The sequence below is a fragment of the Trachypithecus francoisi genome, unplaced genomic scaffold, assembly GCF_009764315.1.
Source record: "Trachypithecus francoisi isolate TF-2019V2 unplaced genomic scaffold, Tfra_2.0 Lachesis_group2, whole genome shotgun sequence".
Classification (NCBI taxonomy): Eukaryota; Metazoa; Chordata; class Mammalia; order Primates; family Cercopithecidae; genus Trachypithecus; species Trachypithecus francoisi.
Genome location: NW_022681465.1, coordinates 159,667,149 through 159,778,737, shown reverse-complemented (window position 1 = coordinate 159,778,737; position 111,589 = coordinate 159,667,149). Strand labels below are relative to the sequence as shown.

At 39.2% G+C, this 111,589-nt stretch overlaps 2 protein-coding genes and 1 long non-coding RNA gene across 6 annotated transcripts; 1 reads left to right on the top strand and 2 right to left on the bottom strand.

The window, feature by feature from the left end:
• Window positions 1–653: 653 nt before the first annotated feature.
• On the bottom strand, window positions 654–2,729 carry IL5 (interleukin 5). Its single transcript, XM_033181287.1, has 4 exons — window positions 2,549–2,729; window positions 2,308–2,340; window positions 1,225–1,353; window positions 654–1,119 (listed from the first exon to the last, which is right to left on the bottom strand). The coding sequence occupies exons 1-4, from the start codon at window positions 2,684–2,686 to the stop codon at window positions 1,021–1,023; spliced, it is 399 nt and encodes a 132-aa protein (XP_033037178.1). The 5' UTR covers window positions 2,687–2,729; the 3' UTR covers window positions 654–1,020.
• A 12,753-nt stretch (window positions 2,730–15,482) lies between these two features.
• RAD50 (RAD50 double strand break repair protein) lies at window positions 15,483–99,339 on the top strand. Of its 4 annotated transcripts, none has more exons than XM_033181284.1 (25): window positions 15,557–16,009; window positions 18,490–18,573; window positions 36,965–37,116; window positions 40,280–40,465; window positions 40,822–41,026; window positions 47,321–47,449; window positions 47,679–47,844; window positions 48,447–48,640; window positions 49,400–49,606; window positions 50,996–51,178; window positions 51,640–51,797; window positions 54,580–54,755; window positions 55,276–55,513; window positions 60,858–61,047; window positions 61,454–61,580; window positions 62,338–62,531; window positions 66,134–66,244; window positions 66,639–66,731; window positions 66,806–66,919; window positions 73,656–73,783; window positions 75,728–75,952; window positions 93,686–93,771; window positions 94,637–94,779; window positions 97,221–97,354; window positions 98,692–99,339. In XM_033181284.1, the coding sequence occupies exons 1-25, from the start codon at window positions 15,881–15,883 to the stop codon at window positions 98,876–98,878; spliced, it is 3,939 nt and encodes a 1,312-aa protein (XP_033037175.1). In that variant the 5' UTR covers window positions 15,557–15,880; the 3' UTR covers window positions 98,879–99,339. The 4 variants fall into 4 exon arrangements, 3 of the variants coding, with proteins under 3 accessions (XP_033037175.1, XP_033037176.1, XP_033037177.1); XM_033181285.1 differs by having other exon boundaries at window positions 36,965–37,051; window positions 98,692–98,989; XR_004430071.1 differs by lacking the exons at window positions 97,221–97,354; window positions 98,692–99,339 and adding an exon at window positions 91,908–92,041 and having other exon boundaries at window positions 15,483–16,009; window positions 94,637–94,653.
• On the bottom strand, window positions 94,604–98,692 carry LOC117065889. Its single transcript, XR_004430072.1, has 3 exons — window positions 98,263–98,692; window positions 97,820–98,090; window positions 94,604–94,821 (listed from the first exon to the last, which is right to left on the bottom strand). It is a non-coding gene; the product is annotated as an uncharacterized LOC117065889 (long non-coding RNA).
• Window positions 99,340–111,589: the final 12,250 nt, after the last annotated feature.

The window sequence follows — 111,589 nt, the reverse complement described above, 5'->3', positions numbered from 1 at the left end:
TTCTGGATCCTTGAGAAGTTTTCTAAAACAGAAGAATCTCTAGTGATGCTGATAGTTGTAAGCAGGCAGATTGGAGTGTCGTGAGGCCTGGTGCTGCCCTGCCCCCGGGAATACAGAACTCAGTCTTTCTAATGGGACTGCCCTACCAGTGTCTCTCTGTTTCTTTTGTTATGGTGCAGGGTCAGGTGGGGTAAGAACCCCTGCAGGTCTTGGCAGAGAGGGTTTCTGGCTTCCTCTTTATACTGGCAATGAGGTTGATCTGCCAAATTCTTCTCACAGCCTGGGCAGGAACCTAGTTACAGGTTCCCACACTGCCCTTCTTCCAGGGGAAGCCTTACAACTCATTTTAATTCTACAATCGGTCTTGGAAAGCACATTCATTCATTTATTCCCCACCATTTACCCTGCACCATTCCAGGTTCTGGGTATACTGTAGAGAGAAAACCAGGTTCATCTCCTGCCTGTGTCCCTGCTCCCCACATCTCCACTAAGTCCTGCTAGATCACTTCCACCTCTGGGTGCCTTGCAACCGAGACTGCTCCGGGGAAATGGGGATGCCCAGCCACACGTGCTCAGACCCTCCCTCCAAACTGGGCATGTACTCAACGAACTGGGCTAACTTCCACTGCTAAGACAGAGGCCAGCAGCAAATTGAACAGTTGTCTATTTTTGTTTTATTGGAACACAACATAACATGAAATAAATATTAATTTACCAAATTCATAACCATTTCATAAATACTATTAAGTTAACAGACATTTTACAGAATGTTAAGTTAAATAAGAAAAAAGTATATCAATTTTGCCTGGAGGAAAATACTTCAATGATTCTGATATCTGAAACATATTTTAAATATTTGATGTTTTCTGGCAAAGTGTCAGTATGCCTGAAATATTTGCTTTCCCTCTGAAGTTTAATTACATTGAAAATTAAGGCCTGACCCTTTGTTGGCCCTCATTCTCATTGCAGTAAAATGTCCTTCTCCTCCAAAATCTTTAGCTGCAACAAACCAGTTTAGTCTCAACTTTCTATTATCCACTCGGTGTTCATTACACCAAGAAACTCTTGCAGGTAGTCTAGGAATTGGTTTACTCTCCGTCTTTCTTCTCCACACTTTTTCTGCAAAAAAAGAAAAATGACAATAGATATTATAGGAAACTGCCAATTCCGTAGAAATAGGCACAGCGAGACAAACACAGTTTCCACTGAATGTGTGTAACTTACTTTTTGGCTGTCAATGTATGTCTTTATTAAAGACAAGTTTTTGAATAGTCTTTCCACAGCACCCCCTTGCACAGCTTGACTCTCCAGCATGCCTATTCCCTGAAAGATTTCTTCAGTGCACAGTTGGTGCTAAATCAGGAAAATTTTTAAAATACAAATAATTAAAACAATGTATAAAAAGTTGGTCCATTGTCCATTCTGCAATGTATACATATTTCAAAACATCATATTGTACACAATAAATATATAATAATTTTAATTCATCAATTAAAAATAATTATTAAAACAATTTTGGTCCACAAAGTTAGGCTTTGTTTTGTGATATTTACATGAGTTCCCTTCTCCAAAGAGTTTTTTGTTTGTTTTCTAGGCAACAAACCACCACATATTGAGATAAAAGTTTCAAAAAGTAGATGAAGCTTATAAGATTACTGAGGAGTTTTATAAAGGATATAACTTAATTATGTAACTTGAAAAAAATGTTTTGGAAGTGTAATACATTCTACATTAAACTCACATCAATGTGTTTCTACAGTTCTAGTTGGTAGTTTCATTCTATTTAGACTAATAAAATTATACATTTTACATTTTAATATGACCAGGACATTTTCAAATACATACAATACCATCATATAGTCATAATTATTTAAGTATGCAGAAATTATTAATATAGGACATTTGTTATATATTTTAATGTCTACTGATCATGGTTCTAAAAATATAATTCTGAGTTGCTAATACTTTCAGAAAGACATTAGAGTGAGAAAGACCCTAGTCAGAACCGCACGGAGACTAGAAGGCACCTCTCACTCAGTGTGGAATCCTTCTGGAAAGAATCCCTGACATGATGCTCTTTGGGAGGCAAACTAATAACATCACCAAAGAGTCTAATCCACTTGTTTAAGGGATTCTACTTGATAGAAAGTCATTCCTCGTATTTATAAGTACAGACATTCACAACCACCCATATGAAAACATAGTATAGAAAATTAAATAGTTCCAATGATAACTAATGATTTACAGCTTAAAATAGGAAATTTCCTTATTCATGCCATCATTTTATTGAATCATAATTTAACTTACATGTTTATGTACAGGAACAGGAATCCTCAGAGTCTGGAAAGGAAAGGAAATACAATCATTTTTACAGCACACCAGCATTCACAACTTTTAATGGCATGTTTGCTGGTGATGTAGTTATCACTCATGTACTAACATGCTCAGAATCTTATTATTTATAACAGATCTCTATATATAGTAAAGCAACCATCACAAATGATTACCTATGCACTTTAAAGACTGTAGGAATCATAAAGAAAATTACCTCATTGCCTATCAGCAGAGTTCGATGAGTAGAAAGCAGTGCCAAGGTCTCTTTCACCAATGCACTTGTGGGAATTTCTGTGGGGATGGCATACATGTAAGCAGCTCCAAGAGCTAGCAAACTCAAATGTAGAAGCATCCTCACGGTTCTGAAATGTTCTCCTTTTGCCTTTGGCAAAGAAAGTGCACAGTACAAGACTGCATCCCCAATCAATTTATTCTCTGTCTTTGAGGAAATGAATAATTTCTAACAATCAGATAGAGAATGCCTAATAATGGCATATTGTGAAACTAAGTGTTTCCAATGCCTTATATCTTAAAAAGTAAATTTAGTTTTATCTTTTAATAATAAAAATCCCTATTTCCCCCCCCTTAAAAACATTTTCTATTACAAAGAAAATCTTTGGGTTGATACGTCATTGCCCCACATTTGCATTTCTTAAAAATCAGAAGATTGAGTTCCTCGTAAAAGATATGTGCAAAAAGGAGAAGTATAAGATAGGCCACTAAACATAATTTTATGCTAAAATACATAAATATTGGGAATGTTTTTCAGATCGGCTATGTTCTACCATGACTGTGGCGAGATTAATCTGTCTTAATTGAAATGGAAAATACTGGTGGGAAGACAGTGATTAAAACGGAGACTGCCAAGCCTTGGCAGGGTTAAGTTCTGTTCACTGGGGTCTTGATTAGTATCCTTTCTGTTGCCAGTGACTAAAAACCTAACCCAAAGTGGTTGAAGATAAAGAGGGAAGATATTGACTCGTAGAACCAAACAGTCCAGGAATGGAGGCTCTTTTACATTTTGATGGTTTCAGTGACTCTTCCTTGACGCCATCCTTGGGCAGCTTTCCTGTTGAGGTCTCAAGATGATGTCCAGACTCCTGGATCTATACGTATTCTGTTCATGAGCAGCAGGAAAAAGCAAGCGGTGCTTTCCTGATTGTTTAATCAAAAGCTTTCAAATTCAGTCTCTTTCTGACAAGGGTCCCATGTTCATCCTTGAACTGTGACCAGGGTGTGGAATAGACTGATTGGCTCTCCCTGGAGCTACCAGTGACCCTAACCTCACCTCAATTGCATAGCTGAGAAATGTGGGGTCCCAGCAGTAAGAGGGACACAGATTCTGGGACAGCAACCAATAAATATCTGTCACAGACACATAATACGTGGATGTGTCCTCTCCTTTATGTCCCATAAGGTGGAGGTGTCCTTTCACACCTTGGGTGAGCCAGGAAATTAGGGGAATCAGCCTTTGTTCCTTAGACTCAGACCTGTAATCCCAGAAAGGCGCAAATGAGGCCCCCTCCTAGACCACACACTTCCTTTTTCCCTGGCCTGAGCACATATGATGGAGGTGTATGTGGCCCATTGTTTTTAATAGAGTGCTTCAGTGAGCATCCCAGAGTGGCTCTATGTTGGCAGCCTAGAAGCCTGACTTCAGGCCTGTCTTGAGCATCAAGAACAGATGGTACCAAACACAAACTGTTGCCCAGAACACTTTTCCAAAGCTAGGTGTAGTTGTGTATGAGAAGTAGAGGCAGCTGGGAGGTAGACACACTTTTCATACATATGCAATCCCAGCTCTGCACTGGAAAGATAAAGATAGTCTTGGATTTCAGTGGCAACCTTCTTGTACCACGTTTGGTTTTGTTTGTGCTGAAGTTTTGGACTCTTGGTTAGACGTGTCTGATTTGCACACTTGAGAAATGTTTTCCTTGAGACTGCAGAAGTTTGGCTCACTTCAGAAAATCTATCCAGAGTGAGGTAGGAATCACAATAGGCTTGGTCAAAGTGCTCTTAAAATGGTGTTCTCAGAAAAGAAGCTGAGTTCTGGCAGGAACTTTCTCTTCCCAGAGAATACGAGAGAGTTCTCTCTGATTCCCCCTGACACTTTTGTGTTACACTGAGGAAGTTAGGGCTTAGGTGAAAGTTTCAGAGGAATTGCCAAATAACTTGTTATTTTAGTACCTTAAACACACAAAGTTCTGAGTACTTAAATTCTATCATAGGAGGCTGGGCAAGGTGGCTCATGCCTGTAATCCCCGCACTTTGGGAGGCTGAAGCAGAAGGATTGCTTGAGCCCAGGAGTTTGAGACCATCCCGGGCAACATAGTGAGACTCCATCTGTACAAAAAATAAAAAATTAGGCTGAGCACAGTGGCTCATGCCTGTAATCCCAGCACTTTGGTAAGCCCAAGCCGTGGATCTCTTGAGCCCAGGAGTTCAAGACCAGTGAGTGAAATGGGCAGGCTGTAACACATCAAAGCTGGTGGGGGTCACATCAAACTATAGCGCGCATGATCTGTCTAAAGGTGGCAGGTGCTGCTCAGCTCCAGCTGATGGTTGCCAGGTGACACACTTGGGCTCACATTACCAGATCATTCCGTTTTTCAAAGAAGCCTTTACAAAAATTAGCCAGGCGTAGTGGTGTGTGCCTGTAATCCCAGCTACTCGGGAGGCTGAGACAGGAGAATTGCTTGAACTCAGGAGGCAGAGGTTGCAGTGAGCTGAGATTGCACCACTGCACTCCAGCGTGCACAGCAGAGTGAGACTCTGTCTCAAACAAAACAAAAACAACAAAAATCAAAAACAAAAAACAAAAAAACACAACAACAATGACAAAAAGAAGCCTGAAATCCTGCTTATTATATATAATCTCTGGATTTTTCAAATGTTGGCAACTACATAATGCATCATTTTGCATCCTCTGTTTTACAGCAAAACTGCGGGTTCTTATTGGAAGGCTAGTTATAAAAAATATTTCTATTCAAAATTGTATTTCTTTTAGAAATGTTTAAGTGTCGCAAAATACACATAAATTTACTATCTTAACCATTTTTTAAGTGTACAGCTCAGTAGCCTTAAGTACATTCATAATGTTGTGTGATAAATCTCCAGGACTCTTTTCATCTTGCAAAACTGAAACTCTGTGCCCATTAAACAACAGCTCCCAACCCCTGTCCCCCTTCTCCCAGCACCTTGCAACCACTCTTCTACTTTCTGTCTTTATGAATTTGATGACTTTAGGTACCTCATATACAGTACTTGGCTTTTTGTGACTGGTTTATATCATTTAGCATAATGTCTGTTCTCAAGATTCATCCATGTTGTAGCATGTGTCAATTTCCTTCCTTTTTAAGGCTGAATAATATTTCATTGGATGTCTATACCATGTTTTATTTATCCATGGTCTGTCGATGGACACTAATGTTGCTTCCATCCTTTGGCTATTGTGAATAATGCTGCTATGAACATGGATATACAAAATTAAATTTCTTATAAAGTTTTCATGTCATTAACTTTTCCTCTGTAAGTCTGATCTCCCCTACCTGACTGTAAACTGTCTCGGAGTTGGACCTGTAAAATAATGTATTTGAAAGAGCTTTATTAATGCAAAACTCCAAATAAGAGTTAATGATTTTAATTTCCTGTGCCCAAGAATTCAAAATAATGTATGTAGCTACTCCAACCTCAAGGAGACGGATCACAACCCCCCTTCCTTAAGAGTGGGATACACAGAGTGACTTTTTTAAAAAGAGAACTATATGGAAAGGGGAGAATAAGAGGAGTAACTTCACAGTGGAGAAACCTGATCAACACTACCTCAGCTAGGTGATGCCAGTCAACGGTGCCAGTGAAACATCACATTAACAGCATGTATCTTTGATTTGATGTGATAAGAATGGAACTTTATCTCTGTCATCTTCCTCCCCAAAACCAGTAACCTCTGCATAACCATGAGACAAACACTACACATACCCAAATGGAGACAAAATGCCTGGCCAGTACTCCTTAAAACTGTTAAGGTCATCAAAAACAAGCACGGTCTGAGAAACTGACACAGCCAGAGGGCTCTAAGAGACATGATGACTACATACAATGTGGTATCATGGATGACACTCAGGAACAGAAAAAGGACAATGGGCACAACTAAGGGAATTGGAAAAAGCCTGGAGTTTAGTAATGTACCAGTATTAGTTCCTTAGTTGTGACAATTGTACCATAGCAATGTTAACAACAGGGGAAACTGGGTGCGGGGCACACTGGAACTCTCTCTAACAGTCTTGAAACTTCTCTACAAATCTAAAACTACTTAAAATAGAAAGTGTATTAAAAAGAATACTGTGGCCGGGCACGATGGCTCAGGTCTGTAACCCTGGCACTTTGGGAGGTCGAGGAGGGTGGATTGGTTGAGCTCAGGGGTTAAAGACCAGCCTGGCCAACATGGTGAAACCCTGTTTCTACTAAAATACAAAAATTAGCTGGGCTTGGTGGCGGGCACCTGTAATCCCAGCTACTCGGGAGGCTGAGGCAGGAGGATTGCTTGAACCCAGGAGGCAGAAGTTGCAGTGAGCCAAGATCGTGCCACTGCACTCTAGTCTGGGTGACAGACCGAGATTCCACTTCAAAAAATAATAATAAATGATAATTCTGCACATCAAAAAACTTAATGATTGTTTTTACCATTATTATTTAAAAGGCTTTGCTCAGGAGGCTAAGGCCCGAGGATCGATCAGGTCCAAGAGTTTAAGACTAGCCTGGGAAACATAGCGAGACCCTGTCTCAAAAAAAAAAAAAAAAAAAAAAGACTTTGAATTCCATGAGTGTAATGCAGTTGGCACCTTTTTATTTCACCAGTAGACTATGAGCTCCTTGAGAATAAGGTTTTTATTGATCTCTTTATCCTTGAGGACTAGCCTATTGTAGACAGTGAAATAAAAATATGTTGAATAAATAACCAAATGAACAAGCAGGCACTTACAACAACTTTATCTTTTGTTGTACTCGTTGAATTAATGTGAATACAGCAGGTCCTTGAATAACTTTTCTTAGTTCCACGTTATTTCATTATATTGTTGATAAGAAAAACAATCACCTCCCAGCTAAAGCCATTGTCTATATGGAGTTTGCACAACCTCCCACATCCCAAAGATGTGCGCACGAAGTGAATTGGCATGTCTACACAGTCCCAGTCTGTGAGTGTGTGTTTATGTGTGTGCGTCTGTATGCTCTGCAATGGAATGACATCCTCTCCAGGACTGGTGCTCACCTTGTACCTTGAGCTACCGGGATAGACTCTGGCCACCTTCAAACTTCAACTGGAATAGTTGGGTAAATAATTATCTTACTTGTTTTTATGAATCTTTCCTAAATGTATGTATAGCTCATAAATGTTTCAATGTTTAATATTAGAAGTGTTTGGTCTTCACTTAGAAGTTTGATGATGTTTTTGTGACCAGAAATATGCCATAGGAACGTAACCTTTGTTCATATCAAATCACCTGTGGTAAAATTGGTTTCGTTATACATCCTTTCCCTTAAAGTCTGTTTCCAAGAACCTATTGATGACATTAAGTGAAGATTACTATACTGTGGAAACTCAAGAAGTCTTTCTTTTTTTCTTTTTTTTTTTTGAGACGGAATCTTGCTCTGTCACCCAGGCTACTAGAGTACAGTGGTGCCATCTCGGCTCACTGCACACTCCGCCTCCCAGGTTCAAGCGATTTTCCTGCCTCAGCTTCCTGAGTAGCTGGGATTACAGGCACCTGCCACCGCGCCTGGCTAACTTTTGTATTTTTAGTAGAGACCCGGGTTTCACCATCTTGGCCAGCTGGTCTCAAACTCCTGACCTCGTGATCTACCCACCTCGGCCTCCCAAAGTGCAGGGATTACAAGCATAAGCCACCGTGCCCGGCCTCAAGGAGTCTTTTACTTGCAGCTGGGAGCCTGAAGTAACAAAAACATCTTTGGCAGAACTCCCAGGCAAAAGAGAGCAAAGCTTTAAAGTTCAGCTACAGAGACTGAGGCAATGTGAACTACCATTTAGATTTTTTAAAATCCACATTATTTTAGGGAAATAGAAAGAAATAAGGAATTAGTACTTTGATTTTTAAATAATTACTGGTTGGTAATTTTATAATTTAGAAAAAGGACTTTGAATAATATTGAAAAGTTACACTGGTGGGTAACATCCATCCTTTTGCCCTAAAACTTTTATCTCTATTAGTGGGTAACACACTGGCAACATGTCTTTAAAACTGATAACTGTGGTTTTTACTATGTAGTCCTTAGGTCAAATGACTTTTCCATGAACTGATTCTAATCAATCAAGAATGATACCCCAAAATTTTCGTGGTGACTAAATGTAAATTGATAACATCTTTTTCTTGACTCTATTCGAACTTCTATCCTTTCAATCTCCCTTTGATTTTTTAATTGAATAAATAACGTTATAAGAAAATAAACACAGAATTTCTTGGTATAGCATTTATCAGTTTTTTAAAAACATCTTCTAATCCTTACTAACACATAGACAGTTTTACAGAGTTTTAATCAGTGAATATATGCAGTCTGTATTTATCTTTTTTATTAGTATTTCTTTTTCACATATCTACACAGTTTTCCTACTTATTATTTTAGTGATTACCTGCTATTAGATGAAACTGATGTACTAGTTTCCATCACCATTTCCCAACTTGTAGGCACTAGGGTTGTTTCTAGCCTTCCACAATTTTAAACAATGCTACTATAAACACCTGTGTAAAATTTTAAACATTTTCCTTATGCTAAGGAACTTGTATGATCATTTTTATAGCTTTTGTTACATTTCACCAGATCACTCTCTGAAAATATTCAATGCAGAAAAAAGAAATCTTTTTTTTTTTTCTTTTTTGAGACCAAGTCTCGCTCTGTCGCCAGGCTGGAGTGCAGTGGTGCGATCTTGGCTCAGATCTCAGGCAAGCTCTGCCTCCCAGGTTCAAGCGATTCTCCAGCCTCAGCCTCCTGAGTAGCTGGGACTACAGGCACGCGCCACCATGCCGAGCTAATTTTTGTTGGCCAGGATGGTCTTGATCTGTTGACCTTGTGATCCGCCTGCATCAGCCTCCCAGAGCGCTGGGATTACAGGCGTGAGCCACTGCACCTGGCCAGAAAAAAAGAAATCTCTTATATTGTCACAGGGTTTTACAATGTATAAGCACTTTCATAAAAATAGTTTGTTTAATCTTGATATCAGCAATGAGAGACAGATATCTTTCCCTGAAGGTCCGTTAGCACCAGGCTTTAAAGGTTTTGCTAATGGAGAGCGAATGAACCCAGAAGGAAGAAGTGATGCAGAAGCAGTGGGAATCAAAGAGTTTGATAAATATGCTGGTAAACCTAAATGAATAATGCTGGTTTAAAAATAACTGATTTCACTTACTTTGTTTCTTATTTGAAGACAATGAGGAACAAAAATACTAAACAGTGATAATGTGGAAGGTGGGGGGTGATCAGCTGACACGTTTTACAGTCTTTGTATTGTTTAGAAGGATCCTAATGATATTAACTCTGGATTTCAAAATAGGAATGTGAAAAATTTAAGAGTGCCCACTAAAAGAATAGAAATAGAATGTGTATCTTCCAAATCAGTAGAGTAAAACAAGGAATAAAGAAAGCTCAGATATTCTACAAAGCAGGAAAGGAGACGAAGAAGCAAAGAAAAAACACAGGAATAAGACATAAGCCTACATTTACCATCAATCACAGTAACTGAAAACAGATGAAAGTCATTTATTAAAAGGCAAATACTATAAAATTGCATTAGAAATCATCTATCAGCTATTTTCAAGAGATACACAATGCAAAATGACATAGGAAGGTTGAATGCAAAGATATATAGCAAGTCCTAGAATAAATTTGTTATAACATTCATGAGAAAATAATATTTGATTCTTGGCCAGGCCACTGTCTGTGTGGAGTGTGTACATAATGTCTGTGTGGGGTTTCTCTGCGTACTCCAGTTTCCTCCGACATCCTGAAGATGTGCATGTGAGGTGAACTGGCATGTCTACGTGGTCCCAGGCTGCGTGCGTGTGTGTGCATGTGTGTGTGTTCTGTGATGGAATGGCATCCTGTTCAGGGTTGGTGCCCACCTTGCACCCTGAGCTGATGGGATAAGCTCTAGCCACCTGCAAACTTGAACTGCAATAGTTGGGTAAATACTTATTTTACTTGCTTTTATGAATCTTTCTTAAATGTATCTATTGCTTATATTTGTTTCAATGTTTAATATTGAAGTGTTTTCATCTTTATTTAGAAGTTTGATGATGTTTTTATGACCAAAAATATGTGCTACAAACTTGTCTCATGTTTATATCAACTAGCCTATGATAAAATTGGTTTCACTTCCCTTAAGTTGCAATTTCTAAGAACAAATCCATACTATTAAGCAAGGACTTACTACTGTACTAGACAAATACTGGTCTAAAGAAAGTTCATGTACCAGTATTAATATCAGAAAAAAGGCAGAAATACGTTAGAAAGTATTGTAAGAATAAAGAGGTTCTCAGGCCGGGTGCGGTGGCTCAAGCCTGTCATCTCAGCACTTTGGGAGGCCGAGGCAGGTGGATCACGAGGTCAAGAGACTGAGATCATCCTGGCCAACATAGTGAAACCCCGTCTCTACTAAAAATACAAAAATTAGCTGGGCGTGGTGCTGCATGCCTGTAGTCCCAGCTACTCGGGAGGCTAAGGCAGGAGAATTGCTTGAACACAGGAGGCAGAGGTTGCAGTGAGCCAAGATCACGCCACTGTGCTCCAGCCTGGCAACACAGCGAGACTCCATCTCCAAAACAAAACAAACTAACTAACAAACAAAAAACAAAGAATAAAGAGGTTTGCTATTAGGTATAAAACAGTATCTCGTGGTAGTTTTATTTTTCATTTCATTAATTTTAGTACCAGTGAAACCAAATATTTTTTGGAAGTAGTAGTTTACTAAGAAGTAGAGACTTGACTGATTTGCCTTTTAATTTTAAGGATTAATCATTTTTATTGCAAATCTTTTCCACCCCAATCCTAGAGCTTTTATCTTAGTTTTATAGTTTCCATTGTTACAAATTTGAGATTTTCTTGTAATGGAACCTGGTTACCTTGTCATATCCATTTTTTTCCTTCAACTCACTATTTTTTTCTAAAGTATTTTAAATTACAGACAGCATGACACACTCTCACTAATACTTCCATATGCATCTCAAAAAAGACCATTTTCTTACATAGCAAATATTATCATACCTAATACAATAAAATTAACAAGAACTATTATTATTACTATTTTTGAGACAGAGTCCTGCTGTGTCACCCAGGCTGGAGTGCAGTGGCATGATCTTGGCTCACTGCAACCTCCACCTCTCGGGTTCAAGCAATTTTCCTGCCTCAGCCTCCTGAGTAGCTGGGACGACAGGCACCCGCCACCAGGCCCGGCTAATTTTTTGTATTTCTAGTAGAGATGGGGTTTCACTGTGTTAGCCAGGATGGTGTCAATCTCCTGGCCTCGTGATCTGCCTGCCCCGGAGAATTTTTTTATTATCTGATTTCCAGTCTACATTGAAATTTCCCCACATATCTCCCAATTTCCTTCACACATCTATGGCCAAACCAGTTTCCAAACTAGGACCATGCATTGCATTGGGGTGGTATGTATCTCAAATCTTTTAATTTGCAACAATATGTTTTTTAATAAGTCTTTTAAAATCTACAACAGTCTTTGTTTTAATGATAATGATCTCCCGAGAGCCTGTGCCAGTGTCTTGTAACAGTTTCCACCTTCTGGATTTGCCTTTTCCAACCCTGTGTTGCTGTTAGCTTAATCCTTGTAATTCCTGTGAACTGAAAGTTACATCTAAAGGTATGATTAGATTCAAGTTCAACTTTTTTCCCTTTTTAAGAAAGCAAAACTGCGTGAGAGATGATGTTGGGTACTTCATTCTGAGACTAGAGACAAGCAATATCTTATCTCAGTGATTGCTAATTTCTTATGCTACTTGGGGTCATAAAATCCCACTTTAAAAGTACAGGTAATTACATTTATCACTTCTTCTTTTATTGCTTCCAGAAATATCTTTCTGAAATTTTATCCACCAGAACTTACAGTGGTAAGTAAAATAAAGTGTAGATTTGCTTTTTTCTTCCTACTGATATCCAAGTATCCACAGTATTCATTTAAATGGTCTTGGTGGTGGTTTACACAAATGTTTATATTTGTCAAAACTCATGGAATTATACCCTGGAAAAGGGTGAATTTTACTGTATGTCAATTATGCTTAATAAATCTGACTTTTAAAAAATGGTCTCAGCCGGGTGCAGTGGCTCATGCCTGTAATCCCAGCACTCTGGGAGGCCGAGGTGGGTGGATCATGAGGTCAGGAGTTCAAGACCAGCTTGACCAACAGGGTGAAACCCCATCTCTACTAAAATACAAAAAATTAGCCAGGCATGGTGGTGCACACCTGTAATTCCAGCTACTCAGGAGGCTGAGGAAGGAGAATCGCTTGAACCCAGGAGGTAGAGGTTACAGTGAGCTGAGATCGCGCCATTGTACTCCAGTCTGGGTGACAGAGCCAGACCCCATCTCAAAAAGAAAAATCTCCACTTGAATAGTCCATTATTCAAAGAAGATACACAAATGGCCAATAAATACATGGAAAGATGCTACTAATCATTATTGAAATGCAAATCAAAACTACAATGAGGTGTCACTTCACACTCATCAGGATGGCTACTATCAAAAAACATAAAATAAAAAGTGTTGGCAAGCATATGTAGAAATTGAAACCCTTGTGCACTATTGGTGGGAATGTCAAATGGTACAACCACTGTGGAAAATAGTATGGCAGTTCCTCAAAAAATTAAAAGTTGAATTACTGTATGATCTAATAATGCCACTTCTGGGTATATACCCAAAAGAACTGAAAGTAGGGTCCAGAAGTGACATTTGTACACCATTTATATATGGCCACATTATTCACAATAGCTAAAATGTGAAAGCAACCCAAATGTCCATCAATAGATGGATAAGCAAAATGTGATGTGTACTGTAATGAATCTTATTCAACCTTAAAAACTACCAGAATTCTGATATATGCTACAGTGGTCCCCAACCTTTTTGGCACCAGGGACCAGTTTCATGGAAGACAGTTTTTTCACAGACAGGAGTGGGGTGATGGTTTTGGGATGGAACTGTTTGACCTCAGATCATCAGGCATTAGATTCTCATAAGGAATGGGCAACCTAGATCCCTTGCATGGGGCAACCTAGATCCTTCTCATGGGCAGTTCAAAATAGGGTTTATGCTCCTATGAGAATCTAATGCCCCTACTGATCTGAGGCCCAGCTCGGGTGGTAATGTTCACTCATCTGTTGCTCACCTCCTACTGTGCCACCAGGTTCTTAACAGGCCAGGTATGCATACTGGTCAGTGGTCTGGGGGTTGGGGACCCCTGGGCTGCAACATGGATGAACCCTGAGGACATTATAAGTGAAATGAGCCAAGTCACAAATAGATAAAAGCTGTATGATTCCACTTATATGAGGTACTTAGTAAAAAAATTACAGAGACAGAAAGTAGAATGTTGGTTGTCAGGGGTTGGAGGATGTTGGGAGGAGAGGGTTATTGTTTAATGGGTAGTTTGTTTTGCAAAATGAGAAGATTTGTAGAGGTTGAAAGATGGTGATGGTTGTACATGAGTATACTTAACACCACTGAAACGTACACTTAAAAATGGTTAAGATAGTAAAAATTGATAGAGTCTTGCTCTGTTGGCCAGGCTGGAATGCAGTGGCGTCATCTTGACTCACTGCAAGCTCTGCCTCCTGGGTTCATGCCATTCTCCTGCCTCAGCCTCCCAAGTAGCTGGGACTACAGGTGCCTGCCACCAGACTCAGCTAATATTTTGTATTTTTAGTAGAGACAGGTTTCATCATGTTAGCCAGGATGGTCTCGATCTCCTGACCTCGTGATTCACCCCTCTCGGCCTCCCAAAGTGCTGGGATTACAGGCGTGAGCCACCGTATCTGGCCAAGACTGTAAATTGTATGTGTATTTTACAATTTTTAAAATGAAAAAAATGGCTTTAGTCTTTTCCCATTATTTTATTACATTTGCTTTGCCAAGTAAGACATTCCTATATAATTTTAATGTTTTCTTCCATTAGTTATTTTAAGTATGTTGTAATTACTGACACTTGCAGGGTTTTTAAACCTGGTACAGCAAGAGACTATTTCTCACTCGTCTTCCCCACTTGCATCCTTTGGCACATAAATTTATGTACTAGGTTCTGTAAATTATTTGCTTGGGATTGTGTGACTGGAGAAACATTTCCTACATTTTTCCAAGGCAGGCAGAGGCCAATTATACCACTACAGTAATTCCAAATTTTTGTTTCATTTAAATGTCCTCCACTATTGTTTCAGTAATTTTTATATATGTTCCTCTAGGCCCTTGCATGTGATATCCCTCCATTAAGTTTGTTTCCAAGAAAGCAATATTCTCAGTTACTTCTGAGACAGGTAACTTCCCTTTCGCTTATTTGTAAAGATATCTATTGCTGGGAGCACTGATCGGAATGGATTACCTCTACATTCTTCGTATTTGCAGACTGCTTTTAGTTTTAGTTGCCAGACTTTTGGTCTCAAACACGCCTTTACACTAAAAAATTACCGGGGACCTCAAAGAGCGTGTACGTGAGTTATAATTATCAACATTTACTCAATTATAAATTAAAATTGATATTTCTAAGCGCAAGGAATACACATGCGCACGTTCCATGAAACACCACTGCAATGGCGTCATCACATGTTATGTGATCACTGGAAATTACTATACGAACATTAGAGAATGAGAATGAAAAGGAAAATAGTTTGGACCTGAACGGACCACCTTGCTGGGTCTCCAATCCACAGCACCCCTTCCCCCCATTCCAGAAGTCCCAGTGTCAAGCTTTGAGAAGCGCCATCCGTCACAGGTTTTGGTCTTCCCTTCCAAAAGTCAGTACTTCTCCAGGTAGCCCATCCCCAGCAAAGATCTGGACGTCCGCTGGCCCTAGCAACAGCACCTTGCACCCGGCACCCGGAAGTCGGAGCTGCGCACGCACGGCGGGCTTCCGATTTCCCAGCGTGCCCTAAGAGTGCGGCGTGGAGGCGCGCGGGCCTAGAGACCCACGTGACCCACAGGGCGGCCGAGGCGGGACGCTGTGAGTGCGCGCGGTTGCGGGGTCGCGTTGCGGCTACTGCTTTGCGTCCCCGGCCGGCAGCCCGGGGCTGGTTCCCGCCTCCGCTCTCGCCACCGGCGGGAAAAGCAGCTAGTGTGGGAGGAAAGGCGCCATCTCCCGCCCCATCTCTCCCGCTCTTGGCTGGCCGGATCTTTTGGCTGTCCTGTGGCCTCGCTCCCCGCCCGGATCCTCCTGACCCTGAGATTCGTGGGTCTCACGTCCGGTGCACGCCCTGCTTCGGCCTCAGTTAAGCCTTTGTGGACTCCAGGTCCCCGGTGAGATTAGAAACGTTTGCAAACATGTCCCGGATCGAAAAGATGAGCATTCTGGGCGTGCGGAGTTTTGGAATAGAGGACAAAGATAAGCAAATTATCACTTTCTTCAGCCCCCTTACAATTTTGGTTGGACCCAATGGGGCGGGAAAGACGGTAAGTCTTCAGTAGCCGCCTTCGGTTTACAGGTCGCTACCTTTTCCGGAGAATAAAATGGGGAGTTCAGAACTCTCCTTAGGAAGAGAAGCGTCCCTAGGGCCCCACAGGTGTAGGCCCTTAAAGTGCCTCGGGGCGTGGCCTGTCGGCTGCAGCGACCTTAGGAGTTAGCCTGAGGCAGTCCCTGCAGGATGTTGGTGCCTGTCCTGGGGACAAGGTTTACTTAAGGATCCCACGAGACAGCTGTCGCAGCTCAGTCAGAGTTCGGTTCCCACTGGATGCCCTTTGGTCTGTATTGATGTTTTTTAACGCTGTCTCCTTGCTTTCTAAGCATAGCATTCACTACCCAGTAGTTGTCCCATACAAGAATTCTTTTAAAAGTTATAAAGTGATACATATATGACTAAAGAGTTTCCAGGTATGCCAACTGTCCAAGCATGATACATGGAAAATAAATGACTTGACTTAAAAATGTAACTGATATAGTGGCGCTTAACTTGGAAAACTTTTGTTCTTAAAACCCAGTCAACAATTTAAAGTTGGTGCACGACTGACTTATTTCTTTTAAAGCCCTGGGAATGTTTAGAAATTTGAATGGAAAGAATAACCAAGAGGCATTTTGGTCAGGAATAGTGGCTTAAGAAAAAGCAAGACAATGTCAGTATAGCAGGGAGAAGAGTCTAAAGGAAGGATTTGCGAAGAGTGTAGAAAGAGAGAAGGCTGAGAATTGAATGTCAAACTTACTTCTGTTTTTGTGAAAATGTTATTTGTTGAATGCTTGTTATGTACTTAGCATTGTACTAAATACTAGCAGAAGGGAGAGTAGTACTGTGTAGTGTATATGAGGACTGGCTGCCTCAATACAAATTTTTTGCTTCGTTTGTTAGTTGACTGTTGGCGAGTTACCTCACTGCTCTGTGCCTTAGTTTTCTCATTCATAAAATGGAGATTAAAAATAGTTTCGCGGCCGGGCGCGGTGGCTCAAGCCTGTAATCCCAGCACTTTGGGAGGCCGAGATGGGCGGATCACGAAGTCAGGAGATCGAGACCATCCTGGCTAACACGGTGAAACCCCGTCTCTACTAAAATATACAAAAAACTAGCCGGGCGAGGTGGCGGGCGCCTGTAGTCCCAGCTACTCGGGAGGCTGAGGCAGGAGAATGGCGTAAACCCAGGAAGCGGAGCTTGCAGTGAGCTGAGATCCGGCCACTGCACTCCAGCCTGGGCGACAGAGCGAGACTCCGTCTCAAAAAAAATAAAATAAAATAAAATAAAATAAAATAAAAATAGTTTCTACAGCTGGGCGCGGTATCTCACGCCTGTAATCCCAGTACTTTGGGAGGCCAAGGCGGGTGGATCACCTGAGATCAGGAGTTTGAGACCAGCCTGGCCAACATGATGAAACCCCATCTCTAATAAAAATACAAAAATTAGCTAGGCATGGTGGCGCACGCCTGTAATCCCAGCTACTGGGGAGGCTGAGGCGGGAGAATCGCTTGAACCCGGGAGGCGGAGGTTGCAGTGAGCCGAGATCATGCCGTTGCACTCCGCCAGCCCGGGTGACAGAGCAAGACTCTGTCTCAAAAAAAAAAAAAAAAAAGAGTTTCTACAGGCTGGGCTCGGTGACTGACGACTGTAGTCCCAGCCCTTTGGGAGGCTGAGGCTGGAGGATTGCTTGAGCACAGGAGGTCAAGGCTGCAGTAAGCCATGATCATGCAGCTGCACTCCCTCCTGGGCAGCAGAGTGAGACCCTGTCTCAAACAAATGAGAAGTTTTTACAGCCTAGAGTTAATGTGAGAATGAAATAAATATATGTAAGAGCGCTTAGTACAATTCAGTACTTAACTGTTAGCCATTCTTATTATTAACTTAAATTAGTTTGTTTGTTTGTTTATTTATTTATTTATTTATTTATTTTGAGACGGAGTCTCGCGCTGTTGCCCAGGCTGGAGTGCAGTGGCCGGATCTCAGCTCACTGCAAGCTCTGCCTCCCGGGTTTACGCCATTCTCCTGCCTCAGCCTCCCGAGTAGCTGGGACTACAGGCGCCCGCCACCTTGCCCGGCTAGCTTTTTGTACTTTTTAGTAGAGACGGGGTTTCACCGTGTTAGCCAGGATGGTCTCGATCTCCTGACCTCGTGATCCGCCCATCTCGGCCTCCCAAAGTGCTGGGATTACAGGCAAGAGCCACCGCGCCCGGCCCCAACTTAAATTAGTTTAAAAGGTTTCAGTTGAATTATTTTTTTCCCAAGTAACAATTCTTCATATTAGGATAACTTCTTAGTTATATAGCATTTCTGTGAACTTACAGCAATGATTCTTTAAACACTTAATCAAATCTTGATTACAGGTTTTATAATGTCAGATTTTATCCATCTTTTATAGTTTCCATGATAAATAATATTTTCATAATGAATTCATATTTTATGATAAACTTCTGTGATTCTCTTATAACAAAGTGATAGAATTTTCTATTTCTTCAGACCATCATTGAATGTCTAAAATATATTTGTACTGGAGATTTCCCTCCTGGAACCAAAGGAAATACATTTGTACATGATCCCAAGGTAATGGTGCTAGTACAATGTTGTATTTTTATAATTATAAAAATGATAGTAGCTTATTGTAGAAAACTTGGCATTGAAGAAGTATAGAGATGCATTTAGCACCCAGTAATAATCATTGTTGACATTTTCATGTATTTTCCTCCTCCTTTAAATACTGTTTTATATAGCTGATGTCATACTCTTAACTTTGTATGCTGGGTTTTTTTTTCCCAACTTAACCTTATCATGAAGTCCCGTGTCATTAAAAAACTATCATCTGGGTGTTTGGTATGTGAATGCTTCTTTTAATCTTTATACTGTTTTGTATGTCTGAGATATTTTCTACTTAAAGTTCATGAACACTTTAATAGTTCTATAATTTTCTTACATTAAAGTGCTTTCAGTTTTTCATTAAAATGTACCATGATAAGCCAGGCATGTGGGTGTGTGCGGGTACTCCCAGATAGCTCTAGAGACTGAGATGGGAGGATTGCTTCAGCCCAGGAGTTCAAGGCTAGCCTGGGCAATATAGTGAGACCCACTGTCTAGAAAAAAAAGTACCATGATAAAAATCTTTGTGTATGAATCATTGTTTGAATTATGGTGTTTATACTATTAGTGTATGTAAGGACATAGAATTTGGTCTATAGGTTTGTTTTTGCACATATAGAAATGAAACAACAGTACCTATATGTGTGGATATATATAGTTTATTTGTTTTTAGTGGGATCATGTGCCTCTCTCGCTGCTCCCTGACCCCAGTTCCACTATGTTTTTGTTATGTGTTCTTCCAAGCTTTTTTCTGCTTATGAAACCATGCCTATGTGAGCATATAAATGCATTCACACATACATACTTTAGTACATTAATATAATTTTATACTTCTATTTTGTTGTTTCTAGTTACTAAATTGTATTCCATTGAGTTTATATCTTATAGTGTATTAACTGACTCCCTGTTATTATTTCCACTTTTGTGTGATTAAACTCTGTAATTATGAAAGTATTTATGAATTTTCCTCTTAGAAATGTAATAGTATTTAGTACATTTACTGAGTCCTCTCTATAATGACTATTTCCCACCTTCTTTCTCCTTAAATTTACAATCTGCTTTCCTTAATTGATGATCTTGCTTTGTACTTTATTGAGAAATAGGAAGAATCAAATGAAAATTCTCTTATTTTCCAATCATCAAATCTACAAAACTAGTGTACATACTGTTTTTTCTTGTCTGTTAAGGATAAATTATTTGTTGTTTTATCTAAACATCTTGGAGGCTCCTTGGAGGGTAGATCTCATTGATCCATCTTATCCACCCAAGGATTTTCCCCTTCAGTTTTTCCTTCTCTCTCCTGGATCAGCAGTTTCTCTTGTTGGATCATTCACATCAGCATGTAAACATGCTCTGGTAGCTCTAGTCTTCAAATAAAAAACTCTCCCTTTACTCCAATTCACCCTCTAGCCATTACCTTTTCTCTGTTCCAATATATAGCAAAATTCATAAGATTTGTATGTACTCATCGCCTTTCCTTCATTGACTCCCATTTTTCCCTCAGTCTACTCCATTCAGGTTTTCTTTTCCTCCACTAAAAGTGCTCTTGTAAGGTTACCGATAATTTCTATGAGCCAGATAGAGTGGTCAGTTTCTGATTCTCATTAACATCTCATCAGATTTGACACAGTTGGCTATTTCTATTTTAAAAAATATTTCCTTCTTGGCCGGGCGTGGTGGCTCAGGCCTGTAATCCCAGCACTTTGGGAGTCCGAGACGGGCGGATCACGAGGTCAGGAGATCGAGACCATCCTGGCTAACCCGGTGAAACCCCGTCTCTGCTAAAAAATACAAAAAACTAGCTGGGCGAGGTGGCGGGCGCCTGTAGTCCCAGTTACTCGGGAGGCTGAGGCAGGAGAATGGTGTAAACCCGGGAGGCGGAGCTTGCAGTGAGCTGAAATCCGGCCACTGCACTCCAGCCTGAGCGACAGAGCGAGACTCCGTCTCAAAAAAGAAAAAAAATTTCCTTCTTGGCTTTTGTGACACTATAATCTCATAGTTTTCTTCTTTCTCACTGGCTATACTTTAGTCTTTGTTGGGTCTGCCTTTGCTTGATTTCTTTTTTTTTTTTTTTCTTTTTTTGAGATGGAGTCTTGTTCTGTCGCCCTGGCTGGAGTGCAGTGTGGCATGATCTTGGATCACTGCAACCTCTGTTGCCCGGGTTCAGCCTATTCTTGTGCCTTAGCCTTTCGAGTAGCTGGGATTACAGGTGGTGCCACCACACCCGGCTAATTTTTGTATTTTTAGCAGAGACGGGGTTTCATCATGTTGGCCAGACTGGTCCTGACCTCCTCACCTCAGGTGATCCGCCTGCCTTAGTCTCCCAAAGTGCTGGGATTATAGGCTTGAACCACCACGCCCAACCTGCTTGATTTTCTAAAAGCCAATGTGACACAAGAGTTGGTCATCTTTGCATTAACCCTCTTCCCTATCTCTCTTGGATGAGCTTATTCAGTCTAACGGCTTTAAGTACTGGTTATGTGCTGGTAACTCCCACATTTATATATTTGACCCTGACTTCTTTCCTTAGATCTAGACATATATGTCTAGCTGTTTGTTTGGCTATTTAATGGGCATCTCAAATTTAACATGTTCAAAACAGAACTCTCGATTCCTTGTACGCACTTCCTGCCTACGTTCTCAGCTCTGTTACTACCTCAGTACCCGACCCCCACCAGTTTTGTAAATGATGTCATCATCCATACATAAGCAATTCTTACTTACCTTTCTAAAATATGTCAGAATTTGTCTACTTCATTCCATCGGCCACTGTGTTCCCGTTCCAAGCCACCATCATATTCCCTTTCAACTATTAGAATCGTCTCCTAACTTGTTTTCCTGCCCTCATTCTTGAAGCTCTCTCTTTTTCACAGAGTAATCAGAGTTGTCTTTTTAAATATTCATTCAAGAAGGAATGAGTTGTTCAAAATCTGGGAGGAAGACATTCTATTCAGTCTAGGTGCAGAGTCACTGAGCATGGTTGATGTGTTCAAGGAATCACAAGGAAGAACAAGGGAAAATGGTAGAAAGTGAAGTTAGAAAGATAGAAGGGACTAGATCCTGTAGGTCCTTGGATTCTAGTCTTATTTAAATAGGAATCTGTCTATTAGGAGATTTTGAGCAGGGAAAGGACATGATCTGATTTATGTTTTAAAGTGCTCAGTCTGGTTGCTGAGAGAAGACTATCTGTAGGTAGCAAAGGTAGGAGGGCAGAGACAAATCTTTAAGAGGATTTTGTGATGATTCAGGTGAGAAATATAGGTGGCTTGATTAAGGTAGTGGTAGAATGGTGAGAATTGTTTGGATTTAGTATATATTTTGAAAGTAGAACCAACAAATTAGCTAATGGTTTGGATAATGGTGTCTGAAAGAAGTAAAAGCATCAAGCATTAACTCCAAAGTTTTTGACTTGAACAACTGGATAAAATAGTTTTGTCATTTACTGTAATAGGGACACTGTGGAAAAAAGATTTGAGTGGATCTGGTTTAAACATGTAAATTAGGGATATGTGTTAAATATCCGAAGGAGATGTCCAGTTGGCAAACAGAAGTCGTTCAGGAAAGAGATTAAGACTGGAGAAAGAAAATTAGGAATCATTAATGTATACAGGTAGTTCTACATAGTTAACTTTTAAAGCCTGATGAGATCAAATAGAGAGTGAATATGGAAAAGATATTCAAGACCTGAACCTAGAGCCCTAGAGCCGACAGAGCGTTTAGAAATTGGGAAGAGGAGGAGAAGCTAGCAAAATATAGTAAAAGAGCAATTAGTTAAGTAAGCAAAACTGAGAGGGTGGTGTCTTGGAAGACAAGAGAATAAAGTGTTATAAGGAGGAAATCATCAACTGTGTAAAATATGTTGATAGCTCAAGAAAGAATAGGAATGTTTGGCTATGTGGAGTCCTTTGTTGCTCTTGACAAAACCAGTTCCAGTAATCAGAGAAAAGATAAGGAAGTGAAACAATTATTTTACAAATTTTGTTGTAAGTGGACACAGAGATAGGACAGTAGCTGAAGAGGTTTACAGGATAAAGGAAAGTTTTGTTGTTGTTTTGTTATGTTTTTAAAAGCGGGATATACTAGAGTATTTATAGACTGTTGGGAGTGACTCTGGACGGAAACATTGATGCAGGAGAGGGGATAATTACAGAGTACAATCCTTCAGTAGGCAAAAAGAGATAAGATCCATTGCCCAACCAGAGAGGATACCAGGAACATCACTGTTATGCATTGTAACAGGGATGTTAGGCAGAGTATATGATTGGAAACTTTAGTGGTGAAAGAATGAATAAGTTCTCTTTTGATTGCTTCTATATTCTCAATGAAAAAAGAAATGAAGTTACTGGTTGAGATTGGCAGAAGGGGTTGATTGAGCCTAGAAAACATAGAGTAGTTTTTAACCTCAATGAGTAAATCGATTAAGGGAGGTGTTCTGGGATTACATGACAGTGTCAGGGGTTTTGTGAAAATTTAAAGAGAGACCAGCCAGTCATGATTATGTATGTTTTTTCAGTCTTGTTCAGCCCAAGCACTGAATAAGTTGGAAAGTTGCGTTTATCCACGGTTGGGGATTTGGTAAATACAATGAAGGTAATGAGAAGCAAGGAATTGAGTACTGATATGGTTTGGATTTATGTCCTTCCAAATTTCATGTTGAATTGTAACCCCCATTGTTGGAGGAGGGGCCTGGTGGGGAGGTGATTGAATCATGGGGGTGGATTTCCCTCTTGCAGTTCTTGTGATAGTGAGTGAGTTCTTATGACATCTGGTTGTTTAAAAGTGTGTAGCACCTTCGCCTTCACTCTCTTCCTCCTGCTCTGGCCATGTAAGATGTGCCATCTTCACCTTCGCCTTCTGCCATGATTGTAAGTTTCCTGAAGCCTAGAAAAGCCAGTCGTGCTTACTGTACAGCCTGCAGAACCATGAGCCAATTAAACCTCTTTTCTTTATAAATTACCCAGTTTCAGGTATTTCTTTGTAGCAGTGAGAAAACAGACTAATACAGAAAGTTGGTACTGAGGGTAGAGTATTGCTATAAAGATAGCTGAAAATGTGGAAGTGACTTTGGAACTGGGTAATGGGCAGAGGTTGGAACAGTTTGGAGGGCTCCAAAGAAGACAGGAAGATGAGGAAAAGCCTGGAACTTCCTAGAGACTTGTTAAATTATTTTGACCAAAATGCAAATAGTGATATGAATAATGAAGTCTAGGCTGAGGAGGTCTCAGATGGAGATAAGGAGCGTACTGAGAACTGGAGTAAAGGTCACTCTTGCGATGCTTTAGCAAAGAGACTGGCAGCATTGTGCCCCTGCTCTAGGAATCTGTGGAACTTTGCACTTGAAAGAGATGATTTAGCGTATTTGGTGGAAGAAACTTCCAGGCAGCAAAACATTCAAGACGTGGCTTGGCTGCTTCTAACAGTATAGCTCATATGTGTGAGCAAAGAGATCTGAAACTGGAACTTATATTTAAAAGGGAAGCAGAGCATAAAAGTTTGGAAAATGTTCTGCCCGACCATATAGTAGAAAAGTAAAACCCATTTTCTGGGGAGGAATTCAAGCCGGCTGCAGAAATTTGCGTAAGTAAAAAGGAGCAGAATGTTTAATAGCCAAGACAGTGGGGAAAATGGCTAGAAGGCATTTCGGAGACCTTCACAGCAGCCTCTCCCATTAAAGTACACTGCTCCCTGTATTTCAGCCACTCTAGCGCCAGCCATGGCTAAAAGGGCCCCAGATACATCTCAGGCTGCTGCTCCAGAGGCTGCAAGCTATAAGCCTTGGCAGCTTCCACATGATTTTAAGCCTGTGGTTGCACAGAGGACAAGAGTTGAGGCTGGGGAGCCTCCACCTAGATTTCAGAGGATGTATGGAAACGCCTGGATGTCCAGGCAGAAGTCTGCTGCAGGGACAGAGCCCTCATGGAGAAGCTCTACTAGGGCAGTGCAGAGGGGAAATGTGGGGTTGATCCCCACATGGTGTTCCCAATGGGGCACTGCCCAGTGGAGCTGTGAGAAGAGGGCCACTATCCTCCAGACCCCAGAGTGGTAGAACCACCAACAGCTTGCACTGTGTGCCTGGAAAAGCTACACACACTCAACACCAGCCATTGAGAGCAGCTATGGGAGCTGAGCCCTGCAGAGCCACAGGGGCGGAGCTGCCCAAGGCCTTGAGATCCCACCTCTTGTGTCACTGTGGCCTGGATATGAGACATAGAGTCAGAGGATATTATTTTGGAGCTTTAAGATTTCGGATCAAGAGGTCAGGAGATCAAGACCATCCTGGCCAACGTGGTGAAGCCCCGCCTCTACTAAAATACAAAAAATTAGCTGGATGTGCTAGCACGCACCTGTAGTCCCAGCTACTCAGGAGGCTGAGACTGGGGAATCACTTGAACCCAGGAAGCAGAGGTTACAGTGAGCCGAGACTGTGCCACTGCACTCCAGCCTGGTGACAGAGCGAGACTTCGTCTCAAGAAAAAAAAAAAAGATTTGGCTGGGCGCAGTGGTTCATGCCAGTAATTCCAGCACTTTGGGAGGCTGAGGCAGGCAGATCACGATGTCAGGAGATCGAGACCATCCTGGCTAGCACAGTGAAACCCCATCTGTACTAAAAATACAAAAAATTAGCTCGGCGTGGTGGCAGGTGCCTGTAGTCCCAGCTACTTGCGAGGCTGAGGCAGGAGAACAGCATGAACCTGGGAGGCGGAGCTTGTGGTGAGCCAAGATCACGCTACTGCACTCCAGCCTGGGCGACAGAGCAAGACTCTGTCTCAAAATAATAATAATAACAATAAATAAAAATTTAATGACTGCCCAGCTGGGTTTTGGACTTGCATGGGGCCTGTAGCCCTTTGTTTTGGCTGATTTCTTCCTTTTAGAACATGTATATTTACCCAATGCCAGTACCCCCATTGTATCTTGGATGTAATAACTTGTTTTGATTTTACAGATTCATAGACCAAAGGGACTTGCCTTGTCTCAGATGAGACTTTGGGCTGTGGACTTTTGAGTTAATGCTGAAATGAGTTAAGACTTGGGGGACTGTTGAGAAGGGATGATTGTGTTTTGCCGTGTGAGAAGGACATGAGATTTGGGAGGAGCCAGGGGTGGAATGATATGGTTTGGATTTCTGTCCTTCCAAATCTCATCTCAAATTGTAATCCCCAATGTTGGAGGAGGGACGTGGTTGGGATGATTGGATCATGGGGGTGGATTTCCCCCTTGCTGTTCTCATGGTAGTGAGTAAGTTCTCATGAGATCTGGTTGTTTAAAAATCTGTCACAATTCCCCCTTTACTCTTTTTTTCCTGCTCCGGCCATTTAAGATGTGCCAGCTTCCCCTTTGCCTTCTGCCATGATTGTAAGTTTCCTGAGGCCTCCCCAGTCTTGCTTCCTGTACAGCATGTGGAACCGTGAGCCAATTAAACCTCTTTTCTTTTTTTTTTTTTTTCTAAAATGAAGTCTTGCTCTGTCGCCCAGGCTGGAGTGCAGTGGCGCGCTCTCGGCTCACTGCAAGCTCCACCTCCCGTATTTACGCCATTCTCCTGCCTCAGCTCCCAAGTAGCTGGGATTACAGGCGCCCGCCACCATGCCCGGCTAATTTTTTATATTTTTAGTAGAGACTGCGTTTCACCGTGTTAGCCAGGATGGTCTTGATCTCCTGACCTCATGATCCGCCCGCCTCGGCCTCCCAAAGTGCTGGGATTACAGGCGTGAGCCACCGCACCCAGCTGCCTCTTTTCTTTATAAGTTACCCAGTTTCAGGTTTTTTCTATAGCAGTACAAGAATGTACTAATACAACTATAATCTTAATATATTGACTTAATCCTCCTGTATGTCATCAATATCTCATCATTGCATCAGGGCTCTAGCACCCAATATGGGCTGACTCCATCCCTGTATGCCAGTCTTCCTTACCCTGTGTAGGCTCTGACTCTTCATTCTGACTCCCTCACAGGATGCTTTCCTGTTCTGTGTAGACTTTGACTTCCGGTGCTGGATCACGTCCTCATTCCCCAGCCTTCTCTGATACCAGGTGACCTCTTACAGGGATGCAAACTGTACTCTGTGACCTGAATCTCCCCAGATCTGTGTCACTGAGAGGGTCACTCTTCCCAGTCTGATACTTTATACCAGGCGGCTTCTTGCAAGAATGCCCTTTCTACTCTATGATCTGACTTCCCCCTAGCCGACTTACCCCTCATGTGGGCCCCCTTCTCATCATTATCAGACTCTGAATCCACATGCTATTCCCTGGCGTGGACACTGCTTCTGAGCTGGATCCTCCCTATTCGTGGATTCCTCTTTCATCCTGCTGGAACTCTAATACCATTGGACCCTTGAAACTCTGTGCTAAGCTCTTTCCCCATGAGGGTACCCTTCTCAGCCTACTCAAGCTCATTTATTCCACTCTAGGCTGAGTTTTAGGTGCCTTAACCTTCAGCTGGCATGAGCACACACCTTCTTCTGCTCCACCTAATGGTTTTACAGCTAGATTGTTTGGAGAAAGAAGGGTTTTTCTTATTTTTTATTTTATTTTATTTTTGATAGAAATTGTTCTGAAGTATAATACACATTTCTTTGTTTTAATAATTCAATCTAAATTACACTTTTTGAAGTGACTCTTCTTCAATAAGAGTATCAACAACAATGTGGTGATAGAAATGCTACAAGACAGTCCTTGCTTGAATTCTGTTTCCTAATTTGATGTTTGCCAGGTAGCTAGGTCCTCGAAAGGTAGATACCATGGAGAACGAATATATGTGTATTTGGCTTTCTGGTCAGGAACAGTGTAAACAGATTAATTTTTTGCTGTATAAATACATAGTTCCTTGGTTTAACTGCTATGGATTAAACCCTCAGCAGAACACTCTCCTTATGATGAAATGACAGAGTCCAGTCTCTGGGCTTTCAAAACTTTATACTGACCTTTGGCCACCTCCTCATTGAAATGTCTGTATCCTAAGAGGCTGTTTCTGAGTAGCCACTTTACCTCCATCATCAATGCTAAAACCCTTGTCCAGGCTGCCTTCCTATCTCTCCTCGATTACTCGCTGCTTCATGTCTTGACTCAGTTCACTCTGTTCACCCTAAAGACAAAATAATTCTTCTAAAATGCATATCTACTTCATGCAGTTCCCCTGGTTTAAACCATTTAGTGCCATCATCTTAAGTCCAGAAGCCTTACCATGTTTAGAAGGCTGTTAATTTCTGAAACGTTTTGTGATGGTACTCCTCTTTTCCCTACTTTCTATGCCAAACATTCTGAAATTTCTGTAGTCATGTAGTGACTCAGATCTTTTCATCTGGTTAACTCCTACTCATCTGTCAGGTTTCATTTAAACATTCACTTCCTTTAGAATACCTTCCCTGAGCTCTCCTAGATAGGTTAGATGCTCCTGCTTTGTACTCCCAGATTATCCTGTACTTCACTTATGATGGTGTTTAGCATACCTTCTCTACATTTAACCTATCTTCCATGCTCCAGAGGAAAAAAGTCTATCATTTTGAACCAAAACAACACATGAAACCTGCAAAGTGCCTGTAAATATTTGTTGAGTGATTAATTGAATTAATATCAAAGTTAAATTCATGCCAAGAAGTCATTAAAAAGTCAACAAAGAATATTTCCTGATTTTTTTTTTTCCAAAGCAGAATCCAGTACTTCTGATTTGGGTTGCAACAAAATAATGAATGTCACACTTATACTCTCAAGATGAATAACTATAACACTGGAAAAGTATGTGAAACAACTGTTTGCAGGCATTGGACAACAGATAATGCAGAGCTATGTTATTTAAGAAAGGAAAAACATGAAAGGTGATTCTGCATTCATTCCAGCTTTCTACCTAGGAACATTTTGTAAACTTTGGCACATGGAATTGGAATCCAGTAGAGAGCTGGGCAGAATTGGGCATCACTAGGCAGATGAAACAACGATAGGATTTTGGATTTGCTAAAGTGACTGGAAATTGTAGAGCACAGTACTGAAGTAGGGTTGCTGTGCAGAGATGGTGTACCAGAAGTCTGCATAAGGATCTTTTGAGTCTTTGGCCAAATACTAAGCTGTCCATGTATAGGATGAGATGTAATGAGGGCTAGCAGAGAACAACTATCAAGGTGGGAAGTGGGGCTGTGAGTGGTGTGTTCTAAAGGTCACACAGTGCTGCAGGACATTTGAGTCCTGATATGCCAGAATGGAGTGACCTCGTGGAACTGTCCAGTGTTCACTTGAGACCTCAGAAAGGCCCACCTAACAAATACTGAAACCAAGTTTTGATAGAATCAAGCTGAGTTGCCAGTAAATCAATGGGCTGCTAGAACAAAACTCAAGACTTTTTAAAGGAAGTCTGCTCAATCCAAGCTCTCAATGTGGCATCTATAATGTGCAGAATATAATTTTAAAAATTAGTGGGAATATGCAAAAGAAAATGTGGTCTACACCTGAGAAGGGAAAAGTGAGTAGAAACAGATCCAGAGATGACAGATTTTGGAATTAGCAGACAAGGATTTTTTTTTTTTTTTTTTTTAGATGAAGTCTCACTCTGTTTCTCAGGCTGGAGTGCAGTGGCACGATCTCAGCTCACTGCAGCCTCTGTCTCCCGGGTTCAAGCAATTCTTCTTCCTGAGCCTCCCGAGTAGCTGGGACTACAGGCGCCCACCACCATGTGTGGCTAATTTTTTTTTTTTTTTTTGTATTTTTAGTAGAGATGGGGTTTCACCGTATTAGCTAGCCTGGTCTTATAATCCACCTGCCTTGGCCTCACAAAGTGCTAGGATTACAGGCGTGAGCCACCACACTCGACTAGGTTTTTTTAAAGCTATGATAGATAAGCTCAAGGACTTAAAGGAAAAGGTGGACATAATGTGTGGGAAGACATCTAAACAGAGTAATAAAAACTGTTTAAAAAAAGACCCGAGAAGCTGAATGCATCACAAGCAGCATAAACATACCTATGTTGTACATTACATTCAAATTGCTCAAAACTAAAGATAAAATCTTAAAAACAGGTGGAGGAAAAAGTATCACATTATGCAGAGGGAAAGAATAATGAGTATGATTACTTCTTAGGAAAAGCAATCTAAACCTGAAAACAGTGGGACAGCACCTTTAAGGTGTTGGGGAATAAAAGTTAAACTATATCCAGCAAAAATATTCTTTGAAAATTGAAGGTGAAATGGAGAAAATTTTCAGATTTTAAAAAAATGGTGGAGGTAATTTGTTACAGACAGGCTTGCACTATAGTAATTTTTAAAGGAAGTTTTTGAGGCTGAAGAAAAGTGATTGTAAATTAGTCCTAGAGTAAAAGCTGCTCTAGGCCCCCCTTTACAGACCTTAAAAACAAAAGTTCAAAAGAATCCAACTGTTTGTTGCTCAAAAAACTTAGCTGCATGCCAGAACAAAGTTCAATACTCATTAAAGGAATAAAACAAAATCTTTCACCCAATAATGCAAAATTCACAATCAGAAGTTAACAAGCAGAGAAGCGGGGAAATAGGACCCATAACCAGAGAAAAATCAATCATATGAACAGGTCCAAAATGAAAGAAATAATAGAATTAGTAGATAAGAACCCTAAAACCGTATTATAAATCTTATAAATATGCTCATAGATACAAAGGAAAAACATAAGCATAATGAGAAAAATATAATTTTAAAAACCCAAATAATGTAAATGGAATAACTGCTTTTGTGTATAATGGTACAAATAGGTTAAAAGCAAAAGGATGGAAAAAATATACTGTGCCAACTAATGAAAAGAGAAGTGAAGTGACCATATTAATACCAGACAGAATACATCAGAACTAGGGAAAATGAGACATTTTATGATGACAAGAGGTCAATTTACTGCAAGGACACAAAAATTCTAAATGTTAAACTTCCAGATATATGAGGCAGAAACCTATGAAACAGAATGAAGAAATACACAAATCTGCAAGTTTAGCTGGAGATCTCAATATCCCTCTCAATAGAGAAACAGAAGAAGCAGATGAAATGTCAGTAAGTATATGGAAAATTTTAACAACACTGTTAACCAAATCAACCTGATTGACATTTATAGGACATTCCATTGAACAACAGCAGAATACACGTTATTTTCAAGTGCATGTGGAACATTCTCCAAGATAGTCCAACATTCTGGACCATAAAACAAGTGTCAGTAAATTGGACTGAATTATTCAGGAATTAATATTCCTCCATTAGTTATGCTGAGTTTTTATCATGAATGAGTATTAAATTGAAATGCTTTTTCTGTATCTATTGGTAAAGTCATGGATAATGTATTCTGTGACTACACCAGAATTAAACAAGAAATCAGTAGCAGGAAAATAACCAGAAAATCCCCAAATATTAGAAAATTAAGCAGCACACTTTTAAATATTACATGGATCAAAAACGAATCACAAGGGAAATTAGAAAAAATACTTTAAATGAATCAAAAGTATAGCATGTAAAAATGTGTGAGATGCAGCTAGGTCATGCTTAGAGAGATTGTAGAAAAAGACAATCAGTATAATTTGCCACATTAACAGAATAAAAAAGAAATATCATATGAGCACCAATAGATACAGAAAAAACATTTCATGATAAAAACTCTCAGCATAACTAATGGAGGAATATTAATTCCTGAATAATTCAGTCCAAAATCCATTAGGTGTGGCTGAGTGAGGAAGGCATCCACAAAAACAAGCTGTGACAGCCTGGTGGGGATTTGGAGCCCAAGTAAGGGATCTATGAGTTCATACTGATACAAGAAAATGGGGGGGAAAAAGTGGAGAAAGAGCAAAGCCCCTTATACTAGAACCTTAACTAATATAAAAGGAATAATGGAACTATAAAATTACTATAGGCATACCTTAGATATTTTAGGTTAAGTTTTAATGGATGGCTGTTTTGTCTACATTGAATCTGTTGTTTAGTGTAGCTACCTTCATCAATTACCTTAGCTAGGTCTTCTGGATAACTTGCTGCAGCTTCTGCATCAGCACTTGCTGCTTCACCTTGCACTTTTATGTATGGAGACAGCTTCTTTTGAACCAACCATTACTAGCTTTCAACTTTTCTTTACAGCTTCTTTACTTCTCTCAGCCTTCATAGAATTGCAGAGAGTTAGGGTCTTGCTCTGGATTAGGCTTTGGCCTGAGAGAATGTTGTGGCTGGTTTAATCTATCCCAACCACTAAAACTTTCTCCATATCAGTAGTAAGGCTATTTCACTTTCTTATCATTTGTATGTTCACTAAAGTAGCACTTTTAATTTTATTCAAGAACTTTTCCTTTGCCCTCACAACTCAGCTAACTGATAAAAGAGGCCTAATTTTCAACCTGTTTTGGATGTTGACATGCTTTTCTCAACTAAGCTTAATCATTTCTAGCTTTTGATTTAAAACAAGAGACTTTTGACTCTTTTTTCACTTAAACACTTAGGGGCTATTGTAGGGTTACTAATTGGCCTAATTTCTGTATTATTGTGTCTCAGCCAATCAGGTTCCAAGGAGAGGGAGAGAGACAGGGGGATGGCAGGTCAGTAAAGCAGTCAGAATACACACATTTATGGATTTAGTTCACCTCTTATATGTGGATGGTTTGTGGCACACTAAAACAATTACAGTAGTAACATCAAAGATCACTGATCACAAATCACTATAACAGATACAATAATAATGAAAAAGTTTGAAATGTTGTGAGAATTACCAAAATGTGACACAGAGACACAAAGTGAGCACATGCTGTTGGAAAAATGGCACCAATAGACTTGTTAGATGCAGAGTTGCCACACACCTCTGAAGAGCACAAGAAGATGGGGTATGCCTGTATTTGATAGCTATCATAATAATTTATTCAGGTAAGAAACAGTAGATGCTAAAACTAATGGAAGAAAGTTTGATGAAGTATGGGATAGTTATATGGTCTCTGCATCTCTCCTTCAAATTATTAAGTAATTGTAAAGTAAGAAAAATTTTTTGGTGGAGAAGCTAAGAGATATACCTTTATCAAGAGATTGAAGTTAGTCTAGGCAACATGGTGAAACCACATTTCTATAAAAACTACAAAAATTGGCAGGATGTGGTGGCATGCACCTATAGTCCCAGCTACCTGGGGGACTGAGGCAGAAGGATCGCTTAGGACTCGGAGTTCGTGGATGCAGTGAGGTGACTGCACTCCAGCCTGAGTGACAAAGTGAGACCCTGTCTCAAAAAAAAAAAAAAAATGGATTGAAGTTAATACCCTCAGTAATGAGATAAATGGAAATGATGTCCTATCTGATGAGATGCAGAAAAAGGAACTCATCACCACTTGTATAATATTCCTGCCAAAGATACATAACCTGATTCTAGTCATGAGGAAACATTACACAAATTTTGGGAGGTGTTCTACGAAATAATGATCTGTACTTTTCAAAATTATCAGTCATGAAAGTCAAGGAAAATCTGAGCAACTGTTTCAGGCTGAAAGAAAGTAGAGAGACATAACCAGCAAATACAAAGTGTAATTCTGAACTGGATCCTTTTGCTGTAAAGCACATACTGGGACAAATGAATTAGGCAGTAGAAAAAGAAAAAGCCAATTAGTGTAATTTGCCACATTAACATAATAAAGAAGAAAAATTATATGAGCATCAATAGATACAGAAAAAGCATTTCAATGTAATACTCATTCATACAAAAACTCTCAGCATAACTAACAGTGTAATTTGCCACATTAACATAATAAAGAAGAAAAATTATATGAGCATCAATAGATATAGAAAAAGCATTTCAATGTAATACTCATTCATGACAAAAACTCTCAGCGTAACTAACAGAAGAATAGTTATTCATTCCTGATTAATTCAGTCCAAAAGCCATTAGGTAGGACTGAGTGAGGAAGGCATCCACAAAACTACCCTAGAGATGAATAGATGATAGAATTAGTAGATAAGAACCTTAAAATCTTATTATAAATCTTACAACTATCTTCATAGATATAAATAAAAACATAAAAATAAAAACATAACATGAGAAAGATGGAGGGCAATAACCAAAAAACCCTAAATAGAGTAAAAGGAATAACAGTGTTTTTATATATAATAGTACAGATGAGTTAAAGACAAAAGGATGGAAAAAATATACTGTGCCAACTAATGAAAAGAATGCTGAAGTGACCATATTAATATAAGACAGAAAACATCAGAAAAAATCGATATCTGTTCATTGTTGGTCTTTTAGGTCTTATAAGATGATGATCATTTTCTACTACTTTCAGTTTAAGGGAGCATATTAAATTTTTTTCAACAGACTTTAAACTTTGTTTTGTAGATCAACTTTGGGTTTATAGCAAAATTGAGCAGAAAGTACAGTTTCTGTATATTCACTGCACGTACACACACAGCCTCCTCTACTGTCAGCATCTAATTTTTTGTGGATACTTTGCCTCATTCAAATAATCCAGGATAATCTTTCTATTTTAAAGTCAAGTGATTGACACCCCAGTTCCATCTGTAATGTCAATCTCTTTTGCTGTGTAATGTAACCTTCACAAATTCAAGGGATTAGAATGTGGATGTCTTTGGAGAACCATTATTTTATATGCCACAGCTGAGTTAAAGGTAACTTATCACATATTGGAATAACTGACAAAACTTGAATGGGATTTGTGGACCATGTGGTAGTAATATATCAGTATCAGTTTCCTGATTTTTGTGGTTGAAAATGTCCTTGTTTTGTAGGAAATACTAGTGTTGGGACGTCAGATCAGCAACTTACTCTCATGTGGTTTGGGGGGCAGGAAAGCTGTGTATACTGTAGTTCTATGTATTAGTCCATTTTCACACTGCTGGTAAAGACATACCCAAGACTGCGCAATTTACAAAAGAGGTTTAATGGACTTACAGTTCCATGTGGCTGGGGAGGCCTCACAATCATGGTGGAAGGTGAAAGACATGTCTTACATGGTGGCAAACGAGAAGAGAGTTTGTGCAGGAAAATTCCCCCTTATAATAACCGTCAGATCTCATGAGACTTACTATCACGAGAACAGCATAGGGAAGGACCAGCCCCCGTGATTCAATTATCTCCCACCTGGTTTCTCCCACAACACATGGGAATTCAAGATGAAATTTGAGTGGGGACACAGCCAAACCATATCATTTCATCCCTGGCTCCTCCCAAACTCATGTCTTCGCATTTCAAAACCAATCATGCCTTCCCAACGGTCGCCCAAAGTCTTATTTCAGCGTTAACTCAGAAGTCCACAGTCCAGAGTCTTATCCAAGACAAAGCACATCCCTTCTGCCTATGAGTCTGTAAACTCAAAAGCAAGTTAGTTACTTCTTAGATACAATGGGGGTACAGGCATTGGGTAAATACAGCCATTCCAAATGGGAGAAATTGGCCAAAACAAAGGGGCTACGGGCCCCATGCAAGTCTGAAATTCAGTGGGGCAGGCATATCTTAAAGCTCCAAAATGATCTCCTTTGACTCCATGTCTCACATCCAGGTCACTCTGATGCAAGAGGTGGGCTCCCACGGCCTTGGGCAGCTCCGCTTCTGTGGCTTTGCAGAGTATAGCCTCCTTCCCGGCTGTTTTCACAGGCTGGTGTTGAGTGTCTGCGGCTTTTCCAGGTGCACAGTGCAAGCTGTCAGTGGATCTATTATTCTGGGGGATCTACCAGTCTGGAGGACAGTGGCTGTCTTCTCATAGCTCCACTAGGCAGTCCCCTCCATAGGAACTCTGTGGGGGCTCCAACCCCACATTTCCCTTCCATGCTGCCCTAGCAGAGGTTTTCCATGAGGGCCCTGCCCCTGCTGCAAATTTCTGCCTGGGCATCCAGGTGTTTCCATACATCCTCTGAAATCTAGGTGGAGGTTCCCAAACCTCAATTCTTGACTTCTGTACACCTGCAGGCTCAACACCACATGGAAGCTGCCAAGACTTGGGGCTTCCACCCTTTGAAGCAACAGCCCAAGCTGTACTTTGGCTTCTTTTGGTCACAGCTGGGACACAGGGCACCAAGTCCCTAGACTGCACACAGCAGAGGGACCCTGGGCCTGACCTACAAAACTATTTTTTCCTCCTAAACCTCTGGGCCTGTGAAGGGCGGCACTGTTGGAAAGGTCTCTGACATGCCCCTGGAGACATTTTCCTTATTGTGTTGGTAATTAACATTCGTTTCCTCGTTACTTATGCAAATTTCTGCCACTGGCTTGAATTTCTCCTCAGAAAATGGGATTTTTTTTTTTTAATTGCATTGTCAGGCTGCAAACTTTCCAAACTTTTATGCTGTTTCCCTTTTAATACTGAATCCCTTTAACAGCACCCAAGTCACCTCTTGAATGCTTTACTGCTTAGAGATTTCTTTCACCAGATACCCTAAATCATCTCTCTGGTTCCAAGTTCCACACATTTCTAGGGCAGGGGCAAAATGCTGCCAGTTTCTTTGCTAAAGCATAACAAAAGTCACCTTTGCTCCAGTTCCCAACAAGTTCCTCATCTCCATCTGAGACCACCTCAGCCTGGATTTCAATGTCCATATCCTCATCAGCATTTTGGTCAAAGCCATTCAACAAGTCTCTAGGGAGTTCCAAACTTTCCCACATTTTCCTGTCTTCTGAGCCCTCCAAACTGTTCCATCCTCTGCCTGTTACCCAGTTCCAAGGTTGCTTCCACATTTTTGGGTAACTTTTCAGCAGCGCTCCACTCCTGGTACCAATTTACTGTATGAGTCCATTTTCACACTGCTAATAAAGATATGCCTGAGACTGGACAATTTACAAAATAAAGAGGTTTAATGGACTTACAGTTTCATGTGGCTTGGGAGGCCACACAATCATGGTGGAAGGCAAGGAGGCGGAAGTCACATCTTACATGGACAGCAGCAGGCAAAGAGAGCTTGTGCAGGGAAACTCCTTATAAAACCATCAGGTCTTGTGAGACTTACTCACTGTCACAAGAACAGCATGGGAAAGACCTGTCCCCGTGATTCAGTTACCTTCCACCAGATCCTTCCTGCAACATATGGAAATTCAAGATGAGATTTGGGTGGAGACAAAGCCAAACCGAATCATTCTACCTTTCTATAAATTTGTGATTTTTAGTGATAAAAAATATTTTTGATGCTTACAGAGATAAAATGCATTTATTTGAAAAATCTGCATACCTTATCTCCTAATGATGCTGAATAAAGGAGGTAGATAATATATCATTTTTATAAATTAATTAAACAGTATTCTATATTTTGGATAGCATGTAAAAATGTCACTCCTTTTGGATGTTTTTCTTTTTGTTCCCTCATTCTGGGTAAGATTGCTTATGCCTGTTCTCTCAGAACCAACACTGATGCTTATTAAAGTAACATAAGTTTTTTCTCTGTTTTCCTTCAAAGGTTGCTCAAGAAACAGATGTGAGAGCCCAGATTCGTCTGCAATTTCGTGATGTCAATGGAGAACTTATAGCTGTACAAAGATCTATGGTGTGTACTCAGAAAAGCAAAAAGACAGAATTTAAAACTTTGGAAGGAGTCATTACTAGAACAAAGTAGGTGTTTATATGATATTTGAATTTCTGTTTATTTTCTGGTATGTAAGTTGATGGTTGTTTACTACTACTTTAAGTTAAGGGGAGCATATTAAATTTTTTTCAATAGACTTTAGACTTGTTTTTTTAGAGCAGTTTTGGGCTTATAGCAAAATTGGGCAGAAAGTACTGAGCTTCCATTTTCTCCCTACCCCTACACACAAACACACCTTCCTCCACTATCAACATTTGATTTTTTGTGTATACTATTTGTCAATTAAATAGAATGGTCCCATTAAAGACTTAGGGTTATGTTCCATTCTCTTGAGTAATTTCTGAATAGTTGCTGAATTGAAAACGCATTATCACTCAAATACAGGTTGAAGGAGTAAAAAATTCTAGTGTCGTGCTTAGGAATGGTTGAGATGAGAAGCAAACAAGTAGGAAAGAATGATAAATTGTTCCTTTCAACCATTATCATTCTGTTAGAGGCAGGTATCATCTTCTAATGGGTATGGATTTGGGGATTAGACTGCCTTAGATTCGAGTCTCTGACTTTGTTGAGCAAATTACTTGACTGTTCAGCTACTTCTCCTCCCTTTTAACTAATTAAGTAATTCCTTTATTTAACCAATAATGCACATCTACTATGTGCTAGAGGCACTATACTGGCTTCTCAAGCAGGTTTTCATCATTGCCATTTTAACACACTCAAGTATCTCTTATACCCTGGGATTTCATTCCACTCCGATTACTACCTGTCTCCTTCTTCCCCTTTATAGCCAGTCTTCTCAAAAGAGTTGTTGATACTGTCTCCATTTCTTCACTTCCTCTTCACTCTAATTGTAGTCACATTCGTCCTTTGAAACACCTCTGACTAAAGTTACTAATAACTCTGTTTTTAATTAGGGTAATGCTACTGCTATACAAAGTAGACCTAAGAGTGAGCGTCTGTTTATTTCATTTGTAAAATAGGCATTCATTATCACTGTACGTACCTTAGAAAGATGTTGTCAAGGTTGAGCTAATGCATATAAGATGCTTCATATGTAGTAAGAGTTCATGTATTAATCTTCTATGACTGCTATAACAAACCACAAACTTAGTGGCATAAACAATACAAATTTATTATCTTACACTTATGTAGTTTAGTAGTCTGAATTAGGTCTCACTGGACTAAAATCAAAATTTTAGCAGGTTACGTTCCTTTCTAGAGGCTCTGAGGGAGAATATGTTTCCTTGTTCTTTCCATCTTTTAGAGGCCACCCATATTTTCTAGCTCATGCCCTCTTACTCTGTCTTCAAAGCAAGCAATAGTGGGCATAGTTCTTCTCGTATCAAATTACTGTGACCTCTTCTCTCTTCTTCTGCCTTCCTCTCTCACATTAAAGAACCCATATGATTACATTTGCCCCATCCAAATAATCCAGGATAATCTATTTTAAGGTCAAATGATTAACAGCCTAATTCCATCTGTAATCTTAATTCTCTTTTGCTGTGCAATGTAACATTCACAAATTGAAGGAATTAAAATGTGGACATCTTGGAGAACCATTGTTCCATGTACCATAGCTGAGTAAACACTAGTTTATCACTTCTTATTTGAAAATTTCTTTTTCTAGACCTCCATGATACAATACTGTTCTCTCTATCACAGCCACATACTACTTCATTTACCCCATCAATAAAGGTTGGAAGTCTCATTAGGCTCAGTCCTATATCTTCTCCTTTTTTTTGCTCTGTATTTTCTTCCTAAGTAATCACATTCTTATCCATTGTTCGAACTACTCTGTGTTCATAGATGACTCACAGATTTATATCTCCAAACCAGACCTCTGTTTCCAGACCCATTTACCCAGACCTATTTACCCATCTCTGAATTTTTTTTTTTTGAGATGGAGTCTCGCTCTGTCACCCAGGCTGAAGTGCAGTGGTGAACTCTCAGCTCACTGCCACCTCCGCCTCCCGGGTTCAAGCAATTCTTGTGCCTCAGCCTCCCGAGTAGCTGGGACTACAGGTGTGTGCCACCACGCCCAGCTAATTTTTGTACTTTTATTAGAGGCAGGGTTTCACCATGTTAGCCACAATGGTCTTGATCTCTTGACCACGTGATCCACCAGCCTCGGACTCCCAAAGTGCTGGGATTACAGGCGTGAGCCACCACACCCGGCCCCATCTCTGATTTTTTACCAGTTGTTTCAGAGACAACTTAGATTCAACGTTTCCAAAACCAAACTCACAGTCCTTTCTCTTTGACCTCCCCTCTTAAAAAACCTCCAACAACTTGGTCTTATGGTATACCTCAGCTTGGTGAATGACACCAGTATCCATCCAGTGACAAAAACCAAGAACCTAAGTCTTGCTACTGTCCTTGCCTTCCATATCCAGTCTATTACTAAGACCTAAATTGAATCTAAATGTCTTTTGAATCTGTTTCCATCTCGACAACAACCATTCTAGTCCTAGTCCAAGCTACCATTGTCTTTCCATGACCTAATGTGATAACCTGTTGATCTATCTATGTGCCTTCTAGCCCTCTACAAAGCATTCTTAATATATTCAGTGTAATTTTTTTTTTTTTTTTTTGAGACAGAGTTTCACTCTTGTTTCCCAGGCTGGAGTGCAATGGTGCAATGTCAGCTCACTGCAACCTCCACCTCCCCCAGGTTCAAGTGATTCTCTTACCTCAGCCTCCTGAGGAGCTGGTGCCCACCACCACACCTGGCTAATTTTTTTGTATTTTTAATAGAGACAAGGTTTCACTGTATTAGTCCGGCTGGTCTTGAACTCCTGACCTCAGGTGGTCCGCCCACCTCGGCCTCCCCAATTGCTGGGGTTATAGACATGAGCCACTGTGCCTGGCCCAGTGTAATGTTTTCAAAATACAAAATGAAATGTATGAAAAACAGTAAAGACAAATACTGCCTCTGTTCACCAAAGCAGTCTGTTATATGTAAAAAATAAATTCTGGCTTCCTTTCCTGAACTACTTTGTTTTACATATCTTTTCATCTGTGAAGTGCTAAATAGTTTCAGAGTTACACTTTTTAGCATGACGAAGCCATTTCTAACGGGATAGGTGAAGGGCCTTTTTTTTTTTAGAATTACAGTATGAACTGATTAAGCAATAGAGTAGATACACTGAAGGTTATTTTACATATGTTCTTGATTTTCATTTTCTGTAGGCATGGTGAAAAGGTCAGTCTAAGCTCTAAGTGTGCGGAAATTGACCGAGAAATGATCAGTTCTCTTGGGGTTTCCAAGGCTGTGCTAAATAACGTCATTTTCTGTCATCAAGAAGATTCTAATTGGCCTTTAAGTGAAGGAAAGGCTTTGAAGCAAAAGTTTGATGAGATTTTTTCAGCAACAAGGTTTGTAACCCTTAAATAGACTTTGTAGTCCATTAAGTTATTGAACCATGTTTGCAATTTGGATGCTTCTTTTTAACAGAAAGAATTTAAAAAGCAGAAAGGTCATCAGTTACTACCTCTCACCCAGCAGCAACCACTGGGCATATTTTCTTTCACTTGTCTTTCTGTGCATATATTTATATACCTGATTGACAGTATAAATGTAATTTTTTTCACTTACCATGTCATAGGCATTTTCCAAGTTATTAGAAACTCATTGTAACTGTAACCTTAGTGACAGCATGATATCCCACTGTATGAATATATACCATAATTTACTTTGCCAGAAATTTGATTTTTGTTTCGTGTCTTCAAAGATACATTAAAGCCTTGGAAACACTTCGGCAGGTACGTCAGACACAAGGTCAGAAAGTAAAAGAATATCAAATGGAACTAAAATATCTGAAGCAATATAAGGAAAAAGCTTGTGAGATTCGTGATCAGATTACAAGTAAGGAAGCCCAGTTAACATCTTCAAAGGAAATTGTCAAATCCTATGAGAATGAACTTGATCCATTGAAGGTAACTTGATTTTATTTTTAATTGACAAAAATTGTATATCTTTGTGGCATACAGCATGATGTTTTGATATAAGTATACATTGTGGAATGGCTAAATCAAGCTATTAACATGCATTAAATTCAATTTTTTTTAATGATGAGAACACTTAAAATCTACTCTCTTAGCAATTATATATTGTTATTAACTAAAGTCATAGTGATATACAGTAGTTAATTTTTTGTATACTAAAGAGGTAGTCCTTTTTTTTTTTTTTTTTTTTTTTACTATGGTAACATTCTCCCCTTATTTGTATATGAAACTGAATGGCTTGTGTATTTCTCAAATTATCAGTGAGCTAATGTTTTAGGTCTATATTAGTCTTTAAATTGCTCAAAGAGCTTGGATTTGAAAGAAAACAAATTTGTAGCATCACACTAAATGAGTAGTGTAGATCACTAGGTGTTAAATAGCAATATCATTACCCAGCCCTACAGTTCTGTATTAAGATATTTTTAAATTGACAGATCTTTCTAGAGAATTTTTAAAATTTGCAGAATGTTTTTGAAACATTCAAAAATTGTACAGAATTTGGAATTGATCCATAACATGTTGATATATTTGCAAATGAGTATACCTATCTAAACCCCATGATTTATAAGAAAGGCCTACAGGAAATTCCATTCATTCATTTAATAAGCATTTATTGGGTGTCTTCTTTGTGTCAAGGTATACTGTGCTTGGGTGCAAAGAGGACTACAACAGCACCCCCCTGTCCTTAGGGTATTCCTAGTCTAAGTAAGAGCATTCTTAAAAATGGCTATTTTCTACATTTTAGACAGATTTTTTTAAGTCATTTAAGAAGGTATTGATTTGATTTTTAAAAACTCACTTGTAAATACCAGTATAGATCTTTGAATCGTGAAGTAGAAAATATATACATTTTTAATGATGGCCATGCATAGAAATATATTGCAAGGGCTTCTGGGAGGAGGTAGGGCTGAGGTGGGTCTTGAAGAATGGGAAGAAATCAAGTCAGCAAACTAGAAGACATTTTATGTATGTATGTTTGTATTTATTTATTTATCATTTTTTTTTTTGAGATGGACTTTTGCTCTTGTTGCCCAGGCTGGAGTGCAGTGGTGCGATCTCGGCTCACCGCAACCTCCGCCTCCTGGGTTCAAGCAATTCTCCTGCCTCAGCCCCCGGGGTAGCTGGGATTACAGGCATGCGCCACCACGCCCAGCTAACTTTTTGTATTTTTAGTAGAGACAGGGTTTCTCCATTTTTGGTCAGGCTGGTCTCGAACTCCCGACCTCAAGTGATCTGCCTGCCTCGGCCTCCCAAGGTGCTGGGATTATAGGCATGAGCCACTGTGCCTGGAAATGTTCGTGTTTATTTTGACTTTTCTTTTAAAAGTAATATGTGCCCCCAGTGAAAAAGTTATAAAAGGATATTAGGTGAAAAGTAAAAGATAGTCTTCCATTCCTCATCTCTGACATTCCAGGGTATATTCTACCTGTAGCTTTTTTTAACTGCATATATACTATACATATGTGTATATAAACATTCACTTGTATGTATGTGTATATTTACCTATACAAGCTTAATCAGAACAGAATTGTGAGAGGAAAAGTCTGGGTTAAGTAAATCAATATAAAAAGAGTAAATGATCAATATGAATCGGGGTCAGATTATAGAAAGCTAATGGATTTCAGACTTGGTTCAATAGACAGAAGAGTGGAAGAGTATGTTATATTTTAGGATGAGTTGTCCTGATAACTCTGTGTGAGCACCGTGGTAATTACCAAGATATTGGAAAAGATTTCCTTTTTTTTTTTCTTCTTTCCCCCTTGCCCCACTCCACATTTTATTTTCTTGAGGAGCATCTTGGTTGGAGAGATGACAAGCATGTGTAACGGTAAAGCAGAAAAAAAACAAGACCTGTAGGAGCTCTGAGGATAAAGAAAGAGAATTTCTGTGTGAGGTAGCCAGAGAGGATTTCATAGGACTAAATGTGGCCATGACCTTTTTGATCATAAATGAGTAGGTCATTGGAGACATAGAGACAGTAAAATCCAAGCCGTCTTTGAACACTTTGTCAAGGAAATCCATATTGTTGAAATGAAGCATTTATATTGGAAGTGATGTCAAGGTAGGGCTAAATGATAATACCTAGGATTTAGTGAGTGGTGCCAAGATTCTAACCAAGGCCGTAGCAGAGGTTGAAGTATTTATGTGCTTGTTTGTGTTTAATTGTGAGTAATTCTCCAAAGGTTTAATATTCTTGTCTGTTTCCTCAGAGCCTAGCCTAGTGCCTGGCACGTAGCAGGTGGTTCAGTAAATGTTGATTAAGTAGATGACTTCCAGAGTCCTTTTTTAGCTCTGACATGTGAAGATTCTTCCCTTCATAGAACCCAATTAAAGTTTGGGTCAAATCACCTTCCCAGAAAAGACTGCTTCCTTTCAACCACGCACTAGAATGCATCCTTTCCCATTTTTACTGATTCCCTTCATCTTCAGGAACTCTCACTCTCTTATAAACTACTTTATTACCATCCCACCATATCCTGCCCTCTTTTTTTGCCCTACTTAGATCTGTTTTCCTTTCTTGCCTTAAATGGGAATTGCTAGAGGAATACGTTTCTAATTTTTATTTTTTCCATACACAAGTTCATGGTCCTTCTATACTTGATAGCCCAGCTGCTCTATTTTTTAAAACTCATTTCACACTGGCACCTAAGCTTTAAACACTTGGCTGTTTTCATTGTTGTTGTCTGCCTGCTTGTCCTAGCTCCTTTTACTAGGTGTGTACTCTGGGGATAGAACCTATGTTTTGTGCTCTGAGATTAGAACCAAAACACAGATGTCAAAGAAGGAATTCAGGGGATCTGGTGACTGGCTGGATTTAAGGAATGAAGCAGGTAGAGATGTCATGAAAGATCCAAGCCCAGATGATTGTCATAATGTTTGTGCTACCAAGAGGCGGTGAAAACACTGATGGAAAGAAACTGAGCACTTTGTAGATTATCATAACGGAGCTGTTAATATTCATTGCTCTTAAGTATCCATCCAGTTATCTTTGTCAGACTCTACTCAAAAGGTATTTTCTGAGTACAGAAGTTTTTTCACAAGTAGTGCAAATGGTCTCATTCATTGTTTACCGCCTAACACTAATCCAAGTGCTTTACAATGTATGATGTAAACCCCATAGTAACTCTGTGAGGTTGTATTGGCAAGAAAACTGAGGCACAGGTGTTGGTGGTGGAAATAAGGGTTAAAGGTAGGATTTGAGTCCTTTGATTCCTAAGTTTATACTTGCTTTTTCTTTTTAAGTCAAGTTTATTAAGGTATAATATATATATGGTAAAACCCACACTTTTTAGAGTATAAATTCTATGAGTTAAGACATATGCATACAGTAGCATAACCAGCACTACAATGAAGATGTAGAATATTTCAGTCTCCCCAAAAAGTTCTCTCAAAGTCCTTGCAGTCAGTCCTCTCCCCCTGCTCCCATCCATAGTAGCCACTAATTTGTTTCCTGTCATTATAGTTTTGTCTTTTCCAAAGAGTGGCACATATATAGAATCATAGCGTATGCAGACTTTTGTGTCTGGGATTTATCTATGTTGCTGCATGTGTGAGTAATTAATTCTTTTTTTGAGATGGAGTTTCACTCTTGTTGCCCAGGCTGGAGTGCAATGGTGTGATCTTGGCTCACCACAACCTCCGCCTCCCAGGTTCAGGCAATTCACCTACCTCAGCCTCCCAAGTAGCTGGGATTACAGGCATGCGCCACCACACCCAGCTAATTTTTTTTTTGTATTTTTAGTAGAGACAGGGTTTCTCTATGTTGGTCAGGCTGGTCTCGAGCTCCCAACCTCAGGTGATCCGCCCACCTCAGCCTCCCAAAGTTCTAGGATTACAGGCGTGAGCCACTGCGCCCCAGCAATTCATTCCTTTTTATTGCTGAGGAGCATTCCTTCCATTGTATGCATATATTATAATTTTTTTCCTCATCTATTCCATGGCTGATGGACATTAAGTTGTTTTCGGCTTTGGGCTGTTACAGATAAAACTATAAACTTTTGTATACAGGTCTTTGGATAACTTTAGGAATGGGGTTGCTAGGTTGTATGGTAAGTATATGTTTAACGTGTACTTTAGCTGTACCATCTGGTACCACTTTGTAGTCCTACCAACAATTTACCAATAATTTATGAGAATGTAATTGCTCTGCATTCTCATCCACACTTAGTACTGTCAATCTTTTTCATTTTAGCCATAATAGTAGGTGTGTGGTAGTATCTCATTGTGAGGTTGTATTTCTTTATATTTTTTAATTTGTGTTTTCCTAGTTGATCAGTCAGTCAATTGATTATTGATTTTGAGCATCTTTTCATGTATTTATTTGCCATCTGAATATCTTTGTTAGTAAAATGCAAAAATCTTTTGCCTATTTTTCAATTTTATTTATTTATTGCTCATTTTATTATTGAACTGTGAGAGTTCTTTTTTTTTTTTTTTTGAGACAAGGTCTCTCTCTCTCACCCAGGCCAGAGTGCAGTGGTGTGATCTTGGCTCACTGCAACCTCTGACTCCCAGGCTCAAGTGATCCTTCCACCTCAGCCTCCTGAGTAGCTGGGACTACAGGCACACACCACCACATCCAGCTAATGTTTTTTAATTTTTTGTAGAGGCAAGATCTCACTAGGTTACCCAGACTGGTCTCAAACTTCTGGGCTCAAGCGATCAGCCTGCCTCAGTCTCCCAAAGTGCTGAGATTACAGGTGTGAGCTACAGTGCTGGGCAGAGAGTTCTAAATATGTTCTGGATACCAGCCCTTTATCAGATATTGGTTTTGCAGATATTTCTTAACTGCTTTTCAGAGGACAGGAGTTTTAAATTTTGATGAGGTACAGTTTATCAACTGTTTTCACTTATGGTTTATGCTTTTTGTTTCATATTTAGGGGAAGTCTTTGTCTGACCCAGTGCCACAAAAATATTCTTCAATGTTTTATAGTTTATAATACATTTTTGTACAAATCAGTTAAGTCCTTTTAGTCTCCTGCTTAGTATATGCTTTTGTGAGGATTAGAGAGAATTTATAGCAGCACCTAGTACAATGCCTGGAACATAGCAAACATTCAGTCAGTGATACCTATGACTGTTGTTCTTGGTAAAATTATTTTTTTCAAATCTCTCTTTCATTTAGCTAACATTGAACACCTATTGCATGTTCTGGGGATACATTAGGGAACAAAGTAAACAAAGTTTCTGTTTTTAGGCCGTTTGCATTCATATGCAAATCACAAGGTATGCTATTAGTATAATTTTAATAAATTATGTTAAAGTTAAGGATGCATTTTGGTACAATTATGAAAGTTTGCAATTGCTACCTAAGCATTCCAGTAACTTAATATGTTAGTTTAAAATTAGGTCCTGCTGGGCATGGTGGTGCATACTTATAGTCCCAGTTACTTGGAGGCTGAGGTGGGAGGAACACTTGAGCCCAGGAGTTCAAATTGTATTGCACTGTTATTGCACCTGTGAGTAGCCACCCCAGCCAGGGCCACATAGCAAGACCTTGTCTCTGCATTTAAAATAATAATAATAAAAGTAGGTTCTAAACATTTCTTAGAAGAAGAGTTGGTCAGTTTTGGAATCATAGAGGCAAATACTAAAAGAATATCCCCAGCATCATCCAATAAGAGAATGCCCCGAACCAGATCCCAGTATTCATTCCTAGGAGCTGAGGCAGCCAGCTGTCTCTGGAAGCGAGCCTCAGAGCAGGCCACTGAGCTCGTTTGTTGTACTTGACTTGCTCAGAGTCCTCTGTGGTTTAGCAAGCTTTGGATTAAAGTATACTCTTCATGTAAATTTGCCTACAGGCTCAGAATGCATTGGTAATTCACCATGAATTTCTAGCCCTCTCAGTAGTCCTGACTTAAAAAGAAAAATACATTAAATAATTAGCCTTTTAAGGATTAAGTTCTTAAAATGTGCTGCTTTATGTATTGTAACTCTAACTGCCCAATGAATGAATGACTTTTGTGGGAGGTTGAGGACAGGGCATGGTGTTCGGAGTTAGAAGTGGAATTGAATTCCTACTTCTCTCTACTAGCTATAAGGACTTGGGCCAAGTTACTTAATGTCTCTGAACTTCAGTTTCTCTAGGCCCGCTCTACAGTATTATTGTTAGCATTAAATTAGATCACTTTTACTAAATGCCTGGACCTGGATTATCTTGTCTTCATCTATCAGCCATGTAAGCTATAGTGAGTTTTATTTATGTGGTGTTTCTTTATTTTCAGAATCGTCTAAAAGAAATTGAACATAATCTCTCTAAAATAATGAAACTTGACAATGAAATTAAAGCCCTGGATAGCCGAAAGAAGCAAATGGAGAAAGATAATAGTGAACTCGAAGAGAAAATGGAAAAGGTTTGTGGTGGTAGAATTTTGTTCTGCTTCAAAATTTTAGGATTATTGTAATGAACTTTATTTGAATCCATTTTGCCATCCACATTGGAAAAAAATACAGATCTTGTTACTTCTATGTGTATGTTAAAATGAAGGACATTGAATAAAGTTTGGTTTCTATTTGGCACCTCAAAGTGATCATATTTTCTTATGTTTGTACATTAAAGCTTTTTATTTTGGTGTTACACAGGTTTTTCAAGGGACTGATGAGCAACTAAATGACTTATATCACAATCACCAGAGAACAGTAAGGGAGAAAGAAAGGAAATTGGTAGACTGTCATCGTGAACTGGAAAAATTAAATAAAGAATCTAGGCTTCTCAATCAAGAAAAGTCAGAACTGCTTGTTGAACAGGGTAGGACAAAATGTTTATTTGGTTGTTTTTCCTACTATGATATTACACATTTTCTGTATGAATGAAGAATCTCCAAGGACTTATGCTGAGTGAAAAGCCAATCTTAAAAGGCTATACACAGTATGTTTCCATTTATATAACATTTTTGTAATGTCAAAATTTTAGAAATGGTGGAGAAATTAGTAGTTGCCAGGGATACTAGGTAAGAGAAGGGGCAGGAGGGCGATAGGTATGGTTATGATTAGAACAAAAAGAGCGTTCTGGTAGTGTTGGAACTGTTCAGTATCTTGACTGCCATAGTGGATATATGAACCTACTCAGGTGATAAAATTATATGGAACTTAATAAACACACATACACACGCACAGGGGTACAAATAAAATTGGGGACTTTTGAATAAGATTGATGAATTATATCAATGTCAGTATTTTGGTTGTCATATTATACTGCAGTTCTGCAAAGTGTTATCACTGGGGGAAACTGGGCAAAATGTACAAGAGAACACACTGCATTATTTTTTATAACTCGTGAATCTACAACTATCTCAACTTTTTAAGCACCAGTTTAAAAATAAAAATTATGAGGTTTTTTTTTTTTTAAAGGTCGTCTACAGCTACAAGCAGATCGCCATCAAGAACATATCCGGGCTAGAGATTCATTAATTCAGTCTTTGGCAACACAGCTAGAACTGGATGGCTTTGAGCGTGGACCATTCAGTGAAAGACAGATTAAAAATTTTCACAAACTTGTGAAAGAGAGACAAGAAGGGGAAGCAAAAACTGCCAACCAACTGATGGCAAGTATTTTGAAATATAGTGTTTGTTGTTTTGTTTACGTCATATTCTCTACCTGAATTGTTTTAATTTTTGGTTGGACTCTATTGTGGCATATTTTTCTATTAGTGTTAGCATAAAATCTGCTACAAGGCAGAGAAACTTTTATTGAAGCAAATATTCTAAAGTGTATAAGGATAAAAATATTAAGAAAATGTAAACCTACATTTTGTATTTGGTTTTAAGTAAAAAATTTTTTAAAGCTAATTGCAGAGAAAACATTTGCTCATGGTTAATGATTATCTCAGGGTAGTGGTTTTGATAGTTTTTAAAATAAAGTCTTGAACCACATGTTTTGGTCAGTGATGGACCACATATTTGACAGTAGTCCCATATAATCATATTACTGTATTTTACTGTATGTTTTCTGTGTTTAGATACGTTTAGATACATAAATACTTATCATCATATTACAATTGCCGAAGTATTCAGTACAGATATATGCCGTGTAAGTTTGTAGCCTAGAAACAATAGGCTATACCATATAGTCTATGTGTGTAGTAAGCTATATACCATGTAGGCTTATATAAATACATTCTGATGTTCACACAATGATAAAATTGCCTAATGATGCATTTCTCGGAATATATCCCTGCTGAACAACACATGACTGTACTTTTTTGTATTTTCTTCAGTGTACATATATTCCTTTTGCAATTAAAAAACTCTTTCTTAAATTGTTTGGTAAATTATTAATGCTTATTCTTTACGTACGCATTTAGAATGACTTTGCAGAAAAAGAGACTCTGAAACAAAAACAGATAGATGAGATAAGAGATAAGAAAACTGGACTGGGAAGAATAATTGAGTTAAAATCAGAAATCCTAAATAAAAAGCAGAATGAGCTGAAAAACGTGAAGTATGAATTACAGCAGTTGGAAGGATCTTCAGACAGGATTCTTGAACTGGACCAGGAGCTCATAAAAGCTGTAAGATATTGTTTGAATAATCTAGTAATTTTAAGATATAAGACTTTTAGAAATATTTTGTTTATTTTTAATCCTAAGATTATGGCATTTTAATAAAAACATCAACTTTGTCTTATTCTCATGTAAAATGAATTCATCTGAATATCTTGATCTTCTGAGTCTTTGCTTCTACAATCTGGTAGGTTGAAAATTAGAATCACATAGGGAGCTTTTTAAAGATACTGTACTCAGACCTTAAAGCTTCAGACCTTCCAAATCAAAATCTCTGAGAATGGGGCATAGAAATGTACATTCAAAAACACAACAAAACTGAGTGATTCTTATGAGCACCTTGGTTAAGAACACTTACCAGGCTGAGTGCGGTGGCTCACACCTGTAATCCCAGCACTTTGGGAGGCCAAGGCAGGCAGATCATCTGAGGTCAGGAGTTCAAGACCAGGCTGGTCAACATGGCAAAACCCCATCTCTACTAAAAATACAAAAATCAGCTGGGCGTGGTGGCACGCACCTGTAGTCCCAGCTACTTGGGAGGCTGGGACAAGAGAATTGCTTGAACCTGGGAAACGGAGGTTGCAGTGAGCCAAGATCATGCCACTACACTCCAGCCTGGGTGACAGAGTGAGTCTCCATCTCAAAAAAAAAAAAAAAAAAAAAGAACACTTACCAAAGTTTTTAAAAAACAAGTATTTTTCCTGTAGGTCACACACATTGTAATTCTAAATGATTTTTGCTGTATTACTACTTTTTCTGTGGTAATAACTTTCTTAGCCAGTCTTTTCAGGTATTTCCAAAGTTTCTTTCTTGCTTCTAGTCTGTCCTCTTTCTTCACATCTCCATCACCAAAGTAAGCATTCTAAAGCATGGCAAACTTCTTAAAGCCCATCTTGATAATTTATGTAAACATTTATTTTTGCTTTGTAACTTACCATTGTAGCATACATTTTTGTCAATTTAGCACTTTTTCACAGTGTTGTCTTGTTGGGGTGGGGAGATACTGGTCAGGGACCACGTCACACTATTTTTATAGTTTCTACATACTAGGCAATATGGTGAATTACATGGGGACTTAATAAATACTTAATTGTTGACTGAGGACTCACTAATCTGTATACTTAGACACATGTCTCCTAATTTTACACTAATTCTCACTTTTCTTTCCTGTTTGACCCTTCTAGGTTTATTTACTAATTCTCTACCATTATAACATAGTACGGTCACTTTAATAAGATTTACCTTAAAACATATATAGTGCTTGTTTTTTTCTCTTGTTGGATACAAACAATATTATTTGGAACATTGTGAGGAGTAGTTAATTTCTAATACAGCTTATTATTTTAATTCTGGCACAAAATATCTAACACTTTTGCATTTGTATGAATTATTGACTAGGAACGTGAGTTAAGCAAGGCTGAGAAAAACAGCAATGTAGAAACTTTAAAAATGGAAGTAATAAGTCTTCAAAATGAAAAAGCAGACTTAGACAGGACCCTGCGTAAACTTGACCAGGAGATGGAGCAATTAAACCATCATACAACAACACGTACCCAGATGGAGATGCTGACCAAAGACAAAGTATGATTTCTCTTTTTGTTCTAATTTTTTTTACTGTCTGGTACTTAAAATAGCCTACCTTGCGTTCATGAGTCATAGACTATAAGGTATTAAGTTGGTATTGACTTTATATTTTAGATGCTAAGTGAGCTTAGTACTCTATATAATAGACTTTCAAGCTTAAAAGTTATTGTTTAATTACAAAAAGTTAATACAGAAATATATATATACACACACGAACATTACTGTTAGCTTTTAACATACAGAAGTTTTAAAATTCTGTATTGTTTGACTTGGTACTCCACTCTTAGGGCTTAGAAAGACCATTCCCACGTGAAGACTTTAAGAAATTTTATATTTTATTTTCGTATTTTTATAGTTTTAAGCTTAGAACTTTAGTCAATCTAGAATTTATTTTCGTTCTTGATATAATGTGGAGATGTAGACTTTATTTTTAAAAGTTTTTTTTTTTTTACCTATAGGCTGACAAAGATGAACAAATCAGAAAAATAAAATCTAGGCACAGTGATGAATTAACGTCACTGTTGGGATATTTTCCCAACAAAAAACAGCTTGAAGACTGGCTACATAGTAAATCAAAAGAAATTAATCAGACCAGGGACAGACTTGCCAAATTGAAGTAAGTTGTAACATTTGGAGATGTAATAGAAATCTCTTATTTCATGCTTACCTGTTTAATTGTTTTAAAATAATTTATTGTCCTGAAATGGTATGTTGTATTGATCAACTTTAGTTCTTGCATACAAGAAGACTTCAGAAAGTTCGTGGAAAAATGGAATTAAAAGATAAAAATTTAAAATAAACTGTATTTCTCAACATAAGCTCCATCAAGTTGAAGACTCTTCTGAGCAATGATACCAGCAATTTAGTTCAGTCCTAAAAAACTGAGGGTCCTGGGAATTTAACCATATTAATGTAGTCTTTTTTACATTATTAGCGTAAAAATGGGTGCCCTTTAAAGATTTTTTAAGATTAAGAAACTAGAAGATAGGAGGAGCCAAATCAGGACTGTAAGGTGGATGCCTAATGATTTCCCATAGAAACTCTTGCAAATGCCCCTTGTTTGATGAGAGGGATGAGCAGGAACATTTGTTGTGTTGGAAAAGGACTCTGGTGAAGGTTTCCTGGGCATTTTTCTGCTAATGCTTTGGCTAGCTCTCTCAAAACACTCTCATAATAAGCAGTTACCATTCTTTAGCCCTCCAGAAAGTCAGCAAGCAAAATGCCTTGAGCATCCCAAACAACTGTTGCCATGACCTTTGCTCTTATCTGGGCTGCTTTTTCTTTGACTGGACCACTTCCACTACTTGCTTTCACTGTGCTTTGTCTTCAGGATTTTACTGGTAAAGCCACATTCCATCACCTCCTGTTACAATTCTTTGAAGAATGCTTTAGGAACTTGATTCTACTTGTTGAGACTCTCCATTGAAAGCTCTGCTGTTGTCTTCAGCTTATCTGGAAGCAGTGGTTTTGGGCATCCATCAAGTAGAACGTTTACTCAACTTTAATTTTTCAGTCAGAATTGTGTAACCTGAATCAGTTGAGGTGTCTGTGGTGTTGGCTATTGTTTCTGCTGTTAATCATTGATCTTCAATTAGGGCTTGAAGAAGATGAATTTTTTCCTCACAAATTGATGTGAACAGTCTGCCACTGTGGGCTTCATCTTTAATAATGGCTCATCCCTTCTTAAACTGAGTTATCCATTTGTAAACTGCTGATTTATTTGGGGCACTGACCTCATAAACTTATTGTAAAGTATCAGTGATTCACCATTCTTCCACCCACACTTCACCATAAATTTGATGTTTGTTCTTGCTTCAGTTTTAGCTCTAATTGGGGCTCTTTTCAAACTGATGTCTTAACCGTGTTAATGCCTTAAACTAGATCCTATTCAGACATGTTATAACAAGTTAGTGTGAGTTGATTTCAGTGCAAAACATTTTGAACTTCATGCATAGTTTTTTATAATACACATTTTCCATGAACATTTTGAAGACCCCTCATATTTTACAAATTAAGTAAAATGGTAATGGGTAGTAATTTAGACGTCTTGTCCCTTGAAAATTTGTAGACCTATGAAGATTAAAATTTAAAAATTCTATTTTCATTTCTGTGAGAAATCCATTATAAAAAGTGATCATATTTCTCAGATGTTACCTTGGATGGTGGTTGGATAAGCGGGTCAAAAATTCCACACAGATTTTTGAGGAAAGTAGAGGACTTGGTTTTGGTGATGTTTAATCTGTGTGTCTTGTGGAAGTGTCTGTGAGGGAATACAGTATTGGAGTTTGAAATTCAGGAGATTGGGAGTTGTTGCTATGCAAGGGATACTCGAAGTCATTAGTATGTCACCTTGAGAGAGTTACACAAAGAAAAGGGGTTACAATTAGATTCCCGGGAAGCACAAACATTTAAAATGTTAGCAGGCCAAGGAAAAGGATCAAGTGAAGGAAACTGGTATGTGCCCAGGGAACCAGAGTGAGAGCCAGATAGCCGTGGTGTCTGGGTGCCTTGAGAAAACAGTCTTCAAGGAGAAAGTCAACAGTGTTTGGTGCTACCTAGAGGTAGAGTAAGATGAAGACTGTACTTGGCACTTAGGTCACTGGTGATCTTGATGAGAAGTGCTCAATGGAGTCTAGGATAATGAAAATATCATCTGTATTAGTTACTTTTTTCCAAAATTTTACTGTGACTCACGATCGGTAGTCATGATGAAGAAGCATGTGTGCAGTAACACACATTTATCTGAAACCAGTTTCTCAAAGTAGTATGTATACATACAGCCTATTCCAATATATTACCATCTATTCATGAAATTGATTACATGGTAGCTAGTGCATCGAAACCTGCAAATTGAAAAACCATGTTATCTGTAAGTATTGAGGTTGGCTAGGATGATATTTAAGAGCTAAAAGTGGAGATAAATTGTACTAGTAAGCAAAATATTTGATTAATGAGAGGGAATGACTGTTCTGGAGGCAAGTGGGTGACAGCAACAAGGAGGGAGAGGATACAAAGAAACAGTATTTACAGGAGAGTAAGGAAGTAGTATTTGTGAAAGGACTAAAGAGAATTACGGGGGTGTTCTGTCTTCTTTCTGTCCAATAGTCCCAGCAAGCGTCTTGCTGAGGCTTAACCTGGGATCAAAGGCCATGAACTCCCAGAAACCAGGCAGAATTCTGTGTACATTTTTCTGGGAGCAGGCCCATGAGTAGGACTGGCAGGTGAGTCAGTATCACAGGGGGAGAGTTAAGACAGAAGTGTACTTGTCCCTCAACTTCTTAAAAAAAAGTATTTGGTCATGATTTGTTGGCAGAAATTTATCTTGTTTTTGCCTACTCAAATTTTCAAACTCATTTCTCCTATTTTAAAATGAAAATCCATATTTGTTCTTATTTTAGCAAGGAACTAGCTTCAGCTGAGCAGAACAAAAATCATATAAATAATGAACTAAAAAGAAAGGAAGAGCAGTTGTCCAGTTACGAAGACAAGCTGTTTGATGTTTGTGGTAGCCAGGATTTTGAAAGTGATTTAGACAGGCTTAAAGAGGAAATTGAAAAATCATCAAAACAGCGAGGTAAGTTACCTACTTTATGTTATCAGGATACTCTGACACCTTTGAATTTTCATTCACAGGTAACTGTTAAGGATGGGGAATTTAAAAACCTGGTTATGGAGCCTAATGGCTTGGATTTCAGTCCTGGTTCTACAACTTACTCCCTGTGTGACTTTAGGCAAGTTACTGAAACCTTCCTGTGTTTGATCGTCTGTAAAATGAGGACACAGCTACCACCTGGGGTACTGAGGACTGAATGAGATTATAGTTGTAAAACCCTTAGAACAGTGCCTGGCACAGATAAAGCTCTCAGTAGACGTTTTGTTACACTTATAATGTGTTACCAAAAAATATTTATACAAATCTGAATGTATCATGCTCTTTGGAAGAGAATGTTGGAATTTTAAGTATCAGAATTTTTCTTTTATAATATATTTATAAAGCAAGAATAATGTATTTATAGAAAAAGATAAAACCATATTGACAATACTGTATTTTATGTTTTTTCTCATTGGTGATATAACTTATTTTCTTAAAATAGCCATGCTGGCTGGAGCCACAGCAGTTTACTCCCAGTTCATTACTCAGCTAACAGATGAAAACCAGTCATGTTGCCCCGTTTGTCAGAGAGTTTTTCAGACAGAGGCTGAATTACAAGAAGTCATCAGTGATTTGCAGTCTAAACTGCGACTTGCTCCAGATAAACTCAAGTCAACAGAATCAGAGCTAAAAAAAAAGGAAAAGCGGCGTGATGAAATGCTGGGACTTGTGCCCATGAGGTAAGAATAGGGATTTACCTTAACTGTACATGTAGCAGCACATTGTAAAAGGTACCCGTCTCATGCCTGGGCAGATGGTAGTTACGCAGTAAGAACTCTGAGCTAGTATGCCCTGTCTTATGTCACTTCTGTGATAAGAAGAGTCAATTATTTTGTTTAAAGGTAAGCTTATTTCCTTTCTTTCTTTCCTTTTTTTTCTTTCTTTTTTTTTTTTTTCTGAGACAGAGTCTCTCTCTGTCACCTAAGCTGGAGGCACGATCTTGGCTCATTGCAACCTCCACCTCCCAGAAGCAATTCCCATGCCTCAGCCTCCTCAGTAGCTGGGATTACAGGCATGTACCACCATGCCCAGCTAATTTTTGTAATTTTTAGTAAAGATGGAGTTTCACCATGTTGGCCAGGCTGATCTCGAACTCCTGACCTCAAGGGATTGGCCCACCTCAGCCTCCCTGGGATCACAGGTGTGAGCACCGTGCATGGCCGGTAAGCTTATTTCTTAAACTGTGAGGTAAACATAGTCTACGTTCTTTTGTATGTGTGTTTAATTCCCAAGACTTAGCTTGTGGGCATAGATTTTCACAGATTTAGGACTGTCGACTTGCCACTTTCTGAACCCAGCAAAAGAATTTAAGTACTGAAAAGTTCTCCCAGAAGACAGGTTTTAAACTATGTTTTTAATGTCTTTTCCACTTTCAAAAAGATTTTCAGTTGTTTATATTTTCCCTCACTTGTACAAGAAATTCATGTTATGTTCTGTTTACAAATAAAAATCAAGTTAGGAAATATGTGATGATTGCCTTAGTGTCTCCCAGAACATAGAGAACAAGGCTGGTCCCAGAGACCTTAAGACATGACCCTCCAGGAGCTAATGGTCTGATTAAGAAGACAGGCTCTCAGAATTCAACATTTAGAAAACTAGGCTTAATCAAGTGCTTAACAAAATGATTCAAACAAATATGTTAGTTAAGAAGGGAGGAGTCATTGGATACAAAATGAGAAAAATATTTTGAGAATGAGGCAGGGAGAGGAATATAAGGCCTGGAGAAGTTCATTCAGCTCAGCCGAGAGGAGATGGAAGTCAGAACACGGTGCAAAGGGAAGAGGAGTATGACCTATGCTGCAGTAGAAATGTTATCTGGAGTTTGGGGAATTATTTATAGGGATTGAATCCTGTACATTGGGGAGATAGGGCTACATTATATTCAGGCCTAGTTACAACTCTTTCTGATAGGTGATGAAGAGCCAACCTAAGGGATTTAATGAAAGATGTATTTTAGGAAAATTAATTTAATATCAGTATATTGACTGAAACAGGCTGAGAAAAGCTCAGGAAGCAGAAAAACCAGGAGAGTGAAAGTGATTGCCCTGGAAAACCAAGGAGCAGTTTCAGGAAAAGGAGAAAGAAAGGCTGCTGGGTGATCTTAAGGATGTTACTTAACTCATTTGGGCCTTAGTATCCCCCACATGAAGTGAGGGGATTGACTTACATAATGATCATTAAGCTTCCTGCCACTTCTGGTTAAGACACTACTTTTGGCCGGGCGCGGTGGCTCAAGCCTGTAATCCCAGCACTTTGGGAGGCCGAGACGGGTGGATCACGAGGTCAGGAGATTGAGACCATCCTGGTCTACACAGTGAAACCCCGTCTCAACTAAAAAAAAATACAAAAAACTAGCCGGGCGAGATGGCGGGCGCCTGTAGTCCCAGCTACTCGAGAGGCTGAGGCAGGAGAATGGCGTAAACCCGGGAGGCGGAGCTTGCAGTGAGCCGAGATCGCGCCACTGCACTCCAGCCTGGGCGACAGAGCGAGACTCCGTCTCAAAAAAAAAAAAAAAAGACACTACTTTCAGATATCCCCTGGGGTCACTTTCAGAGACATTGTGGAGGTCTATTTATGATAGTCACTTAGGTGGAAGGTTATTGGTGAAGAGGAGTAAAGTAACAAGATTAAATTTATCTGTGTGCCATTTGCCTTTTCACCTTTAGAATACGCCCTTGATACCAACACTATCATGAGAACTGCCTATTCGTGCAGCCAAGATAGGCAGTCTACTGGAGTGCAGATAATACAGCAGTAAACAAAATGGACAAAGTCCCTGCCCTCATGGACTTTATATTCCAGTGGGGAGGAGATGGATGACAAATAAGTGAATATATGATACACCGGGGGATGATCAGGGGCATCGAGAAAAATACAGCAAGATAAGGGAATAGGGAGTAGCTGAAGGGTGGTCGGGGGAACTTGATGAAGGTGGCTTTGGAGTAGAAACTTGAGAGAAGTGAGGGAGCCAGCCGTGCAGTTGTCCAGAAGAATATTCCAGGCAGTACAAAATCTCTGAGACATATTTGACCGGAAGGCCAAAGGGAAGAGCTGTGTAAGATGAGCTCAGAGAGGTAGTAGTAGGGAGCCATATCTTGCTTCTTTGCGGGAAATACTATCATTTAAAGCCTCAGATTCACCAGTACCTAATGTAAAACTAACATCGTGACTGAGAACTCAGCTGAAAATATACCTGTTTATCATTTGGTATAGTACTGACTCAGATTCATTTATTATAGCACCTCATTTGAATACAAACTCAATTGGTATTTCCCCCCCATTTCTCCCACAGGTTTTTTTAGTACCATATCTGTGTGGGCCTTTTTACACACAATCCCCTTAGAAAAGGAATGCTGTCCAAAAATAGGTGAATTGAGTTTCTGAGAAAACAAAAATCCAAAGAGTAAATTTCAAATGTCTGTCTATAAAAAATGATAGGCAAGGTAATGGATATGCTAAATTACCTTTATTTAATCATTGTACATTGTGTACATAGAACATCACATTGTACCCCATAAATGTTTACAATTATGATTTATCTATTGAAAATATTTTTAAAACCCTTGTGAACTATGAGAAAAATTAACTCTTGAATATAAAAAATAAAATGTCATAAAAATGAAAAACAAACCCAGAGAACCCTAATAGATCTCTCTAGTGCATTCTTCAGGGAAGCTTCTCTGCTTTTTCTTAGAACACTTCTTTTGAGACAGAGTTTCACTCTTATTGCCCAGGCTGGAGTGCAGTGGCACAATCTCGGCTCACTGCAACCTCCGCCTCCGCCTCCTGGGTTTAAGCAGTTCTTTAGCCTCAGCTTCCCGAGTAGCTGGGATTATAGGCGCCCTTCACCACACCCAGCTAATTTTTTGTATTTTTAGTAGAGATGGGGTTTCACCATGTTGGCCAGACTGGTCTTGAACTCCTGAGCTCAGGTGATCCACCAGCCTCAGCCTCCCAAAGTGCTGGTATTGCAGACGTGAGCCACTACACCCAGCCAGAACACTTCTTTTAACATCTTAGGTAATCATCAAAAAAGAATGCACCAAAACCTGGTCCATACTGATGAAAGATTTTGTGTGTGTATGAAAATGTAAAACTAGGGTTAAAACTGTATGTATACCTATAGTTCTTCACAGAGATGTCCCCAGTTTAATAAATGCTTGGCAATCTTTATTAGGCTGTCATAGCTGTGTCACTTTTTAGATATTGGGCACATAATTTAAGGCCAACTACTGATCTGTGACAACAGTGTTCAAGAGGTAACATTGGCATGGAATTATTCACAATCTCCATGCCTTCATATTTGTTATACTCATATGGAATAAGAATACCTCCTATTTCTGTGGTATAAAAAACTATAGGTCTGACATGCACATGTGTGTTTATTGCGGCACTACTCACAATAGCAAAGACTTGGAACCAACGCAAGTGCCCATCAGTGATAGACTGGATAAAGAAAATGTGGCACATATACACCATGGAGTAACTATGCAGCCATATAAAAGGATGAGTTCATGTCTTTTGCAGGGACATGGATGAAACTGGAAACCATCATTCTCAGCAAACTAACACAGGAGAGCAGAAAACCAAACACCACATATTCTCACTCATAAGTGGGAGCTGAACAATGAGAGCACATGGACACAGGGAGGGGAACATCACACACTGGGGCATCACACACTGGGGCCTGTCAGCTGGTGGGGGACTAGGGGAGGGATAGCATTAGGAGAAATACCTAATGTAGATGATGGGTTGATGGGTGCAGCAAACCACCGTGGCACGTGTATACCTGTGTAACAAACCTGCATGTTCTGTACATGTACCCCAGAACTTAAAGCATAAAAAGTAAATAAATTAATTAAAAATTTAAAAATTTAAAAAAACTATAAGTCTGTTGCCACAGGTCAGGTTGGCATTTCTTGATCATAGTTTGCATTTTAAAAAAATCATTAAGTAGTAGCCACTTGAGTTTCTGGTTATTCTTTTAGTTTATAATAAGACTCCCATTAGAGACCAGTTTAATTTATCATACTGCTTTGTCATACTAATTCCATATAATTTTAAATAAGAATTTGGAATATTTCTGAAGTACATTTTTTTAAAAGATTAAATATATGTTATTGTTTCAGAGGCATCAGCAAAAATAGTTATCAGTACCTGCCATGGAGGCAGTTCATTAGCTAGAGTAATGAGTACCAGTAAAATCGGTTGACATTTTGTACCTTAAACCCATGTAGCATTTGACTTAATGGCTGGCTTCCTTCCTTTTATTCCTGTAATTTAAAAAGTTGTTATTTTGAAATAATTTTAGGTTTACAGAAAAATTATAAAAATAATACAAATTATTCACATATATCCCTCACCCAGCTTCTCCTGATATTAACTATTTATGTACTCTGTTATAATACAGTTATCAAAACCAGGATTAACATTGGTATAATGCTACTAACTAAATTACAGACTACATCGAATTTAGCAGTTTTTCCATCAAGGCCTTTTGTGTTTCAGGGTTCCATGCAGGATCCCACATAGCATCTAGTTGTTATTTCTCCTAAGGCTCCTGCAGTCTGTAACAGTCTGTCTTTATCTTTCATGACCTTAATGCTTTTGGTGAATATGACCAGTTCATTAGTAGACTATTTCTCAGTTTGACAAACACCACAGTAATAATTATTGCAAGGAAGATCTGTCAGTGGATACTAAAATCAGTAGGCAGAAAGTTGAGGAGAAGCAAGATATTTACATAGTCTGAACATTTCTCTCCTAAGATACTTATTAATTACAAAGACCAAAACAGTAACTTTACAGTGGAGAAACCTGGCCGACACCACCTAAGCCAAGTGAATAAAGATTAACATCATCAGTAATAAGACATATTGATATCATGATTCTCTACCCACTGATAGGATACCCTGAAAAGAAAACAATGTCACTTCTGTGGTATTCTTCCTAAAAATACACATAACCTCAGTCTAACTGTGAGAAACATCAGATACTTTATTTTTAATTGTGTTTTCTATTTAGGCAAAGCATAATTGATTTGAAGGAGAAGGAAATACCAGAATTAAGAAACAAATTGCAGAATGTCAATAGAGACATACAGCGCCTAAAGAACGACATAGAAGAACAAGAAACACTCTTGGGTACAATAATGCCTGAAGAAGAAAGTGCTAAAGTGTGCCTGACAGATGTTACAATTATGGAGAGGTTCCAGGTAAGTTTATTGTAGTTTAAGGCAGAATAAAACTTGCTCCATGGTAGCTTGAATTTGAAGTGTGAGAGTTAAAAATTGTAGCTAGTATTCAGGTACAGGTTGTGTTTAGAATTCCCCATCCTGAATTTCAGATGCCCTCAGGGAGCAACTGCTTAGTTTACATCCCTGGGTTTAAATTTTTTAATTCATAAATTTAAAAATTAAGACAGTTCTGTTTGTTTTTCATTTTTAGTCAGCTTCCTTTTGTTTACATCATTTCACTTTTATACTATTACACTTTGCTAAAATTGTATCTGGAAATGGTTTATAAGTTTAGATTTAAAAAATGATAATAGCAATTAATTTTTAAAGATTTTGAATAATGCAGTAAGTTTATTAAAGGAAATAATTTTGTTATATTCTTAAGATGGAACTTAAAGATGTTGAAAGAAAAATTGCACAACAAGCAGCTAAGCTACAAGGAATAGACTTAGATCGAACTGTCCAACAAGTCAACCAGGAGAAACAAGAGAAACAGCACAAGTTAGACACAGGTAATACAGTCTGTGTCCTTCTGTACCCATAGAGACTTCAACATTACCAGCACATGCCTTTTATACTCAATTTTGTACCTGTTACATGGACAAGGAAGTTCCTTCCAGTCCACAGTATATTCGCTCTTTTTTTCTGAAAAGCATCACTTCTCTTTGTTCTTTTACTTTGCACAACAGATTTTGAATAGTAGGAGAGTATCAAATAAGCTGTATTCTTTTTCTTTTTTTTTTTTTAAGATGGAATTTTGCTCTTGTTGCCCAGGCTGGAGTGCAGTGGTGCAATCTCAGCTCACTGCAACCTCCGCCTCCCAGGTTCAAGTGATTCTCCTGCCTCACCCTCCTGAGTAGCTAGGATTACAGGCACACGTCACCACACCCAGCTAATTTTTGTATTTTTTAGTAGAGGCGGGGTTTCACTGTGTTTGTCAGGCTGGTCTCAAACTCCTGACCTCAGGATTCACCCGCCTCGGCCTCCCAAAGTGCTGGGATTACAAGCATGAGCCAGTGTGCCTGGCCATGAGCTGTATTCTTTCTCAGTCATACCTGCCCTGTGAGCTTTCCCTGTGAGTGGTCAGCAGGGGACATCAAGCAGATTTGGGAGTTAGCAGGGTTCTCGTTATATGTTTGTTGCAGTGGGGTGGGGCCCACAGAACTCAGCATTTGTGGATTCCATAGACTAATAAAAATGGGAAGAATGATACAAATAGTATTTTCTATACCCTTACATTAATTACTGTGTTAATATGTTCTTGTGTAGTTTCTAGTAAGATTGAATTGAATCGTAAGCTTATACAGGACCAGCAGGAACAGATTCAACATCTAAAAAGTATAACAAATGAGCTAAAATCTGAGAAACTTCAGATATCTACTAATTTGCAACGTCGCCAGCAACTGGAGGAGCAGACTGTGGAATTATCCACTGAAGTTCAGTCTTTGTACAGAGAGATAAAGGTAAGAATATCCATACATGTTTTTTGTAAAATTATTTTAATTTTATTTTTATTTTTTGAGACAGTCTCACCCTGTTGCCCAGGCTGGAGTGCAGTAGTGCAATCTTGGTTCACTGCAACCTCCATCTCCTGGGTTCAAGCAATTCTCCTGCCTCAACCTCCCGAGTAGCTGGGATTACAGGCATGCACCACCACGCCCAGCTAATTTTTGTATTTAGTAGAGACGGGGTTGCGCCATTGGACAGGCTGGTCTCAAACTCCTGAACTCAGTTGATCTGCCTACCTTGGCCTCCCAAAGTGCTGGGATTACAGGTGTGAGCCACCATGCCCCACCATATTCTTCTTTTTTAGAGACGAAGAGTCTTCCTCTGTCTCCCGAGCTGGAATGCAGTGGTGCAGTCACGGCTCACTCACTGCAGCCTTGACCTCCTGAGCTCAGGCAATCGTCTTGCCTCAGCCTCTCAAGTAGATGGGACTACAGGCACAACCCACCACGCCTGGCTAATTTTTAAAATTTTTGTAGGGACAGGGTCTCAGTATGTTGTTCAGGCTGTTCTCAAACTCTGCCTCAAGCAATGCAGCTTTGACCTCCCAAAATTACAGGCATACATCACCTCACTCAGTCCACGTTTCTTTAATATGAAATGCTCCTTATTAGTGTAATGGCCAGAACTCTCAGCACCTCATTGCACTTATTCTAAAATTGACCACATAATTGGAAATAAAACACTCAGCAAATGCAAAAGAACAGAAGTCATAACAGTCTCTCAGACCACAGTGCAATCAAATTAGAAGTCAGGATTAAGAAACTCACTCAAAACCGCACAACTACATGGAAACTGAACAACCTGCTCCCGAATGACTGCCAGTTAAAATAACGAAATGAAGGCAGAAATAAAGATGTTCTTTGAAACCAATGAGAACAAAGATACAACATACCAGAATCTCTGAGACACATTGAAAGCAGTGTGTAGAGGGAAATTCATAGCACTAAATGCCCACAAGAGAAACCAGGAAAGATCTAAATTCGACACCCTAACGTCACAATTAAAAGAACTAGAGAAACAAGAACAAACAAATTCAAAAGCTAGCAGAAGACAAGAAATAACTAAGATCAGAGCAGAACCGAAGGAGATAGAGACACAAAAAACCCTTCAAGAAAATCAATCCAGGAACTGGGTTTTTAAAAAGATCAAAATAGACCACTAGCCAGACTAATAAAGAAGAAAAGAGAGAAGAATCAAATAGATGCAATAAAAAATGATAAAGGTGATATCACCAGCAATCCCACAGAAATACAGACTGGCATCAGAGAATACTATAAACACCTCTACGCAAATAAACTAGAAAATCTAGAATAAATGGATAAATTCCTGGATACATACACCCTCCCAAGTCTAACCCAGGAAGAAGTCAAATCCCTGAATGGACCAATAACAAGTTCTGAAATTGAGGCAGTAATAGCCTGCCAACCAAGAAAGTCCAGGACCAGAGAGATTCACAGCTGAATTCTACCAGAGGTACAAAGAGGAGCTGGTACCATTCTTTCTGAAACTATTCCAAACAATAGAAAAAGAGGAAATCCTCCCTAACTCATTTTATAAGGCCAGCATCATCCTAATACCAAACCCTGGCAGACACACAACAAAAGAAGAAAATTTCAGGCCAGTATCCCTGATGTGCATCGATGCAAAAATCCTCAATAAAATATTGGCAAACTGAATCCAGCAGCACGTCAAAAAGCATATGCACCACAATCAAGTCGGCTTCATTCCTGGGATGCAAGGCTGGTTCAACATATGCAAATCGGTAAATGTAATCCATCACATGAACAGAACCAAAGACAAAAACCACATCAATAGATGGAGAAAAGACCTTCGATAAAATTCAATACCCCTTCATGCTAAAAGCTCTCAATAAACTATGTATCGATGGAACATGTTTCAAAATAATAAGAGCTGTTTATGACAAACCCACAGCCAATATCATACTGAATGGGCAAAAACTGGAAGCATTCCCTTTGAAAACCAGCTGTTATGAGGATCAAATGAAAATGGTATAATCATTCTTTGTGTGGTTCCTAAGTGATAGAACTTGTACTAGTAAATAAAGATTTCTGGAAGAAGGAGTTTGCCATAATAAGGAAGAACTGGCTGCCTGGTTAAGCAGCAAATGTTATTGGAGGTGGTCACGTGGTGGTTGGTTAACTCTGTATAAGGATTCCTGCTTGTATAGGAGGTTTGTCTTATCTGCAGATCCTTTATCTATAGCGGACACTCTCAGTCATAGCACTCTTTCCATTTGATTCCAGATGTGGTTTCAGAATCCTTACCAATACAGTGAGCAGGCACTCAGTTGCCACTGGAATCCTTTTGACATCCCTTATATAGATTAATCACATCTAAGACTCAACCAGTTATAAACAGTTTTAGAAACAGTCTTACCTAGGTTTATATAATTATGGGTACTCATTCAATAAGTACTAAGTATATTACTGAATAATTACTATAAATTTTTATTTCTTAAATAATTTTGGATTGCAAAATATCAGAGGTTCAGAATATGATATTAAAATAGTACTACTTGCATTTGTATAATTTTTTACTGTTTATAAAGCACTTTGACATTGAACCATTCAGTGCCTCAGCAACCCTATTTAGATGATGAAATCTCTTTATAGAAAAAGAAATTGAGATTTACAAATGTCTCATCAGTGCCTAAGTTTATGCAGCTAATAGGAAGCAGAGTTGATTTTCTGATAGATCTTCTGACACTGAAGGCATTTGACTTCCTAACATACCATACCACTTACCAGTATGATAAAACAGACATATATTGAAGTAATTACTATTGTATCTACCTCTATAGATTCACTCAATACTTCAGAATCTTAAAAGTGCTTGAGGACCATTGTTTTGAACTGTGGTTATCATATAACTATGTTGTAGATTTACTGTTACAAGGCTAAATAATGGGGACTTCTATTTAGTAAAATAGTTTATTACTTGAAAGCCCCGTTCCTTCCAGAATAGATGTGGACACACCAACATTAGTTTAACAGTATGCTTTTATTACCATAAAATATCTGCATAGCCTTAGCAGGCTAAGCTTAAGAACAGAAGTGTTTTTACCACCATATTTTCATCTGTAAAAGAAAAGTCTAGATTGAATGAGCTTTCCTATTCTTTGATCATGCAGCAGTGACAGGGGTACTATAAAATCATGAAAACTCATGCTTGAAGCCACACGCTAATATAATTGGGAGCACATGGCCTAGATTAAGAATCAAATTAGTGGTTGATGCAGTATAGTATGCATAGTGGTTAAGAGAGTGATCTCTGGTGCTGGACTGGGTTAAAATCTTGGCTGATTCATTTATTGGCTGTTGTGACCCTGGACAAGTCACTCTCTGTGTCTGTTTGCTCATGTGAAATATAGGACTGAAAATGATGGTAGTGTCCTCATAGGGTCATTGAAAGGAGCAAATGCGTTAACTTTTAGAGCCTGGCACATAGAAAGTGCTTTTATTAAGGCTGTAAAGTCTGACACCTAAAGTAAAATAATGGAATATTATATAATACTTTATCTTTTTTTTATTTTTAGGATGCTAAAGAGCAGGTAAGCCCTTTGGAAACAACATTGGAAAAGTTCCAGCAAGAAAAAGAAGAAATAATCAACAAAAAAAATACAAGCAACAAAATAGCACAGGATAAAGTAAGATTTCATTTGTATATTTACTTATCAAATACCTGTATTAAACTTAACGTTCATAGCACCATGTTGGACACTATTATTCCACATGAAATTAAATAGCATAAGATAAATAGTATTTTCAGATTCATGGTATAATTTTGACATTAGAAATTCTTGTTAGAACAAGGATTAGAGGTAAATTATTTTGCTGCTTGATCTAAAATAGAAGTTAAGGATTAAGATTAATTAATCCATTCCTATAGGTGATAAAGGGACTTGTCTGAGATCATAAAATTCAATAGTGGTGGAAACTGAAACCCAAGGTTCATAACTTCTCAGCCAGTGTTTTACTGTGCTCTCCTGTTATGTGCCCTTAAGTACAACCAGTGTAAATTTAATGAATATTTTTCTACAGCTGAATGATATTAAAGAGAAGGTTAAAAATATTCATGGTTATATGAAAGACATTGAGAATTATATTCAAGATGGGAAAGACGACTATAAGAAGGTAATTTAAAACTTAAAATTATTTATTTGATTGTGTTTTTACTTCATGTGCTTAAAGAATTTTCTTTTTTGTAGCAAAAAGAAACTGAACTTAATAAAGTAATAGCTCAACTAAGTGAATGCGAGAAACACAAAGAAAAGATAAATGAAGATATGAGAATCATGAGACAAGATATTGATACACAGAAGGTAGGTCTGTTTTGCTTATGGTATCACTTACACCTATGACATTCTTTGCTATAGTTTTATTTTCAATAGAAGATCCATTGAATAGAAATGCAAAAAGTAAAGAGGCCAAGCTTAAGCTTGGTGGCTCACACCTGTAATCCCAGCACCTTGGGAGGCCAAGGCAGGGGGATCACTTGAGGCTGGGAGTTCAAGACCAGCCTGGCCAACACAGTGAAACTCTGTCTCTACTAAAAATACAAAAATTAGCCGGCCGTGGTGGTGCACACCTGTAGTCCCAGCTACTCAGGAAGCTGAGGTATGAGAATCACCTGAACCTGGGAGGCAGAGGTTGCAGTGAGCTGTGATCACGCCGCTGCACTCTAGCCTGAGCAACAGAGTGAGACTCTGTCTCAAAAAAGAAATGCAAAAAGTAAAGAAAAATAATTCCAATAACATTCTTATTTCATTTATTTATTTTTATTTTCAGTAAAAGACTCGTGGTAAAAGTTTGAACATAAAGGCTTAAAACTAAAAGTGTACCTCCCCTTCTTCTGATTCTCAATCTCACTTCTACATGTCATTAACTGTTACACTTATTTGTTTTTAAAGAAGTTTTATTCATATACCAGCAGATAGATAGGTAGATATATTTAGGGGTGTGTGTGTGTGTGTGTGTGTGTATATATATATATATATTTAAATTTACTTTTATGGATGGGGTCGTATCATACTATTCTGTACCTTTTTTCACTTAATTTGATTTTACGTATCAACTCACAGATATATCACATTCTTTTTAATGATCATTTAATGATTTTAATGATCAGTTTCTTTTTGCTACAAAAAAGAAAATTCTTTAAGCACATGAAATAAAAACACAATCAAATGTGTTTTATGTGTTTAATGATTTAATGATTATAGTCCATTTTGTGCATATACCAGAACTTACTCAGATTGATTTCATTTCCTTATCATAAACTGTGTGACCGTGAATATCTTTAACATATATCTGTATCTTTTCTTATTCTAACATATCTTTATGTAGCATAAATTCACAAAAGTGGGATTAAGGTTTAATAATCTTGAAAGTTATCTGTAAGGAAAATATTTATATATTAGGTCATTTTCCAGTTGATCCCTTTATCATTTATTTTCTCTGTTAACGAAATTAATTTCTACAGTATAATCAAAATCATTTCAAAAAGCCATCATCACATGCTTTATGCAAGCGTGGTAGTTAATGCCTTTAAAAACTATACCATTTCTCTGTTCTTACTGTTTTAAACAAAATTTACTATTTGAATGCCTTAACCACTCAGTTATAAGTCGTTGCTAAAAATCATTTGGAAGATTAGTTACATTAGTTTTCTGCTGGGTCTCTTTCTGTAGCACCAAGAATTTCAAATATATGAAATATCAGTCAAAGGGAAATCAAATCTCTGCCTGGCCTAATACATATTGAATAATGTGTACATTTATGATGCATATATAACAAAATATCACTAGCTTTTATGTAGTTGCCTATATAAAAATCACAGTCTATAAATTCGCAGCAGCTCTCTGTATACATATACGAAATTGTTAAGATTAATAATCTATGAACCTTTTAAGGTGATAGTATAAATTTAGTGGATCTGATGATATTAGTTTACTTTGTAACCTTCCTTGTTCCAGAAATTGTTTACTTAGTTATATACAATAGAGCAAAGATAAATGTATTTCAAATTAATGGGAAAACAAGGCAGTGTAGAAATTAGGGCAAGAAAGTAATGAAACCAGGAGAGAAGTGTATAAAACGTTTGCATGAAGTCTGATGTGCTTGCTAAAGATTCTAGTAGTCAAATGAAGAGAGGAGGCCGGGCGCAGTGACTCACGCCTGTAATCCCAACACTTTGGGAGGCCGGGGTGGATGGATCACCTGAGGTCAGAAATTCAAGACCAGCCTGGCCAACATGGTAAAACCCCATCTCTACTGAAAATACAAAAATTAACCAGGTGTGGCGACACGCACCTGTAATCCCAGCTACTCAGGAGGCTGAGGCAGGAGAATCACTTGAACAGAGGCAGAGACTGCAAGTGAGCCAAGATCACGCCATTGCACTTCAGCCTGGATGACAAGAGTGAAACTCCACCTCAAAAGAAAAAAAAAAAAGCGAGGCGCGCAGTGGCTCACGCCTGTAATCCCAGCACTTTGGGAGGCCGAGACGGGCGGATCATGAGGTCAGGAGATCGAGACCATCCTGGCTAACACGGTGAAACCCCGTCTCTACTAAAAAATACAAAAAATTAGCCAGGCATGGTGGTGGGCACCTGTAGTCCCAGCTACTTAGGAGGCTGAGGCAGGAGAATGGCGTGAACCTGGGAGGCAGACCTTGCAGTGAGCCAAGATTGTGCCACTGCACTCCAGCCTGGGTGACAGAGTCAGACTCCATATTTAAAAAAAAGAAAAGAGAGAAAGTCACAGTGAGTCAAGATTCACATTGTGTCAATGCTAAAAGGAGACCAGTTTCCTGTACTGACTACTGACTATTCATAGAAAGGAAGACATGTATAGTCTTTAACAGACTTCATAGGGCTTATAAAAAAGAAAAAAATACAGTGTATTTCAGCATCATTATTCCTTGATATGAGGTTCTGTAGAAGGTGGTATGATTGAAGCCTGAAATAAATGTTAGTGTTTAGAAAGCAAAAGTTCTTAGCTAGGGGCACCTGTAAATTGTCTGAGTTTTTCCACTTCTAGGTATAGAACTAAGAAAATTGAAGACGTATGTTCCCACAACAACTTGTACAAGAATGCTCGTAGCAGCATTATTTGTAATAGTCAAAATATGGACACACCCAAATGACCATCAACTAACTGATGAGCAGATAAACAAAATGTGGTATACCCATACAATGAAATATTACTCAGCCATAAAAAGGATACATGCTACAACATGCATGAACCCTTAAGACATGCTAAGCAAAAGAAGCTAGTCGCAAAAGGCTGCATAATGTATGATTCCACTTATAATAAATGTACAGATTAGGTAAATCCAGTGACAGACAGCAGATTAATGTTTTCAGGGGCTAGAGGTGAGGAAGGAATAGAGTGACTGCTATTGAATATGAGATTTCCTTTTGGGGTGATCAAATGCTCTGGAATTGGATAGTAGTGATGGTTGTATAACCTTGTAAATAAACTAAAACTGCTAAATTGTACATGTTTAAATAGTGAATTTTGTGTAATATTAATTACATCTCAGTTTTTTTTAAATCACTTAGGTTATTAAAAATACATGTGTTGGCCAGGTGCAGTGGCTCATGCCTGTAATCCCAGCACTTTGGGAGGCCGAGGCAGGCAGATTGCTTGAGTCTGGGAGTTCCATACTATCCTGGCAATATGGCAAAACCCCATCTCTACAAAAAATTAGCCAGGTGTGATGGTGCGCACTTGTAGTGCCAACTACTCCGGAGGCTGAAGTGGGGGGATTGCTTGAGCTGGGGAGTTCAAGGCTGCAGTGAACCCTTATTGTGCCACTGTACTCCAGCCTGGGCAACAGAGCAAGACCCTGTCTAAAAAAAAAAAAGTCCATGTCTCCAATCCACAACAGTAAATCAGAATCTTGGGGTTTGGGCAGAGATATGTGTGTTTTGTTGAAATTCCTTAGAGCTTCTGATGTATACCTTTAGCTGTCAGTTACTGAGCCAGCATTGGATGGACTGCATAGCTTTCAGGCAGTCTTCTAGAAGTGGTGTTATTCCCAGCCAGACTTTTGGTGGACATTGGACTGTAATCTGTTCAGCATGCCGCTCTCTCACAGGTGTCTAGAATGCAGCTAATTTTTATGTTTCCATAAGTGACCAGCTGCATGCATTAACTGTCATCTGAGTTGAATGACTGGGGTTAATATTTAAGAGCTGAGGAGCCTAACAGTCACTTGTTTACCTACTGATCTAAGCCCTGCTAAATTTAGTCCACAGAATAAAATAATTTGGAAACTTAATAAATTGCCTTTCTCAGTTTTCAGATGAAGGAATATATGAAGAGAACTGGAGGTGACCTGACTTGCCCAAGGTCATAAAAAGTAGTAACAGGTAGAACTGGTCCTACACTATCAAATTTCTAGTAGAATGGAAAAAACAGTTGTGGTACACTATAACTGCATCTGATTTTTTTTTCCCCTTCATTTATCTAATATTTTATATTTTGTAGACTATAATTGGAATTCTCACTGCTTAAAGTACAAAGGACAAATTTGGCCCAAAAGGCATTTTATTAGCAATTACTGAGTCAGGCACTATATTGATTACATACACTCATACCTTTAATCTTCACAATACTTCTTTTTTTTTTTTTTTTTTTTGAGATGGAGTCTTGCTCACTCACCACTGTGCAGTGGCACAATCTCGGCTCACTGCAACCTTCACCTCCCGGGTTCAAGTGATTCTCCTGCCTCAACCTGCCGAGTACCTGGGGCTACAGGCGAGTGCCACCAGGCCTGGCTAATTTTTGTAATTTTAGTAGAGGTGGGGTTTCACTATGTTGACCAGGCTGATCTCAAACTCCTGACCTCAAGTAATCCACCCGCCTTGACCTCCCAAAGTGCTGGGATTACAGGTGTGAGCCACCGCACCTGGCCACACAATAGTTCTTTATGATAGGTAGTATTATTATTGACCATGTTATAAGCAAACTGAGGTTCAGAGAATTTAAACTAATTTGCCCAAAGTTATCCAGTTTAAAAGTAATAACACTGATTTGAGCCTAGATGTATCTGACTTCGAAGCATTGTACTCTTGTGGTGGTATATACTGTCTTTGAAAACTAGAAGAATAATGGAAGCTGACTTAAAGAAATGCCTAGCTTTCTGGTAACAATGCAAGTAGACAGACCAGCAACAATATTTTGTGCCAAAAATCAATCTCATCTAGAAATGTGATAGCACTTTAGAGAGTCCTTTCATGCAATCGTGAAAGCAAATTCAAATGTTCTATGGTATTAGATGAAAGAAAGTAGTAGCACATTCCCTTGTTCCTAATAAGGAACAACAAGTATAGTCCCCCATAGTAGAACCTTGGTAAGTCACAGCAGCTACAGTGGCACATTAGATTGCCTTAGCAACAAAGGACATTTATAACCATGCCATTTTAGTCACCTTTAACTGCCTATAATAATGCCTTTAGTAGATATGTATTCAGTTGTTTCAGTATCTCTGGGGGGGATTGGTTCCAGGACCCCCCAATACAACAGATACCGAAATCTAGGATGCTCAAGTCCTTTATATAAAATGGCATATCTAGTGTTTGCATATAGCCTATCCATATCCTCTGATATACTTTAATTTCTAGATTGCTTTTGATATTAACATGTAAATGATATGTAGTTTTTATATTGTATTATTTTAAATTTGTGTTTTTTTATTGTACTGTTACTTTTTATTGTATTTTTTTCCCCAGTATTTTTGATCCATGGTTAGTTGAATCCATAGATGTGGACCCTGTGGATAAACTGTATGTTTATATTATTTCCAGGAAAAATGAAGGTAGCCTTACTTTCTGTTAAAAAAGAAAAAAAAAAAAAAACTCTAAAAATAATCACACACAGATGGGCAGAATTGGATATGAACATTAAGCATGTGAGAGAAATCCTTGATTTCCCTCTCCCGTCTACCAGTCCCTGGCCTTTACTCTTGGTGCAAGATATTGCCACAGGTCTGTCTATCTCTCTCACTTTCCACATCACTGAGTTTAGCTTAGCTGCAAGGGCTATTGCAGGAGGGTCCCAGCTCCCTCTTTGAGAAATCCTTACTCCAAACTCGGGATAAGTTTTCTACGCACAGGATTTGTGGGCCAATTTCTTTCTGCAGGAATTTTTTTTTCCTAAATTCCAAAGAATCAACTTACAGACTGTTTTCTAACGATTGTCTCTCGACAACATAGTTCGTTTTGATCACCAGGAAAACCACTGAAATAATTTTGTTGTTGTTGTTGCTGCTGCTAAGTGTGATTGAGTCTTTTCTGAAGGATAAAACTACTCAACAAGAGCAGCCAATTTTTTGAAATTTCATTTCAGTGGCTAAGAAAGTATCAAGTTCATAGATATATAGTACTATTGTGGCACTTCTTCTTGCCTTGAGTGATGATTATTTGTCAGCCTAAAGGTAGAAGCTGTAGGTAACATATACCTCACAGGTTCTAATAGTCTTGGTACATGTTGGGAGACAGAACTAGGAAGAAAAAGTTGGGGAAAACTTCGATAGTAGTATTGATCTCTTACGATCTTTTAGGTCAGTAGGCTTTATCATGGGGTTCCTATGCAGAATGATCCACTGGGGATGTAGGTATTAAAATATCTAGTTGTATTTTTAATTTTACCATTTAAAATTTCTGTTTTGTATGTTTTTAAGTGAACACCATTTCATAGCATTTTTTCTAAATATTTTAATACTGTATAAGTAAATAAGTACATAGATATATGCTCACATCATTGTGAGACTCCCCATCAAACAGTAGACCTGGTTTTTAGATTATGGTCGTGAAAGAGCAGTAAAAGCTGCGCTACAGAAGGTATTACACTTGTGACTGTGGATGGGGACGGGCCATCCAGATTGCCCCAGACCTGGAGATTCCTTTACATTGGCTTATTCTCCCTCTGTTGAACTTCACATGATTCTAAGTAAGACAGACATGGCACTTCCTATCAGCAGTTGCCTGTTACGGATTTCACGTTAGTAACTTGGTTATTTTTGTTAACTAATTTAATGTTTACCTTTAGATACAAGAAAGGTGGCTACAGGATAACCTTACCTTAAGAAAAAGAAATGAGGAACTAAAAGAAGTTGAAGAAGAAAGAAAACAACATTTGAAGGAAATGGGTCAAATGCAGGTTTTGCAAATGAAAAAGTATGCTTTTAAAATAATCTTCGGTTTAAATAAAAGTCTTTATTATTGGAATGTGAAGAATGTTAAATACCTGTTTTAAAAGAATTTTAGCCTCAGCCTAGTATCCTTTGAGAGTTACTAGAAGGTGAACAGTGTTTTGACACAATTTTATTTCATGGCCTTAAGAACTTTATTACTGAAGAAGTGATACAGAATTGGTAATCACATTGTAGTGATGAGCCTTAGTCATTCAGTATTGAACATACTTAGTCCCCATACATCTGCTAGCCTCCTGCACAGAATAGTGATACTAAGCGTAAAGAGTATGGAGCTGTGGACCTTGCCTGGGTCAGAGCTTGTACAGTCTATAATATTGTCAGTGGAGTTGTTGCCAGTGATTTATCCACAGAGATTCAGTCTAGATTTTCTCATTTGTAATTATGTGTCCACCAGAGCATTTCTTTTGAAAGATGAGTTTCATTCTTCCTTTATCTGGTCTGATGGTTACTTATTGTAGTTGCTGCCTTCCTGGTAGACCAGAAAAGATTTTCTTCCTGCCTTGACTGCCTTAGAGTTGCCTTAGGAATTCTGTAGGAACCTTGTTGATGCTAAGGCACTAGACTGGTATAAAAGGTTGTACTAGGCAAATACGTAGATTGCGAACCATCTCACCTGGTTAAATCCAGGCTTCTCATTTATTAAACCCTTCCTTGTAGAGTTTTCATGTCTTCTTGAATTTATATGGAAATCTGAATGAAAAAAATGCTCAGGTTTTTCTAAAGGATATAGTAAAGTGAATTTTAACTTTATTTATAAAGCCTAACAAGTGGTTAATCCTGTGTTATGTTTAAGTACTCTTAGTTTAGCTATTTAAAATCTCTTTCCTGTATCAGGGAAATCAGATTTTATAACTAGAAGAGCTCATCATCTTCAGAATCTTCTTTTTTTTATGCATTATGCACACTTAGACCCAGAAAAATCACAGAGGAAATTATGATGAAAGCCAAGAATGTGACCTTAATATCCTAGTTCCCAAGCCTCAGTTCTTTTACACTATGCTCTCCATGGCAAGTTGGAAAAGTAATGCTTCTAGAAGAAATTTTGAAAGGAAATAATATATTCGTGGCTACTAAAGACCAAAACCAGATATTTAAAAAATTTCTTCTGTGATTGGTACATAACAGTACTTTTTACATTCATTCACATTACTAAGTACAACTATTTTTCAAACCTTTCTTCAACCAGGACATAACAGAAATGCCAACAAGACATGTAATCCAGTCAACTCTGTAAGATGCCCATAAACTTGAGAGCAGTGCCTGACACAGAGGATGCTTAATAAGTGATTGTTAAACAAATGAAGATTTTTAAAGCAAACGTTGAAATTTGTACAATCTGCCAAATTATCAGAAAAGTTGGAATATTTTACTTCTTTTGGTCATTACTATGGTTTTTATACTTGGGCAAGAGAAATTTTGTTTTCATGGAGGAATCTAGATTTTTAATAAGTATTACTGCAGATAATTAATATATGATTTAATTCGTGTTATGCCTTGACATGAGCAAAATGATGAAGCCTGTTATCCATAACTACTTAGTGTTGATAATTGTGCATTCTCAGCTCACAATCAGAAGTTTGTGAATTTGTAATATTAATCACCAGAGTGCTTAGCGTCTAAAAGCCAGGAACTTTATCAGTGATAACATGCTATGAGGGTTCTCTGTTCAACACACAAAAATTAGCTGTTTAGCAACCTATATGGGGCAGAGATATGGAAGGAAGAGAGGATTTTTTTTTTTTTTTTTTTTAGTACCAAAGCCCTAAATAATAAGCAAGGAGAGACTCTGTTATACGATTCCTAAGGAGAATGATACTTAACCTGTCTAAAGAAATCTATGACTTTTCCACTTCAGGTTGTTAAAAGCTAAAAAATGGTCCTCATTTGTCGTTTTCGTTTTTTACAGTGAACATCAGAAGTTGGAAGAGAACATAGACAATATAAAAAGAAATCACAGTTTGGCATTAGGGCGACAGAAAGGTTATGAGGAAGAAATTATTCATTTTAAGAAAGAACTTCGAGAACCACAATTTCGGGATGCTGAGGAAAAGTATAGAGAAATGATGATTGTTATGAGGACAACAGAACTTGTGAACAAGGATCTGGATATTTATTATAAGACTCTTGACCAGTAAGTATTAGACTGGGGATTTTCTTATTGCAATGAATATTAACATATTTTAGTAATCTTTTCTCTCATTTTTTTCTTTTTCTTTTTTTTTTTGAGACGGAGTTTCACTCTTGTTTCCCAGGCTGGAGTGCAATGGCACGATCTCAGCTCACTGTAACCTCTGCCTCCCGGGTTCAAGTGATTCTCTTGCCTCAGCCTCCCAAGTAGCTGGGATTACAGGTGCATGCCACCACGCCGGGCTAATCTTGTATTTTTAGTAGAGACGGGGTTTCTCCATGTCAGGCTGGCCTCGAACTCCTGACCTGAGGTGATCCGCCCACCTCAGCCTCCCAAAGTGCTGGGATTATAAGTGTGAGCCACCACGCCCGGCTTCTCACTTTTTCTTTTTAAATATGATATTCTATGTATACCATGCAATGGAAAAATATATGTACATATGTAAACACACACTAGCTTAAGTTATAAAGTTAAGATATAAAGCATATTAATATCTAGGAGTATTCATGATACTACCTCCCTTTAACCAGTCTACCATTATCACTAAAAAGGCATACACTTAGATGCTCCCTTCTTATCTCAACTTTCTGTTATCCCCATTCCCTGTAACCAGTGACAAAGATTTTTACTTCCTCTGGTTTTTTAAAAAACAGTTTTATCATATAGATGTCGTATTTTAAACTTTTTAAAAATGATATGATATTCTAGGATTTGCTTTATTTGGATTTGCTTTTGTTTATCCATGTTGTTTGTGGCCATGGTTCATTCATTTTCACTGACATACAGAATCTACTATGGGAATAGACCACAGTGGATCCATTCTCCTATAGATGGACATTTGGGGTTTTTTTTCAGGTCTTGTCATGTCTTCTGGAGGAAAGGTGTAAGGTTATATTTGTGGGAGTGCATTGCGGAGTATGCTCAATTTTACAAAATAATGTTGTTTTCCAGAAATGACTTTACTGGATTTATACCACTAGCAGGTATTATAAGGGTTTCTTTGATGGGTCCTGTGACATTGGGTTTATAAATTTCTTAATGTTTGCCAACCTCATGGGTTTAAAATGATGAATCATTGTTTATTCATTATTAGTCTTGTCTTTTTGTGTGTTTTGGGACAGAGTCTCTTTGTCACCTAGGCTAGAGTGCAATGGCGCAATCATAGTTCAGTGTAACCTCGAACTCCTGGCTCAAGCAGTCCTCCTGCTTCAGCCTCCTAAAGTGCTGGGATCACAGGTGTGAGGCATTGTTCCTGGCCCTATTGGTCTTATTGATTTAAATGTCTTCTTTATCTCTTCTGCATTTCAGTTCCTTTTCAGTTATATGTATTACAAAATTCTTTTCAAACATTATGCTTATCTTTTTTACTTAGCATCTTTTGATGACACTGGATTTGATTTTGAGTTAGTTGAATTTAGCAACCTTTTCTGGTTAGCTCCTTGTGTGTCTTGTTAAGAAATCCCTCCCTACTCCTATATTTTTGTCTAAAAGTTTTAAATTTTGCTTTTCACATACAAGTTCATTTAAGTGTACTAAGTTGAACTTTTTCCTTTATGAATAACCGGTTGTGTTGGCTTTATTTATTGATAGACTCTCCTTCTCTCAGTGACCTGCAGTGTCATTTCTGTCATATATCAGAATTCCCTATGTGCCTGGTTTGGCCTGGGTTCTCTATTCTACTTAATTGGTCATTTTGTCTATCTCTGTGCCATTTCACACACCATCTTAGTTACGTATAGCAGAATTTTCTTTATTCAGCGTATGTCTGTCTTTTAACCAGTGAATTTAGTCCTTTCATATTCATTGTGATTACTCAATTGAGTTGGATTTATTTCTGCCATCTTTTTTTCCTTTCCTGCCTTTTTGAGATGGATTTGTTTTTCTTGACTCCTCCTTTTTCCCTTCTTTGGGTTATACAATTGACAATATAACATGGGTATTAGGGACACTAGGCCCCCACGCGGTCAGAAATCCACATGTAACTTTTGATTCTCCCTGAACTTAACTACTAATAGCCTACTGTTGACTGGAAGCCTTACTGATAACAGAAACAGTTGATTAACACATATTTTGTATGTGATATGTATTGTATGCTGTATTCTTTTACAGTAAACCAGAGAAAAGAAAAGAAATTATAAGGGAAAAATATATTTTCTGTTAAGTGGAAATGAATCATCATAAAGGTCTTCATCCTTGTCTTCTTCACATTGAAGAGGAGGAGGAGGAAGAAGAGGAGAGGTCAGTCTTGCTGTCTCGGATGGCAGAGGTGGAAGAAAATCTGCATAAACGTAGACCCACACAGTTCAAACCTGTGTTCAAGGATCAGTTGTATTCTACTTTAGTTATTTGAGGGTTTACCTTTTAATTTTTAACGTACTTATTTGACTTAAAATCATATGCATTAGTTTTCAAAGTGGTCCTGGAGCACCATTATCATTATCACCTTGGAACGTATTAGGAATGCCTCTCAGCCTCTACCCGAGACCTAGATCAAAAATTTGAGGGGTAGGGCCCAGCAGTCTGTTTTTGACAAGCATTTTGGGTGATTCTGATGCACATCAGAGTTTAAAACCCATAGCTTTAATGTGAATTCTTATACATTTTTCCTGAATACTAATTATTTTCTCCCATCTGCATTATGTCTTTTGTCTAATATTTTAGTTTTACCTTGTTTTTAAATCATCACAAATGAGTAATAATTATTATGGTGGCTTCATAAGCCCACATGTTTACCAATTTTTTTGTTCATTTTTGCTCGTTAAATCCCACTCCTCCCTTCTTTAGGTTCAGTTTTCTTTGTTTTGGAGTATATTCTTCAATAGCTTTTTTCAATGAATGACTATTAGGTAAACTGTCAGTTGTTAAGAAGTTTTTCCCCTTAATTTGATAGTTTAGCTGAGCATAGAGTTCTAGATTGACAGTTTTGTTCTCTTGGCACTTTGAAAATATTCAATTTTTTGTTGGCCTCTATGGTTACACTTGAGAAATCATTTTAATTTTCCTTTAAAAGTAATCTGCGTTTTTCCTCTGGTTCTTTTAGGATTTTCCCCTTTGTCTTCAGTGTTCTGTATTTTTATAATAGTGTATCTAGACTCAGCTTTAGTTTTTCTGCTCATGAATTGTGCTTTTTGATCTGAGAGTTGATATCTTTCATCAGTTTTGTGGATTTTTCATACATTATCTCTTCAAATATTATTCTTTCTCCATTTCTCACTATTTTCCCCTTCTTCACTTTTTATTAGATATAACCTCCTCTTTCCTCTACATTGCTTAACCCCTCTTGCATATAGTGGACTCTGGGTACATATCTTGTAGTTCATAAATTATTTAGCTGCTACTTAATACTACCTATTGAGTTGTTGTCACTGTTTTTTTCCCCCCTTTCATTTTTTTCTGTAAGTTCTATTTTGTTCTTTTTCAGAAACTCACATGGTTTTTTTTATAATTTTTTTTTTTTTTTTTTTTTTTTTTTTTTGAGACAGAGTCTCGCTCTGTCACCCAGGCTGGAGTGCTGTGGCCGGATCTCAGCTCACTGCAAGCTCCGCCTCCCGGGTTCACGCCATTCTCCTGTCTCAGCCTCCCGAGTAGCTGGGACTACAGGCGCCACCACCTCGCCCGGCTAGTTTTTTGTAGTTTTTAGTAGAGACGGGGTTTCACCGTGTTAGCCAGGATGGTCTCGATCTCCTGACCTCATGATCCGCCCGTCTCGGCCTCCCAAAGTGCTGGGATTACAGGCTTGAGCCACCGCGCCCGGCCAATTTTTTTTTTTTTTTAAACAGAGTCTGGCTCTGTCGCCCAGGCTGGAGTGCAGTGGCATGATCTCGGCTCACTACAGCCTCCACCTCCTGAGTTCAAGCAGTTCTCATTCCTCAGCCTCCCGAATAGCTAGAATTACAGATGCATGCCACCACTCAGCTAGTTTTGGTATTTTTAGTACAGATGGGGTTTTGTCATGTTGCCCAGGCTGGTCTTGAACTCCTGGCCTCAAGCGATCCTCCCACCTAGGCCTCCCAAAATGCTAGGATTACAGATGCGAGCCACTGCACCAGGCTTTTGATGTATTTTCTTCCTTAGTATTTTGATTCCTTCTTGAATGTGTCTTTATTCGTCTTAACTATACACATTTTATATTCTCTTTCAGATTATTATTTTTTAATTTCACATTTTGAAAAGGCTGCTTCTTCTGTTTTGTATTCTGATTCTATCCCCTAGTGAAATTTCTGTGTTTTATTAACATTTAATTGTGCACTGATCTTTACTAGCATTGTTTTTTCTGTGAGACTCCCTTGTGGCCTTTCCTTGTAGATGTCTGTCTACACAGAAATTTTGGTTTTATATTAACTAGGAACTCCAGAGAAAACATTGGCCTTGCATGTAGGGGTTTTTGTTAATTTCTCAGTTGGTAGGTTCCTAGACTATCTTCTGTCCTGGATGATAAGAACCAATCCCTAGGTTATAAAAATAATAACCCCAAGTTCATGGCTGGGCACAGTGGCTCACACCTGTAAGCCCAGCACTTTGGGAGACCGAGGTGGGTGGATCACTTGAGATCAGGAGTTCGAGACCAGCCTGGCCAACATGGTGAAACCCCATCTCTACTAAAAGAATACAAAAATTAGCTGGGTGTAGTGGTGCACACCTGTAATCTCAGCTACTCAGGAGGCTGAGGCAGGAGAATCGTTTGAACTGGGAAGCAGAGATTGCAGTGAGCCAAGATTGCACCACTACACTCTAACCTGGGCAACAGAATGAGACTCTGTCTCAAAAATAATAATAACATAATAATAATAACCCCAAGTTTAGTTTGTCTGTCAGGTTACATACTGACTGGTCTGGTTTTCACTTCTATCTTCATTTCTGTTATATAGGGATTTCCCTTTCTTTCTTGTGAGCTCAACTATGAATTTAAAATAAGTTTTGTTATAAATCTATCTAGCAGTTCTGTTCATTTGTGGCAGGAGAATTATTACTAACCTTAGATTTTGGTGGTGGTTGTTTTTTCCGGAATGGCAGATATCTTCCTTAGCACTAAGAGAGTTACATAGAGAGCTTCTCTTCTCTTTTAAGACTTCTGGTCAGATACAGCATAGTCAACAGTCCAACCTGAGCAGTGGCATTCAGACCACAGGTCTCAGGAAGACAGGAGAACTCTAGTTTCAGTATGAGGACTTTTTTAGTTAGTGATGATAACAAAGGTGGTCCCAGAATTGCCTAGGCATATTTTTGGCATATACAGGTTTTAGGAAGTACATAATCATGTAAGACAGATTAGATCCATTTACTGTGAAATATTGGGAGTGAGCCAATTATCTTAACATGTTATTTTTAAAAAATAAATTATACTAAGATTTTTGTTAGATTAAGTTTAACTTTTAAAACAATTTTTTGAGAGTATTCCATAGATACATCTTTTGTCCCATTTCATTGTGAGTGGGTAGGTTAACGTTACAATGCTCCCTGGGTCCAAAAAGGCTCATAGAATTGTATGCCTACACCAAATGAGAACTTTTGTTTTTTAACCTCTTTGAATGTTGCCATCTCTCCTAGATATTAGATCCAACAGTTTAAAGTGGTTAGTCTTGGAATTTAAGGTGTTGAAACAAGAACATAAGCAAAACTTAAGGAATTCTTGCCCAGTAGACTACACATACATATATTTGTTTTTTATTTTTTTGCCTTTAATAATTATTTTTAGTCTTCTCAGGTTCCTCATTTATGCCTTTAGGGGACTTCTTAGTTTTTTTTCGTTGTTTAGCAACAGATGCTGTGTATCCAATAGACTTATCAAACATTCATTGAGCATTAAGGAATAGGAGATCCAGTAACTTCTAGCAAGGATATTATAGGTTTATTTGAAGAGACACAAATCAAAACAGATTTTTGTCAGTAAAAACCTATTTGGCCAGACACAGTGGCTCACGCCTGTAATCTTAGCAGTTTGGGAGTCCAAAGCGGGTGGATTGCTTAAGTCCAGGAGTTTGAGACTAACCTGGGCAACATGGCAAAACCCCATCTCTACAAAAAAATACAAAAATTATCTGGACGTGGTAGCACACACCTATAATCCGAGCTACTCAGAAGGCCGTGGTGGGTTGCAATGAGCCAAAGTTGTGCCACTACACTCTAGCCTGGGTGACAGAAAGAGACCCTGTCTCAAAAAAAAAAAAAAAAAAAAATGCAAAAAACAAAACACCAAAACTTCTTTTTGGAATAAGGTAAGTTGGTTGTGATGAAAAAATAAAAATGGGTATTATAAAGCAAGACATTGGACTTTGTGTAAAAGTCCAACATAAGTTTTATGTTTTTTAAAAAACCTCAGAAGTCCATAATACATGGTTAAAAGTGCTGTCTCTGAACACTACAGATGTCCAGATTTTGAATTCTTTTTTAAAAAAAAAGTTTTACTCTTATTTTTTTATGACTATATAGTAGGTATATTTATGTGATACATGAGATATTTTGATGCAGGCATAAAATGCGTAATAATCACATCAGGATAAATGGGGTTTCCATCACTTCAAGCATTTATCCCTCCTTTTGTTACAGACATTCCAATTATACTATTTTAGTTATTTTTAAATGTACAATAAATTGTTGTTGACTGTAGCCACTCTGTTGTGCTATCAAATACTACATCTTATTCTTACTATATTTTTGTACTCATTAACCATCTCCACTGCCCTTTCTAGCCTCTGCTAACTATCATCTCCACTATCTCCATGAGTTCAATTGTTTTAATTTTTCACTCCCACAAATGAATGAGAACATGCAAAGTTTGTCTTTCTGTGCCTGGCTTATTTCATTTAACATAGTGTCCTTCAGTTCCATCCATGTTATTCCAGATGACAGTGAATAGCACTCCATTGTGTATATGAATGACTTTTTTTTGTTTGTTTGAGACAGAGTCTCTGTCTCCCAGACTGGAATGCAGTGGTGTGATTTCAGCTCACTGTAACCTTTGCCTCCGGGGTTCATGCAGTTCTCCTCCCTCAGCCTCTGAGTAGCTGGAATTACAGGTTCCTGCCACCACATCTGGCTGATTTTTGTATTTTTAGTAGAAACAGAGTTTTGCCATGTAGGCCATGTTAATCTTGAACTCTTGACCTCAAATGATCCACCCGCCTCAGCCTACCAAAGTGCTGGGATTAGACATGAGCCACCGCGCCCAGCAAGAACCACATTTTCTTTATCCATTTATCTGTTGATGGACACTCAGGTTGCTTCCAAATCTTGGGTTAAATACTGCTGTAATAAATATAGGAGTGCAGATATCTCTTCAACCTAATGATTTCATTTCCTTTGCGTAAATATCCAGTAAGTGGGACTGCAGAATCATGGTAGTTCTGTCTTTAGTTTTTTTAGGAACCTCCATACTATTCTCCATAGTGATGATTTTGAGTCCTGACTGAAGATATTTAGCAAATTCTTTAGATACTCTGAGTTTCCGTTTCCTCATCTATAAAATAGAATTTTTAAAAATCTATACTGTTATTCAGTATAGAGTCAGAAAAGCTCAGAGGCGATTTAGTCCAGCTTTCTTTGTCATGTTCCATTCTTTAATGTAAGTTCTTAAATTCTGTATTCTTAAATAGCACTAAAGAACTAAATTCATTAAGAAAATGTAGGTTTCTGTTCCTATTTAAACATTCTTTGAGGTTGAGGGCTATGCATAGAAGACACTAATAGCAATTGAATACTACATGATAGCCATAATCAATTTAATTATTATATCTAACTCTGTATTAAAGGGCAATCAGAGAGATAAGCAGCCTACCCAAGATTACCCAGGTAAAAGGTAGAGGTAGAGATAAAATTAGATCTCAGAACCACTGTGACAGGCTGCTACCATAGTGGCCCCCCTGCTTTTTTTTTTTTTTTTTTTTTTTTTGGAGACAAGAGTCTCACTGGTTCTCTCAGCACTCTCAGGCTGGAGTGCAATGGTGTGATCTCTGCTCACTGTAACCTCTGCCTCCTGGGTTCAAGCAATTCTTGTGCCTCAGTCTTCTAAGCAGCTGGGATTACAGGCATGTGCTACCACACCGGGCCAATTTTTTGTATTTTTAGTAGAGAAGAGGTTTCGTCATGATGACCAGGCTGGTTTTGAACTCCTGGCCTCAAGGGATCCACCCTCCTCAGCCTCCCAAAGTGCTGGAATTACGGACATGACCTTTTTTTGTAACCGTTAAAAAAGCTAGTATTTCTATAAAAACATTTTAACTGTTACTTATACTTCCTGGTTTAGAACCATAACTTATTTCTGTATTATAACTCTTCAGTGAGATGCGTGTGTACATAATATATAGTTGTATATTAGGATTTTTTTCAATAAAAATGTGAGTATATATATGCTTGATACTGTTCTAGATACTAAGTATATAAGGATGAAGAAACAAAATTAAGAAATAAATTCATAACAAAATGGCTAGTAATGGTAGGTATTACAGTGAAAATGAACAATGTGAGCGTAACTGATGGGCCTTTAAGCTGGGACCTGATTGATGAGAAGGGAGCAAGATATGCAAAAAACTGGGGCGCAGGCGTTCCAGGTAGAGAGAATAGTTAATGCAGCAGCCAAGACCAGGGCGAACAGAAAGTGTTTTTTTAAGGACCAGGAAGAAGGCAAGCATGGCTGGAATATAATCAGAGATAGGCCATTCCCAGATATGTCATGCCTTGTAGCTGTGGTAAACAGTTTTATTTCATTCTAACTGCATTGGGCAGTCACTAGAGGGTTTAAAGGAAGGAAATAATATAATCTGATTTCTAGTTGGAAGAAATTGCACTGACTGCTGTGTGTGGAGAATGGATTGTAAAGGGCAAGAGTAAAAGCAAAGAGACCGATGAGGAGACTTGTAGTAACCAAGAGATGGTGGTGGACTAGATCAGGTGGTAGCAGTGAAAATGGAGGGAAGTGATAGAAGATAGACTTGGAATTTGTTCTGGAGCGAGAGTTGACAGGCCTTGCTTCTGAATTGAGTGTAAGGGAGGGAAAGTAAAATAACCAAAGGTTGCTCCTACATATTTTTACTTGAACAACAGGATATTGGGGGAACAGGTTGCCATTCCTTAAAATGGGCGGGACTGGGGAGAGAAAATCAGTAGTTCCGTTTTGTACAGTTTAAGTTTGAAGTGCTTGTAGACATCTAAGCAGAGATGTCAAGCAGGCAGTTGGTATATAACCTCGAGCCTAGAGTTCAAAGGAAAGGTGTACACTGGGGAGTCATCAGCATATCCATGGCATTTAACTCATGAGATGAGATGACATGTGGAATGAGCACAGAGAGAGAAGGGAAAGGTCCCACCACTAGTTATGTTTGCAAATCCAGTAAATAAGCAGCTGCTGAGGTGGGAAAAAATTTTAAAAGATGTGGTATCTTGAAAACCAAGGGAAGAAAATATATCTAGAATCTAATGCTAGTTGGGGTCAAATAAGGACTAAGAAGTGACCCTTAAATTTGACAAAATGGAAGTTGTAATGACTGAGGAGCAGTCAGTGGCACAGCTGGAACTGAAGCCTGGTCGAGTTGGGTGGGGAGAGAATGGGTAGTAAGAAATGGAGACAGCAGCCACGCATGGTGGCTCACACCTGTAATCCTAGCACTTTGGGAGGCCAGGGCGGGATCACCTGAGGTCAGGAGTTCGAGACCAGCCTGACCAACATGGTGAAACTCCCTCTCTACTAAAAATGCGAAGATTAGCTGGGCGTGGTGGGGCACACCTGTAATCCCAGCTACTCGGGAGGCTGAGGCAGGAGAATTGCCTGAACCTGGGAGGTGGAGGTTGCAGTGAGCCAAGATCGTGTCATTGTACTCCAGCCTGGACAACGAGAGCAAAACTCTGTCTTGGGAAAGAAAAAAAAAAAATGGAGACAGCGAATATAGATAATTCTTATAACAACTTCTTCTGTGACGGGGAGCAAGAAAAATGGGGCAATGGTTAGAGTGGACCAGGGACCAAGTTAAATAGGCAGGTTGGTTTTGTTTTCAATTTTACTTGTAAGTATTTTGCTACAAAGTCAGCTCTTCTCTTACTTATAGCCCATTGACCTGCAGACCTGGGGTTTCATATGTATTCACTGAATAGAAAACCATACATAGGAGCCCTCCAGCTATCCCTGCAAACCCTGGGAATCAGTGACAGCAGGAATAAGAATCCCTTCACTTCTAAGATTAGGGCTATAGGAGAAAAAATAAAAAAGAATTCAACAAACCCTGCTCTGCCACTTTCTTGTCAGGCTCTGGGAAAACAGGAATATCATACTCTGTCCCTCCTCCAAACTGCTGACAGTCTTTCTGATGGAGACCTTGGTAGGTGCGCCGTAGTCTGTTTTTGACCTGGGCCTGGGATAAGGAGGAAGGGCTTTTCGGCAGAGAAAAGTGCCTCAGTCACAGAGGCATCATGCTGAGGAGAGTGAGGACCTATGAGGGAGCTTGGTCGAGCCAGGCAGGGGTGGAGAGGTACAGGAGTGCTTTCCAGCAATTTAGGCTTGCTTAAGGAACAAAGCCAGGCTGTTTACTGAGTTCTGTTACCTGGTACTCAGATGGATTCTTCTAAATAAAAAGAAAAGAAGTGATACAAATTTCCCCAAAATTGAGTCTTTGTGGGCTTATGCTTGCAAACAGTGGCCTTCTCAAGGTTTATACATGAGCCCCAAATTTGCCTTCTAACCCAGAAGAAAGTAAGGTACAAAATTTCCCTCATTCTTTCACATCTTAGAATAAAGCATGCAGTCAGTGTAATTATTGCGTTCATCTGTCTATTTAAGGTAACACAGGAAATCAGCAGTGCATTTTCAAGAAAAGCTGATTACCATCTGTTATTAGTAATCATCTAAAAACATCAGTAAGTATAAGCATTGGCAATGGTCAGAGAGACACATAGATGAAAAGGGGGAAATTATCCATCATTTGGAATGTATTACCCCATACTAATACAATATACCAATTTAAATGATTTTAGAATATATCACTCAAGATATAGTGTTCTACCCTATGCCCAAAATGTTCTACTCTCATTTTTCCTCAGATGTGGAAGGTTGCATATTAGGTCATACTTCTTTTAAGACTCGTTGTAAACACGTAACCGTTACCATTTTGCATCCAAGGTGGCCAGCTTTCTGTGAGGCTCTTCAGAGCCTGGGTCCCTGCATTCAAAGGGAGCTTCAGATGAGGGCTTTATTCAGGGCTCACCTTATAGTCACCATCTCCATCATGACCATGGATGCAGTAAGGTTTCATAGTAGCTCCTGCAACCTCAAGAGGGTAGATTACAAAACCCAAAGATAGCCACTGGTTTTTCACACCTAAACAAATGTTTATCTTGCCATAGTGGTTGAACCATAGGCTGAATTGTAAAAGCTGATGTTTGGGAGTCTAGCTAAAGAAAATTAAGTTAATAAGTTTAAAGAAGCAAGAACTGGAAGGGTCCTCTCCTGGAAGGTGAGATATTGGTCTATGGGGTGTCCAAGGGAGAGAATCCAGTCATGGGTTCTTAGCTTCTGTTTCTGGTTGTGCCATAAAGCCTCTTCCTCATCCCTCTTTTCTGCTTATCACTAAAGACAAAACTAAAAACCATGGCTTCAGTCTGCTAAAAGCCTAGAACAAAACAGAACAACAACAAAATAAGGCAGGCTGGGCAAGCTTGTTAAGACTTTCATGGATTACCAGAAATAGAAATGCCATTAAAGCCATCATTTTTTCTCATAAAATGCAATCGATTATTACTGAAATTTGTAATGAAATCTTTCAGACTCTTAACGAGTATTTAAATATCAGACTAAAGTAATTTACAAATCATTATTTTCTGAGATCTTAGAGCTTCTCAAATTTTTTTTTTTTTTTTTTTTTTTTCTTTGAGACGGTCTCACTCTATCACCCAGGCTGGAGTGCAGTCATGCAATCTTGGCTCACTGTAATCTCCACCTCCCAGGTTCAAGCGATCCTCCTGCCTCACCCTCCCTTATAGCTGGGATTACAGGTGCCCACCACCACACCTGGCTGATTTTTGTATTTTTAGTAGAGATGGAGTTTTACCATGTTGGCCAGCGTGGTCTCTAACTTCTGACCTCAAGTGATTTACCCACCCTGGCCTCCCAAAGTACTGGGATTACAGGTGTGAGCCACCTCACCCGGCCTCTTTCTTTTGAGAACCAGTTTTCACAAAGAAATCATACTACTTTGCATGAGTTAGTATATACATTTAACTGAGAGATGTGCATATTCCAGGCAGGTGGTGGAGCTGATACACTAGCTAGATGACTACTTGACCATAAAAGTTTGCAGCCCATGAAATTCAAATCTTTGCCTCAGCACACAGTCATGGACTTTCAAGGTCATTCTGTAAGTTATTTGATGTTAAATGCCTGTAAAGTCCAAGTGACAAAAGTGTGTTAATTGGGCCACTATATGTCACTCAGTAGCTCCTATAGGGTTCTTGTACAGGATCTCACTCTGTCACCCAGGCTGGAGTGCAGTGCTGTGATCACAGCTCACTGCAGCCTCGACTTCCTGGGCTCAAGCAGTCCTCCCACCTTAGCCTTCCAAATGCTGGGATTGCAGGTGTGAGTAACCCAGCCCACAGCTGCTTTCTTTCCATGGCTTCAGCCTAAGTAACTCTCACCTATTACCATGGTAGCTTTCCCACCTCTTATCTCTTACCATCCTTCCCACCCCCATCTCCACCCATTATACTTCTGTCAGCTTAATTTTCCTAAAGCTGGTGGTCCCTATTCCCTTCTAATTTTAGCAAAGACTTCCATACCTGGGCTTTCCCGTTTCAATTCTTACTACCAAGTGTGTTCTAACCAAACAATTTTGTTCCCTTAATATGTCCCATGTTTTCCTGTGCTATTTCCCATCCTTGGAATGTTACGTTGATGAAGTTCTTCCCAAATATATGTGATTTTTTCCTACTTTTGTACTTCATAATATTTTGTACCACTTATGCAACTAAAGCCATTCAGCCTTGTATTACAGATACTTGGGCTTCCCCATACTCCATAACTGCAAACCACAGAACACACTTCAAGGTAGACTTAGGTTCATTTCCATGACAATGTCTAACTTTGATTCAGCCCTTAAGAATTATTATGTTGGTGACATATTTTCATTTCCCTCACAATGGCTTTGCACGTAGTACACCCAAATAAATCTTTTCTGTTCTTTGTGAGCATTATTAGGTAGGTATTTTTCTGAGTTTTTTTTTTTTTTTCCATTTAACATAGTGGTAATCTTTTACATTCATATATTCAAGTACTTTGTATTTTTAATGACTGCATATTCTGTAAAATGCATGATATCTACTCCATTATTGAACATATTAGAAAGCTTTTGAATATGTGCTACTACAGATAATGCTGCAGAGTGTGTCTTTGCACACTAGAGCAGATATATCAAAAAGACAGCTTCCTAGAAATGGAGTTACTGGCTCAGAGGTTATGTATATTTTTTAGTTAGTGCCAAATTGCCTTCTAAAAACACTTATAAAATTTCCACTGGTAATATATGAAAGTACCCGTTTCCATGTCTGGCTTTTGTTACTGACATTTTTATTGGCTGCACAAAAAAAATGCTTGCACTTTAATTTACATTTCCCTCTTTTTACTAGTGAAGTTAAATGTCTTTTCATATGTTGTCTATTTGTATTTCTTTTCCAGAAATTACCTATTCATATCTCTTTGCCCGTTTTTCTACTAGGTTGTCTTTTTCTTGATTTGTCACATTTTAATAGATTCTAGATGTTAATTTATTTTCACATACATTGCAGGTACCTATTCCCAGTTTATCATTTGTCCATCAACTTTTTTTTTTTTTTGAGACAGAGTCTAGCTCTGTCACCCAGGCTGGAGTGCAGTGGCACAATCTCAGCTTACTTCAACCTCCGTCTCCTGCCTCGGTCTCGCAAGTAGCTGGGACTACAAGCATGCACCACTACCCCTGGCTAATTTTTGTATTTTTAGTAGAGACAGGGTTTCACCATGTTGGTCAGGCTGGTCTCAAACTCCTGACCTCAAGTGATCTGCCTGCCTCAGCCTCCTAAAGTGTTGGGATTACAGGCATGAGCCACTGTGCCCAACTACCTCAGCTTTCTTTATGGTATCTTTTGTAACTTTTAATTTTTTAGGTAGTCAGATCTTTAGTCTTTTGATTTATGTTGTTCCTTATTTAGAAAGGCTTCCCAATCCTAAAATTATCAAAATGTTTTCTTCTGATGGTTTTATTTTACCTTAGCTTTTGTTTTGTTTTTTTCAGACAGGGTCTTACTCTGTCACCAAAGCTGGAGTGCAGTGGCATGATCACAGCTTACTATAGCTTCAACTTCCCAGGCTCAGGTGATCCTCTCACCTCAGCTTCCCAAGTATCTGGGACTACAGGCACTCACCACCACACCCAGCTAATTTTTAAATTTTTTTGTAGAGATGGGGTCTCACTATGTTGCCTAGGCTGGTCTCAAACTCCAGGCTCAAGCGATCCTCCCACCTCAGCTGCCCAAATACTTTAGCTTTTAATCCTTTCATTCATTTGGATTTTATTTTGAGGTTGGATAACAGGTAGTAATGTTATTTTTTTATCCTTTGTAACACTATTGAAACCTTTCCAGTTGATTTGAACTGTTGCAGTTACAAACTAACGTTCTATATGCATTTGGGTTTGTTTCTGGATTTTCCTTTGTACACCAACTTTAAAAATTTTTTTTCTTTTGTATTATCTCTTCTATGTGAACTTTAGAGTCAGCTTATGGATTCTATTAAGCATTTTTTAATCATGTTGGGATTTCTGTTTGGATTGCATTTAATTTAGGGATTATTTGAGGAGAACGGACATCTTTGTAATATCAAATCTACCATTCTCATCTCCTACTCAATCATGTTCTTTTCTCCTATGGTAAAGTTTTACAGCTTTTTCCTCTAGCTCCTATACCCTTTTGTTAGACTTATTCCTAGGCATTTTATGGTTTTTATCACCACTGTGAATAGGATCCTTTTTTTTCTATTGCCTTTCCTATTGGTGTTTGCTCTAGATAATAAAACTTCATTTTTATATATTTATCTCTGGCTACCTCATTAGTCTGAATCAGTTTTCAGTTGATTTTCTTGGATTTTCTAAGCATACGGTTCTGTCACCTGCAAAAACAATAATAGGCTTTTCTCTCTTTTTTTCATTTCTTTTTAGTTAGGAATTTGAATTGTGAAATCCCTAAATTGTTAGGGATTTCCAGGACATTATTTTAGAGCAGCCATAATAGGAGGCATTGTTCTCCTCTTCTTAGTTTTAGGAGGAACACTTCTATATATTTTAAATTAAATTTGATGCTTTCTGTGGATATCTGAGGGAGTCATTTTGTCCAGTTAAGAAAACGTTCTTCGATTTTTCACTTAGGATATTTTATCAAAATTCAGTGTTATAGTGTATCAAATGTTATTTTTGACATCTGTTACTACAATAATTGAATTATTTTCCTCAATTTTACTGTTTCTTTCTTGTTGTAAACACTACTTGGTCATGATGTATTCTTTTTACTACCCTTACTACTAAATTTGGTTTTATTTAGAATATTTATATTCATAAGCAAAATAGCCTTGTACTTTTTTCCCCTTATGTTTCTCCTTGCTGTGTCACGCTTTATATACTTGGGAACTAGGTGTATCCTGAAGATTTGATAACATTTCCTCATAAAACTGAGTCTGGTGGCTTTAAAAGATGGAATTTTGACTCCCTCTTCAATTTTAACTATCATATTCAAGGGCTATTAATATCCTAGCCACTTTTCTCTGATCTTGAACAAGTTACTGATTTCACTGAATCTTAGTTTTGTTAACGGTAAATGGAGATAACAGTATCTGATTCCCAGTATTGTCGTAAGGATTAAATGACATTGATTATTTAGCATAGTTTTGTCTTGCATATGGTAAATGGTCATCAGTAATAATCATTATTATCATTGTTATTCCCTTCTGTAGATTACTGTAGCACCCTTCATCATCCACTCCTCTTACACAGTACCGCTGTAAATTCCACAGTAGACAGGATATGAAGATGAGTTAATGGTCCATCCCACAGTGGTAGCCATCAGCTCCATCCGACACACTCTTTGGTGGGTTGAGACCTCTCCCTGAACTAGAGCTTTTTCCCCACAGTGCTGTGTCTCAGCAGACCTGGCCATGGGACAGAATGCACCACCTGTGTTGTATAAGGGAGCCAAGGCAGACTGCATGTGTGCGCCTTGGCCACCCCTGCCCTGTCTGGAGCTTGTTCTCCACATTCGAATGCTTATGTTAGTTTTTGAAGATTTTTAACTTGCATGTAAAGATAACTTTTTTAAATGTCATTTGAAAAATCAGGATCATAATATATAAGCTATGGAAAGGCAGTCTTTACATGATTGGTCTAACATTGCATCAGTTTTGTTTTGTTTTTAGGAAATACTTAGATGTTTTGTCTCCTTTTGAAAGGAGCATAAAATGTTAGGCTGAGATAAATGTATAAGGTAGAAAATGGAGACTTGTTGCATTCTCATCAACAAGCAGAATATGGTTTTTTCCAGTCTTCTACTGCTTCACAGTCCTTCATCTGATATTTAAAATGTATTTATGTTGAGTCATTTCTTTCTCTCTTGCTGGTGAACCAGAAGATCATGAAATGATTCTACAGAGGCAGTAGCATTATGTTCAGTTTCTTTTTTTGTATGCATCAGATAAGAGGCCTGCAAATGGAAGTAAGTCGCCTCACATCCTTTGTATGGTGATCGCAGTAATGTTTGCCTTTTTACCACTGGTGCAACATTTATTAGTTCATAAACCTGCTTCCAGAGAACCTAAGGGCTTTTTGATGAAAGGTGACTGTGGTGGGAACAATGTTAGGTTTTGACAGGCTACTTTTGTTTTTACAAACATTTCTGTTCTTTTTAGTGTTTAGAAACTACTACCTTAAAAGAGAGTTGGGGACAGGGACATGTCTGGACTAAGTGGAAGTTAGTGCTTAGAGTTAGGATTTGGAATATAAAGATGGAAGTTAATATTTAGAATTAGGATTTCTGAATCTATGAATAGGAAGGTAAAATAAAATTTTGATGTCAGTTCAGCTTAAGCTTCTAAATCATTCTCGCTGAACCAGAGCTTCCCGTTGGTAAAAATCTAAGATCTGAGGAATAAAAGCAACGTAAGAAGCTGACTTTTGGTAAGCCTTAATAGTGATAGAAGAGGGACAAGGCGGCAGTTCCAGCGATTCTCGTATTTTCCCCATAGACTGTTCTCATATTTTCCCCATAGACTGCCGGCCCCTTGGCCAGCCATAAACCTCCTCCCCTTTAACTCCCTCTCGTTCATTCAGCAGGCCTTCCTGTGACCCGTGAGTATCAGTGGAAGCAGTCCCTCCAATAAGTTACCACGGCCTAAGAAAAAAGTCTACAAAATTATGTTTCCTGAAGTTTTCACAGTATTTAAGTATTTACTTAAAGGAGTATTTGTTGTATCCTAGAGAGTGAATATGGAGAAGGGTAACCCTGGAGCACTAGAAATAAGCCTACCAATTTTCAGTATTAGCCAAGCAGCAAAGTTTTGCTGCTGTTTATTTTTTCTAGCTCTTACTATATTCCACTTTTACCATTGAAAATATTGAGGAAGTTATTTATATTTTATATACATTATATATTTTATGTATTTTAGTATTAGTATTTAGTATTACACACAATTATATATCTTTTATATATATATAAAGTACCAATGGCTTCTTTTTCCAGAGCAATAATGAAATTTCACAGTATGAAAATGGAAGAAATCAATAAAATTATTCGTGACCTGTGGCGAAGTACCTATCGTGGACAAGGTGAGTACTATGGTTTATCACAAACGCTCTTTCCAAAGCCCTCCCCACAGCCCTTCCCCTTATGACCTCTCATCATGCCAGCATTACCTCCCTGGACCCCTTTCTAAGCATGTCTTTGAGATTTTCTAAGAATTCTTATCTTGGCAATATCTTGTAGCAAGAAAATGTAAAGTTTTCTGTTCTACAGCCTAACAAGACTTACATATTTGACTGCAGTAGGCATTATATTTAGCTGATGACATAATAGGTTCTGTCATAGTGTAGATAGGGATAAACCAAAATGCGATAAGAAAAAAACCATCCGGAGGAAACTTTTTTTTTTCAGATGGAGTCTCGCTCTTCTTTGTCACCCAGGCTGGAGTGCAGTGGCGCAATCTTGGCTCACTGCAACCTCCACCTCCCAGCTTCGGGTGATTCTCCCACCTCAGCCTCCCGAGTAGTAGCTGGAATTATAGGTGTGCGCTGCCACGCCTGGCTAATTTTTGTGTTTTTTAGTAGAGATGGGGTTTCACCATGTTGGCCAGGCTGGTCTCAAACTCCTGCCGTCAGGTGATCCACCCGCCTTGGCATCCCAAAGTGTTGGGTTTACAGGCATGAGCCACCACACCTAGCCCGGAGGACGCTCTTAATGGAAACTAAGAAAGACAGAGTTGAGGCTGAGGAATTGAAGCATCTGGGTTGCTTCTGGCCAAACCACCAGGCTCCTGAATCCTCCCAGCCAGAGAAAGAGGTTCCACACCAGCCATTTTTTTCCCCCTGGTAATGTCAGCCTCGTGTGTTGTTCCTAGGCTTATTTGATATGTTTGTAAATGACAAAAGGCTACAGAGCATAGGTTCCTCTAAAATATTCTTTTTTCTGTGTCAGATATTGAATACATAGAAATACGGTCTGATGCCGATGAAAATGTATCAGCTTCTGATAAAAGGCGGAATTATAACTACCGAGTGGTGATGCTGAAGGGAGACACAGCCTTGGATATGCGAGGACGATGCAGTGCTGGACAAAAGGCAGGTATCTCAAAAGTCTGGGGAGCCAACTCACCCAAGTAACTGAAAGAGAGAAACAAACATCAGCGCAGTGAAAGCACCAAGGCTACACCTGAATGGTGGGAAGCTCTTTGCTGCCACATAATATGAATCAGGCTCAGCTACTATTACTACACTCTCCTGAAGCTAACCATCATTTCCTGCAACATTATGTAAAGTAGACTTAAAAGAAGGGCCTGAAGCATTCTTGCAGCATAAGCTAAATGTAGACTAAGAAGCTGAAGACCTGTTAAGAGTTTTCATGGCACTCCTTATCAGAATAAGGTCACTGTCATCAGTTTTAAGATGTACCACTATATTATGTGCCAGCAGGAATGAAAAAATGCAATTATAACCATAAGATGTTTCAGAATCAGTGACATCATAGTATTGCAAACCAGATTCTAGCTTAAGCCAGAATGAACATAGGAGGGAGTCTCACTAAGGAAGTAGCTCCTCATAGGACTGAGTCCCCACCACTACATACTCCAAGACTTAGCTGCTGGGTCAGGCCAGCTGGCATCAGGTGAGGCCCTGTGAGGACAGCCTGCATTGGAAATCAGGAAGAGGAATGAAGTTTAAAGAGTCAGGAATATGGCATCCTTGGGGAACAAGGCTGGGTGCTTCAGTGTGCACAGGTTTGTAACAAAGATGTCACAGATTCTTGAGCTTTCTGCTTTCAGATTAAGGCAGAAGATTACACTTGAGAACACCTCTAAGCCCTTGATTTTTTTTAATAAAATTCTGAAATCATAGAAATGGATGCTCACATTATCTAACCCATTTTCATAGTTTGCAATTTTTGCTTAAAGAACATGCCATGCAGCTGGGCATGGTGGCTCACGCCTGTAATCCCAGCACTTTGGAAGGCCGAGGAGGGCGGATCATCTGAGATCAGGAGTTCGAGACCAGCCTGACTGACATGGTGAAACTCCATCTCTATTAAAAATACAAAAATTAGCTGGGCGTGGTAGCATGTGCCTGTAATCCCAGCTACTCGGGAGGCTGAGGCAGGAGAATCGCTTGAACCCAGGAGGTGGAGGTTGCAGTGAGCCGAGATCGTGTCATTGCACTCCAGCCTGGGCAACAAGAGCAAAACTCCATCCCAAAAAAAAAAAAAAGAAAGAAAGAACATGCCATGCAGATATGTATTATGTTGTCAGCCTAGACAGCTGATACCAATTTAAAGCATCTGCAGATTACTATCTAAATCAGTCTACAAAAATGACCAACTTGTGATCTGTAATCAGTATCCCTACCTACTTTGGTGATTTTTAGTGGTAATTATAAATGAGAAAATACAGAGTGTGAAACATGGTCTCTTTGGATTAAAAATACTTTCAAAAATATCTTGAGGAAAAAGATTTTCTGTTACTATTCTGAGTTACGAAAATTAATTCGCAGTAATTGCCCCCTTGGTGTGAGGGGAGAGAACAAATAGTGGAGGTGGGCCTCCATCCTACCTAACACTGCTTTTGCTGAGGCTCTCAAAGCCAGCCAGGGACTCTGCATGTGAGTGGGTGGTGGTAGAGTTGACAGCAGTTTGGATTCAAAGACAGGAAATGCCTGTCCCTCACAGGGCCAAGCTGTGGCTCTGTCTTCTGGCTTGCCTAGGCATCAAAGACAAGACGTAAACTATTCTCAAATCACCAACTCACTGATCCGTGCATACCCACCCACAAATGGAGGGGGAAAGGGGACTTACAGCTCACAACAGAGTAGTTTATACTTCCCAGAATAGCCCTACTCTGTCAATTCTGTGTGTCTTGTATCTTCAGATGGCTTCAGTTGGGTCTGAGGGTTTTAGTATTAGGTTTCTAGTAACCGTAAAAATGCCTAACAGTTCCAGTTACTTGGATTTTCTACAGGTAAGCTTAACTGAAACCACACTTCTATACTCCTGATACTTTGACCTAGGATTTTCTTTTTTATTCTCTCACTCTGAGAATTATACACAAGAATATGGAAATTTAAAGGTAGCTGAGAAAAAGTGAGAGGCTCTAGAAAATGTGTCAGAGTTTTCTAACAGATCCCATTATCAGGAAAATAGCCAGGTCAAGAATTTTTAAGGTTGCTAATCTTACAGGTTTATTAAAATTACAGATAAATGGCACTGTCTCTGTTTCTAGCCTTTGGTTTCAAGTTGGTTGTAGCTGATGTAATTTTTTATGTGAGGGCATCAGCACTGCTCTGAGCATTTTGTTTTGTGGTGAATGATGGGCTGAGATCATGCAGGTTCTCCTTCTGGAGGACATAAGAATCTGGTCCCAGTGGTGGGCTCTCCCAGAAGGCAGTGCTTTACCTAACAGTGAACTTGTGACGTTTCCCACTTTTCCCTGCTGAGAAGATCATGTCAGGACTGCTTGCCTGCCATGAGATGAGAAGGTCTGTGCTGGGCTTCTCACATGGGGGCTTTTTTCCAGGTATTAGCCTCACTTATCATTCGCCTGGCCCTGGCTGAAACGTTCTGCCTCAACTGTGGCATCATTGCCTTGGATGAGCCAACAACAAATCTTGACCGAGAAAACATTGAATCTCTTGCACATGCTCTGGTTGAGTAAGTATCTCACATTTGGGGACAGGTTGTGATAGTTTTTCAAGATCAAGAGAGTTCTGTGGTGAAAACGCTCTCTAGCTGTGTTCCCCACTTCTTTGGGAAGCCAATTGGTGCCAGGCCCTGGGCTTTACCTTTTGATAGTAATTCTTCAGATCCCTCCTAAAGGAGCTAGATGGTGACTAGCAGCCCTAGACACGTCCTGCCGCTCCCCAGCTGTGTTCACAGGGAGAGGGTCACTGTGAGGGTTCCTGGTCTGCTTTTCCTGTAAACCTACCAGAGGAACCCACATGTCATGCACAGCGATTAGCATGCCCTGCTAAGACATCTGTAGGTAGTGGTAGTGGGTTTAGGACTGTCTCCCCAGCTTTCCACATGTGTCAGACAACTGTGAAGAATGACAGAGCTCTTACTCAAAAAGCTTATTCGAGATTAGGTAAAATCCAGTGAGGGTAAAATTGCACATACCTTTTACCACATTCACCTGTGGTGGGTACAGACGCCAGGGTTGTCAAGCAGCTCTTGCATAAGGACTATGCTGGCAGAGAAAAAGGCACTTTCCCTGAGGTCAAAGGAGGTGTTTCAGGCACTCCTGGCTCCAGACAGACCCTTACTGGCAGAGAGGGCCAGAAGGAGAGCTGAGCAGCACAGGGCCACCTTTCTGCAGCCATCGCAAGTAAGGGCGGGTGCTTTTGAAACTTCAAGTACATCCAGCTCCAGGAAGGGGATAAGTGGCTAGCTAAAAGAAAAAGTCTTTCAGGTTTCAGTCACATTGCTGGTTACCTCAGCAAAATGTTCCCAGAACACCCACTCACATCCCTGTGTGTCATAGTAATGATGCATCTAGTGACTGGTGGTGGCAGAATTCTAAGTAGACCCAGCTCTTAAGAAAGCAGTGTTATTCCCCTTACCTGCAGTTTGTCTTTATTACTTTAAAATTTTTCTTCCAGAGAAAAGTAGTAACAGGTCAGGAAAATCCCAGGCAAAGGAATAAGCCTTCTATAGTTGAACAGTTTGGATATTAAGGAAAAGTCAATAAAATAACTATACCTGCTTTAGTGAGAACTTCTGGAAGAAACTAGTTCTTGTATTCCTATGAGTCCCTAAACCAGACCTAAGTGAGGAGTCAGGCCATGTGTCCCTACTGTCTGGAGAGGAGATGAGACTCCTGCCTGGCTGGCCTGAAGGTCCGGGGCCGCCCCTCCACTTCCTGCAGGGTAGCTGGGGCCCTGACACACACAGCACAAGTTCATGTGTCTGGCAAGGTTTGCAGTGACTTTTCAAATCGAAGAAGGGGTTATGCTCTTTACTAATAATATGTTCTAAATATATTGTTTCAGGATAATAAAAAGTCGCTCGCAGCAGCGTAACTTCCAGCTTCTGGTAATCACTCATGATGAAGATTTTGTGGAGCTTTTAGGACGTTCTGAATATGTGGAGAAATTCTACAGGATTAAAAAGAACATCGATCAGTGCTCAGAGATTGTGAAATGCAGTGTTAGTTCCCTGGGATTTAATGTTCATTAAAAATACCCAAGATTTAAATGCCATAGAAATGTAGGTCCTCAGAAAGTGTATAAGAAGAAACTGCTTATTTCTGAGATCAACTTAGTAAGAAAATATATTCTTTCAAAGGAACATTGTGTCTAGGATTTCGGATGTCGGGAGGTTCTAAAATTATGAAACTTGTTTCACTGAAAATTGGACAGATTGCCTGTTTCTGATTGCCTGCTCTTCATCCCATTCCAGGCAGCCTCTGACAGGCCTTCAGGGTTCAGCAGCACAGCCGAGACTCGACTCTGTGCCTTCCTCCCCAGTGCAAATGCATGCTCCTTTCTCAAAGCATGCATTTGTTGAGATAATTACTGCCTTGAAAATTTATGGTTTTGGTATTTTTTTAATCATAGTTAAATGTTACCTCTGAATTTATTTCCTTTCATGTTGTTTGAAAAACTGAGTATTAATATCTGAGGATGACCAGAAGTGGTGAGATGTATGTTTGACTCTGCTTTTAACTTTATAAATCCAAGTGACCTCTCTCTCTCTGGGACTTGGTTTCCCCAACTAAAATTTGAAGTAGTTGAGTGGGGTCTCAAAGTTTGACAGTGAACCTTAAGTAATCATCTAAGTCAGTACCCACCACCACCTTCCCCTACATATCCCTGCCAGATGGTCATCCAGACTCAGGGCTCTCTCTACAGAGAGGAAATTCTCCACTCTGCACACTCACCTTTGGAAAGCTCTGACCACTTGAGGCCTGATCTGCCCATCGTGAAGAAGCCTGTAACACTCCTCTGCATCTATCCTGTGTAGTATCCTGGCTTCATCATCAATCCTGATTCCTCTCCAAGGGGCATTGCCGTGTGGAAGGCAAGCCAGGCTCACTCACAAAGTCAAGGCCTGCTCCCTGTAGGGTCCAACCAGAGCTAGAAGAGCAGGCCTCGCCATATGCTCTTCAGATGCCATTTCTAAGAAAAGTCTAATCACAGTTTTTCCTGGGATTGCCAGCTGACATCTTGAATCCTTCCATTCCACACAGAATGCAAGCACATCACACGCTTTTGAATTACGCTTTGTGGAGTTCTGTTATTCAGAGTCAGCCAGGTCTTCATTCAGTCACGTGGCATGGTTTTATGCCATCTGTAGATATAACGAGCATGTTGCCTAGACAGCTTTTCTCAGCTGGGGCCAGAAGAGAATTAAGCCCTAAAGTCCTAAAGCATCTGTGGTAGGTTAAATAGTTGGCCCCCAAAGATAGCCAGGATTCTGATTTCTAGAACCCGTGACTGTTACTTTATATGGCAAAGGAAACTTTGCAGATGTTATTAAAGCTAAGGACCTTAAGACAGAGTGTCCTGGGGGCAGGGTGGGGGCAGAGGGGGGGTGGTTCCTAAATGTAATCACGAGTAAGATTAAGAGCACATCAATTCTAGTCATATAGTAAACATCCATAATAACCAAGATATTTTTATCCCAAGAATGCAAGATTTCAGAAAATGAAAAATCTGTTGATAAATCATCACTATAATAAAAATCTGTTGATAAATCATCACTATAATAAAACTGAAGGGGAAGAAATTCTGAAAAATTCTAGCAGCTATATTTGATAAAATTCAACATATAGGCCGGGCGCGGTGGCTCAAGCCTGTAATCCCAGCACTTTGGGAGGCCGAGACGGGCAGATCACGAGGTCAGGAGATCGAGACCACCCTGGCTAACACGGTGAAACCCCGTCTCTACTAAAAAAATACAAAAATCTAGCCGGGCGAGGTGGCGGGCGCCTGTAGTCCCAGCTACTGCGGAGGCTGAGGCAGGAGAATGGCGTAAACCCGGGAGGCGGAGCTTGCAGTGAGCTGAGATCCGGCCACTGCACTCCAGCCTGGGCGACAGCGAGACTCCACCTCAAAAAAAAAAATTCAACATAGAGCTTTAGCAAACTCAGTTTTGCAAAGAATATTTTCTTAATGTTATCTGTTGCTAAATCAAAATTAAACAGTCATCTTAATTGCAAAATAAAACATTTCTCAGTAAATATTAAAGCCAGTTACCTTCTATCAACATGTTTCTGAAAGTGCTAGTTGTTAGCAAGGAATAACAAAGTCAATACAAGACCAATATAGGCAGTGAAACAAAATTATCGTTTGCAAGTTAAAACAGACTTCCCAGTTTTAAATCTGGTTTCCCCCTGAGTATGTGGCATCCTTGGCAGCACTTTTGAGAGTGGCTGCTTTCGTTCAGATAGGTGCCTTTCTGGCTTCTCACTGCTGCTTCTAGATCATTCTCCAAATATCCCCCCTTCCCCACATTGGAATGAATAGCCATCACAGTATGGATGGAGGTTAGAATGAGCCAGACTGCCTGGGCTCCAATCCTAGCACACCACTCACTAGCTGGGGACCTTGAGCAAGTTATTTGTCCTGTTTTGTTTGTTTCCTTATATGTAAAAGTGGGTAAAATGGTACATGTTTTGTAGGGTTGTTATGAAGATTGAATGACATTTACAAACTGCTTAGAACTGCTTGCCACCTACTAAATACTGTGTGAGTGTTCAAGAAAAACCTATCTTCATTTCAGTCTTGTTGCAGTTATCTTTTATTCCCAGCCTGGTTACTCCCTCTTATTTGTTGAAGAGTTTAGTTCCTAGTTCAGTATCACCCCATTACTAATAATCATTGCTGATTTCAATATCCAAGTGATGGTCTAATACAACTCCCTGGCCTCTCAACCTTTTTTATTTCTTGAGATGGAGTCTTTCTCTGTCACCCAGGCTGGAGTGTAATGGCACCATCTCAGCTCACCACAACCTCTGCCTCCCTGATACAAGCAATCCTCCTGCCTCAGCCTTCCGAGTAGCTAGGATTACAAGCATGCACCACCATACCAGGCTAATTTTTGTATTTTTAGTAGAGACGGGGTTTTGTCATGTTGGCCAAGCTGGTCTTGAACGTCTGTCCTCAAGTGATTCGCCCACCTCAGCCTCCCTCAGCCCCTTTTTCTTTCCTCCAGTGAGAAGACACTCAGTTCTATAGTCTCATTCTAGAGCCCAGTCCTTTTAATAACAATAACTGCACCCCTCCAAAATCTCCGTTTTAAGTATCTCACTCTCCAGTAACCCCATGGTGTATACAATTCTCCTGTGGTCCTCAACCCCCCCCAATTCTTTGACCCCACTGAGATTTCAATCCGTTGATTCTATGGCTTTTTCACAGGTCATTTCCCTCATGCCTGTACTTCTCTCCTTATTCAACATAAATTCCACGGCCCATCATTATGTCACCCTCCACTGCACTGTCCTCAAACTGTCCTGACAATCCCCAGCCCTACTGGAATCCAGCTCTGCCTTCCTCCCTGCAACCTCCTTGCAACACCTACACATCCCGTTTCCTTCACTGTTTCCTCTTCATTTCCCTGGCCCCTCAGTGTCACAGGGTTTCATACTCACACGGAGTCTGCACCTCTTTTCTTCTCTGTGCTCACTTATTTGGTGATCCCGTCCAATGTCATAGCTTTAAACCATCTTAGTTTGGGTTCTCCCGGAAGCAAAACGTAAAACAATGCTTCACGTGAAAGTAATCGGTAGGAAATCGGGGAAACTGTGTATGAAAGAGAAAGCAGCCAATGAAAAGTTTACTGTTAAGCCAGCTACGGTAGTGGGCAATTAGAGTTTGGTGCCACAGGGAGACTTTGGGGAGTTTGGCAAAATATATACCTCAGAATTATCCCACCTAAGGGGCAAGAGACCTGGAGTATTTATATAACAACTTCCCAGGGTTACTGAGTGAGGGCTATTCTAGCGTGTGTTAGTTACCGGCTTACCATGTGTACTAGCAGAACTGCTTTCCACAGTTAAAAAAAAAAAAAAAAAAAAAAAGTCTGAGCAACATGGTGACACCCCATCTTTACACAGAATTTTTTCAAAATTAGCAAGGCATGGTGGTACACACCTATAGTCTCAGCTATAGTCTCAGCTTCTCGGCTGATAGGAGGATCCCTGGAGTCTGAGGGTTCAAGACTGCAGTGAGCTGTGATTTGTGCCACTGCACTCCAACCTGGGTGGCAGAGTGAGACCCTGTCTAAGAAGACAAGAAAAACCAGATAGCAGCAGCTGAAAGTTGGCAGGAACACATTGGCAGTTCCTAGGATCATAGGATATATGCAGGGCACTGACCACTCCTACAGCCACCATCTGTGCACTGATAACTCATAAATGTTTGTCTCCAGTCCACATCTCTCCTAAATGCTTGACTGATAGATCCAGCTGCCTGTGCATAACTGGGCATCTATCTGCACTTGAATAATAAATGTCTAAAACTTAAAATGAGCAAAACCAATCTTTCTCCAAGAACTTGAATCTCTTCCACAGGCTTTCAGTTGATGGCAACTCCATTATTCCAATTGCTCAGGCAAAAATTGGCATTATCCTTGATTTATCTTATATCTCCTATCTAATTCATCAGTTTAATACTATGGGTTCAATTTTCAAAACACATCCAGAATCTGACCATGCCTCACCATTTAAACCAACAGTCCCCAACCATTTTGGCCCCAAGGACTGATTTCATTGAAGACAATTTTTCCATGGATGGGTGGGGTGAGGGGGATGGTTTTAGGATGAAACTGTTCCATCTCAGATCATCAGGCATTAGATTCTCATAAGCAGCACACAACCTACATCCCTCACGTTCAAATTCACAGTAGAGTTTGCACATCATTGCTCTGGTCCAAGCCACTGCCATCTCTAACCTGAATAATCTGAGTAACCACCTAACTGCTCCCACTGATTTAGGGCCTGTTCCCCATGGTTCTCAACACAGCAGCCAGCGATCTTTTTAAAAAGTAACTCAAGAAAATGTGTTTCTCACAGGGGTGTGGGTCAGCAATTCTGAAATTTTTATGTATATACTAAAGTCAAACAAATACATACCTGTGTTGTAGATAATACAAATTTAGTTTCTCACTGTTGGAAAACGGTGTTTGCATATCAGGAAGGGAGGCCGTAAAAAGAACCCTGTGGTGTTGATTGAATCCAAAGGATCTGTATAAATTTATAATTTTAATATCTAAAGGATTTCTACTTCAATAAGGATGGAGTAAAAGCCACCCAAAATCTGCTCCTTCATGAAAGCAACAAGACTGGCAAAAATGTCAAAATCAACTTTTTCAGAACTCTGGAAAGTAACTTAATGGTTAGCAACAAACTGAGGCGTGTTTATTAAAGGAAAACAGCTGAATCTCAGAGCAGAAAGTGGCATTTTAAGTTGCCCTAATCCCATGCCCCTCTTCCTTATTCCATGGTAGCCTTGAAAACCAACAGCCCTCTTAGTGTCTGTGAAAACCAGCAACCTAGTAACCACTGGAGGAGTCAGAATGAATTTGGAGGTCCCCCAGATCTCCACTACTAGAGAACTGCCTCTATTTGACTTGTTTGGCAACTCACTGAAAAGCTCCATTTTCAGGACCTGTCTTTATTTAACTTCAGAGCTCACTCTGAAAACAGCCCTTCCTGCAGAATAATCAGTGGCAACTGGGTAACCCTGTGGCTGTCTGGGGCAGCGTTATCAGGTGGGGCTAACAAAAGGCTGACCAAGAAACTTAAAAGGAAAAATATGGGAAGATGTCCATGGGAGCTTTGACAAGCTCAAGCATATTCCTGGGAATCTAGAAGTCCATGTGCATGTGCAGGGATGTATGCATGTCCTGAGACGGTCCTAAGCTCTCATCTCTGGCCGACCTTGAAACTCAATTCATGCCAGAAATGAAGGTAAAGGCAGTTGTAAACTGCCTGCTGATACATCAATGACATGACTGGACAAATATACATGCACGCACTTGACAAAAGCTAGAAAATTTATTGGTTCAAGACATTAAAAAGAAAATCTGTCCAATCATTAGCTTACCCACTAGGCTGAGGAGAGACTTCAGGAACCAAACATAACAAAGAATACAGAATTTACAGAATTAGTCCAGGAAAGACACAGAACCAACCAAAAGCAGCAACAATAAGGAATAGTAACAGGTGCAAACCCTGGAGAGGAGGTAATCTGACTTCAATAATTGATGTAGTATTTAAAACAAGACACACAAAGAACAGGAACATACGACCCATGCCATACACAGCAATTTAAAAAGCAGTCAATAGAAACAATCTATGAGGAAGCCCAGATGTTAGACTTACTAGGCAAAGACTAGGTATCAGCTATTGTAAATATGTCCAAGGACCTAACAGAAACAAAGTCTAAAGAATTAAAGGAAATTATGAGAATTAATGTTTCACCAAATTATCAGGACTATCAGTAAGGAGACAAAAAAATAGAAATTCTGGAATTGAGAAATACAATAATGGAAATAAAAATTCACTAGATGGGGGTCAACAGCAAATTTGAACTGGCAGAAGAAAGAAGTGAGTCCAAAGACAGGTCAATTGAGATTGTACAGTCTGAGGAATAGAAAGAAAGAATGAAGAAAAATGAAGAGAGCTTCTTTGAGACACTATCAAGTGTACCAGAATACCAAGTATGCCAATCATAATGAGAATCCTAGAAGAGAAAGAGAAAGGAGCAGAAAGACTATTTGAAGAAATAGTAGCCCGTAACATCCCAAATTTTATGAAAACATTAATCTTTGTATCCAAGAAATTGAACGAACTCTAAGTAGGGTAAAGTAAAAGGGATTCACATTTAGATGCATCATGATCAAATTATTGAAAAAGAGATCTCAAAAGAAAGAAGCAAGTAGGCCGGGCGCGGTGGCTCAAGCCTGTAATCCCAGCACTTTGGGAGGCCGAGACGGGTGGATCATGAGGTCAGGAGATCGAGACCATCCTGGCTAACATGGTGAAACCCCGTCTCTACTAAAAAAAAAAAAAATACAAAAAAAACTAGCCGGGCGAGGTGGCAGGCGCCTGTAGTCCCAGCTACTAGGGAGGCTGAGGCAGGAGAATGGCGTAAACCCAGGAGGCGGAGCTTGCAGTGAGCTGAGATCCGGCCACTGCACTCCAGTCCGGGCGACAGAGCGAGACTCCGCCTCAAAAAAAAGAAAGAAGCAAGTAAAGCTAAGAACTGACTTCTCATAAGAAACAGTGCAGGCCTGAAAGCAGTGAAATGACATATTGAAAGTGCTGAATGAAAAAGACTTTCAACCAAGAATTATTTTTGCAGTGGTGCAATCATAGCTCACTGTAGCTTCGAACTCCTGGGCTCAAGCAATTCTCCTCAGCCTCTCAAATAAGACTACCAGCATGTGCCACCAAAATAAAAAATAAATAAATAAATTTTTTTTAAGAGACGGGGATCTTCCTATCTTGCCCAGGCTGGTCTTAAACTCCTAGTCCTAAGCAATCCTCCCACCTTGGTCTCCAAAAGTCCTGGGATTAAGGTGTGGGTTACTGTGCCCAGCCTCAACCAAGAATTCTATATCCAGAAAAACTGTCCTTCAAAAACAAGAAATAAAGACACTCCCAGATAAACATTGTGATAACCTGTCTTCACCAGACTTGCCCTACAAGAAATATGAAAGGAGAATGAATCCTTTAGGATGAAATGAAACGACTCAAATGCACATGAATACTCAAAGAGTACTGGTAAAGGTAAATATATAGGTAATATAAAAGCATAAATGTATTTTGGGGGCTGAGAGCAGTGGCTCATGCCTGTAATCCCAACCCTTTGAGAGGCCAAGGTGGGCGGATCACCTGAGGTCAGGAGTTCAAGACCAGCCTGACCAACATGGTGAAACCCTGTCTCTACTAAAAATACAAAAACTTAACCAGGTGTTATGGTGGGTGCCTGTAATCCCAGCTACTCAGGAGGCTGAGGCAGGAGAATCTCTTGAACCCAGGAGGCAGAGGTTGCAGTGAGCTGAGATCACACCACTGCACTCCAGCCTGGGTGACAAGAGCAAAACTCCATCTCAAAAAAAAAAAGTATTTTCGGTTGCAGCTCTTTTCCTATATGATTTAAAGGCAACTGCATTAAGAATTTTAACACTGTTGATGGGCTTATAATGTATAAAAATATAATTTGTATGACAATAATGCTACAAAAGAGAGAGGCAACAGAACTATATAGGAACTTTTGAAATGGAAATTAAGTTGACATTCATCTAAATTAAGGTGTTCATTTGTAATCCCCCGGGTAACCACTAAGAAAATAACGAAAAGCTTATAGTGAAAGTAACAAAGTTATTTAAAGAGGGCCCAATGTGATGACACCCCAGTAATAATGAGGACACCTAGTTCTAAGATCTTGAATTTTAAAACACCCTCTTCAATAAAAAGAACTCTGGCTCCTTGGAGAAGTGGTTGATTTCAGGGCTGAAGCAAGGAAAATACAAAATGACCCTAGAATTTTTTGTGGTGCCAGAAATTAAGAAAATATTTATTAAAAAAAAAAAAAAAAAAGGTAGAGTTTGTTCAAAGAACACAGAACCCAACCTGAAGTAACTCCCAATGATCAGAGGTAGAACAATTTGAGAAACAAAATAAAGACAGTATTGGAGTATAACCAGAGTAAAATAAATATTCATGAACTTACATGGCTATACACAAGTACTTACTTTAAAAAAATCAGGGACAAGGACAGCACTTCTTTATAGCAGAATTACAAGTAATAAATATAGAAGGAAAGAGGGAAAAAGAAAAATCATCACTAGGCAAATACCACAATCAAAATCATTTCAGAGACGAGTCACTGATGAAGCTATTATTAGTAGGCACAAATCTGAGAAAAAATGTATATAATCTCAAACTATCTTTCCCAATATATTAAGTAAAAAGGGAAAGATAGTAACTTTATCATGGAAGAACCTGACAGAAACCATCCTAACCAAGTGGTCAGGGTCAACATCACCAATGAGAAGGCATGGACCTCATGAACCCTGTGACCTGATGTGGTTAGAAGGCCCCAACTTCATCTCTGTGAAAATGTAGAACCTCAGTGCAATTAGGAGAAAACACCAGGGGGACCAAACTGAGGAGCTTTTGACAGCATAACTCATCAGTATTCCTGGAAAATGTAAGGGTTATGAAAGACAAGACTGAGGAACCATTCAGACTACAGGAGACCAAAGAGAATTAACTCAATGCACTCTGAGATCCTGGGTTGATCTTGAAACTGAAAAAGGATGTGAATGGAAACACTGGTGAGACTAGAATAGGATCCATAGTTTACTTAATAAATCCATGCTCATTTTTCTGTTTTTGATCATTGCACTATGATTATGTAATGTGTTACCATTGGGAGAAGCTGGGTAAGGGGAGGGGATATGGCAACTCTCTGCACTATGTTTGTATCTTTTCTGTAAATATAACATTAATTCTGCTGGAGCCTTGATCTTGGATTTCCCAGCCTCCAGAACTGTAAGCAATAAATTTTTATTATTTATAAATTACTCAGTGTTGGGTATTCTGTTACAGCAGCACAAACAAAATAAGAAAAGGGCCTTTGCACCTGCTTGTATCTTCAGCTTGGAAATTTCTTCCCTCAAATATCTGCATGGCCACTTCCTCTCATCCTTCAGGCCTCTGCTCAAATAACACCTTCTCAGTGATGCCTTACGCCACCATCCCATATATAATAGTGCACTCACTCCATTCTACCTGCCCTCTTTTTTTCCCTCTCCACTGTACTTTTCACTGTCTAACATACTATATATCATGTATTTGTTCATTATCTCCACCCACTAGAATGTATCTCTTAGAGGACAGGGACTGTGCTGTTTTGTTTAGCACCTACATAGTGAGCACTCAATAAACATTTCCTTAATGAATGTATGAACTTATCATTGTTATGGGAATTATTTGTAATTATTTGTCTCCCAGGTGCTTGGCACAGAAATGTATTAGATTAAGTAATAGGCCGGTGCAGTGGCTGATGCCTGTAATTCCAGCACACTGGGAGGCCAAGATAAGAGGATCACTTGAGCACAGGAGTTCAAGACCAACCTGGGCAACAGGATAAGATTGGCGCTACTATGGTTTGAGTGGTTATGAAGTGGGAGTTCATGTTCATTCCATTGTTTTTACTTGGAATTTATATTTTTAAAGTAGAGAATTTATCAAAGAGACAAGCAATAAAAGGCAAACATTTATCTTGCACCCCTTTGACCTGGTATTAGTAAAACCTTGGTATCTAAAGGTTTAACCCTATCTCTACAAAAAAAATTAAAAATCAGCGTGGGGGTGTGATGGTGCCCTGTAGTCCTAGCTATGCAGGAAGCTGAGGTGGGAGGACCACTTGAACCCAGGGGGTCGAGACTGCAGTGAGCCGTGTTTGCACCATTGCTCTTCAGCCTGGGTATCAGAGTGAGACCCCATCTCAAAAAAATACTAATCAATAAGTAAAATATATCAGCCAGGCACAGTGGCTCACACCTGTAATCTCAGCTCTTCAGGAGGCCAAGGCAGGCAGATTGCTTGAGCCCAAGAGTTTGAGACCAGCCTGGGCAACATGGTGAAACCTGGTCTCTACAACAAATACAGAAATTAGCCAGGTGTAGTGGCTCACCTGTAGTCTCAGCTACTCAGGAGGCTGAGGTGGGAGGATCGCTTGTGCCTGAGAGGCAGAGGTTGTAGTGAGCCAAGATGGTGCCACTGCACTCTAACGTAGGTGACAGAGCAAGACTCTGTCTTAAAAAAAAAAAAAAGAAGAAGAAGTTATTTTCCTTTTATTTTAGGAATAAGGTACGTGCCCTGTACATACCCACATACTAGCACGACAGATACCAAAATATTACAATGATTGTTTTCTCTGGATGCTGGGACTATGGGGCTTTTTATTTCTTTGCATATCTGTACTTTACACAATAACATTTTTGTGTAATCTTTTTTTTTAAATGCAGAATACTGACATTGGAGAATGCTCTTCATATAATTTAAGTGAAAAAAGTAAAAACCATATAGTATATTATCTCATATTTTCTAACAACATATAAATGTGCATAGCAAAGATACAGAGGTGTTAATAGCACCAGGGAGAAGGGGTGCAAGATTAGTGGTTGCCTCTTATTGCTTGTCTTGTTTATAAATTCTCCACATTAAAAATATAAATTCCAAGTAAAAACAATGGAATAAACACAAACTCCCACTTTATAACCAACTGAAATGACAGTAACTGAATTTTCTAAAGTTTTAAAAGCCCCAAAATGGGAGAAAGGAATGGCAGCACCAGCGTTGCAGAGGTGGAAAGTGGATGGACGGCGGGCAGACTACTTGGCTGACCCAAGGAAACTGCATCTCATGCCAGCTGAGACCCATGCTGATTTACAGAGTCCCGAGAATGCTCAGGAACTGAGAAAAGACCAAGGACATCAGAAGGGCAAGGGGTGAAAACAAGGAAAGTTGTTGAAACTCAGTTTAAGAAACAGTTAGATATCCATTTTTGTTCCTCAAAGTTGGGTGACCCTCCTGCAGCAGGGTTTTCTCCGGACAGGATATCTGGACTGAGAAACACCAGACACAGGGGAGGGCAGTCGAAATATGCTGAAATCAGGAACAGTCAACAGATGCCAAGGCCCCCACCCCAGCCGTCTCTCCACCCTTGCTGCCAGAATGCTGGAGACAGGGAGAATCTTTTCTGCGCGAGCTGACCTGCCTGCCGAAAAACGACAAACTGGCACAGGAGTTTCCCCAAGTGAAAACAGTTAGCCACCCGCCCTACAGGAAACAGCCCCTCCCACACATTTACCCTCAGAGCTCCCTATCTGTTTTAACATGTACAGACAATCCAGGATCCCCTAACATGCAAGGAAAGCCAATAACATGGAAAAAATATTTTTTTTTGAGACAGAGTCTGGCTGTCACCCAGGCTGGAGTGAAGTGGTATGATCACAACTCACTGCAGCTTCGACTCCTGAGCTCAAGTGATGCTCCCACCACAGCCTCCCAAGTAGCTGGGACCACAGGTATGCACCACATGCCTGGCTAAGTTTTTTTTGTGTTTTGCAGAAATGAAGCCTCCCTATGTTGCCCAGGCTGGTGTCAAACTCCTGGGCTCAAGCGATCGGCCTCCCAAAGTGCTAGAATTACAGGCGTGAGCCACCGTGCCCAGTTCAAAACAATTTTTTTAAAGAAAGCTTGGAGAAAATAAAGATTATGTATGAAAAAGGAAACTTAGAAGCTATCTCATCAAAGAAACAAGAACACAGTGCCGTTAGCGTGCACGTGCACGTGCGCGCACACTTTCAAAGAATCAAATACCCTCAGGAAGAAAGATAAAGCTATGAGAATATCCCAGAGGAGAGAAATTTTTAGAATAAAAAGAAAATTCAAGGAGAAGTCAAAGAGGTATAATCAAAAAATGGCAGTTCCAATAAGAGAGAAGAAAGAGAACGGAGAAGACAAGTCATAAAATATCCCAATTTAAGTGTGAATACAAAAATATATTATTTGTATAAGTGAGAAAACACAGGGTGCAAAAGGTGTATATGATGCCACTTCACATGTAGGGACAAGGGAAAAGAAGACTATATATCCACAGTTGCTTGTATTTACATAAACAAATAGGATAACCCCCCCCAAAAAAAACACCTAAGAAAAATAGTTATTTGTGAGGGAAGGTGGAGATTCCACTAAATTTTTTACATACACAGTTGACCCTTGAATAGCAGGTTCTGAACGGCACAGATCCACTTATCCATGGATTTTCTCCTGCCTCTGCCACCCCTGAGATGACAAGACCGACCCCTCCTCTTCTTCCTCCTCCTTGGCCTGCTCAACGTGAAGACAGTGACACTGAAGACCTT

Excerpts from the sequence above, each read along its gene's own strand:
- RAD50 (XM_033181284.1), top strand. The coding sequence starts at position 15,881 with ATGTCCCGGATCGAAAAGATGAGCATTCTGGGCGTGCGGAGTTTTGGA. Across the intron at positions 49,607-50,995 it reads ACCAGGAGCTCATAAAAGCT|GAACGTGAGTTAAGCAAGGC; the intron begins GTAAGATATTGT and ends ATTATTGACTAG. Across the intron at positions 93,772-94,636 it reads AAGTACCTATCGTGGACAAG|ATATTGAATACATAGAAATA; the intron begins GTGAGTACTATG and ends TTTCTGTGTCAG.
- IL5 (XM_033181287.1), bottom strand. The coding sequence starts at position 2,686 with ATGCTTCTACATTTGAGTTTGCTAGCTCTTGGAGCTGCTTACATGTAT. Across the intron at positions 1,354-2,307 it reads CTGTTCCTGTACATAAACAT|CACCAACTGTGCACTGAAGA; the intron begins GTAAGTTAAATT and ends TTCCTGATTTAG. Across the intron at positions 1,120-1,224 it reads CATACATTGACAGCCAAAAA|AAAAAGTGTGGAGAAGAAAG; the intron begins GTAAGTTACACA and ends CTTTTTTTGCAG.